Genomic DNA, 144,179 nt, shown 5'->3' with positions numbered 1-144,179 from the left:
AAGTGTGCAGAAGCTTTTTATTTTGATGAGGTCCCAGTAGTTCATTTTTCCTTTTGTTTCCCTTGCCTCTGGAGACGTGTTGAGTAAGAAGTTGCTGTGGCCAAGATCAAAGAGGTTTTTGCCTGCTTTCTCCTCAAGGATTTTAATGGCTTCCTGTCTTACATTGAGGTCTTTCATCCATTTTGAGTTTATTTTTGTGCATGGTGTAAGAAAGTGGTCCAGGTTCATTCTTCTGCATGTCGCTGTCCAGTTTTCCCAGCACCAGTTGCTGAAGAGACTGTCTTTATTCCATTGCATATTCTTTCCTGCTTTGTCAAAGATTAGTTGGCTATACATTTGTGGGTCAATTTCTGGGCTCTCTATTCTGTTCCATTGATCTGAGTGCCTGTTCTTGTGCCAGTACCATACTGTCTTGATAATTACAACTTTGTAGTATAGCTTGAGGTCTGGCATTGTGATGCCTCCTGCTTTGGTTTTCTTTTTCAAAATTGCTTCGGCTATTCGGGGTCTTTTATGGTTCCATACAAATTTTAGGATTATTTGTTCTCATTCTGTGAAGAATGCTGGTGTTATTTTGATAGGGATTGCATCGAATATGTAGATTGCTTTGGGTAGTAGTGACATTTTAACAATATTTCTCCCTCCTATCCAGGAGCATGGAATCTTTTTCCATCTTTTGTGTCTTCTTCAATTTTTTTCATAAGCCTTCTATAGTTTTTGGTGTATAGATATTTCACCTCTTTCTAGATTTATTCCTAGGTATTTTGTGGTTTTTTTGTACAACTGTAAATGGGATTGATTCCTTGATTTCTCTTTCTGTTGCTTCGCTGTTGCTGTATAGGAATGCAACCAATTTCTGTGCATTGATTTTATATCCTGCAACTTTGCTGAGTTCATGAATCAATTCCTGCAGTTTTTGGTGGAATCTTTTGGGTTTTTGATATAGAGCATCATATCATCTGCGAAGAGTGAAAGTTTGACCTCCTCCTAACCGATTTGGATGCCTTTAATTTTTTTGTGTTGTCCAATTGCAGAGGCTAAGGCTTCCAATACTATGTTGAATAACAGTGGTGAGAGTGAACATCCCTGTCTTGTTCTTGACCTTAGCAGGGAAGCTCTCAGTTTTTCCCCATTGAGGATGACATAAGCATTGGGTTGTTCATATATGGCTTTTATGATCTCGGGGTATGCTCCTTCGATCCCTACTTTCTTGTGGATTTTTATCAAGGAAGGATGCTGTATTTTGTCAAATGCTTTCTCTGCATCTATTGAGAGAATCATATGGTTCTTGTCCTTTCTTTTATTGATGTGATGAATCCCGTTAATTGTTTTGTGGATATTGAACCAGACCTGCATCCCAGATATAAATCCCACTTGGTCGTGGTGAATATTTTTTTAAATGTATTGTTGTGGGGCGCCTGGGTGGTGCAGTCGGTTAAGCATCCGACTTCAGCCAGGTCACGATCTCGCGGTCCGTGAGTTCGAGCCCCGCGTCGGGCTCTGGGCTGATGGCTCAGAGCCTGGAGCCTGCTTCCGATTCTGTGTCTCCCTCTCTCTCTGCTCCTCCCCCATTCATGCTCTGTCTCTCTCTGTCCCAAAAATAAATAAACGTTGAAAAAAAAAATTAAATGTATTGTTGCATCCGGTTGGCTAATATCTTGTTGAGGATTTTTGCATCCATGTTCATCAGGGAAATTGATCTATAGGTGTCCTTTTTAGTGGAGTCTCTGTCTGGTTTTGGAATCAAGGTAATGCTCACTTCATAGAAAGAATTTGAAAGTTTTCCTTCCATTTCTATTTTTTGGAACAGTTTCAAGAGAATAGGTGTTAACTCTTCCTTAAATGTTTGGTAGAATCCCCTGGGAAGCCATCCAGCCCTGGTCTCTTGCATTTTGGCAGATTTTTGATTACTAATTCAATTTCTTTACTGTTTATGGGTGTGTCCAAATTTTCTATTTCTTCTTGTTTCAGTTTTGGTAGTGTATATGTTTCTAGGAATTTGTCCGTTTCTTCCAGATTACCCATTTTATTGGCATATAATTGCTCATAATATTCTCTTATTATTGTTTTTATTTCTGTTGTGTTGGTTGTGATCTCTCCTCTTTCATTCTTGATTTTACTTATGTTACTTACTTTTTCTTCTTGATCAAACTGGCTAGTGGTTTATCAATTTTGTTAATTCTTTCAAAGAACCAGCTTCTAGTTTCATTGATCTGTTTTACTGTTTCTTTGGTTTCTATAGCACTAATTTCTGCTCTAATCTTTATTATTTCCTGTGTTATGCTGGTTTTGGGTTTTATTTTCTGTTCTTTTTCCATCTTCTTAAGGCGTAAGGTTAGGTTGTGTATCTGAGATCTTTCTTCCTTCTTTAGGAAGGCCTGGATTGCTATATACTTTCCTCTCATGGCCACCTTTGCTGCATCCCAGAGGTGTTGGGTTGTGGTGTTATCATTTTCATTGACTTCCATATACTTTTTAATTTCCTCTTTAACTGCTTGGTTAGCCCATTCATTCTTTAGTAGGATGTTCTTCAGTCTCCAAGTGTTTGTTACTTTTCCAAAGTTTTTTTTTTTTTTTTTTTTTTTTTTTTTGTGGTTGATTTCCAGTTTCATAGTGTTGTGGTCTAAAAATATGCATGGTATGATCTCGATCTTTTTGTACTTACTTAGGGATGATTTGTGTCCCAGTATATGGTCTATTCTGGAGAACGTTCCATGTGCACTGGAGAGGTATGTATATTCTGCTTTAGGATGAAATGTTCTGAATATATCTGTTAAGTCCATCTGGTCCAGTATTTTATTCAAAGCCATTGTCTCCTTGTTGATTTTTTGATTAGATGATCTGTCCATTTCTGTGAGTGGGGTGTTGAAGTCTCCTACTTTTAAGGTATTACTATCGATGAGTTTCTTTATGTTTCTGATTAATTGATTTATATATTTGGGTGCGGCCACATTTGGCGCATATATGTTTAAAATTGTTAGGTCCTCTCGGTGGATAGACCCCTTGATTCTGATATAATGCCCTTCTGCATCTCTTGATACAGTCTTTATTTTAAAGTCTAAATTGTCTGATATAAGTATGGCAACTCTGGCTTTCTTTTGTTGACCATTAGCGTGATAGAGGGTTCCCCATCCCCTTATTTTCAATCTGAAGGTGTCTTTAGGTCTAAAGTGGGTCTCTTGTAAACAGCATATAGATGGATCTTGTTTTCTTATCCATTCTGTTACCCTTTGTCTTTTGATTGGAGCATTGAGTCTATTGACGTTTAGAGTGAGTACTGAAAGATATGAATTTATTGCCATTATGATGCTTGTAGAGTTGGAGTTTCTGGTGGTGTTCTCTGGTCCTGTATAATCTTTTGTTGCTTTTGGTATATATACATTTTTTTTTTCATCTCTTCTCTCCTCAGAGAGTCCCCCTTAAAGTTTCTTGCAGGGCTGGTTTAGTGGTCACAAACTCCTTTAATTTTTGTTTGCCTGGGAAAAATTTATCTCTCCTTCTATTTTGAATGACAGCCTTACTTGATAAAGAATTCTTGGCTGCATGTTTTTCTGAGTCAGCACACTGAATATATCCTGGAACTCCTTTCTGGCCTGCCACGTTTCTGTAGATAGGTCTGCTGCAAATCTGATCTGTCTTCCCTAGTATGTTAGGGACTTTTTTTCCCTTGCTGCTTTCATAATTCTCTCCTTGACTGAGTATTTTGTGAATTTGACTACGATATGCCTTGCTGATGGTCGGTTTTTGTTGAATCTAATGGGGGTCCTCCGTGCTTCCTGGATTTTGATGTCTGTGTCTTTCCCCAGGTTAGGAAAGTTTTCCACTATGATTGGCTCCAATAACCCTTCTACCCCTATTTCTCTCTCTTCCTCCTCTGGGACCCTTATGATTCTGATGTTCCTTTTAATGAGTCACTGATTTCTCTAATTCTTAAATTGTGCTCTTTTTCCTGAATCTCCCTCTTTTTTTCTGCTGTGTTATTCTTTATAAATTTGTCTTTTATATTGTTGATTCTCTGTTCTGCCTTGTCTACCTTGCCACTGCTGCATCCATCCATGATTGCAGCTCAGTTACAGCATTTTTAATTTCATTCTGGATATTTTTTACTTCTTTTATCTCTACAGAAATGTATTCTAATCTATTTTCTACTCCAGCTAGTATTCTTATTCTCGTGATTCTAAATTCTGGTTCAGACATCTTGCTTGTATCTGTGTTGGTTAAATCCCTGGATGTTGTTTCTTCCTGCTTTTTCTTTTGGGGTGAATTCCTTCATTTTGTCATTTTGAAGGGAGAAAAGGAATTAATGAGGTAGAAAAATTCAAATTAAAAAATTCAAATTACAAAAATATTAAAATTAAAAATTAAACACACACACAAAAATCTAATAGATTATGCTCAATCCTAGGTTTGTTTTGGTCTGGGTGTTGAAATTGGTTTGACAGATTAGAGAAAAAAAAAAGGAGGGGGAAGAAAAAAAGGAAATCATTTGAGAATTTGAAAAAATGAATACACTGAAGTAGACCAAATGAGATGATGGGGGTAAAATAGAATTTGAGAAAATATACACAAAAGTAAAGAATATAGTAGGAAAAAAGTTAAAGAAAAATATTTTTTAATAAAAAGTAAAATATGAGTGTTTTGTTTTCTGTGTTTAAGAAAAATGAAAAGAAAAAAGATAAAAAAAGAAAAACAGGAAAAAAATCGTTTGAAAATTTGAAAAAGTGAATACACTGTAGTATAGTAAAATAAAATGATGGGAATAAGATAGAATTTGAAAAAATGTACATAAAAGCAAAAAATATAGTAATAAAAATTAAATAAAAATATATATATATATTTAAAAAAAATTTTTTTTCAACGTTTATTTATTTTTGGGACAGAGAGAGACAGAGCATGAACGGGGGAGGGGCACAGAGAGAGGGAGACACAGAATCGGAAACAGGCTCCAGGCTCTGAGCCATCAGCCCAGAGCCTGACACGGGGCTCGAACTCACGGACCGCGAGATCGTGACCTGGCTGAAGTCGGACGCTTAACCGACTGCGCCACCCAGGCGCCCCAATAAAAATATTTTTAAAATAAATTAAAGTAAAAATTATGTTTTTCTCTTTCTGCATTCAAGAAAAAGAAAAGAAATAAAAAAGAGACAAAGGAAAAAGGAAAAAAAGAGAAAAAATTGAATAGATGAACCTGCTAACAGATTGAAGTAGGACTGAAATTGCTTTGTTTTCCCCTAGAGGTCAGTCTATGTAGCTCTTTATAGTCCATAAATTAAGCTGGAGGTGAGGCTTTTGTTCTTGAAGAGCTAAGTTGGCCCAGTTGGGAGGAGTTCCGTGTAACAGCTTCACTCTCCACTAGATGGCGCTGCTAGCCTACTGGAGTGGATTGTTGCCATGCTGCAGGTTCGTATGCACTTGTGTGGTAGCGGTGTAAATGGCGCCACCCAGCTACCCAGTCTGTTCTCCCAGATCAGCCATTGTGCACCTGTTCTCTGTCTTCAGCTCTTGTCCACTCCCCGCTTTTTCACTCTCTGTGACCAGGCTCCAGACAGTACCTCTCTCCCAAGTTTTGTCTCAGATGCGGCTGTTTTCCTGGCCCTTACTTCTGAAGGGCTGTGGCTTTGATCTGCTCTGCCCCTCTGTGGGAGGGTCTCACTGAGCAATGGGTGAATGAGCAATGGCCAAATGTCAGTTGCAACCAGGAATGCCTGATTGATCCTGCTGTTGCCAGTGCCCCAAGACTTCAGCCAGGTGCCAGCCTGCCCCCACAAAAGTTCACGAGACAATGTAGCAGCAACGTTTCAGGGATTATGGAAAATCACAACACACATCTGGCATCAGGCTTTCCCCTCAATGACCTTGCCCCAGCACCAGCGAATGTGGCTGCCTTCCAGGGTCTGCTGGGACCAGAAAGCTTCAACAGTCTCTACCAAATGTCCTTCCAGCAGTGGAACCGCTTTTCCCCGTGTGGCCCGAGAACCTTCCAGACCCCACTCTGTTCCTGGGGATTGGCCCTTCCTACCAGAGCACCACCAGGTATTGAGTTGCAGCCTTTGCGCTCCCCTTGTTTACAGTCTTAATAGAATTTAAACCCTCTCTCCTTTCTCCTTTCTCCCTTTTTAGTTTAGTCCTGTGGTTGTTTCCAATTTTCTACTTTCTCTGCAGCTGCTTTTGGGGAAGGGTACTTTTCCCGTATTCTTCCCCCCTCCCCAGTCTCCGTCCTCTCTGCCTGCAAAAGCAGTTCCCTACCTTTTGCGGCCTTTCTCTCCCAAGTTCAGCTCTCCATGCCGTGTACCTCCTTAATTCTGTGGTTCAGGGTGTTCAGATTGTTGTTAATCCTCCAATCAGTTTTCTAGGTATGTAAGATGGTTTAGTGTTGGTCTGGCTGTATTTCATGGACATGAGACACACAAAAAACTTCCATGCTGTTCCACCATCTTGGCTCCTCCCCTCTCCTCTTTCAGTCTTGATTTTATTTCTGTGGGTCAGTCTGTTTTTCTTTGCGATCAATTGGCTAAGCAGCTATCAAATTTGTGAATTCTTTCAAAGAGCCAGATCCTGGTTGATCTGTTCTACTGTTTTTTTTTTAATTTCATTATTATCATTGTTTGTTTTTTCCTTATAGTCGTTATTATTTCCCTTCTTCTGCTGTTTGTGGGCTTTATTTCCTGTTCTTTTCCCAGCTCCTTTAGGTGTAAGTTTAGGTTATATATTTGAGACCTTTCTTTCACCTTTAGGAAGACCCGGATTGCTATAATTCCCTCTTATGATCACCTTGCCTGCATCTAAGAGGTTTTGAGCTATTGGGTTTTCCTTTTCATTGGTATCCATGTACCTTTTAATTTCCTCTTTAATTTCTTCTTTAACCAAATCATTCTCTAGTAGGAGGTAATATCCAAATATTCATCATCTTTATAATTTTTTTCTTGTGGTTCATTTTTATTTTCATAGCATTGTGTTCTGAAAATATGTAATGTATGATCTTGATCTTTTCGTACTTGGTGAGAGCTAATTTGGGACCTGGTATGTGGTCTATTCTGGATAATGTTCCATGTACTCTCAAGAAGAATGTGTATTCAGCTGCTTTAGGATGAAATGTTCTGAATAGATATGTTAAGTCCATCCAGTCCAGTGTGTCATTCAAAGCCATTGTTTCCTTCTTGGTTTTCTGCCTAGAGGATATGCCCATTGTAGTGAGTGGGGTGTTGAAGTCCTCTACTCTTATGGTATTGTTATGAATGAGTTTGTGTATGTTTGTGATTAATTGATTTATATATTTGTGTACTTCCATATTTGGTGCAAAAATGTTTATAATTGTTAGATCTTCTTGGTGGATAGACCCCTTAATTATGATGTAATGCTCTTCTTCATCTCTTTTTACAGTATTTATTTTAAAATCTAGTTTGTCTATGTATGGCTACTGCAGCTTTCTTTTGATCATCATTAGCATGCTAGATGGTTCTCCATCCCCCTACTTTGAATCTGAAGCTGGATTTAGATCTAAAATGAGTTTCTTGTAGGCTGCATAGAGATGGGTTTTGTTGTCTTATCCATTTTGATACCCTATGTCTTTGATTGGAGCATTTAATCCATTTACATTTAGAGTGAGTCCTGAAATATATTAATTCAGTGCATTTTGTTTCCTGTGTAGATGGTGTTTCGGGTGATGTCTCTGGTCTTCTAGTTTGTGTTGCTTTTGGCCTTTTTTGGTTTGTTCGTTTTGTTTTGTTTTGTCTTTTCGCCATTCAGAGTCTGCCTTAAAATTTCTTGCAGGCCTGATTCAGTGGTCACAAACTCCTTTAGTTTTTGTTTGGGAAAATTTTATCTCTCCTCCTATTTATTTACTAAAAATTGTTGTTATTAATCTTTATTTTTGAGAGAGAGAGAGAGAGAGAGCAAGCAGGGGAGGGGCAGAGAGAGAGGGAGACACAGAATCTGAAACAGGCTCCAGGCTATGAGCTGTCAGTGCAGAGCCTAAATCGGACTCTAACTCACAGACCAGGAGATCATGACCTGAACTAAAGTCAGATGCTTAACCAATTGAGCCACCCAGGTGCCCCACTCTCCTTCCATTTTGAATGCAGCCTTGCTGGATAAAGAATTCTTGGTTGCCTTCATACTTTCTCATTGCCAAGTAGTATTCCATTGTATATATAAACCACATCTTCTATATCCATTCATTAGTTGGTGGATATTTAGGCTTTTTCCATAATTTGGCTATTGTTGAAAGTGCTGCTATAAGCAAAATCATGCCATTTGCAGCAGTTTGGATGTAACTGGAAGGTATTATGCTGAGTGAAAAAAGTCAGTCAGAGAAAGACAGATAACAGATGTTTGTACTCAAATGTGGATCTTGAGAATCTTAACAGAAGACCATGGGGGAAGTGAAGGGGAAAAAAGTTTCAAACAGAGAACAGAGGAAAAAAAAAGTAGTTACAAAACTAGTCACAGATACAGAGAACACTCCAGGGGTTGATGGCAGGGTGGGGGACAGGAGAAAATGGGTGATGGGCATTGAGGAGGGCACTTGTTTGGATGAGCACTGGGTGTGGTATGCAAGTTATGAACCATGGAAATCTACCCCAAAAATATTACATACTGTATGTTAACCAAATTGACAATAAATTATATTTTAAAAAGTAAATAAAAATTTAATCCATCTTTAAAATTTTTTTTCAACGTTTATTTGTTTTTGGGACAGAGAGAGACAGAGCATGAACGGGGGAGGGTCAGAGAGAGAGGGAGACACAGAATCGGAAACAGGCTCCAGGCTCCGAGCCATCAGCCCAGAGCCTGACGCGGGGCTCGAACTCACGGACCGTGAGATCGTGAGATCGTGACCTGGCTGAAGTCGGATGCTTAACCGACTGCGCCACCCAGGCGCCTAATCCATCTTTAAAAAAAGAATTCTTGGTTCCATATTTTTCCAATTCAGCACAATGTATATATCTGCCACTGTTTTCTGGCTTGCCAAGTTTCTGTGGATAGGTCTGTTGTGAACCTGATCTGTCTTCCCTTGTTGATTAAGGACTTTTTTCCCTTGCTGCTTTTATAATTCTAAAAAACTAATTCTAAGAAACTAATTTGTGGAGTGCCTGGGTAGGTCAGGGGTTGTGGGTTAAGTGCCTGACTTAGGCTCAGGTCATAATCTTATGGTTCTTGAGTTTGAGACCCATGTAGGGCTCTCTGCTGGCCCTGAGTCTGAAGCTTGCTTCAAATTCTGTCTCCCTATCTCTCTTCTCCTTCCCTATGCACACTGTCCACACTTTCTCTATCTCTCAAAAATAAATAAACGTTTAAAAACTAAACTGAAATGAAATGAAATGAATAAATAAAATAAAATAAAATAAAATAAAATAAAATAAAATAAACTGATTTGGAAAAGTTTCAAAGAATTTCACACCTCACCACCATGTGGCTCCTGCTGCAATGGGTCACAGTGATGACATACTGCATGTTCTGACATAGGCAGTAGTTCTCAATAGGCCATGTGCTCCCCTTATGTCACATTACCTATTACAGACCAGTGAATTCTTAGAGATGAAAAATAACAAAAATTCCAGGACACAGTGTATTTTGATAACATACAACATCATAAATTGTTCTGAAGAAGGTCTGAAAATACTCTTTTAATGCAAGCCTGAATCTTCAAGCACATAAAATACATTTCTTATGCACAATTCAGCATCACTGGAAAAAATACCCATCACCAATCCGTGATATACATTTTTTTTCCTGATACACATTTTTAATGAGACCCAAAATCTTTGTTCAAGCTTTCCTACAAGGGCTTCTGCATTTCAGTGGCCATTCATTTTCTGTATCCTTTTTTTGTCACCTGCAGGTGTATCAGAATCTGTAGAATATTTGATAGGGAAATGATACCCATGATGCTATCTGCCTCATTCACAACCAGCATCCCATGCACCTCAGCCCACTATATGCTGTCCAGGATATTTCTCCAGATTACTGTAACTACCAATAAACATGAAGTACTGTGAGAAGTGCTAAATGGCCTGGGACACTGTTATATCTAGGTTAGTGTAAGTTGTTTTGTTTTGTTTTTTTAGCAGCAAGGTTAATTACATCAGATTTGGAGCAAATATCTACACCTTTCCCTGACTCATGCAATATAGACAAGCCTGATACTTGTTTTTCTACACAGATGTTCAAGTCTCTACTGAAGGGAGTGTCCGGGTGGATGAAGGTGATGTTGTAGTGGGTCCCAAGTGCAAGAGCATCTGGGTCCTGCTTCACAAAGGCAGGCTTTGGTATATCAGACATGCAAACCTGAGGAACTTGAGAATCCATTTGTGGGTAAGCATAGGAAGAGCATTCCCACTTAGAGGATCAACAACTTGCAATGTGTGGATTTTCATTTTTAATCAACAAATATACAGCATGAAAGAGGCTTGCATCTGGAGCTGTATTCACTGAAGGTCAATGTTTCTTGTAAATAAACTCCCTCCATGTTTCCATTTCATGTTCCTCTAATTCATAAGTGTGTACCATGAATGACAGATAGTATCTATGTAGTGGATTTATGAAATCTAATTGTTAGCATTCCTACAAGACTTTGTTCTGAATTCTCCCACATTTGCACTGCTGGAAAACCATTGGCTTCTAAGGCAAAGATGGCCTTTCTAACTTGTCATGTAGTATGAGAGACCACAAACTTTGAACTGGTTGGACTGATGTGGTGACACTTGTGTGACCTCATGAAGTGCCTGGAAACCCACTTTCTGAGTCTTGCGACTCTTTTTCCAACTAGAATTTCTCCAGCGTGCCTGATTCCTGGTCCTGGGGCTGCAGAATGAGGAGGTGGAGGTCAGGGATGATCAGTTCATCTTTGGTGGTGCTCCTCCTGCCTCAGGGGTGGGGAGACCAGGGTGCAGGGGGGATGCTCAGTGGGCACTCCTGTGCAGGTGGAGCTGGAGACATGGGAATGTGCTTGGGGAAAGAAGTGGGAATGCTGGGGCGGGGGAGTGGGGGTGCAAGGATAAGGTGAAGGGGACATGGGGGTATAAGGAGAAGTGAGGGATGCCAGAGAGGGACTGTGGGCACATGGGTGCATGGGGGAACCCAACCAGGCCATGGGTGAGGTGTGACCAATGGAACATGAGGGTGTGCAGAGAGGAGTGGAGCTATGCTGGAGAGGGAATATGCGTGTGTGGAGGTGTAGATAAGGGAATTGGGAGGGTGGGAAGGAAGGAGTGGGGGAAGAGTAGGGGTGATGGGAAGGGGAGACTTGGGATGCAATGGGGCAGTGCAAGTGGGGAATGCAGAGTTGTGAGGGTGCAGGGGGAGGAGGTGGGAGTGGGACTGTGAGGGAAATGGGGGTAATACCCAGGGAATGTGGGCTCAGCGGTGTCTGGAACAGTGTGAAGGTGGAGGCAGGATGCATGGGGTGCTGGTATTCATGCTTATTAAGGTGGAGAGGCATATGAACCAGGCGCTTGTCAGCCCCTCCACAAAGAAAGAAATCCAGCAGTTCTCCCCCCATTTGTGGGCGTTCTAGCAGTGGATCTTTGGCCTTCTGGTTTCTCTTTTCAAATGCAGCTCCTTATCTGTGTCCCAGGGTAGACAAATCTGTTACAGTCCCATAGAACTATCACTCCACACCATGGTTTGTAGGCTGGAAGTGGGGTCCCCTGTCTCTGTCTCTCTTGCCTCTGTCTGTGCTGTCTACCTTTCCTTGTACAGAATATATATGGAGGGCCCTCACCTCCTCTTCAGGAGGAACTTCTCTATAAATAGATGTAAATGTGTTGTGTCCATGGAGGAGGTGAGTTTACCTCCTCACCTTTAGTTAGGTGAGTTAGGTCCCTATCTTGGAACCCCGACTCACTTCATAAACTTGCTCAAGTTATTTCACTTGTCAGAGTCCCAGTTTCCTGTCTGTGAAACATACTTTTTTTTTGTTTTTTGAGGATCCAATAGGATTACATATCTAAGGTGACTGGCACACAGTAGGTATTTATTAAAAATAAATACTGTGTCCAACACAGTGATTTCCAAAACAAATGACCCTTGTTTTTGCAGACACAAAATGCTCCTCCCACCCTTGATGTCTGAAATTTCTGAGCAGAGTTTGAGAAGACCCACCCTCTTCCTGGCCTTCGCACCTCACAGGTCACTTTGGTAACTTTACCCGTGCCAATTGCTTGCTTTCTGTCGATCTAATCACCTGAGATGTGAAAGTGACTGACTCCAGCCTCCTCTATCAATCCTCCTCCTTTGGAGGAAGCTAACTTCAGAATCCATCAAGGTTCATGAATAATTTAGCATCCAAGAGAAATACTAAGAGTTGGACCTTCCCAAGGGTTTTAGAACCCCACTGCGAATAGTTTGATTTTTGGAGAAAATGTCAATAGAGGACCTATGTATGTTTTAGAAGTTGAGTACTAAAGGTTTAACAAAGCTATAATATGGGTTATGAGCATCACACCCTGAAGAGAATTTGCATCAAATCTGGGAGCAGGAGTCAGATGTGAAATGGACATGAACAAAAGGGCATATTTGTTAGGTGTCCACAGTGTAAGCTTCACTGGATCAAGGAATTGATATAGAACTTTTCTGTTAACCTTCTAACAATTTTACAAAGTGGCCATTTCTTGTTTGTCCCTGTTTTATAGATGAGGAAAATGACATTGTTTGGGCTTCACTTAACATATAGAGGTGATATAGCATGATGCATAGTAGGAGGCTATAGAGCCTACTGAGCCTGGGTTCACATCATAGCTCCACTGCCTTCTAGCTATGTGACACTGAATGAATTATTGAACCTCTCTGATTCTCAGTCGTGTAATCTACAACATGGAGAAAGCAATGCTTACCTCATAAATTTGCTTGAAGATTAAAATGACATAACAAACCTAAAATCCTTAGCAGTGTTTTTAGCACATGGTAAGCACTCAAGAAGTGCTGTCTATTTTTATTTTTACTATTATGGATGTTCTTGCCACAAATTGTGGGCTATATACATGCTTTCATGAAATCTAAATCCTTCTGGATTCAAAATGGGAAGAAATAGAATCATAACCATATCTAAACGAAAGCTGCTCACATTCTTTCCTTCAAGATTCTTACAACGAATGCATTATGAAGCTAGAAGGCATTATGTTAAGTGAGACACGTCAATCAGAGAAAAACAAATACCATATGATTACACTCATAGGTGGAATTTAGGAAACAAAACAGATGATCATATGGGAAGGGGGGGAAGAGGAGAGAGGGAAACAAATCACTAGAGACTCTTCATTATAGAGAACCAACTGAGGGTTGATGGATGGAGATGGGTGGGAGATAAGCTAGATGGGTGATGGGCACTAAGGACAGCACTTGTGATGAGGCCTTGGTATTGTATGTAAGTGTTGAATCACTAAATTCCATTCCTGAAACCAATATTGCAATGCATTTTGGCTAAGTAAAATTTAAATTAAAAAAAAAGAAAAATATTCTTGACTTTATTTATTAATGCCAGACATGGTTCTGGGCACTGGAAAAACAGAATAAATAAGATAATTCCCTTTAGTGGGTTATAGGCCAGAAGAGTAAGGTAAATTCTCTTATTTGCCCCCAAGTTTTCACCTTTATTTCCTGGACATGGCCCTCCCCGTGGACCACATTTACTTTTCTTTTCAAATGGGTTTGGCTATATGACTTGCTTTTGTCAATGGGATGTGAATGGCATTGTTACAAACAGAAACTTTAAGGATCCAGAGTTTGGAGCCAAGCTTTGCCACAAAGTGGTTGTGAGGTCGTAGGTCAGAAATGGTCTATTCAGAAATAGCTGTGTGTAGACACTGCTTCCATTTTTCTATCAGAATGGAACTCACCTCAGCAGCTGGCCTTGAGTTCTAGAGGAGCCAATGTATGTGAAAAATGTTGACTAAGATGGGCAGGTTGTACTTTCTCAGAGCCATGGAGACCCCTGCTCACCCTTTGGAGAATGCAGTTAGTAGTGTGGTGCAGTGGTAACTATGATCATGAGCTGTGCATCAAAAACACCAGGAAACTCTTCTTTTGCATTCCAACACAACTATTTAAAGCTGGTAGACACCTTGAATGTCATGACACTCCCACTCTAGGATCTGACACACACAACAGCCCAGCTTCCCTTCTATGTCCTCCTGGGATAGTAATGTGTGGTGACCTCTCTCCTTTGAAAATGTGGCATGGAAGGCAAAAATTCCAAGGAAGCACTGAATTTGGAAAAAGAATCTTTGAAGCTCAAAGACCTAACCTGCCCCTGACATCTCCACCTCCAATGTGGAAGACCTCTCCTTGGACTGGAGGAGCTCAGCCTATGACTTCTCTGCTCTCAGGGGCTGGGACTCCTCCTTTTGTATCAGCCCCCTCCTCCTCTTGTTGGGCCATGTCCAGGGAGCCCTCTGGCATTGTCTTTCAGTCTTGTCCTTCAGGTACGTGAATTTAAAAAGCAGATTTTTCATACTTTGATGTGCTTTCACACACACTGTGAGGGAATTCTTTAGCTGAGACTTTTTTGGAGAGTTATTTATTACTGTCCCTGTCTCCCTGCCTGTGTTAAAAGCCATTTGTATAAATTTGGGCTTTCAATCAATTCTCTCAAAGCTGTTTCTATGGCTTTCATTCCTAAGGACAGCTTCTGAGCTGCAGGCCTTTCTCTGGTCCTTAGTCATGGCAGCCTTTTTTCACTCAGGAGAGAACTCCCCAAATGATAAAGGCTCCCCAAGTGGTGTGTTACCAGGACACCAGGCTGAAGTTGGCCCCAGACCTGTAGGTCATGGATCCATCAGAACCTGGGCACAGTGACCCAGTGTTGGCACTGTACTCTGAATGGCTGCAAGCAACCAGGTCTTGGCATCCAGCCATGAATCACTGACACGTGAGAGGGAACAACCTCTACCTTCCTTACCACCCTGAAAGAGCGGATCTAGGCTGGCTGACTCCATTTTGTTCTGTGTCCTCCATCTTGAGTGACTATGTCCCCAACATGGCCCCCTTTCCGGGAAAACCGCAGAAAGAAATTCCCGCTCAAACCTCAGACCACGCCTCCTCCCCTTGAATAACTTCCCGCTCACCCATTCAAACTTCCTGTTCAAACCATGCCCGGCAACCTGCGCAATGGGACTCTGACCCTTCCCCAGCCAATGGCTAAGGCCACGACCATCACCCCACCAACTGTCCCTGGATCCCTATAAAATCTTTGTGCTTTTGAAACTCGCTCTCTCTCTGGCATCTCACTGCTGCATCAGTGCAGGTAGGGGATTGAGCTCGAGCTAGCTCGAATAAAGGCTCTTTGCTTTTGCATCGGACTCAGCTCCCTGGTGGTCTTTGGGGGTCACGAATTCTGGGCATAACACACCGCACACCTGACTCTGCTGGAGGGGGAATTTTTATCTGGGAAGTAGCCTCAAATTCCTCATGTCTGTGTACAGATGCCCCACTTTTCTGGGTTTGGGTTGTTCTTCCTTCTCTGTGTCCTGACTTTTCATGTTTCTTACAGAGTCACTGAATGTCTTAGGGTAGAAGGGGCCCTGGGACCAGTTTGTCCCTTTCTGGCAATGGTGGAACCACTTGGGGGACAAGAACCTGGTCATGGCCAGGGTTGGCAAGAGGCAGTGGGAAGTTTCTAAGGCCCCTGTCCTCACTGCTTGCAACTTCTGGGCTCACATTCTTGGAAGGCAGCATTGGGTGGGATGGTTGGGGACTCCTACAGCCAGCTCCCTGGACCAGGCAGTGACGCTGAATTGCACAAGCTGAGGAGGTCTCTGGGAATAGCAAGATAAAGCCTGGGGCTGGATTCTAACTATGCATGTTGCTGGGTCTTAGAGGGTGGCATAAGGGTAGGCAGTTGACCTTGTTGTGTGGAGGTCTGCAGGGGCACAGAGGTACAGGGGTCCTTCTGTGTGCACTGGAAGTTTCCCTTTGCTGAGCAGGGAGTCTGGTGTGGAAACTGTGGAATTAAAGAAGAAAGGTGGGCTGGTGTCCATGGCTCTCTGAGGGCAGGTTGGGGACTGCCCCTTGCTGCATTTGCGGTCAGGAGCCATTGGCAGGGGGAAGGGGAGGGGAGTGGAATCCCATGGGTGCCTGGATTTTATAAAGTCCTGACCCTCCTAACATAACCACAGCACCCTGTATGCAAACACCAGTCTCCTCTCAGTACAGTCTCATGCTTATCTCTGTCCAATCACCAGGTGACTTTCAGCGCCAGATGGCCTACAGGGTCAATCACCAGATGGCTATCCACTCACCTCAGTTTGTGGACAATCAGCAGACGACTCTCACTGTGGGCTCTCTTCTGTGCCCAATCACTAGGCAGCTTACATCATTGCCTCACACAAATGGCCAATCAGAAAGCAGCTCTCACTGCAGTCTCCCTCCTGTGTCCAATCACCAAGCTGCCCTCAGCATGGTCTCGCTCATGTGACCAATAACCAGAGGGCTCTCAGCATGGTCCCTCTTATGTGTCCAATCCCCACGTGTCTCTCAGCATGGTCCCTCTCATGTGTTCAGTCATCAGGTGGCTCTCAGCAAAGACTAGCTCATGTGTCCAATCAACAGGTGACTGTCATCACGGTCCCTCTATTCATTAACCAATCACAAGGTGGCTCCCAGCTTATTCAGGCTTGCATGTCCAATCACCAGGCAGCTCTCACCCCCACTCTCCTGCCCTCATCCTCCATGGGGCATCTTGGATCCCTCTGTGAAGGGACCAGCAGATGCACATCCTCTCTCAGGGCAGGGCCTTGCTCCTTGTGGTCGACTTCCTGTCCCAGGTGAGAAAATGGAGGGGGGAAAGTGACGTGAGGCTCACAGGGAAAGATGTCCTTGTATCTGGAAACAAAATATCAAGGAGCCAGCAATATTACCAAGAAGTCATAAGAATTCTCATCAACCTTAGTTTATTCATTCATGTAATTAAATTTTGCACTTAAAAATTTTAAATTAGATCTGGAACGTTTTACCCAGTTAAGTTTTGACCTTAAAATTAACAGAAATCGGGAGAGGAGGGAAGATGGCGGCGTAGGAGGACGCTGGGCTCACTACGAGTCCTGCTGATCACTTAGATTCCACCTACACCTGCCTAAATAACCCAGAAAACCACCAGAGGATTAGCAGAACGGAGTCTCCGGAGCCAAGCGCAGACGAGAGGCCCACGGAAGAGGGTAGGAAGGGCGGCGAGGCGGTGCGTGCTCCACGGACTGGCGGGAGGGAGCCCGGGTGGAGGGGCGGCTCGCCGGCCAAGCAGAGCCCCCGAGTCTGGCTTGCAAAAGCGGAGGGGCCGGAAGGATGGAGTGTGTTCCGACAGCAAGCGCGATTTAGCGTCTGGGAGGTCATAAGTTAACAGCTCTGCTCAGAAAGCGGGAAGGCTGGAGGTCAAAGGGAGGGAGAGCTGCTGAGCCCCCGGATGGACGACAGAGCTCAGTTTGGTGGGGAACAAAGGCGCTCACCAGCGCCATCTCCCCCGCCCATACCCCAGCCAAAATCCCAAAGGGAACCAGTTCCTGCCAGGGATCTTGCTTGCTCTGCGCAAACACCCAACTCTGTGCTTCTGCGGAGCCAAACCTCCCGCAGTGGATCTGACTCCCTCCCGCTGCCACAGGGCCCCTCCTGAAGTGGATCACCTAAGGAGAAGCAAGCTAAGCCTGCCCCTCCTGCCCCCATGCACCTTGCCTACCCACCCCAGCTAATAAGCCAGATCCCCAGCACCACAAGCCTGGCAGTGTGCAAGTAGCCCAGACGGGCCATGCCACCCCACAGTGAATCCCGCCCCTAGGAGAGGGGAAGAGAAGGCACACACCAGTCTGACTGTGGCCCCAGCGGTGGGCTGGGGGCAGACATCAGGTCGGACTATAGCCCCGCCCACCAACTCCAGTTATACACCACAGCACAGGGGAAGTGCCCTGCAGGTCCTCACCACGCCAGGGACTATCCAAAATGACGAAAGGGAAGAATTCCTCTCAGAAGAATCTCCAGGAAATAACAACAGCTAATGAACTGATCAAAAAGGATTTAAATAATATAACAGAAAGTGAATTTAGAATAATAGTCATAAAATTAATCGCTGGGCTTGAAAACAGTATAGAGGACAGCAGAGAAGCCATTGCTACAGAGATCAAGGGACTAAGGAACAGTCACGAGGAGCTGAAAAGCACTTTAAACGAAATGCAAAACAAAATGGAAATGACGACAGCTCAGATTGAAGAGGCAGAGGAGAGAATAGGTGAACTAGAAGATAAAGTTATGGAAAAAGAGGAAGCTGAGAGAAAGAGAGATAAAAAAATCCAGGAGTGTGAGGGGAAAATTAGAGAACTAACTGATACACTAAAAAGAAATAATATACGCATAATTGGTATCCCAGAGGAGGAAGAGAGAGGGAAAGGTGCTGAAGGGGTACTTGAAGAAATAATAGCTGAGAACTTCCCTGAAGTGGGGAAGGAAAAAGGCATTGAAATCCAAGAGGCACAGAGAACTCCCTTCAGACGTAACTTGAATCGATCTTCTGCACGACATATCATAGTGAAACTGGCAAAATACAAGGATAAAGAAAAAATTCTGAAAGCAGCAAGGGATAAATGTGCCCTCACATATAAAGGGAGACCTATAAGACTCGTGACTGATCTCTCTTTTGAAACTTGGCAGGCCAGAAAGAATTGGCACGATATCTTCAGTGTGCTAAGCAGAAAAAAATATGCAGCCGAGAATCCTTTATCCAACAAGTCTGTCATTTAGAATAGAAGGAGAGATAAAGGTCTTCCCAAACAAACAAAAACTGAAGGAATTTGTCACCACTAAACCAGCCCTACAAGAGATCCTAAGGGGGATCCTGTGAGACAAAGTACCAGAGACATCACTACAAGCATAAAACATACAGACATCATAATGACTCTAAACCCGTATCTTTCTATAATAACACTGAATGTAAATGGATTAAATGCGCCAACCAAAAGACATAGGGTATCAGAATGGATAAAAAAACAAGACCCATCTATTTGCTGTCTACAAGAGACTCATTTTAGACCTGAGGACACCTTTAGATTGAGAGTGAGGGGATGGAGAACTATTTATCATGCTACTGGAAACCAAAAGAAAGCTGGAGTAGCCATACTTATATCAGACAAACTAGACTTTAAATTAAAGGCTGTAACAAGAGATGAAGAAGGGCATTATATAATAATTACAGGGTCTATCCATCAGGAAGAGCTAACAGTTATAAATGTCTATGCACCGAATACCGGAGCCCTCAAATATATAAAACAATTACTCATAAACAGAAGCAACCTTATTGATAAGAATGTGGTAATTGCAGGGGACTTTAACACCCCACTTACAGAAATGGATAGATCATCTAGACACACGGTGAATAAAGAAACAAGGGCCCTGAATGAGACATTGGATCAGATGGACTTGACAGATCTATTTAGAACTCTGCATCCCAAAGCAACAGAATATACTTTCTTCTCGAGTGCACATGGAACATTCTCCAAGATAGATCATATACTGGGTCACAAAACAGCCCTTCATAAGTTTACAAGAATTGAAATCATACCATGCATACTTTCAGACCACAATGCTATGAAGCTTGAAATCAACCACAGGGAAAAGTCTGGAAAACCTCCAAAAGCATGGAGGTTAAAGAACACCCTACTAACGAATGAGTGGGTCAACCAGGCAATTAGAGAAGAAATTAAAAAATATATGGAAACAAACGAAAATGAAAATACAACAATCCAAACGCTTTGGGATGCAGAGAAGGCAGTCTTGAGAGGAAAATACATTGCAATCCAGGCCTATCTCAAGAAACAAGAAAAATCCCAAATACAAAATCTAACAGCACACCTAAAGGAAATAGAAGCAGAACAGCAAAAGCAGCCTAAACCCAGCAGAAGAAGAGAAATAATAAAGATCAGAGCAGAAATAAACAATATAGAATCTAAAAAAAACTGTAAAGCAGATCAACGAAACCAAGAGTTGGTTTTTTGAAAAAATAAACAAAATTGACGAACCTCTAGCCAGGCTTCTCAAAAAGAAAAGGGAGATGACCCACAGATAAAATCATGAATGGAAATGGAATTATTACAACCAATCCCTCAGAGATACAAACAATTATCAGGGAATACTATGAAAAATTATATGCCAACAAATTGGACAACCTGGAAGAAATGGACAAATTCCTAAACACCCACACTCTTCCAAAACTCAATCAGGAGGAAATAGAAAGCTTGAACAGACCCATAACCAGCGAAGAAATTGAATCGGTTATCAAAAATCTCCCAACAAATAAGAGTCCAGGACCAGATGGCTTCCCAGGGGAGTTCTACCAGACGTTTAAAGCAGAGATAATACCTATCCTTCTCAAGCTATTCCAAGAAATAGAAAGGGAAGGAAAACTTCCAGACTCATTCTATGAAGCCAGTATTACGTTGATTCCTAAACCAGACAGAGACCCAGTAAAAAAAGAGAACTACAGGCCAATATCCCTGATGAATATGGATGCAAAAATTCTCCATAAGATACTAGCAAATCGAATTCAACGGCATATAAAAAGAATTATTCACCATGATCAAGTGGAATTCATTCCTGGGATGCAGGGCTGGTTCAACATTCGCAAATCAATCAATATGATACATCACATTAACAACAACAAAAAAAGAGAAGAACCATATGATCCTGTCAATCGATGCAGAAAAGGCCTTTGACAAAATCCAGCACCCTTTCTTAATAAAAACCCTTGAGAAAGTCGGGATAGAAGGAACATACTTAAAGATCATAAAAGCCATTTATGAAAAGCCCACAGCTAACATCATCCTCAACGGGGAAAAACTGAGAGCTTTTTCCCTGAGATCAGGAACACGACAGGGATGCCCACTCTCACCGCTGTTGTTTAACATAGTGCTAGAAGTTCTAGCATCAGCAATCAGACAACAAAAGGAAATCAAAGGCATCAAAATTGGCAAAGATGAAGTCAAGCTTTCGTTTTTGGCAGATGACATGATATTACACATGGAAAATCCGATAGACTCCACCAAAAGTCTGCTAGAACTGATACATGAATTTAGCAAAGTTGCAGGACACAAAACCAATGTACAGAAATCAGTTGCATTCTTATACACTAACAATGAAGCAACAGAAAGACAAATAAAGAAACTGATCCCATTCACAATTGCACCAAGAAGCATAAAATACCTAGGAATAAATCTAACCAAAGATGTAAAAGATCTGTATGCTGAAAACTATAGAAAGCTTATGAAGGAAATTGAAGAAGATATAAAGAAATGGAAAGACATTCCCTGCTCATGGATTGGAAGAATAAATATTGTCAAAATGTCAATACTACCCAAAGCTATCTACACATTCAATGCAATCCCAATCAAAATTGCACCAGCATTCTTCTTGAAACTAGAACAAGCAATCCTAAAATTCATATGGAACCACAAAAGGCCCAAATAGCCAAAGTAATTTTGAAGAAGAAGACCAAAGCAGGAGGCATCACAATCCCAGACTTTAGCCTCTACTACAAAGCTGTCATCATCAAGACTGCATGGTATTGGCACAAAAACAGACACATAGACCAATGGAATAGAATAGAAACCCCAGAACTGGACCCACAAACGTATGGCCAACTCATCTTTGACAAAGCAGGAAAGGACATCCAATGGAAAAAAGACACTCTCTTTAACAAATGGTTCTGGGAGAACTGTACAGCAACATGCAGAAGGTTGAAACTAGACCACTTTCTCACACCATTCACAAAAATAAACTCAAAATGGATAAAGGACCTGAATGTGAGACAGGAAACCATCCAAACCTTAGAGGAGAAAGCAGGAAAAGACCTCTCTGACCTCAGCCGTAGCAATCTCTTCCTCGACACATCCCCAAAGGCAAGGGAATTAAAAGCAAAAGTGAATTACTGGGACCTTATGAAGATAAAAAGCTTCTGCACAGCAAAGGAAACAACCACCAAAACTAAAAGGCAACCAACGGAATGGGAAAAGATATTTGCAAATGACATATCGGACAAAGGGCTAGTATCCAAAATCTATAAAGAGCTCACCAAACTCCACACCCGAAAAGCAAATAACCCAGTGAAGAAATGGGCAGAAAACATGAATAGACACTTCTCTAAAGAAGACATCCGGATGGCCAACAGGCACATGAAAAGATGTTCAGCGTCGCTCCTTATCAGGGAAATACAAATCAAAACCACACTCAGGTATCACCTCACGCCAGTCAGAGTGGCCAAAATGAACAAATCAGGAGACTATAGATGCTGGCGAGGAGGTGGAGAAACGGGAACCCTCTTGCACTGTTGGTGGGAATGCAAATTGGTGCAGCCGCTCTGGAAAGCAGTGTGGAGGTTCCTCAGAAAATTAAAAATAGACCTACCCTATGACCCAGCAATAGCACTGCTAGGAATTTATCCAAGGGACATAGGAGTACTGATGCATAGGGGCACTTGTACCCCAATGTTCATAGCAGCACTCTCAACAATAGCCAAATTATGGAAAGAGCCTAAATGTCCATCAACTGATGAATGGATAAAGAAATTGTGGTTTATATACACAATGGAATACTACGTGGCAATGAGAAAAAATGAAATATGGCCTTTTGTAGCAACGTGGATGGAACTGGAGAGTGTGATGCTAAGTGAAATAAGCCATATAGAGAAAGACAGATAACATATGGTTTCACTCTTATGTGGATCCTGAGAAACTTAATAGAAACCCATGGGGGAGGCGAAGGAAAAAAAAAAAAAAAAGAGGTTAGAGTGGGAGAGAGCCAAAGCATAAGAGACTGTTAAAAACTGAGAACAAACTGAGTGTTGATGGGGGATGGGAGGGAGGGGAGGGTGGGTGATGGGTATTGAGGAGGGCACCTTTTGGGATGAGCACTGGGTGTTGTATGGAAACCAATTTGACAATAAATTTCATATATAAAAAAAATTAACAGAAATCTGTTCTCTAGAATCTTTTTCATGAAACTCCTTGAGAATGAAGCATTTTTGCAGGAACACTTTTATGAAAGGTTCTGGGTCAAAGAATAATTGTGAATTGTAAACGACTTGACATTGGTGTGGTTAAAGGTTTGATTAGAGTTAATTACAGGTCAATTGAAGAAATTTGGTTACTGCAAATATTTTTAAGACAGTAACTAGAATTACAGGTGTTAACAATACATGAGGATGTATTATATCTCTAAGAATTGCATACAGTTTCTGGGATGTTGTTATTAATAGCACTTATCCACATAAATAAAATCTAGGAAGGATTAGAGTCACCTGTTTTATGACACTTCCTGTATAATTTAACATGATTAAATAGCCTAATTAGTTGAACATCTCCGTTTTTATAGGAGAAAGAATAAATTCATTTTGATCTTAACCAGCTTGACCACACACTAAAATTTGTTCTGAAAGATTCCTTTTCCACAACACTTCTACAATGTTTTTAAATTCAGATTTTTCCTAAGTTTTCCCTCTTTAAATAATCAGCCTCACTTTAGGAAACAATTGCTTTTTTTCTTTTCTTCAACATACAATGATTTCCTTTGCTTTTCTTTAACTAAAGCATTCATCCTACTTTTCTGCAAGGAGAGATGCCTTCTTTATTCATTCTAGTAGCTTCAACCGGATATAGAATTTTTAACCCTTAATTCCTAACAGAACTAAGTGGTAAGCAATTATGAACTATGGGCTGCACCACCATCTGTTCGAAGGGAAATTTTTTGAATATATTTCCTGAATCCTAGAAACGTGTGCTTCTTCAGTACAATCTTTCATTAAAGCACAAGACATGTTTACTAAGAGACCCAAATTTATCTTTAGTTTCTCTGTATTGATGAAGCCAAAAGTAGGTAAACCTGTCTTCAATATTGAAAGTTTCATTATTTCATGCTATTGGAAATGATCCAGATATGCAGTAGATAATTTAACTTAAGCCTTAAATTCTCTCTAATTGAAGATTTCAGGTTACCAAAAAGATTTGAGGAAACTATATAAAAATTGTTCCTATAATTTCTGGTGTGATGTCAGAGTGAAGTGGACACAGCGGGCCTGGAGGTGAGTGAGGTTGTGGCCACTGCTGAGGGGTGAGATGGCTCTGGGTCAACGTGGAGGTCCTGGGAAACAGCTGGATGAAAATGCAGGTGCCCATGTTCCATCCTATCACAGGGAATGACCCACTCTGGAGGTGGGGAACATGCTTTCATGTGCTGCTGATGGGATACAAGGGCTGAGACATGCTGGCAAGGACCTAGTGGGTGAACAGGCCACAGCATTGAGTGAGGCTAAGTCACACCAGGCTCCTTTGCTTACCTGCAGGGGACTCTGGGGACTCACATCACCTGACACTATTCCTCAAGGTGTAGATGGACACTGATGTGGAGACTGCTGTGCAAGAGGAAGTGAGGTGTCAGGTGAACACTGGCACCTGCAGACCTGGAGGTCCCCTGGAGATAATTTCCCACCGCTCACCTGCCCCTCCTTGGTGAGGCCAGGACCACCCACAGCCTGCCATTCTCCCTGCTGTGACACCTTAGCAGAAGGTGAATCTATATGTCCTCAGGGCTGAGTCTGCTGATGCAGCATCCCAGACATGCCTGGGGAACTGGTGGTCTTGGTCTGCTGTGTGTCCAGGCAGAGACCAGTAGGGAGGTGGGCAGGGCAGTCTTTCCTCTTCACTGTTAGACTTTGAGTGTCAACAATCAACTGTGGGTCGAAGGCCACCATCTGTGCCAGCATCACAGAAGTTGTCCCTGTATCCTAAAGAACACAAATTCCATGTGATCTCAATGTTGTGTGTCCCCTAGACGAGACCCAGGGAGTTCTTGGGAACCAGAGCATCGGGTAATCAGATCTCCTGGACTCTTTCTCAGAAGGTTTTTTCCTGGTCATAAAATGACAATTCAACAAATCAGGAGGTTTCACTGCTGCTGCCAAGATCATTTACATTAATGACTTGTTCCTTTTGGAAATGTAAATGGAAGCCTGGTGCACAAAATTACTATTTTACAAATACAACAGAGTGGGGAAGGAAACCAGGAACAAGGAATCCATCTATTCTGACTCATCAGCAGGCCACCTGCTCCTCCTGCCCACTGCACCTGAATGATGACCCCAGGTGAAATTTTTGCTCTTCAAGGTGTCAGGAGAAAGGGACTGGGTTTTCATTTAGCAGTTCATTCTGAGTACGTCTGTCCAAGGAGATCGGGTGCCTCGTGTCAGCAGCACACAACTGACTGTGAGGAAGCGACAAGGCCTCAAGCTAAGGATCCCAAATTCATGGTGCTCTTGCATGCTTCTCCTCCTCATGCATGCTTGGTCGTGGTGGGTTTTGGACTCTGAAAGCCCAGATCTATTAGTGCCCAGGGGTAGCCATGGGTTCCCTGGAGCCCTGGTAGTGGCCAGACCCCTTTCATCCTGAGGGTGGGGGCTCCATGCTGGGGGACAGATTGAGACCTATCACCATACCCCATATCCAAATCCTATATCCTGAAATTTCCTGTGGCCCCTCCCTGACTGCACAGGGTGGGGAGTCCAGGTTCTGGTGCTGATGCTGACAGTGCTGGAAGTCCCACAGGGTCCAGTCTGGGTCTGTTAGCAGATATGTAGGTGGAGGAGTGCTGGGGGCTGAGGGGCCAACCTGGCTCTGGGTGGGTGAGACTCTGATATTGGCTCTCAGTACAGCTGAGATCCCTTTCTCCCAGTTGAGGATTCAACAGGGGCCAGAGGCTGCAGTCCATTACTCACTACATGAGCAGTGCTCTTCACAGGAAGATCTTCACCCACAGCTGGCACAGACACCTGGCTTCAGCTGAAAAGTCACAAGGCATCCAAGACTTTCCCTAAATGATTATGTGGTTGAAGAAACATGGGAGCAGAGATGGTGACAGACAGGGGAAATTTAACTTACAAGATAAAGGGCACTAGAGTAGTTAAAATAGCTACCTGTTCATTACCCAAGGTGAGAAGCCAGTTAACCTGCCATTCCACCCACCTTTGTCCAAGCTCTTGTTATGCCCAGTGGCTTGTGCTGAAGGAAGCGGAAAGCCCGGGAGGTGGGGAGATGCCAGTTCATGGACTGTCCTGTCCTGTATGGATACAGAGACATCTCCAGCCTCATCGTGTGTCTGCAGTGTCCTCACAGCTGTCCTGGCTGGAAAAACTGCTTCCCCATTGACCTGCAAGTCCACCTGCAAAACAAGCCAGAGGCTGTACCCTGTATGGTCACCATCCGATTCTGGAGAGTTCTGGGATGAAGTTACTCTTGCGTCCTCCAAGGCCAGCTTGCCAGAGGCTCAGGGAGCCCTCGGGGTGACCTACATGGCAGGCACTTTAGCTCCTGAACCACTAAGTGTCCTTAGTGAGCTAGCTATGCAGAGTAGTCCATGCAGCAGGCTGCAGAGGCCCAGGATGCAGGAGCTGGAGGTTGAACACTGAGCCCAAAGAGGGACACGAGGGCACCAGTGGTCACCTCATCCCACCTGCTGCGCTGAGGAGTATGGATTGAGACGTGGCCATGAGCAGTGCATATTTGATGTCTGTGTGAAACACTCGGAGTCTGAAATGTGCCCAACATGTGTGGTCCTGGGTCTCTCACAGTTGTGAATACCCCAACCCCATACCATGGTCCTGTCCTGAAGCTCTATCTGCCCAGGTCTCATGTCCATTTGGATTTAATGCATCCTTTTCCCAATAACAAATCAGGCACACTCCGGGTTCAGGGCAGTACCCTATCCTGTTCATCAGGACAATGGTTTTAGGCACAGACACTTAATAAAGATTTGGGTGTCAGTGTGGACCTGGGATGAACAGCTACTGTCCAGATTAAAACTGCATATCTCATAGAACTAGATTGAGTTAGACTGTATATTTCAACATGACTCTTTCTAAAGAGCAAGGTATTCATTAGTGAAAAATACCTACTGAACACTGACCAGATTGTGGGGTTCAGTTCCTGTTCTCCTGGAGGTAATGTTCTGGGGGAAAGAACACAGTGAAGTCAGCCACTTGCAATGACTCCTGGGGCCAGCGTGTTAGCTCAGGGGTAGGACAGAGGGTGCTGTGTGATGGGCTAGTTTGTGGAGGGATACCTTCTCTGAGGGTTCCTGAGGGAACCCCAGTGAGTGCTGGCACATGGAGATGGGGAGGAACACTTCAGCAGAGATAACTAGTGATAGGGGGTGACTGCAGTTCTGGTGGGCTCTATTATGTGGGGTAGAATGAGGAACCTGGGTCCTGGAATCCACAGGAAAGTCTGAGCAGGGACAGGTAGGATACAGGGAATTTGCTCAGCTTTCACTTAGGCTCCCTCATGGAGAAAAGCTGCCCAGGTAGACAGGAGCAAAGCCAGGGAGGTGTGTACAGGAAGATCGTCCATGAAGATGCTTTGGTTTGGGGCATGACCAGGTAGGAGAATGAGGCCATTTGATGAAGAGGAGTTGGAGTTACTATCAATATGGATTTGTATAGCAATGCCCCACAGTGTGTTCTTCATTTTCACAGCAGAAAGCAGGGGTCTATGAGTCTTCTACAAGTTGTGGTGCAACCATGCTCCTCCTTCAGGTTCACTGTCCTGGGACACCCTCACAACCCTGTTTCTGGTGTGTCTAACTGGGCATCACTTCAACTGCGTCTGGATCAGCCCCTCCATCCCTCCACCCTGCTGTGCAGTCCTTCCACTGCTGCCACACTGAGGAGGGCAGCATGAACAAGCTGAACTCATGTTCACCTTTCCCAGGTGGAATTGAACTGTCTGACTTTGAGAAGTGGTTGAAGACATCACTTCCATTTCAGGAATCCCACTCTTTGCAGGAAAGGTTCGGGGTTAATTTTGACCAAAAAAAAAAAAAAATCCCAAAGATATGTTTTACTTAGCTTAGAATGAATGGACTCCCTAATCTTTGGGTCAGACTGATGGCCTGTAGGGGGATGTGTTCTGGTAGAGACAGACTTGGATTGAAATGAATGGTACACACAGTGGGAGGTACAAGGATATTTTCATCTTAATTGGGATGATCTGAAAATTTAACTTATTCCAGCCACTCTGTGTCACGTGGGTGTTCCAGTGCACATGTAGAGGCTGGATTTGTTTAAACATAGCAAGAGTTAACCCATTAGGAAGAAAGAACTTGGGGCTTGGAGACCAGAGATGGTTGGACCTGGGCTGGGAATGGTCCTGGGTGTATGCCTTAAGGGGGAACCCTCCTGTAGGCCCCTAGTCCTGTAGTCAATGGTGATAGGTCCACATCCCCTAGCTGGTGCCAAAGTAGATGTCAGAGGACCACACACCTGCTTCAGGTTCATGCAGAGAGAGGAAGAGACTGGTCTTTAGGCATCCAGGTGAGCTGACCAACAGGCTATTCTCCTTTTGTGACTCCACGGTGGTGTTGGTGATGAAGGCAAAGGTCATTCCCAAGCAGGCATTTGGAGAGGGTGGGTAGAAAGGAGTGCGTCCCATCTCACTCAAGTCAGCACACCTGCTCAGGGCTCACCCCCACTCCTGACCTGATCTCTATCGGCAGGTCCTGGGGGATGGTACCCAGGCTGAGGACACTTGAAGGAGGGGTCACCTTGCTTTTAATTTTGACAAAGCCCAATGTCAATACCAACTGTCCCAGTAAAGTCCATCCTTTTCTTTTTTTATTTTATTTTTTATATTTATTTATTTATTTATTTTCCATCCTTTTCTATTTCTTTCAGTGTAAACTAAACTTCTCAAATGTTCTCAACACACAGAACACACTTCCAACCTCCCCACTGACTCCTGAAAGCAGCAGTCCTCTTACCATATCAGGCACCATCCGTCTTAGAAATGCCAGTCTCTTTCCTCCCAAGTCCCCCTAAAGTTTACCTTTTTCCAAAGAACCAGGTTATTCTTGGATGTTCTCAGTTTTTTCCAAGGAGCACACTGCCTTGAACTTCACCCAGGTACAATTGGCACTATGCTCTCCCCCATCTCAGCTGTAGCCACAGGCAGGCTCCAGTCCATTGGAACACATAAGGCACTTGATCTCCCACACAGTCCCTAAATGTAAAAGGGACCATCTCCAGGAAGAAGCTGTACCTCAAACCTGACTTTCCTATTTCCTTCTATCCCATTCATGACAGATTATCAGCTCTGCCTTTTAGAAGTGGCCACACTCTTCCATATCCACAGACAGCCTCCAGTTTCCCAGATGCACCTGTTCCCTCCTTCCCCTTCTCTACCTTGCTGTGCCCAGCCACCCCTCCACCTGGAGCCGCCAGTAGGAATCCATATGTCTTCCCCAATCCCTGCAGTTCTTTTGTGGTTTAGAACAGAGTCAACATTCACATGACTCCCTCAAGTTTCTCCCTGCTTCCATAACCCTACAGGATCTCACCAGAGGGAGGGTATGGTTCCATGTCTCCTATCTCCACCTGCTTCCCTGAATGTCTTGTCATATTTGATCTTAGAAGGGTTCCATCAGACAGGAACCTATAGTCAGGAAATACCTGCTGTAGTGGCCGGAGTTTGGAGACTTCACATCAGGATCCAACCTCAAGTTTAGCAACCATCTGTCTGGGAGGTCTCAGGCTAGAAATGTTTTATGCTGAAATACTTGTATATAGACATACTGCTTATCCTTTCCTTTCTGTTAATATGGTGTTAAACTAAGCAGTTGGATGTGGATTCTAGAAGTCAATGTATTGGGAAATGTTGATGGAGACAGGCAGGTTGTGCCCAGTGTCAGCTGTCTGTAGTTCACTGACACTTTTTCAGATCCATGGAGACCCCTGCACATGATCAGGACAAACACATTAGTAACTGCAAGCCAAAATGCACATCAGTATCACCCAGGGATTGTTTTTCTTAAATTAATTATTCTGAAATGATAATTTAATGTTATTTATTTAATCCTCATATAAATTTTAAAGTCATGTCACTCCTCCACTCCTGGAGATGATCACACTTTTCCCACCTCCCCTTTTATATCTTCTAGAGTGCATGGGTGAAGGAATATTAGTCTACTGTGCTCAGGGCCTGAGTCTCCTCTACAAATTTCTCCAAACCCTACCCCCTGCCCCCTGCCTGATGTCTGGATATAAGTTTTTGGGTTTTTTTTTTAAATACAACATTTAATTTTATTTAATCTATAGCTTTTAGCCAATAAAATAGAAATTATGATTTTGTTTTTTTCTATTTTTGACAGTACATTTTATTTATTTATTTATTTATTTATTTATTTATTTATTTACTTATTTATAATTTATTATGAGATTGGTTTCAATACAACACTCAGTGCTCATCCAAAAGGTGCCCTCCTCTATGCCCATCAACCACTTTCCCATATTCCCCAACTCCTATCAACCCTCAGTTTTTTTCTCAGTATTTAAGTATCTTATGGTTTGCCTCCCTCCCTCTCTGTAACTTTTTCCCCCTTCTCCTCCCCCCTGGTCTTCTATTAAGTTTCTCAGGATCTACATATGAGTGAAAACATATGGTAACTGTCTTTCTCTGCCTGACTTATTACACTTAGCATATTACCCTCCAGTTCCATCCACGTTGCTACAAATTGGTCAGATTTCATTTGTTCTCATTGCCAAGTAGTATTCAATTGTATATATAAACCACATCTTTACCATTCATCAGTTGATGGACATATAGACATATAGACTCTTTCCATAATTAGGCTGTTTCCATAATTAGGCATTGGGATACCAGTGCCCCTATGCATCAGAACTCCTATATATCTTGGATAAATTCCTAGCCGTGCTATTGCTGAGACATAGGCTAGATCTATTTTTAATTTTTTGAGGAACCTTCACACTGTTTTCCAGAGCGGCTGCACCAGTTTTCATTCCCACCAACAGTGCAAGAGGGTTCACATTTCTCCACATCCTCTCCAGCATCCATAGTCTCCTTATTTGTTAACTTTACCCACTCCGACCTGTGTGAGCTAGTATCTCAGTGTGGTTTTGAATTGTATTTCCCTGATGAGGAGTGATGTTGAGCATCTTTTCATGTGTCTGTTTGCCATCTGGATGTCTTCTTTAGAGAAGTGTCTATTCATGTCTTTTGCCCATTTCTTCATTAGATTATTTGTTTTTCGGGTGTGGAGTTTGGTGAGTTTTTAAAGATTTTGGATACTAGCTGTTTATCCGATATGTCATTTGCAAATATCTTTTCCCATTCAGTCAGTTGCCTTTTAGTTTTGTTGATTGTTTCCTTTGCAGTGCAGAAGATTTTTATCTTCATGAGGTCTCAATAGTTCATTTTGCTTTCAATTTCCTGGCCTTTGGAGATGTGTAGAGCAAGAAATTGCTGTGGCTGAGGTCAAAGAGGTTTTTTCCTGCTTTTTTTCTCTAGGGTTTTGATGGTTTCCTGTCTCACATTCAGGTCCTTCATCCATTTTGAGTTTATTTTTGTAAATGGTGTAAGAAAGTGGTCTAGTTTCATCCTTCTGCATGTTGCTGTCCACTTCTCCCAGCACCATTTCTTAAAGAGACTGTCTTTTTTTTTCCATTGGATACTCTTTACTGCTTTGTCAAAGATTAGTTGGCCATATATTTGTGGGTCCAATTCTGGGGTCTCTATTCTATTCCATTGTGCTATGTGTCTGTTTTTGTACCAATACCATACTGTCTTGATGATTACAGCTTTGTAGTACAGGCTAAAATCTGGGATAGTGATGCCTCCCACCTTGGTTTTCTTCTTCAAAATTACTTTGGCTATTCGGGGTCTTTTGTGGTTCCACACACATCTTAGGATTGTTTGTTCTAGCTTTGAGAAGAATGCTGGTGCAATTTTGATTGGTATTTCATTGAATGTGTAGATTGCTTTGGGTAGTACTGACATTTTAACAATATTTATTCTTCCAATCTGTGAGCATAGAATGTTTTTTTCATTTCTCTGTATCTTCTTCAATTTCCTTTATAAGCTTTCTATAGTTTTCAGCATACAGAACTTTTACTGCTTTGGTTAGGTTTAGTCCTAGGTATTTTATGATTCTTCGTGCAATTGTGAATGGGGCCAGATTATTTATTTCTCTTTTTGCTGCTTTATTATTGGTGTATAAAAATGCAACTGATTTCTGTACATTGAATTTGTACCCTGCAACTTTGCCAAATTCAGGTATCAGTTCTAGAAGACTTTTGGTGTAGTCTGGCGGGTTTTCCATGTAGAGTATCATGTCTTCTGAGAATAGTGAAATTTTGACTTTATCTTTGTGCCAATTTTTATGCCTTTTATTTCATTTTGTTGTCTGATTGCTGCTGCTAGGACGTCCAACACTATTGAACAACAGCAATGGGAGTGGACATCCCTGTTTTGCTCCTGATCTCAGGGGGAAAGCTCTCAGTTTTTCCACATTATCGATGATATTAGCTGTGGGATTTTCATAAATCGCCTTTATGATGTTTAAGTATGTTCTATGCAGACTTTCTTGAGGGTTTTTATTAAGAAGGGTGTTGAATTTTGTCAAATGCTTTTTCTGCATCTATTGACAGAATCATATGACTCTTATCTTTTCTTTTATTAATGTGATGTATCACATTGATTGATTTACAAATATTGAACCAGCCCTGCAGCACAGGAATGAATCCCACTTGATCATGGTGAATAATTCTTTTTATGTCCTGTTGGAATTTGATTTCCTAGTATCTTGCTGAGAATTTTACATCCATATTCATCAGGGATATTGGCCTGTAGTTATCTTTTTTTTTTTTCTGGGTCTCTGTCTGGTTTGGGAATCAAAGTAATGCTGGATTCATAGAATGAGTCTGGAAGTTTTCCTTCCGTTTCAATTTTTTGGAAAAGCTTGAGAAGGATAGGTATTCTCTCTGCTTTAAATGTCTGGTAGAATTCCCCAGGGAAGCCGTCCGGTCCAGGACTCTTATTTCTCAGGAGATTTTTGATGACTGATTCAATTTCTTCATTAGTTATGGGTTTGTTTCAATTTTTTATTTCTTCCTGTTTGAGTTTTGGAAGTGTGTGAGAGTTTAGGAATCTGTCCATTTCTTCCAGGTTGTCCAGTTTGTTGGAATATAATTTTTCATAGTATTACCTGAAAATTGCTTGTATTTCTGAAGGATTGGTTGTAATAATTCCATTTTATTCATGATTTTATCTATTTGAGTCATCTCTCTTATCTTTTTGGAAGTCTTGGCTAGAGGTTTATCAATTTTGTTTATTTTTTCAAAAAAACAACTCTTGGTTTCATTAATCTGCTGTACTCTTTTGGATTCAATGTTGTTTATTTCTGCTCTGATCTTTATTATTTCTCTTCTTCTGCTGGGTTTGGGGTGTCTTTGATATTCTGCTTCTAATTTCTTTAGGTGTGATGTTAAATTTTGTATTTGGGATTTTCTTGTTTCTTGAGATAGGCCTAGATTGCAATGTAGTTTCCTCTTAGGACTTCCTTCGCTGCATCCCAAAGCATTTGGATTATTGTATTTTCATTTTCATGTGTTTCCATATATTTTTTAACTTCTTCTCTAATTGTCTTGTTGGCCCATTAATACTTTAGTAGGGTTTACTTTAACCTCCATGCTTTTGGAGGTTTTCCAGACTTTTTCCTGTGGTTGATTTCAAGTTTCATAGCATTGTGATCTGAAAGTGTGCATGGTATGATCTCAATTCTTCTACTCTTATTAAGGGCTGTTTTGTGACCCAGTATGTGATCTATCTTGGAGAATGTTCCATATGCACTTGAGAAGAAAGTATATTCTGTTGTTTTGGGATGCAGAGTTCTAAATATATCTGTCAAGACCATCTGGTCCAATGTATCATTCAGGGCCCTTGTTTCTTTATTGATCCTGTGTCTAGATGATCTATCCATTGTTATAAGTGGGGTATTAAAGTCCCCCTGCATTTACTGCATTCTTATCAATAAGGTTGCTTATGTTTGTGATTGTTTTATATATTTGGGAGCTCCCGTATTCGGCGCATAGACATTTATAATTGTTAGCTCTTCCTGATGGATAGACCCTGTAATTATTCTATAATGTCCTTCTTCATCTCTTGTTACAGCCTTTAATTTAAAATCTAGTTTGTCTGATATAAGTGTGGCTACTCCAGCTTTCTTTTGACTTCCAGTAGCATGATAGATAGTTCTCCATCCCCTCACTTTCAATCTGAAGGTGTCCTCAGGTCTAAAATGAGTCTCTTGTAGACAGCAAATAGATGGGTCTTGTTTTTTTATCCATTCTGATACCCTATGTCTTTTGGTTGGTGAATTTAGTCCATTTACCTTCAGTGTTATTAGTGAAAGATATGGGTTTAGAGTCATTGTGATGTGTGTAGGTTTCATGCTTACAGTGATGTCTCTGGTACTGTGTGGTCCTTACATTTCATTCATATAATCCCCCTTAGAATTTCTTGTAGGGCTGGTTTAATAGTGATGCATTCTTTCAGTTTTTTGTTTGTTTGGGAAAACCTTTATCTCTCCTTCTATTCTGAATGACAGACTGACGTGATAAAGGTTTCTTGGCTGCACATTTTTCCTGTTCATCACATTGAAGATCTCCTGCCATTCTTTTCTGGCCTGCCAAGTTTCAGTAGACAGGTCTGCTACTACCCTTATGTGTTTACCTTTGTATGTTAAGGCCTGTATATCCCTAGCTGCTTTCAGAATTCTCTCTTTATCCTTGTATTTTGCCAGTTTCACTATCATATGTCATGCAGAAGATTGATTCAAGTTATGTCTAAAGGGAGTTCTCTGTGCCTCTTGGATTTCAATACCTGTTTTCTTCCCCAGATTGGAGAAATTCTCAGCTATGATTTGTTCAATTACACCTTCAACCTCTTTCTCTCACTCGTCTTCTGAATTCCCTATGATACAGATATTGTTCTCTTTGATTGCATCACTTTGCTCTCTAATTCTCCCCTCATACTCATGGATTTTCTTATCTATTTTTCCTAGCTCCTCTTTTTCCATAATTTCATCATCTAATTCACCGATTCTCCCCTCTGCCTCTTCATCCCACTTTGTGGCTACCTAAATTTTATTTTTTACCTCATTTATAGCATTTTTAAATTCATCATGACTGGTTTTTAGTCCCTTGATCTCTGTAGCAATAGATTCTCTGCTGTCCTCTATGCTTTTTTCAAGCCCAGCAGTTAATTTTATAACTATTAATCTAAATTCATGTTCAGTTATATTGCTTAAGTCAGTTTTGATCAATTTGTTAGCTATCATTACTCCCTGGAATTTCTTTTGAGAATTCTTCCATTGCATCATTTTGGCTAGTTTTCTGTCCCTTATGCATTTTAAACAGCTTGTTGTGTGCTCTACTACTGTGAGCACTGCTATGTCAAAGGGGGTCATAAACTGTCCATTGCCTGGCCCCTGTGGAGGTGTTTTTTGGAGATTGTAACTTTCTCTCTGTTTTTGTGACTTTGGTTATTTTATTACCCTAGTTGTAGTGATATATTGGATCCTCCATCAGGTGTGTTTTCATTTGTTCCTTGGAGTAGCCCTGTAAAGGATAACAAAGAGACAGACAAACAGGAGATAAAAACACCCAAACACGCAAACAAATAACACAAACAAATAAGCAAAAACAAAAAAACTAAAAAATAAAGAAAAAAACCCAAAAACACTGACTATAAGTAAAGAACAGGGTGGAAGCAGTGCTGATATAAGAGCACATACAAAGAGAGAAATGATAGGAGCGGGGACAAGAAAAAATAAACATTGCTTAGGCAGAGAGACTAAAAGGCTTAATCCAGAGAGACAGAAAGGAAAATAAAGAAGGAGGTGGGGAAAACTAAACGAAGATAAAGTTACCCAGAGAAACTATACTGCTTGATTATTTCAGAGAGAGAGAAAGGACTGTAAAGAAGGAGGTGTAGAACATGTATCAAGAGAATGGATTAAATATATCTGTTTAGACAAACCACTATCCAGAGTAACCAGCCCAGAGGAGGGAACAGATAAGGAGGAAAAATGAGTGGTGTGTGTGAGAATATACCTATATATCCAGAATTGACCTAGAGTTAATCCAGGCAATGCTGCATCGCCGGACTGGAGGAGCTGTCTGCAGGGTCTGTCCAGCTCCGGTTGATACCCAGTTACCCAGTGGGAAGGGGTGTTGTTTGGTGTAGTGTGGACCCACCTCCACTATGGGTCCTGGAACTGATCCCTGAGGCCCCGCCTTGGTGGTGCTGGGGGTGGGGGGAAATGGAAATTCCCCAATCTCTTCTCCACAGACCCAGAAACTGTGCACTCCATTTGAGTCATCCTCACTGTGCTGCGGGCACAGATGGGGTGGTCCTCGCTCCTCCAACTCCCTTGACCCTTCGCTTGGCTAGGATTCAAAGTCCCACTCCGTGCACTCTGGCACTGGGGAAGCACCTCTCAGTGTGGCCGATATGTGGTCCCAGTTGACTGTGCTGCCACACTTCAGGGAGGACCACCTTCTCCTACCGCATATTGCGCCACATACTTCACTGAAGAGCCCTGGGGGTGGAAGATGCAGGTAGATGCAGGCAGCCTTAGTCTTTTTCCACAGCATTTCAGAGAGGGGGTGGCTTTTTCCTGCTGCAGACTGCACCCTCAGCCCAGCCACTAAGCCCGGGGGTGACAGGCGTGGGTAGGCTTTGTACTATCATGCAGCGTTCCAGGGATGGGACCACTTTCTCCAACTGCGGACTGAGCCCCTGACCTGAAACCGAATCCAGGCTTGGCTCCCCTCCTCCCTAGGTGCACGAATAGGGAGCCGGCCCCAGTCCAAAGAAAGCCCAGCAGTTAGAGACAGGATCCCTCTCAGTCACAGTCTGAGGTCTTTCTCCTGTCCAGATATGGTCCTACACTTCTCTAACCACTCTTTCTCTTCCCTTTGTTTCTCTGCAGAAGGGGGTCCCTCCCCTGTGTGCCTACATGGCCCATTTTGCAATCACCCACTTATCTTTTTTCCAGTTGACCCATTTTCTTCCTGGTAGATTCAGTCTCTTTTCCCCCAGACTCTGGGGTTCAAAGTCCTTTGCCTTCAGCACTTCTTTGTTTGAGAGATACGGGACATATGGATCCCCCTACTTCTCTGCTATGTTGGCCCCCATCCCTGGCCATGAGTTTTAATACAAAGTGTTCAAACCATTGATCTGTCTCTTATTTTATTACATTGTGTTGTTTTCCTATGAGGAGGAGAACCCCCCAAAAGAGGAAGGTTGTGTAGGTGACAGGCCACAAGGATCTCTGGCTGAAGTCCATCCCAGGTCAATGGGGGACTCAAGTGCTCTATTTTCTACTATGTTGAAGGGTTCCGAGTTGGCTTGGTGTCCTGGGCACATGATTGCTCAGTCCAAAGCTGGTTTGGAGAAGTTGCAACCAGAGGGCTCCTTTTAGACCTGGTGTTCTGGAGATCTGATTGTTCTATAATCTGCTGTGTTGCACGGGTTTTAGTCTGAGGCCACTTGGTCAGTCTGGTGTCTGTGGGGACTATGTCCCAGCATTGGGACAGGGAACTTATTGTCCCAGGGCCCCAAGTGGGTCTGGTGTTCTCGTGTTTGAATTGCAAGGTCTGCTGGCTGAGGTCTCCCATCAGAGTGCATATGGTAAGTCAGACATCCGAGTTGCCCTGTGTGTCACGCAACTGAAGAGTTTTGGTTCAGAGAATGCAAACTCAGCCCAATGTCCGGGGACTCCTTTTCCCTGTGTTTAACTGGGTTAGAGGTGTCATGGCCTCAGGGCCTTCAGTGGGCCTCGTGTTCTGTGGACTTGGTTGCCCTGTTCTCTGCTTAATTAGAAGGCTTCCCCACTATGTGACTCCTTTTCCTGGTGCAGAATTGGGTTGGAAGGCTTCTGTTCTTAAGGCTCCTTATCAGTCCATTCTCCAAATAATATATTTACCCAGTGCTGAGCTTGGCTAGTAGGCTTGTCATGTAAGGGTTCATGTAGACCTAATGTCTGAGGGACTCATTTGCCTAGTGCCAAGCTTGGTTGGGGGGTTAATGGGCAGCTGGCAATCTTGGTGTTCTGAGGACCTGATTGTCTTGTGCTCTGCTCAGCTGGAGGCCTTGTGATAGGAGAGGTCCTGGTCAGCCTGGTATCCAGGGGATTCTTGTGTCCAGTGTTCAATTCCTTTGGTAGGTTTGTGGCCTGAGGGCTTCTGGTGGGCACAGTGTGATGGGAACTCAATGATGCTGTGCTCTGCTTGTTTGGAGGGCTCATGAGCGCAGGGATCCCTGTCAGCACAGTGTCCAGATGACTCCCTTGCCAAGAGCCAAGCTGGGTACAAGGATTTGTGGGCTGGAGGCTACTGGTTTGTCTTGCGTTTTGAGTACCCAATTGCACTGTTCTCTACTGGTCTAGAGAGCACCTAGTTAGAGAACTCCTACTCATCAAGTCCAGAGGTCTCCTTTGCCAGTGTCCATCTGGGTTGGAGGGCTTATGGTTTGGAGGCTCCTCCCAAGCCTTGTGTTCTGTGGACTTGACTGCCTTGTGCTTTTCTGGTTCGGAGGTTTCTTGTTCAGAGGACCTTCCCTCAGCCTGGTGTCCAGGGTCCTCATTTAATAGTGCCCAGCTGGGTTGGAAATTTCATGGTCTCAGGGCTCCAAAGAGGCCTGGTGTCCTTTACTCTGTTGCATTGGAGGGCTGCTACTTGGCCCAGTGTCTTGGGGATTCTTTTGCCTGGTGAAGACCTGGGTTACAGTGCTTATTGTACTAAGGCTCCTGGTCACTGTACTGTCCGAATGTGACATATGTCCAGTTTCAACCTTGGTTGGAGGGGTTTAGCATGTGTGCTCCTGGTAAGCCTGGTGTTTTGGGCACTCAACTGCCCTATGATTTACTGGATGTCACAGAGATAGCAATTATGCAACCAAAAGAAAGAAAAGGCATCCAAATTGGTAAGCAAAAAGTAAAACTTTCACTATTTTCAGATGACATGATACTCTATAGAGAAAACCCTAAAAAGTCTACCAGAAAGTAGAACTGATAAATGACTCCAATAGATTTCAAGATATAAAATGAATGTGCAGAAACCTGTTGCTTTTCAACACACTACTAATGAAATAGAAGAAAGAAAATCTAAGAAAACAATGCCACTTGCAATTGCACCAGAAATGATAAGATGCTTAAGAATAAACCAGGCCAAAGGGGTGACAGACTTATACTCAGAAAACTCTAAAATATTCATGAAAGAAGTTTAAGATTACATAAAGACAGGGGAAGACATTCAATATTCATGGATGTGAATAACAAATATTAAAATGTCTCTATTACCCAAAGCAATCCACAAATTTAATGAAATCCCTATCAAAATACCACTAACACTTTTCACAGAACTAAAGCAAACAATATTAAAATGTGTATAGAGCCCCAGTAGACCAAGAATACCAAATGGAATCTTGAAAAAGAAAAACTGGAGGCATCACAATTCCAGACTTCACGTTACATTAAAATTTGTGACATAAATAATACAATATGGTGCCATGATTAAAACAGACACACAGATCAGTGAAACAGAAAGAAAACCAAAAAATAAACCTACAATTATATGGTCAATTATTCTTGGAGAAATCAAGAAAAAACAAACATTGGGAAAAAGATAGTCTCTTCAACAACTAGTATTGGAAAACTGGAAAGCAACATGTACAAGAAGGAAACTGGATCACTTTGTTACATTATAGAAAAGAGTAAATTTAAAATGAATTGAGACCTGAAACCCTCAACATCCTCTAGGAGAACAGAGGCAGTAACCTCTTTGACATTTGTTATAACAACTTCTTACTAGATATGTCTCCTGAGGCAAGAGTATCAAAAGAAAAAAATGGATTATTTTGGATTAAATCACAATAAAATGTTTCTACATAGCAAAGGGATCAATATGCATGGCTGTTGTTTCAGAGTCTGTGTCCTTCAGTGCCTTGACCCTAACCTTACCAATGGTTCTTGCCCTCCAGAGGCCCACCTACTAGGTCTAAGCCGAAAACAGAATCAGGGCACATTCCAGGCATACATGATTCAGTGAGAAGCCCAGAAGTTGCTGATGCCAATTCCAAGGTAATGAGGGGACTACAGAGGGTATTCTGAACCCAATCCTATACCTCACCCACACACTTGGCCAGCCCCCTAGCTGAACCCCTAAACCTGACACTCACCCTGGCCCTTGCACTCAACAAAGCCCTCTGGGGGAAACACAGCCCTGCTGTTGGTTCTGACCTTGTCTCCTCAAGGGACATAAACCTAACCATAACCTTGGCTGTGGTCTTAGGGTTCTCCTGTCTTAGCTCTGGAGAAAGAATGGGCTTGAGACCCTTGACCGGCATGACATTCATCAGGGAAGAATGTGGCAGATCACCATGACATTTTCATGTCTGGGATGGAACTCCAGAAAGGGATCCCAGATACAGCTGAAGTCTGTCTCATATTTTCAGCCAATCCCTGAAGCCAAACCCAAGTCTGATCAACACGCTGACATGTGCTCTCAACCATTCCCATGGAGGAGATCACTGCACTGCTTGCGGTTCATCCCATGCCACCCTGGGGACCTGAACCCTGACCTTTCAATGCCTCTGGCTCTGATGTTGTCCACCAAGCAGGTGTGAGCAGAGAAGTGACTTGGGGCACTTGACTGGTGCAGAATCGCTGAGAGAGAAAGCCACATGTAAGCCAAGACATTTCCACATGAGGCTTGCGCCGACAGAAGGAGATCCTGAACTCAAACCTCCACCTGGCCCACACAGTCAGCCTGCCCTTGAAGCCAGATCCTAAGCCTCACTCATGCTCTAATAAGCACCCACCATTCAGGCCTCTGAGGGGAGCCTGCACTGCTATTGGCTCATCCCCTGCCCCCTCCTACTACCTAAACGAATGGCTAGCCATGGATCTGGATTCTAGGGGCATCACACGCCATCTGTGGGCCAGGAACAGAACCGCTGTTCATGGCCACCTGAGATTTCTTCAGGGAGGAAGCCAGATTTCGTCATCACAAGTACAAGACCATATGGGCCTGCAGACACACATCATGAGCCCAGACCTTGGCCTCTCTGAGTCACTTGGTGAAACCTTGGAGCCAAATGATAAGCCTGACTAGAACACTAACACGCACCCTCAACTCAGTCCTCTGGCCAGGTCATGGCATGACTATTGTTTCAGATGCTATGTCTTCCAGTGGCTTGATCCTAACCCTACCCATGGTTCTTGGCCTCAGGGGGCCCACCTAGTAGGTCTCAGAAAACAACAGATTCAGGTCCCATGCCAGGCATACAATGATTCAGTTAGAAGCCCAAAAGTTCCCCATGCCACTTCTAAGGCAATGATGGGTATACAGAACAAAATGGAAGTTGGAACCAAATCGTACACCTCATCCACACACTTGGCCAGCGCCCTAGCCAAAATCCTCAGTCTGACACTCACCTTGTCCCTCGTGCTCAACACAACCCTCTGTGGGGAACACAGCCCTGATGTTGGTTCTGACCTTGTCTCCTCCAGGGATCTAACCCTAACCCTAAACTTGGTTCTGGTCTTAGGGGTTCCCCATCCTAGCTCTGAAGAAAGAATGGACTTGAAACCCTTTAGTGGCATGACATCAATAAGGGAGGAATGCAGCCAAGCACCATGACATCTTCATGTCCAGGATGGAACTTCAGTAAAGGATCCAGAGTTAAAGCATAAGCCTGTCCCACATGTTCTGCCAACCCATGAAGCCAAATCCTAAGCCTAACCCGCACTCTCACACATGCCCTCAATCATTCCCAAAGGGGAGATCACTGCCCTGTTTGTGTTTCACCACCTGCCACTATGGGGAACCAAACCATAACCCTAGCCATGCCTCTGGCCCTAAGGTAGTACACCAAGCAGGTGTGAGGAGAGTAGTTATTTGGGTCTTGGGTAATTTTACTGGCACAGAATCACTTAGCAAGAAATCCTGATGTTCACCATGACATTTCCACCCTGAGGCTTGTGCCTATAGAAGGATATCTTCAGCCCCAAACTCTACCTGGCTCCCAGAGTTTGCTGCTCCTTGAAGCCAGCTCCTAATGCTCACCTGTGTACTATAAATCACCCTCCACTTATCCCTCAGGGAAAACCCTTCACTGCTACTGCTTCATCCCCTGCCCCCTCCCAGGTCCTAACCTACCCCTAGCCCCTACCCCTGTGGCCTCAAGAGTTTCCAGGCCACAGCTGTGGTCCAGAATCAGAATTGTTGCCACCTGAGATTTCTTCAGGGAGGAAGCCAGAAGTTCGTCATGACATGTACAAGGCCCATCAGTGGGAAGACTAACAACATGGTTCTATAGCAAATGCTAAACTCAACACATCCATCTGAGCTTGGAAATAAGTTAGAAAATGGTGGAAATTAGGTGTTGTACTTCTTACCATAATGAAAATATTAAACATAGAGAAGGTTAAGCTGAGTGAGAAATTATTAACTAATTGCCAAAATGGCATTCAGCACTCATAATAAGGGGATAACATAATCCAGAGGTTCAATGTTGTCACTGTCTCATGTCCAGCCTCCAATAAAAAACTACTCAATGTCTAAGTAAGCAGGGAAGTGGGACTCAAGACTAGGATAATAATCAGTTCACAGCCAAAGACTCCCAAATAAGAGGTGACAAAGTGAAAAAAGAAATTAGAAATATGATCAGGAACTAATGAAAAACGTACATGTGATGTGGGAGAAAGGGAATTCCTAAAGAAGAATAAAATCAAATTTTGAGCTGAAAATAGGATATGTGAAATGAAAAACTACACCAAATGGGCTTTAAGAATTGGATGAGGGGTGCCTGGGTGTCTCACAAGGTTGAGCGTCTGACTTCGGCCCAGGCCATGATCTCATGGTTTGTGAGTTCGCCCCGTGTTGCGCTCTGTGATGACAGCTCAGAGTCTGCAACCTGCTTCAGATTCTGTGTTTCCTTCTCTTTCTTCCCCTCCACAACTTGTGCTCTGTTTCCCTTTCAAAAATAAATAAATATTAAAACATGAATGATGGCATGGTGAAGACAAAAAAAAAAAAAAAAAACTGAGTGCTTAAATGTACAGTAATAAGAACTATGCAAGAAGCCCAGAGAAACAAGGAGATGGGAAATCAATGTAAAGACCATCAGTGACTCATAGGACAACACCAGAAAGGATGGGGCACAAGAGTAATGGCTTAAATGTCCAAAATGTATAAAAACCATAAAACCACCCATGCAAGAGTTTCTGTGAGTGCCAAGCAGAAAACAAACACAAAATCAGACAGTGACCTGTAATAATGAAATTGTGGACATAACTGCAAAAGACAAAATCTGAAAATGGTCAGAAAAAACATGATACACATGGGGAAAATGGTAAGTGGGATGACAACTCTTTATTAGAAGAAAATGCAAACCAATAACGTTGAATGGCATCTTTAAAGTCTGCCAGTGCCAACCTTGAATTCCACACCTAGAAAAATTTCCTTAAATGAAGGAAGAAAACTAAATCCATTTATGGAATATCAACACTGAGAATGTCTGTGAATAGACTTTCACTATGAGAAATGTCAATGGGACTTCTTCAGGGCAACAGAAAACGGTACCAGATGGGCACTGGTATCTAGGAGGAATGAAAAGGGAAGAAATAGTAATTGGAAAAATATCAGGCTTTCATTATCTAACTTAAAATTTTCCTTTACAAATACTAGACAGTTTAAAGAAATATAAAAGCAATATACTGTTGAGTCTGTAGGAAGCGTCAAGAAAAATATAGGACAACAATGGCACAAAGGTCAGAAAGGGAAAATGGAAGTTGATTGTTCTGAGTGTATTGTTCATACAATGAAGTAACATATGTATGTGGGGAAATAGTATTTGATGGCAACGGGTGACAGATTAATGACTCAAGTTATCAATTCTCAAACAACCACTAAGACACATTAGCCACCCCACTTAAAAAAAAAAAAAGGATAGCTAGTAAATCTTTACTAGACATTGCGGAGGAAATACCAAAATAATACCAACATAATATTCACGAATCGCAGTAAACTGAGGGGTGCTCAGGTGGCCAAGTCTGTTAAGTGTATGACTCTTGATTTTGGCTCAGGTCATGATTTCAGGGTCTGTGAGATTGAGTCCTGTGTGGGGACAGCACAGAACCTGCATGGGATTGTGTCTCTCTGTCCCTCCCCTGTTCATACACTCTCTCTCTCTCTCTCAATTGTGACCAGACAGCTTGAAGGAATGAAGCCCCAGGAAACAGCAGCCAGATACCTTGCTTGCAAGGTTCCCATCAGTCACTTCAGGTGAGTGAAGGGTCCACTCTGGGAAAGTGCCAGTACCTCGGGATATTTCGGAGACCTTGAGAAGAAAAGAGTTAACCCCAATCAGTGGGGACTGCAGGCAATGTCTGGTGGCAAGTATATGGCTTGGCCTCTGCCCTTGAGGAGCTATTAGAAACTAATCTGAGATTGCATATAAGTTCCAGCAAAGTGGGTTGAAAACAGCCTACATGATTGAGGGCTATCCTTGCTGCACTTATGTAAAGAACCAGGCCAAGAATCATGAAAGTACACTTGCTTTGCAAACAATTTAGTCTTACTTGCACCATAGTTAGAAGTAAGGGGAATAATTTAGGTTTTTGTATTTATGATTTCAGCATTTAGCACGACCCGAGTAGTTGCAAATAGAGTTTTCTGTGCACAGAGCTTCCTGCAGTTTTTGTAAAGAAAACCCTCAATTGACAGAAACAGGCAGTGGATGAGTGGAAACAGCACCATGGTCCTCAGTCCCCACATGCAGGATGGGAATCACAGAAAATTGAACTCAAGTCATGACAAAGTGATGTTGGAGACCATTAGCATATACATGGAGTGATTAATTTAAGAGAACAATGAAGATTCATCACACAGTTGTGTGGATGTTAGATTCTAAACCTGTTCACTGTAAACTGTATAAGGGCTGGATCCTTCCAGGCTCTTCTGATGTCTGGCAGCAACTCTCCAAACCCATGTTTGCAATTTTCTCCTAGTTTCTGACTTGGAATCACTGAGGACTAAAGTGCCCTTTTCCCAAAGCCATGCAGGCTGATGTGGGACAATGTGATGCTTCCAGACCAACATCTAGAAATTTCCCCTGGGGTTGCCTTCAGAACTCAGAAGTGGGGTTATAATCTGCCCTAATCTTTAACATTTTTCATTTTGTTACTATGGAAATGTCCTTTAACAACCTGTTGCAAATATGCACACCCCAACTTTGGTGCACTGCACTCCCACCTCCTAAAATGAGACACAACTGCAAGTGCGTTGACCTCTTCTGAGGACTAATAGCCTGACTTATGACACAGAACGCATACGCAGAATACCAACGCAGGGCAGGTCCAACCCTATTTACACCACATCCCCCACTGCCTATGAACCTTAGGTCAGTGACCTCACCACCAGTTTCTCACCTTGCACAGGAAGTCTGGGCCACAGGGGACAGGGAGTGAGGCTCTGTGCTGAGAGAGGAAGGTCACGATGCTGTTCTGTGCTGTCCCTCAACTGCAGGATCCAAGATGGCCCCTGCGGGATGAGGGGAGGAGAGCAGGGTGACAGCGCCCTGGTGATTGGACACCTAAGACAAATATGAGAGGCTCCTGGTGATTGGGCATGTGAGCAAGACTACACTGAGAGCTGCTTGTTGATTGGACACAGGAGTGAGACCATGATGAGAGCTTCCTGGTGATTGGACACAGGAGTGAGACCATTCTGAGGGCCTTGGTGTTTGCCAAGAGGTGCTGTGGTTACGTTAGGGGGGTAAGGACATTAACAAATCGAGGCACCCAAGGCTCCCAGTGCAGAGACCGGGTTCCATTCCCCTACCATGCCAATGGCTCCTGACTACATAGTCAGCACAGTGGAGCCCCCAACATGCCCTCAGCGAGCCATGGATCCAGCCCTACTCCTTTCTCTAATTCCATAATTTTCACACCATACACCCTGCTCAGCAAAGGGAATCTTCCTTTCCATAGGTTGAGCCACCTGCACCTCTTTGCCCCTGTAGATAGGCAGCTGGCCTCCCATACAGCAAGGCCAGCTGCCTATCCTGCCCCCACCCTCCTCGACCCACCTATATTTATAGTGGGGGTCCAGACTCAGGCTTTCCTTTGCTGTTCCCAGAGCCCTCCTCTGTCTATGCAGCTCATCACCACTGCCTGGTTCCTGGGATCTGGCTGAAAGAGTCTGCTACCAGTCCTCACGCACACTGCTCCATGCTGCCTTCCAAGAATGTGTGCCAAGAAGTTTGGGCAGTGAGGATCAAGACCTCAGAAACTCCCACTGCCTCCTGTGAGCCCTGGCTATGAATATGTTCTTGGCCCCCAAGTGGTGTACCATTACCATAAAGTGACAAACTGGCCCCAGGGACCCTTCCACCCTAACATATCTTGTGACTCTGTAAGACACATGGAAGGTCAGGACACAGAGCAGGAAGAACAACCCAAACCGAGAAATGTGGGGCATCTCTACATAGACATGAGGAATTTGAGGCTGTTACCCAAACACAAATTCCCCCTCCAGCAGAGGGTCAGGTATAGGGATGCCTGTGAAGGTAGAGGTTGCTTTGATCCCTCTGTGGGGGGTTTACTCCCACATGTCAGTGATTCATGGCTGGATTCCAAGACCCAGTTGGTGCTTTCAGCCATCAAAGTGCAGTACACATATTGGGTCACTGTTCTCAGGTGCTGGTGGATCCATGGCATACAGGTTTGGGGCCAACTTCAGTCTGATGTCCTGGTAACATAGCACTTAGGGAGCCATTATCTTTTTGGGAATTTTCTCTTGAGTGAGTAAAGGCTGCCATGACTAAGGACAAGGGAAAGACCCTCATCTGGGAACCTGTCCTTCGAACGAAAGCCATAGATAAAGCTTTGAGAAATTTGGGTGGAAAACTCATGTTTACACAAATGCTTTTAATATAGGCAGGGACAGTGATAAATAACCCTCAAGAAAGAGTTTGAGCTAAATAATTCCCTCACATGTGTGTGGGGGGGTGGGGGTGGGGGGAAACCACAGCATGAAAAATCTGATTTTAATTTGGTGTACCTGAAAGATGATATTGAAAGACCTTGCCAGAGCACCATGTCTCCTTGGACATGCCGTACGTGAGGAGGGAGCTGGGAGCAAGGAGGGAGACCCAGGCCAGGGGAACAGAGGAATCATAGGCTGAGCTCTTCCAGCCTAAGGAGAGGTCCTCCAGACAGGCAGTGGGGGGAGGTGTCAGGGGCAGTTTAGATCTTTGAGCTTCAGAGTAGTTTGTCCACATTCAGGGCTTCCTGGAAGATTTTGCCTTCTAGGCCACATTTTCAAAGGAGACAGGTCACCACACATGCTGACCCCAGGAGGACATAGAAGGAAACCTGGGCTGGTGTGTGGGTCACCTCCTGGAGTGGAGCTAGCATGAGCTTCAGTATGTCTATCAGTTTTAATTAAATGCAAAAGAAGAGCATTTTGGTGTTTGTGATGCATACTTCAGGATCGTGGTCACCAAAGTTCCACACCACTCACTGCATTCCCTGGTGGTGGGTAAGGTCTCCATGGATCTTAGACAGTGGCATGAACTACAGGGTGCTGGCATACTGCACAACATGGTGATTCTAGTCAACATTTGTCACACACATTGACTCCTCTAGAACTCAAGACCAGATGCTGAGGTGGGTGCCATTCTGGTAGAAAGGAAAATGGAAGCAGAATGTCTGCACACAGATATTTTTGCAGAGAGCATTTCTGACCTAAGACCTCACAACCAGTTTGTGTTGACACTTGGGTCTGAGTTCTGGCCATTTAACCTCTTAGTTTGCAACAAGGCCATTCAAATTCCATTGGCTAAAGCAAGTCATACAGCCAAGCCCATTTGGAAAGAAATGTGAATGTGGTCCACGGGGAGAGCCATGACTGGGAAGAGAAGGTGAATAACATGGGGACAAATAATACAACTTACCTTACTCTGCTAGCCTATAATCCCCTAAACAGAATTACCTTATTTATTCTGTTTTGCAGTGGCAAGGAACATGCCTGGTATTTAGCAAATGAAGACAAGAAGATTGAAGGAAAGAACATGGCCCACTTTATTTGAAACATGTTTGTCGTTCTATGTCTTTTCATTTGGATCCAGAAAGATTTAGGTTTGAATGCAAGTACCCTTGTTTTTAGTGCATGATTTTTGGCAGTAACATCGATCATAGTTAAAATAAGAACAGACAGCATTTCTTGAGTGTTTAACATGAATTATAAACACTGCTACGTTTGAAGCAATCCAGGGACTGTGCCAGAGGGAAACCTAGCTGGGTGGCAGCAAAGACTTGCTGGGTGCTGGTGCCTGTGCCCAAGAGAGAAGTAATAGGTGATGAATCAACAAAAGCTACCTGTGTGGTGCTTCCCAAGACTTGCTGGGTGCTGGTGCCTGTGCCCAAGGGAGAAGTAATAGGTGATGAATCAACAAAAGCTACCTGTGTGGTGCTTCCCAAGACTTGCTGGCTTGGCTTTATATTTGGAAGTCAGCAAGGGCCATATGGGTACAACAGACTGAGGACAGTGAATGTCAAGAGATGTCTGGAAGCAGATATGTCAGGGAGGAGAGGGGTCCAGTTGAGCCTGGTGTCCTTTGACACAAAGGATACAGCCAGGTTGCCCCTGAAGTGGATTCCAGGGTGGCCATTGACCCTGGCAGACTTGAATTTTCCTGCATCTCTCCTGTGTGCATTCCCACTGGGGGCTGGAGGGACAGTAGGAGCAGGAGCAGCCCTACACCAGGCAGGGGGAAACCCTGGAGTTGCTCAGCCCCACACTTCAAGATGGGCACACACTCACCCCACAGTGCTCTATTGATGGTCTGGAGTGCTGCTTCCTCCTCATAGTCTCAGTCATCAGTGATGCCTGGAAACCCACCCAGGGTGTGGTGGCCATCTTGCCGGGTCCCCTTGTCCCCAGAAATCACAGTCTTCTCTGCTCATTGCAACCCCAAACATCTTTTGTTTGTATGGCCTGAAAGTGTCAGGTGCAGGGGAGGAGTTGCTCCAGCATTGTTTCTTTTCCAATATTACTTAGGTATTATCTTCGTCTGGTTCTTCTTCTGGGCCACCACTGAAGCTGTTGCTGGGGTTCGAGGGCACTCCTGCTTCACTTTCTGTTACATCTTCTGCGTCATCTGGAGCATCGTGGACATGGTTCAGCTTTTTTCTTTTGCAGCTTCAGGAAAACATCAGGTGCAGCTGCACGAGATCATGTGGCAGGATGTTTGGGGCAGATCTGACAACAGGTCTAGGGCTTATTTTGGAACATGCCTTTTGAAGTCTTGGGGTGGAAGTTTCCCTGTAGAACTCATGGCTGGCATGAAGGAAGAGACCCTTCCATGGTTGTCCCAGGGCTGAATGAAGGCTACAATCCAGTGTCATCAGGGCCCCATCCCTGATTGCCCTACATTTTTGACTGCTGAGTTCTTCTACTGATTTCCTGTCCTATTCACACTCTGAGAGCTCTCAACATGCTCTGCTCTGTTGTGGACCCTGTCACATTTGAGTGTCTAGGTATACATGGTGGTGATATGTGCTCCTGCTTCACATGGATGTGACTTTACACACTGACTGCAGGACATGAGTGTGTGGGTAACAGACAGTGTGGACTTCCCTGATCGACTTGACTACATATGAGGCAGCATCTACAGAACCTGAAACTCATACTGGGAAGTGGTACCTGAGGTGACCCCGCATCACTCATGGCATCATTGGAGATTCAGGGGACCCATGGACATTGGAATCTCCCAATCAGGTAGGAATCCTACAAGCCCCCTCCCCATTGAAACTGCATCTACTAAGTGCTCCCAGAAACGCACAGCTAGGCGAGTTGAGCTGTCCTGCTTGCATGAACCTCGGGAACTCTGTCATGTTCCCTAAGCTCCTGGATGTTTGAAGGGGGTGATCAAAAACTGCCCAATGTCTCATGCCCACTAGTGATGTTCTGGGGAAGCTCTTGGTTGACTTGAGCAGGTTGGGAGGACAGGGCTGCATCCTGCAGGGTGAGATGATGATCAACTCCTGGGGCTCTCTTCTCATAGAATACAGTGCATATGCCTCCTGGATTCCTCCCTCCAGGGTCCCTTACTGGCATCCACAGCACTCCTTCCAGGTTCAGCAGCTGCTGGTGGAATGACAGCCCAGCACTTCAGGGCCTTGTATAGACTGGATTAAGGTTCCTTGGGGAATGTGCTCAGGATATCCTTCAGTGCCTACAGGGATTATGGCATTATTCTTATCTCCTCTCTGTGGTCACAAGCCTGGGCAGCATCCCAGGTTTTGGATGGTTTTCCTGAATTGACATGTAAGCTATGCAGAGATGGAGAACACGTGCCCAGGTTTCCTTACCACATATGCATTTGCTCCTCTGGTGACTGCAAACCTGCTTCCCTTGCTTTTAATCCTAAATCTGGTGAAGGGGTGCTTCTTGGGAACTGAAAGGAAGAGCAGAATCCGGTATGACCAGGTCCATCTAGGGAGGAAGCACACAGAGACATCACCCAGGTAGATCCCCACTTCCTGAGGCAGCTCCAAAAATTTGGGCTCAGCCCTGCTGAGTCCCAGACCCACTCCCTCCTCGGCCATTTTCTCCAGACTTCATGCTTCAGCACCAGGGTGACACTAAGTGTCCAGAGGGACACTAAGAAAGGGACTGAGAGATTCTGCAGAGAGGTTGCATACAAGCTGCATATGCAAGGCATCAGTGCCTGTATGAGACCAGGTATATTAGCATGGGAATTATAAAAGAATTGAATGGGGAGGGCTCCAAAGAGCTGCTTATGGATGGCAGAAGAGAGTTTGTGCAAGACATGGAGGAGGAGATGAATTACAGGCACCACGTTGCTCCTTTCTTCTGAATCCTTGCCATCCTTGGAGTTGCCTTCCTTTGGACAGGGCATCAATGATGTTTGGGTGGCTGTTGAAAAGGGCAGTGGAGAGTTAGTGGAGGTGAGAACCTGTGATCCTCTGCTCTTGGAATGATGGATCCTGGCTAAAGGGTGATGGGTCTTCAGTTCTGAGTCCTCCGGACCTCAGGCCCTTGACCACTTCAGGGGAGGAGTGGGTCTCGTATCTAACACTCAATTGTACCATCTCAGGTTCTCTCCATGGCCAGGAATGAAGCCTGTGTCATCCCGCCCATCCTCCAGGTGGTCACTGTTCCTGTGCAGGACTTTGCTTTGTTCCCTCCTTGCCTCATATTCCATGTCCCCCTTCCTCCTCCCTTTCCAGATATATTCCATTTCCATTCTTCTGCAAACCTCTACAGTCATACTGTTCTCAAATACGAGGAAAGATAGATGATTTCCTGGTACTACTCAATCAATCCTTGATCTCTCCTGTTTGGGGAAGCACCTGTCATGTGTCTGTGTTGCCAGATACCAAAAGGGAGAGCACTGACAGTATGAACATATCCAGTGTCTGTTTTGTCACTGAGATGACCTTCCTTGGGACACACTTTAGCCAAAAACAACCTCAACATTTTCCTTAACCATTTCAGAGAATGAGTGGAAATGAGAGGACAGTAGTGAGTCAAATTCTCCAGAATCTCTATGTGAGACACTGGAAGTGTCCCACAGCAGAGCCACACAAACACACAGTAACTCCTAGGGATCTCACTAGTCCTCAAGGGAAACAATGGAGGGCTTGTTCCCTGGGCTGGACTAAGGAATGGTCACATAGAGGCCATGACCACGGTATATGGAGATAGGACTGGTGCTGTGAGGCAGAAAAATTGGGTTCAGAGAGGGATATTGACCCCATGGTCTTGCTTCCCAGAAGCTCTGTCCTATGCCTAGCTAGTGCCATGTGACAGGGCAACAGGGCTGTGACAGCAAGTATGGGAAGCAGGCCCAGCATGCCCTTCACACAGGCCTCTAGAACACATGCTGGAAATGGAGGGTCTCCAGGGAAGCTGCTCAGGGCTCTTTCTCAGGGAAGCACATTCATACATCAAATTCCACAGTTGTGGGAAGGCTGGAATGAGCTAAGGGACATGGAAGGATATGTAATGACCACAGAGGAAATCTTCTGGGATTTATCCAGCTCAGGGGGAGGTAATTTTGGTAGAGCAAACAGGACAGAAACGTAACGATTTGCTATAACTCCTGTAGGTTACCTCGGAGAGGGTTTACCTCTCATCTACCTCCTGGCTCAAGCTGGAACTGGTTCTCATATCTGGGAGAGGGGTATTTGGTTCTCAGTTCATGTGTATTGTAGGTCAATGACAAGAAAGACCCTAATCCCTCATGCACACTTCCTGAAAGGTGCTAACCAAACAGTCCAAGCTTTGACATTTTGCTGTGGCAAAGGGAGGGGAGTGATGATTTGATGGGAAAGATGATTTAAAATAGCAAAGTAAGAAACGTTTATTACAAACACAGCTCCCTCAATGCCCATGGACACAATTTCATTTATAGTATGTCCATCAACTAGGAGAAGAACACATCAGACTTCTACACCTATTTAGCTTTCCCTCTGGTTTCCTGGGCAGCTTCCTTGGTCTCTGGAGCAGCAGGTGCACCCCCACTGTTCCTGAAGACCTCTCCCACTGCTCCTAACTGAGTGCTGTTCCCTACCTGCAGAGTCTTCCTCTTCACTGCTGGAGTTCGCTATGCTCTCCAGACACAAACCTGTAAGAAGACAAATATGAGAAATCTTGTTCTTAGCAAGAGGGGTTTGCCCAGCAGTCCTACTCAAGTTGAGGTTTCCGAGGGTCATATAGCAACTGCCTGAACTTTCTGTTCCATTCTCAAATGTTCACTGGGCTCAGTGGAGGCAGAGCCCTTCAAGAAGACAGACATGGATCACACTTTCAAACTTTCCCATGAGACAAAGAAACTAACAAAATCACTTTCATACTATCATTTCTACATCTGCATTACACCTTGCCTCTCTAAATGTCACATCCAGAAATTCCAACTGTTATGGGACACTTGAAATGTTGCTAGTATGAGGGAGCAATCAGAGGTTTTATGTTATTTTATTATGATAGTGTAGGCCACTGAGTTAAAGATTGTGAAAAATTGGTTTTACACCTATTCCACACTAAATCATACAGCATGAAATCCAAAGATGAAGAAGACATAACATGTGTTCCCCTGCTTACTCCTCTGACATCAATTTCTGGCCAGATCTGATATTTGATGTGTAAGTAAGTAGTTCCTGGGCTCCTGCCAGGCACCAGTTGAGGCCTTGGGACACCAGAAGAGGAAAGTCAACAGCCACTTCCTAGAATAGTTATCACAGGTTCAATGAAACACCTATCAAAATCACAATGTCACTTTCCAGAAATCGAAAATCCTAAAAACATATGGAAGCACAAATTTGCCCACATAGTCAACAAATTCTTGTGAATGAAGAACAAGCTGGTGGCTCCATACTTGCGGAGAGGAAAACACATCAGAAAGATACAGAAAGCAAACACCATGGTACTGGGATCATTAAACAAGGGGATAGATGATAGACAAATATAGAGAGCCCCCACGTAATCTCTCACACTTAAGGCATACTCATCAATACTACACATGGGGCAAGGGTAGTCTCTTGAACAATCCACAGATTGAGAAGGAAACCTACAAAATACAAGAACATATTGCGAAGCCTTCTATCAGAAAAAGTGTTTATTTGCATAATGGGAAGAAAGGGCAACTAACCAATTTGAGAATGGGCAAAAGACTTGAATATTCATGGCTCCAAGGGAAAACAAAATCAATTGCCAACAGATTTAAGAAAAGATACTGACATAACTAATTATGAGGGAAATGCAACTGCAAGGAAAATGAGATATCACTTCATCTGTTAGCATGGCTAGGATCCAAACCAAAAACCAAAAAAACAAACACCAAATGCAGGTGTTGATAAGGATGGGGAAAATTTGAAACATTGTGGTTAATCATAAGGCAAAATGGAAGATATCACGGAAGACTGTCTTGAGTTTATTCAAATAATGGCAAATAGAACTCCCATCAAATCCAGTAATCATGCGTCTGAGTATACATCCAAAGGAAAGGAACTCATTATGTCGAACCTATACCTGTGATCCCATGTGCATCACAATATGTACACCATAGCCAGGATATGGATATTTTACTCCAGTGCCCATCAACACAGGAATTTCAAAGAAAAAGAGATATATTCATGGGATATGGCATTATTTAGCTTTTAGATGATGAGGACATCCTGTGATTTATGGGAAACAGGAATGTCATGGAAGACATTCATCTAAGTGAAACAAATCAGTCTCTGCAAAACAAATACTGACTGACTGCATTTACATGTGGAGTGGAAAATACTCAAGGTTTCCTGGTAGCAGAGTACAGATGGGCGATTTCCAAGAAATTGGGGAGGAGACAATGAGGTGTGGCTATTCGATGCGTGTGGAGAATTTGTCCTATTAGATGGAAGAGTCTGGAACATGGGGCACAACCCTTTGCATCAATTTAACAATAATGTGCTGTCTACTTGGAAATGTGTCACATTCCCTGTGTTTTTACCACCAAAATATAAGTAAAACAAAGTATAAATTTTAAAAAAGAGAATTCAGAAGAATTAATCATCTAGGAAGATGGAAGAACAGCATGGAAGTTTATTCTGTGTCTCGTGTCCATGAAATATAGCCAGACCAACACTAAACCATCCAACACACCTAGTAAACTGACTGGAGGATTAACACAACAGTCTGCACAACCTGAACCACAGAATTCAGCAGGTACACAGCACGGAGAAGTGAATTTGGGAAGCAAGAAGGTGCAGGAAGGGAGGTGCTTTTGTTAGCAGAGAGAGGACGGAGACTGAGGGGGGAGGGCAGAGAATATGGGAAAAGCACCCTTCCCCAAATGCAGCTGGAGAGAAAGTGGAAAATTGGAAACAGCCGCAGGGACTAAACTAAAAAGGGAGAAAGGAGAGGGTTTAAATTCCATTAAGACTGTAAACAAGGGGAGCACAGTCTGCAACTCCACAGCTCGATACCTGGCAGGGCTCTGGTGGGAAGGGCGAATCACCAGAAACAGAGTGGGGTCCAGGAGGTTCTTGGAAAAAAGCGGTTCCACTGCTGGAAGGACATTTGGTAGAGACTGTTGAAGTACCTGGTCCCAGCAGACCCCGGAGGGCAGCCACATTCACTGGTGCTGGGGCAAAGTCATTGGGGGTGAAGCCTGGTGCCAGATGTGTGTTGTGATTTTCCATAATCCCTGAAACGCCCCTGCCACACTATCTCGCAAACTTTTTCTGGGGCAGGCTGGCACCTGGCAGTAGTCTCAGGGCACTGGCAGCAGCAAGGTCCAGCAAGTGTTCCTGGGCGCAGCTGACATTTGGCCATTGCTCATTCGGCCACTGCTTGGTGAAACCCTCTGGCAGAGGGGCTGAACAGGTCAAAGCTGAAGTCCTTCAGAAGTAAGGGGCCAGCGGGGCGCCTGGGTGGCGCAGTCGGTTAAGCGTCCGACTTCAGCCAGGTCACGATCTCGCAGTCCGTGAGTTCGAGCCCTGCGTCGGGCTCTGGGCTGATGGCTCAGAGCCTGGAGCCTGTTTCAGATTCTGTGTCTCCCTCTCTCTCTGACCCTCCCCCGTTCATGCTCTGTCTCTCTCTGTCCCAAAAATAAATAAACGTTGGAAAAAAAAAATTAAAAAAAAAAAAAAGTAAGGGGCCAGGGAAAACAGCCACATCTGAGACAAAACTTGGGAGAGAGGTACTGCCTGGGGTTTGGTCATGGAGAGTGAAGAAGCGGGGAGTGAACAAAAGCTGAAGACAGAGGACATGTGCACGATTGATCAGAGAGATCATCATTTTCCCACACTAGAGACTGGGTAGATGGGTGACACCATTTTCACCGCATGCGCATACACACCTATGAGCACTGCAACAATCCACCCGAGTAGGATAGCAGCGCCATCTAGTGAATGGAGCTGTTACACTGAGCCCCGCACAACTGGGCCAACCTCACTCTTCAAGAACTCAAGTCTCACTGTGTACTTAGTTTATGCACTATAAAGCACTACATAGTCTGACTTCTAGGGGAAACCAAGTAATTTCATTCCTATTTCAATCTGTTAGCAGCTCCATCTATTCAATTTTCTTTCTTTTTTTTCCTTGTTTTTCTCTTTTACACTCTTCCTTTTCTTGAATACAGAAAGAGAAAAAAATCATTTTTATTTTCAATTTGTATTAAAAATATTTTTCTTTAATTTTTATCACTATATTTTTTACTTTTGTGTAAATTTGTCTACCTCTGTGTATCACCCTTTTAAATTTTCAATTTGCTTTTTTTCTCTTTTTCTTTTTTCTCTTTTTCTTTCTTTTCTTTTTCTTGAATGCAGAAAGAGAAACACTTCATTTTTTTTAAACTTTTTTTAATTTTAATTTTAATTTTAATTTTTTTTAATATATGAAATTTATTGTCAAATTGGTTTCCATACAATACCCAGTGCTCATCCCAAAAGGTGTCCTCCTCAATACCCATCACCCACCCTCCCCTCCCTCCCACCCCCCATCAACCCTCAGTTTGTTCTCAGTTTTTAAGAGTCTCTTATGCTTTGGCTCTCTCCTACTGTAACCTCTTTTTTTTTTTTCCTTCCCCTCCCCCATGGGTTCCTGTTAAGTTTCTCAGGATCCACATAAGAGTGAAACCATATGGTATCTGTCTTTCTCTGTATGGCTTATTTCACTTAGCATCACACTCTCCAGTTCCATCCACGTTGCTACAAAAGGCCATATTTCATTTTTTCTCATTGCCACATAGTATTCCATTGTGTATATAAACCACAATTTCTTTATCCATTCATCAGTTGATGGACATTTAGGCTCTTTCCATAATTTGGCTATTGTTGAGAGTGCTGCTATGAACATTGGGGTACAAGTGCCCCTATGCATCAGTACTCCTGTATCCCTTGGATAAATTCCTAGCAGTGCTATTGCTGGGTCATAGGGTAGGTCTATTTTTAATTTTCTGAGGAACCTCCACACTGTTGTCCAGAGTGGCTGCACCAATTTGCATTCCCACCAACAGTGCAAGAGGGTTCCCATTTCTCCACATCCTCTCCAGCATCTATAGTCTCCTGATTTGTTCATTTTGGCCACTCTGACTGGCGGAAACACTTCATTTTTACTTTCAATTTCTATTAAAATTTTTTTCTTTAATTTTTTCCTATATTTTTTGCTTTTACATAAATTTTTGAAATTCTCTTTACTTCCATCATTTTGCTTTAGTCTACTACAGTGTATCCACTTTTTCAAATTTTCAAACGATTTCCTTTTTCTTCTTCTTTCTTTTTTAAATCTTTTTTAAAATCTTTTTTCTTTTTTGTTTATTTTTCTTGACTACAGAAAAAGAAAATATTCAAATTTATTTTTAATTTTTATTAATTTTCTTTATTTTTTCTACTTTATTCTTTATATTTGTGTATATTTTTTCAAACTCTATTTTGCTCCCATCATCTCTTTTTAGTCTTCTTCAGTGTTCATTTTTTCAAATTCTTGAATGATTTCCCTTTTTCTCTCCCCACTTTTATTTTTCCTCTAATCTGTCAAACCACTTTCAACACCCAGACCGAAACACACCTAGAATCTAGCATCATTTATTCAATTTTTGTGTGTTTTAAATTTTTTACTTTTAATATTTTTTAATTTATTTTTTTATTTTAATTTTTTCTACCTCATTAATTCCTTTTCTCCCTTCAAAATGACAAAATGAAGGAATTCACCCCAAAAGAAAGAGCACAAAGAAACAACAGCCACGGATTTAACCAACATAGATAAAAGCAAGAAGTCTGAGCCAGAATTTAGAATCACGGTAATAAGAATACTAGCTGGAGTCAGAAAATAGATTAGAATCCCTTTCTTCAGGGATAAAAGAAGTAAAAAATAGCCAGAATGAAATAAAAAATGCTATAACTGAGCTGCAATCACAGATGGATGCAGCAGCGGCAAGGATGGATGAGGCAGAACAGAGAATTAGTGACACAGAGGACAAACTTATAGAGAATAACGAAGCAGAAAAAAAGAGAGAGATTAAGGGAAAAGAGCACAATTTAAGAATTAGAGAAATCAGTGACTCATTAAAAAGGAAGAACGTCAGAATCATAGGGGTGACAGAAGAAGAGAGAGAAATAGGGGTAGAAGGTTTATGTGAGTAAATCATAGCATAAAACTTTCCTAACTTGGAGAAAGACACAGATGTCAAAATCCAGGAAGCACAGAGGACCACGGTTACATTCAACAAAAACCGACCATCGACAAGGCATATCATAGTCAAATTCACAAAATAGTCAAGGAGAGAATCATGAAAGCAACAAAGGAAAAAAAAGTTCCTAACCTACAAGGGAAGACAAATCAGGTTTGCAGCAGACCTAACTACAGAAACGTGGCAGGCCAGAAAAGAGTGCCAGGATATATTCAGTGTTTTGAATCAGGAAAACATGCAGCCAAGAATGTTTTATCCAGCAAGACTGTCATTCAAAATAGAAGGAGAGATAAAAAAGTTTCCCAGGCAAACAAAAATTAAAGGAATTTGTGACCACTAAACCAGCCCTGCAAGAAACTTCAAGGGGCTTATTGAAAATAAGGGGATGGGGAACCATCTATCATGCTAATGGTCAACAAAAGAAAGCCAGAGTTGCCATACTTATATCAGACAATCTAGACTTCAAAATAAAGACTGTATCAAGAGATGCAGAAGGCCATTATATCAGAATCAAGGGGTCTATCCACCGAGAGGACCTAACAATTTTAAACATTTATGCGCCAAATGTGGCCGCACCCAAATATATAAATCAATTAATCAGAAACATAAAGAAACTCATCGATAGTAATACCTTAAAAGTAGGAGACTTCAACACCCCACTCACAGCAATGGACAGATCATCTAATCAAAAAATCAACAAGGAAACAATGACTTTGAATGACACACTGGACCAGATGGACTTAACAGATATTTTCAGAACATTTCATCCTAAAGCAGCAGAATATACATTCTTCTCCAGTGCACATGGAACGTTCTCCAGAATAGACCATATACTGGGACACAAATCATCCCTAAGTAAGCACAAAAAGATCAAGATCATACCATGCATATTTTCAGACCACAACACTATGAAACTCGAAATCAACCACAAGAAAAACTTTGGAAAGGTAACAAACACTTGGAGACTGAAGAACATCCTACTAAAGAATGAATGGGCTAACCAAGCAGTTAAAGAGGAAATTATTTTTTTGTTTGTTTGTTTGTTTTTTTTAAACTATTTTTATTTTTTTTATTTTTTTAAATTTATATATGAAATTTATTGTCAAATTGGTTTCCATACAACACCCAGTGCTCATCCCAAAAGGTGCCCTCCTCAATACCCATCACCCACCCTCTCCTCCCTCCCACCCCCCATCAACCCTTAGTTTGTTCTCAGTTCTCAACAGTCTCTTATGCTTTGGCTCTCTCCCACTCTAACCTCTTTTTTTTTTTTTCCTTCCCCTCCCCCATGGGTTCCTGTTAAGTTTCTCAGGATCCACATAAGAGTGAAACCATATGGTATCTGTCTTTCTCTGTATGGCTTATTTCACTTAGCATCACACTCTCCAGTTCCATCCACGTTGCTACAAAAGGCCATATTTCATTTTTTCTCATTGCCACATAGTATTCCATTGTGTATATAAACCACAATTTCTTTATCCTAAAAAGTATATGGAAGTCAATGAAAATGATAACACCACAACCCAATACCTCTGGGACACAGCAAAGGCAGTCATAAGAAGAAAGTATATAACAATTCAGGCCTTCCTAAAGAAGGAAGAAAGATCTCAGATACACAACCTAACCTTACCCCTTAAGGAGCTGGAAAAAGAACAGCAAATAAGACCCAAAACCAGCAGAAGACAGGAAATAATAAAGATTAGAGGAGAAATTAATGCTATTGAAACAAACAAACAAAAAAACCAGTAGAACAGATCAATGAAACCAGAAGCTGGTTCTTTGAAAGAATTAACAAAATTTATAAACCACTAGCCAGTTTGATCAATTAGAAAAAGGAAAGGACCCAAATAAATAAAATCAAGAATGAAAGAGGAAATATCACAACCAACACAACAGAAATAAAAACAATAATAAGAGAATATTATGAGAAATTATATGCCAATAAGATGGGCAATCTGGAAGAAATGGACAAATTCCTAGAAACATATACACTACCAAAACTGAAACAGGAAGAAATAGAAAATTTGAACAGAACCATAACCAGTTAGGAAATTGAATTAGTAATGAAAAATCTGCCAAAATGCAAGAGACCAGGGCCAGATGGCTTCCCAGGGGAATTCTACCAAATATTTAAGGAAGAGTTAACACCTCTTCTCTTGAAACTGTTCCAAAAAATAGAAATGGAAGGAAAACTTTCAAATTCTTTCTATGAAGCCAGCATACCTTGATTCCAAAACCAGAGACCCCACTAAAAAGGACACCTATAGACCAATTTCCCTGATGACATGGATGCAAAAATCCTCAACAAGATATTAGCCAACTGGATGCAACAATACATTTAAAAAAGTATTCACCATGACCAAGTGGGATTTATATCTGGGATGCAGGTCTGGTTCAATATCCACAAAACAATTAACGGGATTCATCACATCAATAAAAGAAAGGACAAGAACCATATGATCCTCTCAATAGATGCAGAGAAAGCATTTGATAAAATACAGCATCCTTTCTTGATAAAACCCTCAAGAAAGTAGGGATCGAAGGAGCATACCCCGAGATCATAAAAGCCATATATGAACAACCCAACGCTCATGTCATCCTCAATGGGGAAAATCTCAGAGCTTCCCGCCTAAGGTCAGAAACAAGACAGGGGTTTCCACTCTTGCCACTGTTATTCAACATAGTATTGGAAGTCTTAGCCTCTGCAATCAGACAACACACACAAAAAAATAAAAGGCATCCAAATTGGTCAGGAGGAGGTCAAACTTTCACTCTTCATAGATGACATGACACTCTATATGGAAAACCCGAAAGATTTCACCAAAAAACTGCTAGAACTGATTCATGAATTCAACAAAGTTGCAGGATATAAAATCAATGCACAGAAATAGGTTGTGTTCCTATACACCAACAATGAAGCAACAGAAAGAGAAATCAAGGAATCGACCCCATCTACAGTTGCACAAAAAAACATAAAATACCTAGGAATAAATCTCACCAAAGAGGTGGAAAATCTATACACTGAAAACTATAGAAAGTTTATGAAAGAAATTGACGAAGACACAAAAAAATGGAAAAATATTCTATGCTCCTGGATAGGAAGAACAAATATTGTTAAAAGGTCGATACTACCCAAAGCAATCTACATGTTCAATGCAATCCCTACAAAATAACACCAGCATTCTTCATGGAGTTAGAACCAATAATCCTACTATTTACATGGAAACAGAAAAGACCCCAAATAGCCAAAGCGATCTTGAAAAAGAAAACCAAAGCAGGAGGCATCACAATCCCGGACTTCAAGCTATACTACAAAGCTGTAATCATCAAGACAGTATGGTACTGGCACTGGAACAGACACTCAGATCAATGGAACAGAATAGAGAACCCAGAAATGGACCCACAAACATAACGCCAACTAATCTTGGACAAAGCAGGAAAGAATATCCAGTGGAATAAAGACAGTCTCTTCAGCAAGTGGTGCTGGGAAAACTGGACAGCGACATGCAGAAGAATGAACCCGGACCACTTTCTTATACCATACACAAAAATAAACTCAAAATGGATGAAAGACCTCAATGTAAGACAGGAAGCCATCAAAATCCTCGAGGAGAAAGCAGGCAAAAACCTCTTTGATCTTGCCCACAGCAACTTCTTACTCAACACATCTCCATAGGCAAGGGAAACAAAAGCAAAAATGAACTACTGTGAACTCATCAAAATAAAAAGCTTCTGCACAGCGACGGAAACAATCAGCAAAACTAAAAGGTAACCGACGGAATGGGAGAAAATATTTGCAACTGACATATCAGATAAGGGATTCGTTTCCAAAATCTACAAAGAAATTATCAAAATCAACACCCAAAAAAACCAAATAATCCAGTGAAGAAATGGGCAAAAGACATGAATAGACACTTCTCCAAGGAAGACATCCAGATGGCCAACTGACCCATGAAAAAACGCTCAACATCACTCATCATCAGGGAAATACAAATCAAAACCACCATGAGATACCACCTGACACCTGTCAGAATGGCTAACATTAACAACTCAGGCAACAGTAGATGTTGGCGAGGATGCAGAGAAAGAGGATCTCTTTTGCATTGTTGGTGGGAATGCAAGCTGGCGCAGCCACTCTGGAAAACAGTATGAGGTTCCTCACAAAACTAAAAATAGAAGTACCCTACAACCCAGCAATTTCACTCTAGGCATTTATCCACAGGATACAGGTGTGCTGTTTCGAAGGGACACATGCACCCCCATGTTTATACCAGCACTAATGAGCCCAAATGTCCACTGATGGATGAATGGATTAAGAAGATGTGGTATATATATATATATATATATATATATATATATATATATATATATATGGAGTATTACTCAGCAATCAAAAAGAATGAAATCTTGCCATTTGCAACTACATGGATGGAACTGGAGGGTATCATGCTAAGTGAAATCAGTCAGAGAAAGAGAAACATCATATGACTTCACTAATATGAGGACTTTAAGAGACAAAACAGACAAACATAAGGGAAACAAAAATAATATAAAAACAGGGAGGGGGACAAAACAGAAGAGCTCATAAATATGGAGAACAAACTGAGGGTTACTGGAGGGGTTGTGGGAGGGGGATGGGCTAAATGCGTAAGGGGCACTAAGGAATCTACTCCTGAAATCATTGTTGCACTATATGCTAACTAATTTGGATGTAAATTTTAAAAATTTAAAAATAAAATTAAAAAAATAAATAAAGTGAGTTACGGGGAGAAGGGTCATAGAGGTTGTTGGAGAGAAATGACAGGAATTCCATTTGACCAGGTGCTGAAGAAGATGTGTACACATGTCTCACACCAGCAAGGTGGCCCTATCCTTTCTCATCCTCATTCACCAAGGAGCCCAATAACGTGGTAATTGTGGGCAAGGTGGGCTCAGGTGATCTGGGTTCTCCTGATTTGACTCTTTGTAATGAACCCCATCAATCAAAATTATGCTCTGTAGATAAAATTTCTTGGACAACCTTGCTTCAACCACTCAGTTTCTGGAGTACACAATGACATTCATATATCCAGCAGTCTCCTTTTTATTTTTGTTTCTTTCTTGGAAACATACATATGGTAATAAAAAATTCTATCAAAATAGATACTTTTCACAAGATTTACCCTCTAAAGGAAACTCAAATTATAATTTGGCTCTGTTTATATTCATACTGTCTTAGAATAACTATCTTAAGTTCTTTACTTGTAAATCCCTTCTTCAGACTATATCGAGACCCTCTTGCCAATGGCAGATGGACACAAATGTGAGTGGCGATTGTCCAGTCACACTATTGAGATTCTCTTTCCCCACTTTGCAGTACACAATGTACCCTTCTGTGCTCTTTGGAAGACAGCCAAGTGCTTACACTGATGCTCAATCTCTGAAGAAGATTTCGTTTGTCTCTGAGTTCCACTTTTTGCCCAGTACACACAACTACAGCTAGGTTCTGGGGTGGGGGGTGATGATTTTCCATCTGAGAAAGACAGGCTCATTATCAACAACAGTACCTAAAGATAAATGTCAGATCCCATTCTAAACAGGTGGCAAAAGAAGGAATGACTTCTCCCCAGCTAGTCCTGTCATTTCCTGCTTTCTTCAATTCCTTATGGATCTCTGTGTGGCAGGTGACTGCACTGAAAGCCACCTGCAGAAGGAAGAGACCCTGCCCCAGCACACTGTGACTCGAGTGACGTTGGGAAGACTCATTGTGGAGCCTCAGGTGAAGAGTGTTGTCTGAGAAGAAACTGGCAAGAGTGATGTATCATGACCAATCATGCCACGAGACCTACCAGGAGGTGAGGTCCTATTGTCACTGCCTCTGTGACAGATATTGTATGAGGTGAGATTTCTTCTCCTGGTACATTTACATGTGTTGGGCATAGAATGAACACTTTTAAATTTTATTATTTGATGCACTTTTATATGCATAAACACTCTTGATGTAATAGTGACGGGATTTTTTATTGAGATAGTCAACGCCATTACTTTGGGAAGTATACTTCCATCTAGAAAAACACACCATACAGAAAATTCACTCATACAAGTGCACATGCACACACACAAGCACTGAGAGTTACAGCACATGGATACAGCACATGTAGACACACCTACCTCCCCGCACACAAACCTACACCACCTAATGGCACTATGGCTGCTTCCAGGGACACTATAGTGTGACCATAGGTCTTTTCCAGGAAAACCCCTGTGGACTGCCATGTGTCTTTTTCTTATTCCAGCAGAAGCTGGAATCAGGGTGGCTCTGCACAAGAAGCCTGCAAGAAAGCCCCACCTTTCTCATCTTCCAGATTTCTCCTTACCAAGTGAAGGTCTCCAGAATACATACCGCTTTCACATTCCAGAAGGGTGCACCCTTTTAAAAATCTTTCAGTGTTTATTTATTTATTCTTTTTTAATATGAAATTTGTTGTCAAATTGGTTTCCATACAACACCCAGTGCTCATCCCAAAAGGTGCCCTTCTTAATAACCATCACCCACCCTCTCCTCCCTCCCATGTTTATTTATGTTTGAGAGAGAGACACACAGAGTACAGTTGGGGAAGGGGAAGAGAGAGAGTGAGACACGGAATCCGAAGCAGGCTCCAAGCTCTAAGCTATCAGCACACACCCCTATGTGGGGCTCAACCTCACACACCATGAAATCATCACCTGAGCCCAGACTGGACACTTAAATGACTCAGCCACCCATGCACTCCCCAAGTCAGATTGGAAAAATGATATCCAAGAATGAAAATTGGCTGCTGGAGAAAAACTCACTATCCTGCAGACGGTACCTGATACTGCTATTTTGAAACACCCTTGTCATCATGTATCTGTTGGCAATAGACTCTCACTGGACATTCTCCCTATAAAGTAAGTTGTATTTACCAACAGGTGTGCACATTCTGAGTATTTTATACCTTAATTTAATTCAAGGAGAAATAAAGCAACGTTTACTCTTATACAAAGAAAGGCAAGCTTACTATGGGAAGTCCATGTGGTGTCTCTGTCTCCCATGTCACTGGAAACTTCATCCGTCAGGACATTGATGGAACCTAAGAAGATATGCACATAGTTTCAGGATGCCAGTGGGACTGCTCAGGAATTGTTCCAGGGGCTTTGCTTGTTGGGGTCAAAGGATACAAGTATATGGAGATGGGTAGTTCCTGAGTATCAACTGACCTGCTGCTGGGCCATCCTTGGTAGATAAATGAAGGTAGAGGAAAGGAGCAGGAAAAAAAAAATAGAAACAGGGCCTCTGAATTTTAGCTGCAGGGAATATCATTAATGTGAAATATTGCCAACACTGAGATGCATGCTATGTTTTGCTGATGAGTCCTATGACCCTAATGCCTGTTTGAAGTTCAGGAAATGATCCTGCATTGTGCACATTTTCAAGACAATGTGTTTGCCCTGACTGTGCAGGAGATATGCAACCAGGGAGGTGTGAACAATCCTCACTGCCAAAGTTTACTCTGGGTTCCTGTTTGCCACAGTCCTTTCAGTATACACTACAAGGTTTGAGTACGTCTTAAGGCTTATGATACTGTTATGAAATTGACTCGAAACCTTCCTGATTCTTCGCTGCCTAGACCCCACATCACAGATGCTGTTAAGTGTGAAAGATGTTTGGCCATTTATTTCTCCTTTATCTCCATCTCCAGAAAGGGAATATCAAACAAACTTTCAGGTGCAGCTGTTCTGAGGGAAGAATGTGCTGTTGTAGGCTGTTTATGCAGTGAGCCTGACTTATAGTCCTGGAAATTGGATACCTGCATTGTTGTGTGTAAGCACATATCTTCTGAATAAACACACACTCCACACACCCACATCACATCACATCACATCACATCACATCACATCACATTGAAACAACCCACGACCCTCATACACAAAAACCACACTACCTAAATGGCCTCTGTGCTGTCCATACCTGTAGAACATGGTTATATTGTTTTACCATACAATCAGTTTTTCTCACAAAACCCCATCCTCCACTCCCAGCAGGAACCCAGAAATCAGGATTCTCTCCAGACCAAAACAGATGAGAAAGCCTCACCCTCATAGTCAGCAAGAGTTGTTCTCAACAAGATTCCAATTCTAGAATATATACTGTGAACAGTTACTGTGGCCTCACCCTGGAATTACAGAAAAGGCAACACTATAAGGTTCACATCATCCTTTGCACAGGGTTTACATGTGGATTTTGTGCCCTTGGTGATGTTAGGAGCTAGTCAGGATGCAGATTTTGAGTCAGTGACTTCAAACAATCATATAAAGTCACCTATGAAAAGTCTCCCAATTTCTGGGTCACTTCTCACAAGTCACTTTAATTAGTGAATACAAAATGTGTTTCCACAGAGGAAGATTATCTCCCAACAAATGCTTATTACCATACAGTTTCCAACTGGTTTTGTCATTATTATTTTTTTTTCTCTTGGGAAATCATATCATTTGGTGAAAGAATCTCAGGAAAAACCCTCAGCAACAGGAAATTATATATATCCTCTCAGATGGACATGCACAGATGCTCATATCTTAATTCCCTTGAAATTGTAGTAAAGTAATGGTGCTCCTTCAGGTACAGAAAATATATTTACCTCAGGAAGTGTTATGGGTACTTCCTCTGCATTTGTTCTGGGAAACTCTTGCATCAGGCCCTTGGGATGAGCTAGGAGGAACCAGAGCAACCATCAAGACACTGGTGGGGGCAGCTCAGGAACTAGTCAGAGGTTTTATTGATTGAATATGAGGTGAGTGTGTGCATATAAGTGAATAGTAATTATGGACTGTGCTGCAGCTGGGCATTCTCTAGGGGGACCAAGGGTGGCACAGAAGAGGAACAAGATAGAAAAGGGCAAAAGGGCTCTTGTCTTTCTAGCAGAGATGATCCTGGTGCAGGTGAGATAGTTTTTGAAAATCGTGGGAACCCTGAAGGGCCTTGTATGTCAAGATTGAGTCTCATAGCCTCTCTTGATTGTTTGAAGTTCAGCCAGGTTATCACTGTCTGAATCTTTGAAAATCTGTTCTTCCACCAGAATCCCCATCGTGTATTTGCTAGGATTTTGTATTCATCATATCTACTTTGGAATTTGTACTTGGTGAAAAGCAACCCTGAATGTGAAGCTGTATTTCATCCTAGGAAAAGAATCCTCTGAGATTTCCTCATTAATCATTTGTCTTAAAGATTATTACATCTACAAGCCTTGAATATACTGACATCCCACCATGTGAAAGGAAACACTATCGATCCCCTAATACACTCCTCCCACTTTTCTTTGGTCTATACAAATTATGTGTGTCCAGTGAGTCAGTGGCTGTCCATCATGGCCCACGCCATCCAACAAATAAGAAGTTCCTTACTTAGGGGAGGCCTGGAATGAGCATTGAAAAATCTCTACTATTGCCATGAAGGTGGTTTGAAATAAGAGTGCTAGACACATAGCTTACCACCCAGTTTTACTTTGAGTTCCTGTTTCAGAATGGCCTATGCGTATATGATTACAGTATAGTAATTCTTTCCTTCCGTGTTAAGGTTTATTTCTTTTATTTTAGAAAGTGCATAAGAGGGGTAAGAGCAGAGACAATGAGAGAGAACATGCAAACAGGCTCTGTGCTGTCAGCATAGAGGTTGACATGGGGCTCAATCTCCAGAACCATGACAACATAACCTTGGCCGAAATAAAGAGTCAGATGCTGAACTGACTGTGCCACACAAAAGGACCCAGAATTGGAGCATTTATAATGCTTACAGAAATGTTACCAAATACACTAAGTTATCTCTCTGTTCCTTTCCTGCTATTGGCCATGTATAAGCAATGCCCCCAGCTATGAGAGATGCGGGCCTGCACTGTCCTCCATGCAGTGTCACACCTTCCAGAATCTCTGGGCTACCAGAAGAATGTGGCCTTTCTACGTGCATGTGAGACCAACGACATGTCCAAATCATCTGCACCTTCTTCTGTGCCCTGCTTATGTGACCATTTAGGCCACTGTGTAGGTTTGGTAAGTGGTTGAGCTTTGTAGAGTCTAGCACTTCCAGGTAGCTATACATTGCTAAAATTCCTTTCCTGTGTGACTAATGGTGTGATGGCTGAATGCCAGGTACAGATCAGTAGTCCAGAGAAACTGGGGACTGACTCCTGTGTTCATACCTCGGCTTTCCACGTAATAGGACAAGGGCTTGGGTCATACAGCATACATGGTCACAGTACCTCACTGGACAATCTCTCTCCATACACCTTAACCATCATTTCCAGGAGGAACCCAGAATCAGGACGCAACCTTCTTTATCCCTTAGTTTTCCCCAAAGACTGATTTTCCTGAATATGTACACTTTTCCTTTGCCCCAGTGTTGACCTATAGTTGAGAAAATAAAACATGATGAAGATCACACCATCTTATACACTTTGGCACAGGTCTTTTGTTTGGTGAAGATCCGGAAATAAAAGACTGGGTACAGTGGTTGAGTCACTGCCCACCCCCAAGTTAAGGAGGACACATGTAAGGATTTTGAGCTTTTATGGCAGATGTGTTAAGTTCATTCTTATATCATCAAATGCAAAATTCTTTTTAGGAGGAATATGTCCTGCTGAGGAAAGTGTTCGCTTGCATAGAGTTTGAAATGGGGGCTGTCATGTTTTATTGCCCTTTTGTAGCTACTGTCACTTTGTAATACACTTTCGTTCAGCATTCCCTCAAGCAAGGAAACTGCATATCTCATGGTTAAGGTTGTCAGATTTACCTCTCTGCATTGGATTGAAGAGGTAAGAAAAGAGTAACATTTCTATCTCAGAGAAAGCGAGGTGAGATTACCTTGGAACAAAATGGGACCCCTTCCTCTGCTCTGTCTCCGAGAAGGTCTTCATTTGGCCCCTATCTGGCATCTGGGAGGACACAGAGTACCTGCCAGGACATTGCTTGTGCTGCTCATGAATGACTCAGGGAGTTTTGCTTGAGTGGACACGGAGCCATAGTGCATGAATGTGATTCTTGAATGAGAAAGGCCTGAGATGCTGGTCCAATGTACTTTGTGGATAAAGAAAGAGGAGAAGTGAGAAGGAAAGAAACGAGAAAGAGAGCTTTGCTTTCAAGCCAAAGAGATCTACTCGGTGTGAAATCACTAGTCTCAAATAGGGAAACACTCAATGCACAATGTGTTTCAGTGACAGAGTCCCCTGACTTGTCCTGCCCACTTGAAAGGAGAGCCACTTTCCCATTAATTCACCTGCTGCAGGACCATTTCAACTTCCAGGCCTGCATATATACTGCTACCGAATTTGTCTTCTATTCTGTTGCATTATTAGATTTGTATTGGATGAAATACACACAGTTTGATCCTTCTATGACTGTGCAAGTACACACTGAATGGCATTCTTTACATGAATAACATCATGGACTCAGGACTAATATCTCATATAGGTGTATGTTTTTCCAGAAGTGTCTTCTTTCAAAAAGCGTATTATTTATTCAAGGTCCATCCATTTTGTAGCATATGGTAAAATTTCTTTTTTTTTATGTCTGAATAATTTTCCATTATCCGCATGGATCATAGTTTATTTATCCTCTCATCACTTGATGGACTTTTCGGTGGTGTCTCTAAGGCTACTGGGAATAGTGCTGTCGTGAACATTTGGTTCACAATTTCTGTCTGTTACTGTAATGGGTATACTTGCCATTCTGCATTTGTCAATCGCATAGAATCCTAAAGCACATAGAAGGTCTTTCAACATAAACTTCAGACTTGATGTCATAAGAAGTGTTGATGTTCTTTCATGAATTGTGACATATGTAATACCCTCATGTAAGATGTTGTCAATGGGGGAAAGTGGAGGGGTGGTATATTGGAACTTGCTGAATCATTTGTTCAAACTTTATGTTAGGTGAACCTGTTGTCAATCATGACTACTATTTTCAAAAAATCTGGAAACACTGTTTCAGAGGAGATCTATATTGATCTCTGTTCATAAGGTAGCTAATGCGCACACAGTCAGGTACTAGACACTTGTGTACCATTCAACATAGATCCTGCATTGAAATAGAAATTCTTCTTAATTTCTATAGTTATTATACTATCATTGACTTAAGAAATTTAAATTTGTACCCATGGAATCACTGAAAAACCTGCCTCAACATTTTATACTGTTCTGGTAGTATAGGACAATGAATGAAAAAATTATTCTTAATCAACTTAATGAGTAAATTTCCACGGTACCTTCCTCTGGTACAGGAAGAGCGTGCACCCTGATGTGCGAGCAGAAGCAGTCTCTTTTCTTTATGGATATTGTCATCTTGTGAGGTACATCTTCTGCTTCATTGCTACAGAAATTTCCTGGGAAATGCAGAGAAATAGAGAGTAAGGTTGGCATCTTGCTTGCGGAAGACCATAGAACAATTCGTCATACTTTATTCATATTCAAACTCCCATTCTCTCTACTCGCCAGCTGCCCAACAAATTTTATGCATCAAAAATGGACTTAGAAAGATGTTGAGCTTTGGTTTGCACTGAAAATGGCCCACAGTCAGGATTGGTGGCCCAATCCTGTTATTTAGCAGAGGCATTAATAGAAATACAGTAAAGCACAGTCACCACACGTGATGTCCAGGGTAGACATCACAATGAGTATCTACACATACCTGAGAGAGGTAGGAGAGGGCTCCATTCCTCCATTTCCTGTTCTCACATGTGAACGTGTTAATATGTTGTGCTTATTCGTGTGCTGTGATGGGGTTAAAAGTGATGTACTACAAGTGAAACCTTGAGAACAATAAATGTTGGGTGCTTCACAATTGCTCTGTAAGTGTTATGTTACTGCATGTCTGCAGAAGGAGCTAGACACATGATAACGCTTGACTTGAGAGAGACTTGGAGGGCAGCACCATGTCGCAGGGTGGAAGCTCACTCTCTTGCCTTCCCATGGGAATTATTCTCTACAACTCAGAGAGTACATGTATTATCTACTCCTGTCAACCCCATGTCAGCACTGTTGGGAGGGCAAGCACAGGCTATCACTCATATCTTACAGTGGTGGACATAGTAACTTAGGAACAGGAAGTGACCTGAGTGGAGTGTCCGCCATGATGTGTGATGAATCCTTGACAGCAAGGTACGTAGATTTCTGGGTCACAGATCCCTGGCCACCTGAGACCTTCCCAGGGTCTGTGAGGAAGTGCTCTGGAACTCTGAATCAAGAACTGTCCTCACTTACAGACATCCTCCTGTCCCAAGGTTTCTTTGGGAGACAGTGGGTTCTGGGCAGGAGGGGTCTGTGCTAGGAGAATAATCTGAATCTTAACCCAGCCTTCTGTCTCTCTGATTCAGTTCCTGACAGAAAATACGGTGCAGTTTTCCCAAATCAAGCCCCAATGGAAGACGAGGGAAGTGCAACTTTGGCCATCCTCCCCTATCTTTTCAGAAAGTCAGCTTACTCACCTAGGGCATTCCCAGCAGCCATTTGACCACTCACATGGACCAGTGGTCTGCTTGGCTCCAAAGCTGATTCAAAATTTGGACATTCCAGACCAAATGCCACACTGGGACTCAGACAAGAATTTACTTCCCTTCAACTGGCCAACCCTGGATGAGAAGTTCATGGGAATGAACAGGAAAGTTACCATCTGTTCTGGGGCTTGAGTATTGAATTAATTAAGCCTACAATGCTTAGAGTGTTACTATTGATCTGAGGAAAATCCTCAGGGGCCTGGAATAAGGTCTGGCCTAGAGCAAGCTTGGATGCAGTGGCTGCAGTGAACACCTCCTCGCTCCTTCCTTCCTCTCGACATCTAGTCTTTATTCTTAGGTCTCTTTATCCTATTTGCACACTGTAGGTACATAAGGTACACTCTTGTCTTTTCTTAGAGGATCTCCTTTTTGTGCACAGCCTGGAGACCCCACCCCAGGTCTCCCTTTGATTGTTATCAGACAGTTCACTACTTGGTTGCCAAATATTCATTCCACAGACCTGATGGCATGTTCCCTTCTCTGTTGCACTCAGGCATCACCCAGACAGCTCATGGTCCCTTCCATATCAACCCATGACAATACCCAAGAAATCCCAGTTTCTTTCCTTCTAAAAATGTCGCGATTTAGACTACTCATATTTACATTCATATTTTGACATCTGTGTTGAGAAGAGTTGAGCTCCGCTTCCCTTCCCTGTCATGTCTGTTGCTGGGGTGGAATCAAGATTCTCCTGACCCGGTGAGAGCAGTGTCAGTGCGTTCGCTCTGTGTTTACTAAGACTGTGTACATACTGGGCATTAAGAAACAGCACAGTTTTCAGTATTGAGGAAGATCTTTATGAAATCCAGCTCCGTGGAAAAATCACAAGTAGAACTTAAGTATTATAGCAAAACAAGATACTACCTTCATAGAAATCAGTTGACAAATTGGGGGTGGAGATGAACACCAATAGAAAAGTTGAGTGAAAAATAGCCTACTTGAAAGAACAGAATTCAGTAAATGAATACGAACATACCTAAAGAACGGCAATTCACATTTCCCATCATGGGGAACTTCTCACCAGTGACCAAACTGCAGCAGCTCAGCTCACACAGTGACAGTTGGGAAGGAAATACAGGTGCATCATCACATCTCCATGGCGATGGGTCATCAAAGAACTTCCAGAGTAAAGGCACCTCTACATTCTGTGGGTCCAGCTTGCTCCTGTCTGGCCTAGTGTGTGTCCTCACGGGCAAGTGGGCCATTTAAGATGGTGTGTTTTCTTTCAAAACCTGATTCCTATCCCACACCATATTTTTCTCTGTTTGTGAAAACAGGGATAACAGAAAAAAAAATGTCTTGCCTTCTTAGGGAGTTAACAGTGAAAGTTTCAGTTTGGAGAGGAATTAATGGAACACGTTTAGAATAAAAAGATTCCTTTCTTGAGTAGAAATCCCAGCTCATCCCATTTCTGCTATTTCTCATTAATGTGACACATTTAGATAAAACAATTTGCATTTGTTCTAGGGAGAAAGTGAGCATCAATAGGAATTCAATTTTAAAAAGTCATATTACTCTCTTGGAACATAAGTATCAAGTTATATCTTATCATCATCCTATATTACATACATTTACAGTGTATGCAACAATATCTGTACACTTAGTTAATTCTTCTGAACTCCTTGAATATTGTCACTAGTGTGATACATATTCACTGAGAAATTAATAAAGTAAGAATCAAAATATTCTCATGCAAGTATTCAGTAAAAAATATAATCAAGCCTATTTTTTTCTTAATCTTTTTCTTAAGGTGGTTATTTATTTCTTTGTTTATTTCAGTGTGTATTTACTTATTAACTTATCTGAAGATCTTGATATGGGGAGAGGGTATGAGGTAGAGAGGGACAGAGGGAGAAACCAAAGCATGCTCCATGCTAGCACAGAGGTCAGCATGGGGCATAGTCCCAGGGCCCTAGCATTATGACCTGAGTGAAATCAAGATTCAGACCTTCAACATGTGGAGCCACCCAGCTGCCATTTGCTAAATGAATAATGGCAGGTAACAAAACTATAGAATTAAATATGTGTTCTGACTCTTCATTCATCCTATAATTACCATGATCCTCACCATATGGTCATGAAAGTCAACCATAGGAATGGAGGTGAGCAGCTACACAAAACATGGAACAAGTGAATTTTATCACATAAATGGAGAGTGTTGCCATATTTAAAATGCAGTAGGTACCCTTCAAGGAATAAAATGCTATGCGACAAAACTCTCCCAGTGTGGATTCATCCAAGTACCTAGAAGGAACCAACCTAATGGGTCATGAATGAGGTAGAAAACTAGCATAATACCAGTGGTGCTTTATTTTCGCCAAGGATTATCCCACTGAGGGTCAACTGGTTGGGAAAGAACTGCAAATATTACACTGCTTTGAATAAAGGATGTTTTCAATTGGGAGAGAGCTTCTCTGTATCTAATAACTGGAGTAATAATGAAGTAATAAATGAAGAGTAAGTCAGTATATCTAGGTAAAACCCTCTGAAAATGCTTCTTGTGGTGTCACTGGTACATGGTTGCTGAATTAATACATCTCAAAGGACATCCAGAAATGTTAACGCTTGTGACTTCCAGAGGCAGAACCGAGAAGGCAGGAGAATGGGTCAGGATGAAGACTCTGATGTTAATGTAGGTTCTATGATAGCATTTGATTTCGTACGAGTGTGTTTTCAAAAGACCATCCCCTTGCAAATGCTGGCAGGGGACACTCACTTGACTTTGCTCATGGTCATAGATTGAGGAATTTGGCAGGGGGTGTGCCAAATTCAAGAGCATCTTTTCTGCTCTATGATGTTGGGGCTTCAGTAAAGAAAGCCTGCTGGCACTGAGCTGGAGTCCTCTGGATGTGACTCCTTCTCATGTTTGTTCCTGGAAATGCATTTGGCTGGAGGACCTCAATGAGACCTCCCATTGGCCTAGGCTTTTCCAGCTCATGTAGGCTTCTTAAAGGCTGAGGGCTCCACAGGGTGGTGAAACCAGTGACCCAGCAGGGGCTCATGGAATTTTTCCAGCATAAACGTGGAAGTTACACAGCATTATTTTTAGGGTGCCTGTCCATTTCATGTAAGCACTAGTGTCCCCTCTGATCCCAGGGAAGGGAATAACCCCACCTTTCACTAGAAAGCATGCCAAAACAATTGCAAGCTGGTTTGTTACCTTGCCACATGGATAGACAAGGCTTACAGCTTACTAGCTGTAATACCATGCCAAAGTCTGCAGTGCAGGACATGTTGCCCTTTGGCACAGGGCCCAAGTGGAAGAACAGGTTGGGTTGAACTCCTGCCTCCACCCTCATGAGCTGTTTTGGAAGGAAACACATTTAGAAACACTTCTGGAATGGTTATAAGACAATAAAACATAATGTGTATAAAGAATTGTTCTATCAGGGACTCATGTCCTCCACTGGCACATCAGGACCTGATCTCTCAGAGCCCCTCCTCATGGTTATATGCAATGTGCAGTGTCCACATATCAATTATGATGCAATGAAGCTAAAAATGAAATCACTACGATAAAAGCCAACATCAATCCTCTAGCTCTCTACTTATCACCCTCATGGCAAATTTCTGCCTTGAACTATAAGTTCTGAGACAATAGTCTTCAAAGTGTCTTTCCATTCTTTCCAGGAAATCCTTTATTTGAACACCATATTTTATTTTATTTATTTTAATTTATTATTTAAGTTTTGAGAGGGGGAGGGGCAGAGGATCCAAAGCAGCCTCTGTTCTGACTGCAGAGAGACTGAGGTGGAGCTCGAACCCATGTACTGTGAGATCATGTCCTGAGCCAAGTGAGAAACTTAACCAACTGAGACCCCCTGGCACCTCTGCAAATCTTATTTTATACTTTAGGAAAAGTGTAATTCTCTCTGAATAAAATATTTTCACATTTCATTTGGTTTCTTTATACATTAGAATATGACTTGCAATATTAGTGAATCAGTGAACCTCAAATAGCAGACAAAATATTTAGTTTTTCATTCCCATGCTAAAGTCTTTTGAGCCACACTAGGCCTCAGTTCTCTACCTTGGGCCTTCATGATGGAAGTATTTTCCACATGAATATAGGTGTTATATAACTTTAAGCATTCTATGATATGAAATAACAAATCCACAGTATATCATGGAATATAAACATTTGAAACAAAGTTTTTGTCCTTCCAATCCTTTCCAATATAAGAACCATTTTTTTGGGTATGTATTCAGGCTTTCTCTGCCATTCATAAATGAATGCATATTTGTCCATAATTATGTGAATTTTCTACCAATGAGATTAACTCATATTATCCTGTTGTGCAAGTTGTCATTTACAGGAAACCATTAAGAGCATGTTTGTAAATTCATGACACAGTGACCTCACTCATGTGAAAATATGCTCAGTATTGCAATGCACACCTTAGAAGCAACTCATTGTGAACCAGGTTTTTTTTTTTTATTTGCAATTTTGCTATGTGAGAATCCTCTATACATTTGTTGACATATAATGAAGAAATTTCTTTGGATGAGGCTTCTAGAAGTGGGAATATGTAGTGTCAATTTGGAACGAACCTAGATGTAGAAGTATCCTGCATGAAGACATAATAGGTGATGATGGTCAAGGACACAAGAGGACATACCAGGTGGATGGCGAATGTAAGTCCGTGAAATCCCATGCTGAGGACAGGAGGCACAGAGTTGTCTGGAGAACAGGGCAGGCTTGAAAGCAAACAGGGATCATGAGAGAGTTTGGAAGAAATGCTACACAGGGAAATCAGGAGGAGGGAATGAATTAAAACATGACAAGGAGAGAGAGTATTCAGGAACGGTAAACAGGTCAGTCCCTGGTGGGTGGAAGGGAGGACAAATAATTATGATGCATGGAGTCTATTTGGGGAAGCAAGGTGGGTGCTGTCACATGGTTTGAAACTGATTATGTAATTAATTCCCTGCCTTATTTTCAAAAATTGTGGAGCATATAAAGCACTATGTGGAGATATCATAGTTTGGGTCACTTCTTGGCAATAGAAGGGGAGGGCCGGCCATGAACATGGGTAGCAAACAACACATAGGGTGTAGGGAGCATCAAATGGAAAGGGTGGTCATTGGTAGAGAAAGCATGGAGTTGGAAAAAGTGGGACTTCAGGTCAGGGAAGTAGGATGTGGAAGAGAAGCAACGCTGAGAGGGTGAGGGAGCCCACTGTCTTCTATTATTTTAAGAGTTTAACTGTCACCAAGCCAGTTTATTTCTGAGTTGATTGAAAGTCAAAAGGAAGGAAGTAGGGTGTAGAGGTACTATCACCTTCTGTCCAAAGTGAGGGTGTGATGAGTATTCATGAACAGAAGAGAAACTACATTTACTCTCTCTCTTACCCTGCAGGTTCCCACACTACCTGACACTCCCAGTTCCTCCTCACTTATTTAACATGACTGGTCGCCATTGTTATCATACTCCATCCCTTATACAGCCCCCAGTGTTAGTGCAGCTCCCCTCAGTAACTGCCCTGCCTCAGCAAATCCCCCATGCTGTTTCCTGTGCATGTGAATCCCCACCTGCCTGTGGCTTTAGGTGCCCATGGACCTGGAGACTAGTCATGTTGTGAATTTAGGAGACTCTCTTTAGGGTGTCCCTACTTCAGACCCTCCCTGATCCTTCATTTCTTGGACCCTGTCTGTAATCCATAGTTATGTCTTATCCTGTTTATAGTACATACTCACTCTTTACTCAGCGTCCTTCAAGTTAAAAAATATCTTTTATACTTACACAAAGTAAAATACAAGTTATAAGGTAGGCTACATCAGATTTCCTACTGCCTTTTACATGTTTTCACTATTTTTTTATACAAGAAAAAAAGCACTTTTTAAAAATTTGCATTCATATTCTTCAGTGAGTTTGCATTTTTTTTAACAGAGACTGCACATGTCTGAAGAGGTTTACTCAGCAGTTTTACTTTTGTGCTGATATTAAAATCATTTACATTATTTGGGCACCTGGGTGTCTCAGGCATTTGAACATCTCACTTCACTCAGGTGATGATCTCAGAGTTCCTGAGTTTGGGATCATGATCAGTATCCGTACTGACAGTGGGGAGTCTTGAGGCTGCTTCATTCTGTGCCTCCTTCTCTCTCTGCCCTTCCCCAACTCTCTGTTGCTCTCTCTCTCTCTCACAAATAAACATTTAAACAATTACAAAAAGAATAACTTCCGGGGCGCCTGGGTGGCGCAGTCGGTTAAGCGTCCGACTTCAGCCAGGTCACGATCTCGCGGTCCGTGAGTTCGAGCCCCGCGTCGGGCTCTGGGCTGATGGCTCAGAGCCTGGAGCCTGTTTCCGATTCTGTGTCTCCCTCTCTCTCTGCCCCTCCCCCGTTCATGCTCTGTCTCTCTCTGTCCCAAAAATAAATAAACGTTGAAAAAAAAAATTTTTTAAAAGAATAACTTCCATAATTTTGAAATATGAACATGTATTCTTATTTAATTCATATTAAGACAATGAAGAGAAGTGTTATTTTATAAACTTTTGATTGTTTTTCTGAATTATCCTATCAGTATGGTATATTAAGGTAAATACCCTGAGCCCATCATAATAGATTTCATCTCTCACCTGAAAAACCTCACTCCTTCTCACAGCACATTCTTCTAGTGATACTTACATTCATGGTATAGCGGTAAGAAAGTGAAGAGAAATATTAAATCGTGCTTGTCATTGCAATTACCTTTGATGTTTTACCCTGTACCAATTTTAGATAACAGAAAGACATAAAACTATTTACTTTTTAAAACTTCGCCTGATTTTTGAGGAGGTAACCGTTCCTCATGAATTTTGGTATTTAAAAGAATATCACGGAAAAGAGTATGTGATAGGATAATATCCAGCAAGGAAAATGTAATTACGAAGTATCACTCTTAAAAGCACATGCACAATGATAAGACAAAGAAGCTACACAAAATGCACACCCTCAGTAAGGCATGACATAGACAATGTGCCAAATTCCCACATGCTGTATGTGACACTATCCGAATAACAAAATACAAATGACATAATTCTGCTTCACTACCTCCCAGGGTTACACCACATATCTAGAGCTTTCCTGGAGGGAAAATCCAGGTCCATAAATGTATGTAGGAGACAGAATGGGAAAGCCAGCAACAGGCCTGAACCAACCTCAGAGGAGAAAGTCCCCCAAGTGTGAAGACACATGTCAGAATATGCGAAGACCTTAGCCCTGACCACAGGACGGGCAGGTGTCACATGCAGTGTTGTGGGCACATGGGGTTCATGAGTTGACAGGAGAGCTCTAGAGACACCACGGTGAAGGGAAGAGAGGAGGGAAGGGGACATTTCACATCTGCCTGCTACAAGGGATCAGGAAAAACTGAATGAAGATACAACCAAACTCTCACTCACAATCAAAGCAAAAATCTATGAGATAAAAACTAGAAACATTGTCTACTTAGCACATAATATCATTTTTTGTAAAATAATATAACAACCACTGGCTAAACTCTTGAATAAACTTGGGAGGATGCAACGATATAGAAGATAGAGTGACAAGGAGATAATAGCCATGAGAAAACAAAGATGAAGACATGTGAAATGTACAGTTATTTTATAGACCACTAGTGGAAAAATAAATCATGTGCATTTTGACAGGCATTGCATGAAAATTGGAGCCATAGCAATAGATGGGAATGGCTTTGCATTAGAGTGATATAAGTGACATAAACCTCACTTTCTGTATATATAAAGACAGTGTTAGTGTTGTGGCCACAGAAATGCACACGTTCCTGACGCCAGGGAATGGAGTGCTTACAGTGATACATATCCTGTGATACAGTACCCATGAAAAGTACACAATAACGAGATCACTGCAGAAAAGAAGGAATTGGAAGGTATCAAGTGCTGAGTGTCCCCCCTGAGTGTAGGGGGCAACAATGGCCTGACTGCTGGTGCCTCAAGGTTTCTCTGCAGGTGGTGGAAATATAAATTTTGTCATGGTGGTGGTGACCAAAACCCATAAATGTACTTAACTTCATTTAATTTCTGTTACTTTAAATGTTCTCCGGGCCCTGGTACATGTGTAGTTGGGCTCACATGCATGTGCTCCTGGAACGTCTGTGCTGTCTTAGGCCAACAGTGTAATCTGGGTATCACTCCCTCTTCCTCAAGGACAGGTCTCACCACAGAGAAGACTCCTGTATTGGAGCCTCCACAGAAGCTTCCCAATTAAAGAGCCTCAGAGATAAGGTCTATGGTCCCAGGGGGATTTGTCTCATTTCCTTGCTATCGGAGAAACGGTGACTAGCAGTCGATGTTCCCACTGCCATGAGAGAGAACACAGTGATAGTCAGTCTTGTCCTCAGGCTGCAGCCCAGAGATGAGCAGAAGCCCTGCATTGGCTGAAATATATCTGGATTCAGAGGAGCAGTTGGGGAACCAATATCCCAACTGTGTACTTGAGTGGGAGTAGTCATACAGGAGGGAGCACATGTGCACACAGGGCAAGCACTGCTCAGCACTGCACTGAGGGGATGGAGCCCTGTGGCCCAGCCTTGATTTGGGGCCAGAAGGACCTACCTCTTTTATCCACCATGGCATGGGCCATCCTCACCCTCCTCCATGATGTCACAGGTCATGTGAGGGGAGTTCTCACTGTCTCCACACTGATCAGCACCCACAGGCCCTACCTGAATCTTGTCCCTTTCAACAGGTGGTCATCAGCCTCCCAACTGCAGCCCTATGAAGAAATTCTTAATAAGGATTGAAAATGAGAAAATGGTAGGCAAGAACAGGAGGAGCGCTGCATGCCCATGTCTGAAGAATGTCATAAAGAATTTACAATCAAAGAATGCCCCAGGGGCTGGAACCAGGCCCTCCCAATATGGTTCAGAGACAACAGCAGGTGAGAAGGGCTGGGTTCCCACACTCAGGCACCGGAAATGTGTGAAGACCAAGGACAGGCTGTTGAAAGAACATGGAGGAGTTCAGAGTTGATGTCCTGTGGGATGTGAGAGGCTCCCAGCAGCCAGCAGTGTGCTCCAGATTCCCTGGGTGAACACAGGATGGGTGGCAACAGCCACATGGAGACATTTCTCTGTGACTATCTTCACTGTGTGTCCTACACTTGACTTTTTTTGAGTGTGGGTGTGGATGTGTGTGTGTGTGTTCCTATACCTACAAACCTCAAAACACAGCCTGACAGCAATGCCATCAAATCAATATCTGAGAATGTACTCCCTCTCTGTACTTTATTTTTTCCATCTCATGACATGCCCTGAGTAGAAACATACATGAAGCTTTTGTCATGATACCAATTCCCCAAACCATTAAGTCTGTAACAAAATGAAGGATTGAAATTCAATGCAAGTTATGCGACAGTAGGGAAACACTCAGACATTAATGAATCACACATGGAAAAGTAATAATGAATGTGTCACCTAAATTACTTACCAATGAAGTAATACAAGGTTTGCACTATCTTGACAGGACTTAAAACACCTTACATTGCCATGGATGTATATTCTTGCCCTTCCCAAAGATGGGGATTCCTCCTGGGAGTGAGATTCTAAGAGAATCAGGCATAGTGTATTGGAATGACCATATGTAGAAATTAGACAGGGACCTGTGAGCTGCAAAACCCAGGTGGAGCTTTCAAGCGCCTGCCCTGTGACCAGTAGAGGGTGCTGTGCTACCGCCCTGAGGCCCCTACTCAACTGTTTAATGAGGCCATTCAGTCATAGGAACCAGGGCCTGTGTGTTGTGCTCTGTGATCCCAGCTGGAGACTCAGCAGCTGTGTCCCCTCTGTCCTGGCAGAGTCTCTTGAGCAGGTACGTGTGTGTTGTGTCAGCAGGTGCGTCATCCCAGGACTCTCCCCATGGGTGAAGACAACCCCAATCCACCTCAGGGTGTGGTGTCAGCTGATCTCCAGAACCAGGGCTTAGGAAGGTATTGGCAGCTATTGAATGAAACCCATTTGCATGGACAGCCCCTCATGTGGCAGGGGATGGAGGAGAAAAGGAGGCCCAGGGCAACCCAGCCCAATGTGGGGATCAGAGGCAGGGTCACCATGGCCTGGACTCCAGTCTTCCTCTTGTTACTTTCTCACTGCACAGGTACAGCAAAGCCTTCAGGACACAAAGACATCCTTGAGCTTGTGAGAACAGTACTGCCACTATTTTTGAGAATATTTACCGTTTCTTCTCCATCACCCATGAGTGTTTGTGTTTTCTGGCTCTGTGTCCCAATGAGGTGACTCAGCCACCCTCCAGGTCTGCAACCCTGGGATCCAAACCCACCCTCAACTACATGCTGAGCAGGGGCTTCAGTGTTGGCAGTTATTCTATCAGTTGATTCCAGAAAAAGCCAGGTTGGCCTCCCCTGTATCTCCTGTGGTTCTATTCAGACTCAGTGAGCACCACGGCTCTGAAGTCACTAGCCACCTCTCTGAACCCACAGATGGCTCAGCCAATGCAGAGCTTCATGTCTGGGCTGCATCCTGATGATCAGGCTGACTGTTACTGTGCTATAGCTCATGGCTGGGGAGCAGCTACCATTACTCAAAGTGTCTCAGATAATGAGGAAGGGAGATAAAATACTTGCTCCTTCTGACCTTGACTCTGAGCTTCTTTTCAGTGAGAAACTGATGTGGAGACACATGCACGGGACGCTGTTCTACTGAAAGACCTGTCAGTAAACTAGGGTAAGAGTGGCACCTGGGTGGTTCAGTCTGTGAACAGTAAGACTCAGGACTTCAGCTCAGGTCACTGTCTCACTATCATCAGATTGAGCCCTACATTAGGCTCTGTGCAAGGAGTGAAGCCTCTGTGGGATTCTCTCTCTCCTTCTTTCTCTGCCACCCCTTCTCAAAATTGAATAAACACTAAAAAACTGGGGTAAGAGACTCATGTTTGAATGTAAAGTGAGACAGCATAGGACATCCCAGGAATACAGGGACAGATAAGGTGTCAGAGCCAACTGTACATCCCCATGGGGTCTGGAGATGAAAAGGAATAAACAATGTCTTTGAACCTGAATGTGATACCAGTGAAAATTCATCCACACATCACTTTCGTCATGTTGTTGTATACAGTGTGATTTTGTGTCACTATTGATGTATCCACAGCTGACACAGTGACCATAACCCTGGTCCAAGACAGTGTCTTCTCTCTGAGCCAGCTATGCATGATCCTGGACCGAATCCTATAGACTCCCCCTCACAATACCCCTGACACCCTCCCTCCACTTCTTCCCTGTGACAATCTGTCCCTCAGGCTTCAGTTTCTGCTTCTGGTGCTTCAGGTATGAACTCCATGTCCACATAAGACTTCAGAGAAAACAGAAATGTTATTGTTGCAGTTTCTAGTCTCATGGGCCCATCTCTAGAGAGGATAATGAGCAGAAAAAAAGAACTGCATGTTTCCCCCAACATTTTCCTTCCTGGTTCTGTCATTTGACAAGACCTGGACTACTTATTTTTAAGTTTATTTAATTATTTTCAGAGAAAGAGACAGAGAGTGCATGAGCAGGGGAGGGGCAGAGACAGAGAGAGAGAGAGAGAGAGAGAGAGAGACTGAGAAAGAGAGAGAGACACTATCCCAAGTCAGGTGTGGTGTTGCCAGCACAGTGTCCAATGTGGGGCTCTATCTCACTAACCAGGAGATCATGAACTGAGCCAAAAGCAAGACTTGGATGCTTAACCAACTGAGCCACTCAGGTGCCCCAACACCTGGACTTCTGATTCTGCACATTGTTACCATGTTACCACCTGCTCTCATTTAGTCCTCAAGGAAACCTGTCCCAAGGGTAAAGTTTTTGAGATAATTGCCTTTAAATGCAAGATGCAAGACAACTATCTCGCAAGATGTGCAGAACCAATAAGAGAAACATAAAGACATCTTGTCTGGTTTTTGATAACACACACACACACAGTATTCTCCTCTTTCTGAGGGTAAGTATCCTGGACTCGACAGTTTCTCCGGATTCTCAGTCCTACCAGAAGTCAGGGTCAACCTGGGCTCACCCAGACTTCCTCAGTGTCAGATTGTCCATCATCAGAAAACAATACAACATCGAGTGTGACTGCGGTCCTGACACCAAGGCAGCCAGGACATGCCCTGAGAACCTGCTTTCCTGAGACGAGGCTAATGCTCAGGAATCCCAGGACGAGTCCCTAACCCATCGTCAGTTAAGCCTCTGACCATCTTTAGGCTCCACTCAGCACCTAAGGCCGATCAGTACATTGATTCTGGGACAGCAGCCTCCGAGTTGCTCCCAGAGACATCAAGTCTCATGGGGACATGAGATACACATGCCCTGTGCACTCAGGGTGGGGCTGTCACTCCATCACCCAACACAGTGATACTTCCAGTCAGGCTGGATCTCTATTAATGTCTCTTCAGTCTTAACCCAGGGCCACAGGGCCTGGGACCTCAGGGACACATTATCTACACCTCTCAAACCCTGTAATGTGACCTTTGACAATAAACTTCTGGAACCCATGGGCTTTAGATAATAGAAAATCTGTTCCTTCTTTCAAGGGTGACTGAATGAGCAATTGCTCTATCCTGAAGATACTGGACACAAGTCACAAGGACTGTAGCACTCCAACCCTAGAGATCTGTTAATCCTATCACTGAGATGGCTCTGAAAGTCATAGGAACAGTCCTCTCAAGGAGTCCAAGAGACATCAAACAGGGCTTTCCTCCCTACAGGACCAAAGCCATGATACACAATTTATGAGTATACACCTATATGTATGTCTGTATCTATATCTATATAATTATCTATATCTATATCATCTATCTATCTATCTATATGTATATCTAAATCCATATCTGTATCTACATCATCTACATCTTCAGCTATATCTCTATCTAACTATCTATCTATCTAACAAGAACTTGAATAAAGAATCAAAGTATTCTTCAAAAACATTGAGATTCCTTTCAAAATAAAAATGTAAGTCAATCCTTTTCCATTCTGGTTCAATTGGTAATTTAACTAAAAATTCCATCCATATATCCCCTGCAATGAAAACAGATCTGGGAAAAGAATATTCATGATTACACCTCCATCTTCATGTCTACTCGGGCTCCTTGCTCTGGAGGAAGTAGCACAAAGACCTCAGTGGACTTTGCCTTTCCTTTTGATTCCCATAGCTGAGGAGCAAGTTTAGAGCCATGACCATTACAAACCGCCCCACCATGTCAACCCTGTCTGTGTCCCACCTCCCAAGGGTTGTGACTGTGGTGGAGGAAAGTACCCTCCTGTTGAGGAGGCTACCCACACCAGGATGCACAGAACAGTCCCCTCTCATAAGGATCATGAGACCAAACCTCAGCCTCACTGAGACTATTGGCCAGACCCTGAAGCAAATGCTACTACTGACCAGAAGACTACAACGTGCACTGAAATCAGCCCTCTGGGAAGATCACTGCCTGGCTCTTGTTTCAGAGGCTGTGTCCTTCTGTGGTTTGTCCTAACCCTAGCCATGGTTCATGCCTTCAGGGGGCCCAACACTAGGGCTCAGAAAAGAACAGAATGCAGGCCTGTTCCCAGCACAGGATGATTCAGTGAGTAGCACTGAAGTTCCCCATGCCACTTCCAAGGCTGCCCACACACTCGGCTGGACCCCAAGCCCAAACCCTCTGACTGACAAGCACCCTGACACACACCCTCAACTAAACCTTCCTGGAGAACCACTAACCTGCTATTGCTTCCAGATCTTTCTCAGAATAGGACCTAACCCTAACCCTAGCCTTTGCTCTGGCCTTAAGGCTCTCCTTTCTTAGCTCTGAAGAATGAATGGACCTGAGGCCTCTGGCTGGTGCCACATTAGTCAGGGAGGAAGGCAGATGATCCCCATGACATTTTCATGTCTGGGATGGAGTTCCATGAAGGAATGAGGAGCTGAAACATAAGCCTGTCCCACAAGAATGGCCAACCCCTGAACCCAACCTTACGCCTGACCCGCATTCTCACATGCACACTCAACTCATGGTGTGGGGGAGATCACTGCACTGCTCATGATTCACACCCTGTAACTGCATGGAACCGAATCCTAACCCTAGCTGTGCCTCTGGCTCTAAGGGGGTCCACCAAGCACATGTGAAAAAGAAGTGGCTTGGGGCACTTGACTGGTGCAGAATTGCTGAGCAAGAAAGCCTTATGTAAACCATGACATTTCCACATGAGTCTTGTGCCAACAGGAGATCCTGAGTTCAAACCTCTGTGTGGTCTACAGAGTCAGCCTGCCCTTGAAGACAGCTCTTAAGTCTCACTCATGCTCTAATAAATTCCCACCACTCAGGAGTCTGTTGGGAGCCTGCACTGCTGTTGGTTCATTCCCTTCCCCCTCCTACTACCTAAACATACCCCTAGCCATGGATCTGGATTCTAGGGGCTCCACGCCCCACCTGTGGGCCAGGAACAGAAATGTTGCTCATGGTCACCTAAGATTTATTCAGGGAGGAAGCCAGAAATTCATCATGACATGTACAAGGCCAGATACACCTTCAGAAGAAGATAAAGGGCCCAAACCTGGGCCTTGCTGAGATGCTTGGACAGACTCTGGAGCCAAATGCTAAGTCTGAAAAAACACTATCACACACCCTCAACTCAGCCCTCTGGGAAGATCATTGCACAGCTGTTGTTTCAGAGGCTGTGTCCTCCAGTGACTTGATCCTAACTCTAGCCATGGTTCTTTCAGGGGGCCCACATACTAGGTCTCAGCAAAGAAAACGTTTGGAGCCCATGTATTCACAGAATGATCCAGTGAGAAGCCCAGAAGTTCTCCATGTCACTTCCAGGGCAATGATAGGGCTACAGAAAGGGATTCTGAACCTAATCTGAACCTAATCCTACACTTTGCCCACCTGACCAGCTCCTATTCCAACCCAGCGCCTTGCTCACACTCCCCAGATCCCAAGAACAACACTCAGTCTAACATGCACCCTGACCCTCACTGTCATCTCAGTGCTACAGGGGGAACACAGTCCTGATATTCATTCTCACCTTGTCTCCTCCTGAGACCTAACTATAACCCAAACCTTGGCTGTAGTCTTAGGGGTCCCCTGTCCTACCACTGAAGAAAGAATGGACTTGAGACCCTTGACCAGCATGACATTCATCAGGGAAGAATGCGGCAGATCACCATGACTTTTTCATGTCCTGATGGAGCTCCAGAAAAGGATCCCCAGCTACAGCTGAAGTCTGTCCCACACTTTGGGCCAATACCTGAAGCCAAACCCAAGTCTGATCCACACCCTGACATGTGCTCTCAACCATTCCACAGAGGAGATCACTGCACGGTTCGCAGTTCACCCCATGCCACCCTCAGGAACCAAACCCTGTCCCCATCCATACCTCTGTCTCTGAGGTTTTCCACCAAGCAGGTGTGAGGAGAGAAGTGACTTGGGGCACTTTACTGGTGTGGAAACATTCAGCAGCAAAACCTGATATTCACAATGACATTTCCACACTTTTGAGGATTGTGACTAGGGAATGAGATCCAGAGCCCGAGCTCTCACCTGGAACAGAGAGTTAACCAGCCCTTGAAGCCAGCCCCAAATGCTTACTCACACCCTTCAGGCTCCCTCCACTCAGACCTCAGGGGAGAGCTTAGCATTGCTGTTGGTTCATCCTCAGTCCCTTCCCAGGGACTAAACTTAACCCTAGTCATTGATCTGGCCTCTAGAGTGCCATGCTCTCCCTGTGGGCCAGGAACAGAACTGGTGCTCATGGCCACCTGAGACTTCTTCAGGGAGGAAGTCAGAGGTTCGTCATGACAAGTACAAGGATGAATGGACCTGCAATCTATCATCTTCCTATGTATATATCATCTATCTATCATGTCTCTATCTTATCTAGCTTCCTATCACTTATAGATCACATATCTTTCAATATAGCTAGCTAGCTCTCATCTACCTGTCACCTATCTATCTTATCCTTCATTCTATGCTTCTATCTATGTATCTATATGAATCTATCTATCTATGTATCTATATCTATATACCTATCTATGTATCTATTATCTATCATCTAACATCTTATCCATATATCTAGTATCTATCTATATATCTATCAACTATATATCACGTCTCTATCTTATCTAGCTTCCTATCACCTATCTATCACCTATCTATGAATGTAGCTAGCTAGCTCTCATCCACCTATCTGTCACCTATCTATCTTATCCTTCATTCTATGCTTCTATCTATGTATCTATATGAATCTATCTATGTGTATATCTATTATCTATCATCTTATCCATATATCTAGTATCTATCCATATATATGTCTGTCTGTCTATCTATCTATCTATCTATCTATCATCTATCAGAGAGATGTCTTCAAAGGAATGGGCCCTTGTGGTTGTGGAAGTTTGGTGAGTCCAAAGTTTGAAGGAAAGTCTTGCTGGCTGAGGACTCAAGAGAAAGTTGCAGTTTGAATCCAAAGCCTGTCTACCATGGAACTAGGAAGATACAGTGTTGCAGATGAAACCCAAGGTTAGTGTGCTGGAGACAGCCTCATGGCCTGTGAGAGGTCGGCCTTTTCTTTTAGCAGGCCTTCAAATGATTAGACGGGGTCCATCCATGTTGGGAAGAACAGTGTGCTTGACTCTATGTCCACTGGTTTAAATGGTAATCTCATCAAAAACATTCTCCTTGAAACATTCACAGTGATGTTTGAACAAATATCTGGCCCCTTGGCCCTGACAAATTGGCAACAATCAACCACACGTTTTCCTAGAGCATGGCTGTTCCAATTGGAGCAACCTATCCTTTGCTCCCTCTTGGCTTGGCATCCCTCTGGATTCATTTAATATGAGGACCTTGTGACCACGCTGCATTATTGTCATATCCTTCTGATTTTCCTCTCCTTGATTTAGCTCCCATGAAATTAGTTGGCACAGCAGGGAGGAGGCTTGCAAAAATGCAATCTTGTAGAATGAAGGTTGTTCCTCTGGCATGCAGTACTCTCTCTTTATGGCCTGTCTCTGAGGCCATTGGATCTCTGGCCACATTTGGGATTTTCATGCCTCTCTCTCCCGCCTCTTTGTCTGATTCACACAGTGACTTTCATGCCTGGGTGACTAGGTAACCCAACTTTTTCTTGGCAGATTGACAACATTTTACTCATCTTGGCTCACCTCTGAATGTTTGTGTTCCCCGAAATTCATCCTTTGAGATGCTAACTCCCAAGGAGATGATGTTAGGAAGAGGAGGTGGCTTTGAGAAATTAATAGGTCATGCAAGTGATGCCCTCATAAATGAGATTAATACCCACTTAAGAGAGGTTCCTGAGAGATCCCTTGTACCTTCCACCATGTGAAGACACAGCACATGGACAGCCATGTGCACCTTGAAAGAGGGCTCTCAGCAGAAGTTGTCCATACCATACCCTGACATCAGACTTCCAGCCTCCAGAACACTAAGAAATAAGATGATTTTGTTTCTAAGCTCTGCAGTCTGTATGCACCTGTGGGCCAGGAATCTAACTGGTCCTCATGGCCACCTGAGATTTCTTCAGTGAGGAAGCCAGAAGTTCATCATGACAAGTACAAGGCCGTATGGGCCTGCAGAAGTGCATCATGTGCCCAGACCTCAGCCGCTCTGAGGCGCTTGCCCACACCCTGGAGCCACATGATAAGCCTGACCACAACACTAACACACACCCTCAACTCAGCCCTCTGGGCAGGTCACTGCATGGTTTTCGTTTCAGAGGCTGTGTCTCCCAGGTGCTTGATCCTAACCCTACCCGTGGTTCTGGCCCTCAGGGGGCCCACCCACTAGGTCTAAGCAAACAACAGAATCGGGGCCCATGCCAGGCATACAATGATTCAGTGAGAATCCCAGAAGTTCCCCATGCCACTTCCAAGGCAATTACAGGGCTACAGAAGGGGATTCTGAACCCAATCCTACCCCTTACCCACATAATCAGCTGGTCCCCTAGCCAAAACCTTCAGCCTGACGTTCATCCTGTCCCTTGCCCTCAACAGATCCCTCTGGGGGAAACACAGCCTTGAGATTTGTTCTGACCTTGTCTCCTCCAGAGACCTAAATCTAACCTTAACCCAAACCCTGGCTGTGGTCTTAGGGACCCCCTGTCCTACCACTGAAGAAAGAATGGACTTGTGACCCCTGACTGGTACGACATTCGTCAGGAAGAATGTGGAATATCACCATGACATTTTCATGTCCAGGATGGAACTCCAGAAAGGGATCCTCAGCTACAGCTGAAGTCTGTCCCACAAGATTGGCCAATCCTTGAAGACAAACCCTAAATCTGACCCACACCCTGACATGTTCTTTCAACCATTCTCATGGGGGATATCACTGCACTGCTTAGGTTTGCCCCATGCCACCCTGGGGAACAGAACCATGTCCCTATTCATGCCTGTAGATCTTAGGCTGTCCACCAAGCATGTGTGAGGAGAGAAGTGATGTGGGGCACTTTATTGGTGCTGAATCGCTCAGCAAGAAAGCTTGATATTCACAATAACATTTCCAGGCTTTTCTGGCTTGTGTCTGGAGAATGAGATCCAGAGGCCAAACCTCCACTTGGCACACAGAGTTAGCCAGCCCTTGAAGCCAGCCCCGAATGCTCACCCATACCCTATCAGGCACCCTCCACTCAGACTTCAGGGGAGAGCTTGGCACTGCTGTTGGTTCATCCCTGGTTCCCTCCCAGGAACTAAACCTAACCCTACCCATTGATATAGTATCTAGGGGTGTCATGCTCCACCTGTGGTCCAGGAACATAACTCGTGCTCATGGCCACCTGATATTTCTTCAGGGAGGAAGTCAGAAGTTTTTCATGCCAAGTACAAGGCCATAAAGGCCTGCAACCTATCATCTCTCTATCTATCTAACTATATATCACCTATCTATCTAGCTTCCTATCACCTATCTATCACATATCTGTCAATCTACCTAGCTAGCTAGCTCTTATCACCTGTCAACTATCCATATTATACTTCTATCTACCTATCTATCTATCTATCTATCTATCTATCATCATCATCTATTATCTATCATCCATCACTATCGTCTTATCTATATATGTAGTATCTATCTATATATTGAAGAAATTTCTTTAAAAGAATGGGCCCTTGTGGTTATGGGAGTTTGCTGAGTCCAAGGTTTGAAGGGGAAGCCTTTCTGGCTGAGGACTCAAGAGAAGGTTGCAGATTGATTCCAAAGGCTGTCTACCATGGAACTAGGAAGAGCCAGTGTTTCAGGTCGAACCCAAGGGTTGTCTTCTGGAGAGAGCTTCATGGCTTGTGAGAGTTTGTCCTTTTATTTTATACATACCTTTAACTGTTAGACAGGACCCAAGAGGAAGCATTGGTAACCAGGGACATGGCCAGGTTTTCAGGCCAGAGAGATGGCCAAGATGTCCCAGCAGAGCCAGATGTCACCCTGACTCCCTTCTCTCTCACACACCTGGTTAAGGATGGATGCATCCAGAGTCAGGCCCAGACTTCCCCCCAGCTCGGTGGTTGGCTGGAAGCTGACTTCACCTCCCCTCTAGCTCGCTGGCAGTGGGAACAACTGAATCTTTGCTTTGATGGACCAACAAATCCCATGCTTGGAGCCCCGGATCTCACTTCCTGTAGGTTTGTAGAACCTACACCGCAGACCTGGAGAAAACACCTTGCTTGCAGTGGAGTCCAGGATAGCCCAGGCCTCATCTGTCTCCCACCTGGAACTCCTCTTAGGTCTCTATCACAGGGTCTGCAGTAAGTTCTTAGCTGTGACTTTGGTTCACTAGCACATTAATGACTCACCAACCAAATGCCTTGACTTTCTTGACTCGAACCAGGATACTTGGTGGCCGAAACGCAAGACGTATCATGGCCTTGATCCCAAAGTGCATTAATTGGCTCATCCTTAATTTTTATCTTTGGCTCATAAAATTTTTGCCATGTGCTCATCCAACCACACTTGGGTTTACCTGAGTCTTTCACCCTCCCAACCATGTCCCTCACACATACACTAGAGATCACAGACACAGTGACAAATTCCTCACTTGCTCCTTGCAGGTGGTTGGATTTATGCATCACCTTCAAGAGAAGTCTCTTTGTGGGGCTCCTGGGGGGCTCAGTCTGTTAAGCACCCAACTCCAGATCTGGCTCAGGTCCTGACCTCAAAGTCGGCGAGTTCAAGCCCCACCTTGGACTCTGCAACCACATAACAGATCCTGCATGGTATTCTGTGTCTCTGCCCCTCTCCTTTAGACACCTTCTCTCAAAATATGTAAACTTGAAAAAATCTCTTTGCTCCTACATACAGAACACAAACTTAGCAACTTAGAGTGCTCAAAATTCTGACTTTGAAATGTAAGATGGCGAGGGAAGAAAACAGCCTTTGAGTTTTACTTGCTTTTCAGACTCAATTTTGCTTTTCTGGCCATCACAAAGGGTCTCTGACGGTGGTTCCAACCATGGGGCCCCACAGATGACAGTCATCTCTCCACCTGCAGGCCGCACAGCCCACCAGGCCCGGATCCTCCTGGTCTGGGCCTCCCTGCTTCAGGGTCCATGCATTAAGGCTCCCTCCTTTGGTGGATAAACCCAGATTGAAACCGTTGTTTCCACTGGTAAATCTTTAGGGTCCTAAAACCCTGCAATCACCCACTGATGATACCCAGACCGGTTCCCCCAGGATGACCCGGCCCTGACCTGCACACTGGCTCCCCAGGGTAGCCTGCTTCACAAGTGTCCTGAGCACAATCCCAAGAGCAGGGGAGGGGTTGGGGGGGGGGGTGAGAAGGCAGCTCTGGCTTTTCCTAATCATAATAAACCTCACGATTTCACCCAGAAATGGAAGGGCCCCCCTGCCCCACCTGGTAAATGTAAGAACTCTCCAACCTGGATCCAGAGCTAGGCTTCCAAGGCCAAGTATGCTGGCTCCTGGCACTCACCATCCTGTAAACACATCCTTGAAATCACAGCCTTCACACGAGAAGCTCATTGTCTCTGTGCCTTGCCGGGCAGTCCTGGAAGACGCCCCAGGGGGGCAGGGGTGGGGGGACTCGGGGTTCCAGCGAGCCGAGGAGCCCACCCAGGAAAGCAAGCCTGGAGCAGGACAGTGCTCACCCAGCGCCCGCCGAAAAGGCCCCAGGGCAGTGCCGAACGACTTGACAGCTCTGAGAAACTCCGTGAAAGACCCCAGGATGATTCTGCAGGACTTAAGGGCACGAGAACTCTCTAGGTGGCCCACCCTGCGGTCCGCGGGCCATGATGACTCGGAGAACCCCTCGAGGGCCCCTAAGACGGTGCTACAGGCGCAACGGCTCTTAATGGTCCCTCACCCCGGCAGTGCCGGGAAGTGACCATTTGGACACCCCTGCAATGGCCCCCAGGGCTGAGACATGAGACATGAGGGCTCGGACAGCCCTGGAGCCACCCCCCACCCCCGGGCGGTGCCAGGAAGTGACTGTTGGAACACCTCCCCGATGGCCCCCAGGGTTGAGCCACGAGACCTGATGTCTCCCACAGCCCCACGAGGACACCCCCACCCGGGTGGTGCCGGAAAGTGACAGTTGGGACACCCCTGCGATGGCCCCCAGGGCTGAGCCACTAGACCTGATGGCTCCCACAGCCTTGCGATGGCACCCCCACCCGGGCGGTGACAGGAAGTGACAGTTGGGACACGTTTAGATGGCCCCCAGGGCGGAGCCACGGGACATGAGGGCTCAGACAGCCCCTTGAGTGCACCCACCCCCCTGGGTGGTGCCGGCTAGTGAGCGGTGGGACACTCCAGTGACGGACCCCAGGGCGGAACTGAGAAACCTGATGTCTCAGACACCTGCGTGAGGGCACCCAGGGCAGAGCCCCGAGATCTGATGGCTCCGGAAACCCCCAAGAAGACCCCCACCCCATGGCTGTACCTGGAGATTTGAGGGCTCCGAAGCCCAGGCTCCTGCATAGACAGTGCCTCTGAGACGCTCTGGGCAGCTGCACTCACGAATGGCTGAAGAAGTGCGTGCTCCTCCTCCTTTATACCCCGCTGTCGGACCAGAGTGAAAACCACACCCCAAGGTCCACCTTTTGGCCAAGGCCCTGCAGTGGACTTATCGCCCCCTCTGGACGAGGCGGGAAATGCAGCCTGGTGTTGCTGCGTGGATCTGCAATCTATTCCCAGATTTATTTTATTTTTTTTGGAATAAAAATTTTCTTTCTTTATTTAACATTTTATTATTATTTTTAATATAATGGTATTAAAATTAATATGAAAATAATGTTAAGTAATTAACATATTTAATTAATTAAATAATTATTATTAATAAATTAATTAAAATTGAAACTATTAACTTAATATTACAAATTATTTTTTAATATAATTTATTGTCAGATTGGTTTCCATACACTAGTGCTCAACACTAGTGCCCCAACAAGTGCCCTCCTCCCTGCCCATCACCCACTTTCCCCTCTCCCCTACCCCCCATCTACCCTTAGTCTGTTCTCAGTCCTTAAGAGTGTCTTAGGGCGTGCCTCCCTCCCTCTCTTTTTTTTTCCATTTCCCCTGCCCATGGTCTTCTGTTAAATTTATCAAGATCCACATATGAGTGAAAATATATGGTATCTGTCTTTCTCTGCCTGGCTTATTTCACTTAGCACAATACCCTCCAGTTCCATCAACGATGCTGCAAATGGCCAGATTTCATTCTTTCTCATTGCCAAGTAGTACTCCATTGTATATATAAACCACATCTTCATTATCCATTCATCAGTTGATGGACATTTAGGCTCTTTCCATAATTTGGCTATTGCTGAAAGTGCTGCTATAAACATTGGGATACATGTGCCCTATGCATCAGCACTCCTGTATCCTTTGGGCAGATTCCTAGCAGTGCTATTTCTGGGTCACAGGGTAGTTATATTTTTAATTTTTTGAGGAACCTCCACACTGTTTTCCAGAGCAGCTGCACCAGTTTGCATTCCCATCAGCAGTGCAAGAAGGTTCCTATTTCTCCACATCCTCACCAGCATCTATACTCTCCTGATTTGTTCATTTTAGCCACTCTGACTGTCATGAGGTGATATCTCAGTGTGGTTTTGATTTGTATTTCCCTGATGATGAGTGACGTTGAGCATCTTTTCATGTGTCTGGTTGCCATATGGATGTCTTCTTTGGAAAAGTGTCTATTCATGTCTTCTTATTTTTTCACTAGTTTGTTTTTCGGTGTGGAGTTTGGTGAGTTCTTTATAGATGTTAGATACTAGCCCTTTATCTGATAAGTCATTTGCAAGTATCTTTTACCATTCCATCGGTTGCCTTTTAGTTTTGCTGTTTCCTTTGCAGTGCAGAAGCTTTTTTCTTCATGAGGTCCCAATCGTTCATTTTCGCTTTTAATTCCTTGCCTTTGGAGATGTGTTGAGTAAGAAACTGCTGCAGCTGAGGTCAAAGAGGTTTTCTCCTGCTTTCTCCCCTAGAGTTTTGATGGTTTCCTGTCTCACATTCAGGTCCTTCATCTTTTTGGAGTTTATTTTTGTGTATGGTGTAAGAAAGTGGTCTAGTGTTATTCTTCTGCATGTTGCTGTCCAGTTCTCCCAGCACCATTTGTTAAAAAGACTGTCTTTTTTCCATTGGATATTCTTTCCTGCTTTGTCAAAGATTAGTTGGCCATACATTTGTGGGTCCAATTCTGGGGTGTCTCTTCTATTCCATTGGTCTATGTGTCTGTTTTTGTGCCAATATCATACTATCTTGATGATTACAGCTTTGGAGTGAGGCTAAAGTCTGAGATTGTGATGTCTTCCATTATCGTTTTCTTCTCCAATATACTTTGGCTATTCTGGGTCTTTTATGGTTCCATACAGAGTTTAGGATGGTTTGTTCTAGTTTTGAGAAGAATGCTGGTGTGGCGAGGTCAGTGGCTCAGTCCTCAGCAGGAAAAGGTGGTCCTTTATATTCCCAGATTTAGAGAGAATGCATGGCCTGGCAACTTGAGGGACAGTAAGAAATGAAAATGAAACAAGTCAGCTTATGTTCACGGCTTAGCATTTCATTTTAATTAAAACACAAATCATAGTCTTTTTTTTTCCTTGTTGTCCAGCATCTTAACTGGTGGATTACTCCAGATCAGCCAGGGGGTGGATTTGGGGGATGAAATAAGCACTTGACACATGATGCCTCCTTTACAGATTCACCAAGAGCCAGTGAAGTCCTTCCAATGTAGTCATTCCTTGCCTCACAAGGGAGGGACAGCCCAGTGCCATTTCCTCCATCAAAATCTGGCTGCAATGACTAATCCCACAAAACCACAGGCATCCTTCCAGGGGCACAAAATCAGGGAATTCTCCAGAATGCATGGATGCTGTGAGTTTGGGTCCAGAACACTGCCCATTCATAAAATGAATGCCACCATAAGGCGGGTCAAATGAATCTTTTAATTTCTTAGTGGGAATGATAGTTATCACAACACTGGAGTGTGTAGTGCATAGTAGCATTATGTTGAAAAAATAACACTTATACTGTAATTTAAAAGCACTTTTTGGTTTTTAACATTTCTAATATATTAATTTTGCTTTTGGAATAGAGAGACGGAGCACTGGGGGAGGGATAGAGAGAGAGGGAGACACAGAATCTGAAGCAGGCTCCAGGCTCTGAGTTGTCAGCACCAAGGCGAACACTGGGCACAAACCCAGGAGCTGTGAGATCATGACCTGAGTCCATGCTTAACCATCTGAGCCACCCAGGTGTCCCTTAAAAACAATTTCTTGTTAAAAAATGCTAACCATCACCTGAGCTTTCAGCGATAGGTAATCACTGATTGTAGATCACCCTAACAGATATAATAATGAAAAGAATATAATAATGGGCAAGAATTAGCAAAGCAGAGACTTGGAGGCAGCAAATGCTCTTGGAAAAGTGACCCTAATAGACTTGTTCTTCCCACGGTTGCTACAAACCCTCAATATGCACAAAATGCAGTGTTTGCAAAGCTCAATAAAGCAAAGCACAATAAAATGAAGTATGCCTGTGTTGGGTAAATTGGAGAGGGAGGAATTGTCTGCTGCCTTGATTGGTCACTTCAGACCCAATAGAGTGGAGGCACATTTTCGCTGACCTCTCCTGAAACTGCTCTCAGGGTAGGTGGTCACCATGGGAAAGAGAGAAAGTGGGAGGAGATGTTTAAATGTCTTCTGGAGCTGGGGTGCAGGGAGAGGAAGAATTCCCAGTAGATAACTGTGTACTTGCCCACTGGCTGTCCTTCTGGACCATTTTTGTTTGCATCATGTGCTCCTCATTTATATGGGTCCTATGGAGACACTTCTGTCAGGTCATGAGTTGCCAGTACAGACTCATGGTCACTCTGAAGGACAAAGGATTTTGGAAGTGTTTGTTTTGTAAGCTCCAGTCTAAGCTCAGATTGGCTGAGACAAGTGAAACATCAGATGCCTTCTAAAGGTGAGATCCTTAGTTGCCAGCAGGGCCCACTGAGATCCCCTCTGGTGTGAACTGAGTTGTGTTGCACATAAGTGCCTGTGTTGGATCCCTAGCCCCCAGTGGGAAGGTATTAGGAGCAGGGCCTTGGAGAGGTGATTAGGGTGGAGTCCATGGGATAAGCAGCCTTATAAAGTCAGTAGAAAGCTTGCTCTTTGTTTTCTCCTCAGCTGTGCAAGGTGTGTGAGCTTTCTACAGACCCAAGCATGCCAGCATGCTGGCATCCTTATCTCAGACTCCCAGTCTCCAGACATTATGGCACCTTTTCCCCCAAACCAGAAGACCCTACCTCTGTCAGGTCCTAGAGAAATAATTTAGCTAAGGGATCAGTGAGGTGGGACCACAGACCACACAGAAGCTGCATGGATGGACAGGAAATTCCTTCTGCCTGGCCTCACCCCTCAGCATTTGTGGGATGAGGATTGTCTGAGATATTGTGTGGGCCACCATGGGGAGTTCTTCTGCTGCCTGCTGAGTCAGCAAGAAATCTCATAGCATGGCAAGGAGTGCACTGATTCACAGACCAGCCCCTTCACTCTCTGGTGATCCCATAAATTAGAAAGGTCTTCCTTGTTTCAAGTATTAGGGTCCAGGTTCTCACCTGATGCCCCAAGAGCAAAATTACAGTTTGGCAATTCCAAGTGTCAGGTGCTATCTTGAACCCCCAAAACTCTATGGATCACATGATTACCCCTTACAGTTCTTGGTACAGATGATGTATCCAAAGCATGCAACAGGTTAAAATTGATCCCAAGCCATGTGGCTTTTAAGTGATTGCCAGGCAATCAGGCTTTTGGTGGCAATCCCATTCTGCACTGGGGTGAGTACCAGATGACCAAGGATGACCACCAGATGACCTAGCGTCTTCCTCCCAGCTTGTCCATCTGGGTTTACTTCCCTCCTCTGCATCAGAAGCAAAAGGGGCAACACTAAGCAGTGACCATTAAACAAGAGAAGATGTGTCAATTCAAGGTATGAAAACATATCCAGGGGAACATGGGTGGCTCAGTCAGTTAAGCTTCCAACTTCAGCTCAAGTCATGATGTCATGGTTAATGGGTTTGAGCCCCATGTCAGGCTCTGTGCTGACAGCACTGAGCCTACTTTGAATCCTCTGTCTTCCCTTCTCTCTGCCCCTCCCTCTCCCTCTCTCTCCCCCTCCCCCTCTTCCTCTCTCTCTCTCTCTCTCTCTCTCTCTCTCTCTTGGAAAACTAAACACTTACACCAAAAATAAAAACACACCTAGCATTAGGAATCATGCATGTGCCGGCAAAGGAAAGTCACATGTATTGGGATCTTTGTGCTGTATGGAGACAGGACTCAAAGAGAACTCCAGATGTGTCACAGACCTGTATAGGAGAAATCACACCAGGCCAGCTGAACAGGCAAGTGAGACTTTATTCAAGTCTCCTGCAAAGGAGACCTGGGAAGATGGTGGAATAGGAGGACACTGGGCTCACCTTGTCTTACTGATCACTTAGATCCACCCACATCTGCTTAAATAACTCAGAAAACCTCCAGAAACCAGCAGAAGAGACTCTTGGAGGGAAGCGTACAAAAGAGGCCCACAGAAGAGGATAGGAAGGGCAGAGAGATGGTGCGTGCTACAAAGACTGGCAGGAGGGAGCCAGGGCAATGCAGGAGCAGCCTACTGGGCAAGACAGAGCCCTGGAAGTCTGCCTTGCAAAGCAGAGGAGCCAGACTCCGTGAGTTCTGACAGCCAGCAGGACTTAACATCTGGAATGTTAAAAGTCAACAGGTCTACTCTAGGGGAGAGTGGGGAGGGCGAGAAGACGCCAGGAGGGAGAGTTGTTGAGTCCCAGAAGACAGAGCTCAGCTCAGAGGGGAGCAAAGGTGCTGGCCAGTGCCATCTCCCTCATCCACCCCCCCAGCAGAAAGCCCAAAGGGAACCAGTTCCCCTCACCGAACTTGCTTGCACTGCGCAAACACCCAACACAGTGCTTCTGTGGCTCCATCCCTCTGACGTGTCTGCTTCCCTCCCAGTGCTGCAAAGCCCCTCCCACAGGGGACCACTGATGGCAAAGCGAGCTAAGTCTGCCCCCACCCCCCCACACACACCATGAACCTTGAGGATCCACCCTCGCTAATATGCCAGATCCCATTGAAGAAGCACCACAAGCCTGGCAGTGTGCAAGTAGCCCAGACAGGGGCCACACCACTCCACAGTGAGTCCTGCCCCTGGGAGAGGGGAAGATAAGGTACACACCACTCCGACTGTTGCCCCAGCAGAGAGCTTGGGGCAGACATCGGGTCTTAATGTGTCCCCGCCCACCAACACAAGTTACTCTTGACAGCATAGGGGAAGTGCCTGCAGTTTGGAGCCACTGAAGGGACTACCCAAGAAGACAAAATGTAAGAATTCTCCTCAAAAAAAAAAAAAAACCCTTCAGGAAGTAGCGACAGCTAACAAATTGATCAAAAACGACTTAAACAATATAACAGAACAAGAATTTAGAATAATAGTCTTAAAATTCATTGCTGGGCTTGAAAAAGGCATAGAGGACAGCAGAGAATCTATTGATACAGAGATCAAGGGACTAAGAAATAGTCATGAGGAGTTAAAAAATGCTATAAATGAGGTGCAAAATAAAATGGAGGCGGTCATAGCACAGATTGAACAGGCAGAGGACAGAATAGGTGAATTAGAAGATAAAATTATGGAAAAAGAGGAAGCTGAGGAACAAAAGATAAAAAAATCCAGGATTAAGAGGGGAGAATTAGAGCACTAAGTGATGCAATCAAACAGAACAATATCCGTATCATAAGAATTCCAGCAGAGGAAGAGAGAGAAAGGGGTTGAAGGTGTACTTGAACAAATCATAGCTGGGAACTTCCCTGATCAGGGGAAGGAAACCGGCATTGAAATCCAAGAGGCACAGAGAACTCCTTTCAGACGTAACTTGAATGGATCTTCTGCATGACATATCATAGTGAAACTGGCAAAATACAAGGATAAAGAGAAAATTCTGAATGCAGCTAGGAATAAACAAGCTCTAACTTACAAAGGTAGAAATATAAGAGTAGTGGCAGACCTATCTACTGAAACTTGGCAGGCCAGAAAGGAATGGCAGGAAATCTTCAATGTGATGAACAGAAAAAAATATGCAGCCAAGAATCCTTCATCCATCAAGTCTGTCATTCAGAATAGAAGGAGAGATAGAGGTCTTCCCAAACAAACAAAAACTGAAGGAATTCATCACCACTAAACCAGCCCTACAAGTGATCCTAAGGGGAATTCTGTGAGTGAAATGTTGCAAGGACCACAAAGTACCACAGACATCACTACAAGCATGAAACCTACAGACATCACAATGACTCCAAACCCATATCTTTCACTAATAACACTGAATGTAAATGGACTAAATGCTCCAACCTAAAGACATAGGGTATCAGAATGGAAAAAAAAAAAAAAAACAAGATCCATCAATTTGCTGTCTACAAGAGACTCATATTAAACCTGAGGACACCTTCAGATTGAAAGTGAGGGGATGGAGAACTATCTATCATGCTACTGGAAGTCAAAAGGAAGCTGGAGTAGCCATACTTATATCAGACAAATTAGACTTTAAATTAAAGGCTGTAACAAGAAATGAAGAAAGGCATTATATAATAATTACAGGGTCTATCCATCAGGAAGAGCTAACAATTATAAAAATCTATGTGCCAAATATGGGAGCCCCCAAATATATAAAAGAATCGCAAACATAAGCAACCTTATTGATAAGAATGTGGTAATTGCATGGGTCTTTAATACTCCAGTTACAACAATGGATAGATCATCTAGACACAGGATCAATAAAGAAACAAGGGCCCTGAATGATACATTGGATCATATGGACTTGACAGATATATTTAGAACTCTGCATCCCAAGGCAACACAATATACTGTCTTCTTCAGTGCACATGGAACATTCTCCAAGATAGATCACATACTGGGTAACAAAACAGCCCTTCATAAGTATAAAAGAATTGAGATCATACCATGCACACTTTCAGATCACAATGCTATGAAACTTGAAATCAACCACAGGAAAAAGTCTGGAAAAACCCCAAAAACATGGAGGTTAAAGAACACACCCTACTAAAGAATGAATGGGTCAACCAGGTAATTAGAGAAGAAATTTAAAAATATATGGAAACAAATGAAAATGAAAAAACTACAATCCAAATGCTTTGGGATGCAGCGAAGGCAGTTCTGAGAGGAAAATACATTGCAATCCAGGCCTACCTCAAGAAACAAGAAAAATCCCAAATACAAAATCTAACAGCACATCTAAAGGAAATAGAAGCAGAACAGCAAGACACCCCAAATCCAGTGGAAGAAGAGAAATAATAAAGATCAGAGCAGAAATAAACAACATAGAATCTAAAAAAACTGTTCAGCAGATCGATGAAACCAAGAGTTTGTTTTTTGAAAATATAAACAAATTTGATAAACCTCTAGTTCCTCAAAAAACTAAAAATAGAACTACCCTACGACCCAGCAATTGCCCTACTAGGCATTTATCCACACATTACAGGTGTGCTGTTTAGAAGGGACACATGCACCCACATGTTTATAGCAGCACTATCAACAATAGCCAAAGTATGGAAAGAGCCCAAATGTCCATTGATGGATGTATGGATAAAGAAAATGTGGTATATAAATATATATATATAGGGGCGCCTGGGTGGCGCAGTCAGTTAAGCGTCCGACTTCAGCCAGGTCACGATCTCGCGGTCCGTGAGTTCGAGCCCCGCATCAGGCTCTGGGCTGATGGCTCAGAGCCTGGAGCCTGTTTCCGATTCTGTGTCTTCCTCTCTCTCTGCCCCTCCCCCGTTCATGCTCTGTCTCTCTCTGTCCCAAAAATAAATAAACGTTGAAAAAAAAAAATTAAAAAAAAAAAATATATATATATATGTATATATATACACACACACACACACACACACACAATGGAGTATTACTCAGCAATTAAAAAAAAATGAAATCTTACCATTTGGAGCTATGTGGATGGAACTGGAGGGTATTATGCTAAGTGAAATTAGTCAGAGAAAGACAAAAATCATATGACTTCACTCATATGAGGACTTTAAGAGACAAAACAGATGAACATAAGGGAAGGGAAACAAAAATAATATAAAAACAGGGAGGGGGACAAAACGGAAGAGACTCATAAATATGGAGAACAAACTGAGGTTGCCTGGAGGGGTTGTGGGAGGGGGGATGGGCTAAAAGGGTAAGGGGCATTAAGGAATCTACCCCAGAAATCATTGTTTCACTATATGATAACTAATTTGGTTGTAAATTTTAAAACATAAAAAATATAATTAAAAAAATGATAAACCTCTAGCCAGCCTTCTCAAAAAGAAAAGGGAGATGACCCAAATAGCTAAAATCACGAATGAAAATGGAATTATTACAACCAATCCCTCAGAAATAAAGCAATCATCAGGGAATACTATAAAAAATTATATTCCAACAAACTGGACAACCTAGAAGAAATGGAGAAATTCCTAAGGACCCACACACTTCCAAAATTCAAACAGGAAGAAATAGAAAACTTGAACAAACCCACGGCCAGTGAAGAAATGGAATCAGTTATCAAAATTATCCCAACAAATAAGAGTCCAGGACCAGATGGTTTCCCTGGTTAATTCTACCAGACATTTAAACAGAGATAATACCTATCCTTCTCAAGCTGTTCCAAAAAATAGAAAGGGAAGGAAAACTTCCAGACTCATTGTATGAAGCCAGCATTACTTTGATTCCTAAACCAGACAGAGACCCAGCAAAAAAGATAACTACAGGTCAATATCCCTGATGAATACGGATGCAAAAATTCTCAATAAGAAACTAGCAAATCGAGTTCAACACCATATAAAAATAATTATTCACCATGGTCAAATGGGATTCATTCCTGGGCTGCAGGGCTGGTTCAACATTCTCAAATCAATCAATGTGATGCATCACATTAATAAAAGAAAATAAAAGAACCATATTATCCTGTCAATTTATGCAGAAAAAGCATTTGACAAAATTCAGCATTCTTTCTAATAAAAACCCTCGAGAAAGTCGGGATAGAAAGAACATATTTAAACATCATAAAAGCCATTTATGAAAAGCCCACAGATAATATCATCCTCAATGGGGAAAACTGAGAGCTTTTTCCCTGAGATCAGGAACACGACAGGGATGTCCACTCTCACTGCTGTTGTTTAACATACTGTTGGAATTTCTAGTATCAGCAATCAGACAACAAAATGAAATCAAAGGCATCAAAATTGGCAAAGATGAAGTCAAGTTTTCACTTTTTGCAGATGACATAATATTATACATGGAAAACCCAATAGACTCCACCAAAAGTCTGCCAGAACACATCAAAGTTTCAGGATACAAAATGAATGTACAGAAATCAGTTGCATTCTTATACACTAATAATGAAGCAACAGAAAGACAAATAAAGAAACTAACCCATTCACAATTGCACCAAGAATCATAAAATAATTAGGAATAAACCTATCCAAAGCTGTATAAGATCTGTGTGCTGAAAACTATAGACAGCTTATGAAGGATATGAAGAAGATATAAAGAAATGGAAAAACATTCCATGCTCATGGATTGGAATAATAAATATTGTTAAAATGTCAATACTACCCAAAGCATTCTACACACTCAATGCAATCCCAATAAAATTTGCTCCAGCATTCTCCTTGAAGCTAGAAGAAGCAATCCTAAAATTTGTATGGAACCACAAAAAGACCCCGAATAGCCAAAGTAATATTGAAGAAGACCAAAGCGGGAGGCATCACTATCCCAGACTTTAGCCTCGACTACAAAGCTGTAATCATCAAGACAGCATGGTATTGGCACAAAAACAGACACATAGACCAATGGAATAGAATAGAGACTCCAGAATTGGACCCACAAAAGTATGGCCAACTAATCTTTGACAAAGCAGGAAAGAATATCCAGGTGAAAAAGACAGTCTCTTTAGCAAATGGTCCTGGGAGAACTGGACAGCCACATGCAGAAGAATGGAACTAGACCACTTTCTTACACCATTCACAAAAATAAACTCCACATGGATGAAGGACTGGAATGTGAGACAGGAAACCATCAAAACCCTAGAGGAGAAAGCAGGAAAAAACCTCTCTGACCTCAGCCACAGAAATTTCTTACTTGACACATCTCCAAAAGCAAGGGAATTAAAAGCAAAAACAAACTATTGGGACCTCATGAAGATAAAAAGCTTCTGCACTGCAAAGGAAACAATCAACAAAACTAAAAGTCAACTGACGGAATGGAAAAATATATTTGCAAATGACATATCAGACAAAAGGCTGGTATCCAAAATCTATGAAGAACTCACCAAACTCCACACCCAAAAAACAAATAATCCAGTGAAGAAATGGGCAGAAAATATGAATAGACACTACTCTAAAGAGTACATCCAGATGGCCAACAGGCACATGAAAAATGCTCAACGTCACTCTTCATCAGGGAAATACAAATCAAAACCACACTGAGATACCACCCCACACCGGTGGGTGACTAAAATGAATAAACCAGGAGACTATAGATGCTGGAGAGGATGTGGAGAAACGGGAACCCTCTTGCACTGTTGGTGGGAATGAAAACTGGTGCAGCCACTCTGGAAAAGAGTGGAGGTTCCTCAAAAAATTAAAAATAGATCTACCCCATGACCCAGCAACAGCATTACTAGGAATTTACCCAAGGGATACAGGAGTGCTGATGAATAGGGGCACTTGTACCCCAATGTTTATAGCAGCACTTTCAACAATAGCCAAATTATGGAAAGAGCCTAAATGTCCATCAACTGACAAATGGATAAAGAAATTTTCATTTATATACACAATGGAATACTACTTGACAATGAGAAAGAATGAAATATGGCCTTTAATTTATATACACATTTATATACACAATGGAATACTACTTGACAATGAGAAAGAATGAAATATGGCCTTTAATTTCATTAAAAAAAAAAAAAGACTTCTGCAACAGGGAAGAGAGAGAGAGAACTCTACACTGAGTACAAGATGGGTTTTACAGCCACAAGAGGGTTGAGGGAGTGGATGAAAAATTACCCAAGTCTGAAGTGCCTGGGTGGCTCAGTTGTTTATGTTTCTGACTTTAGGTCAGGTCATGATTTAACAGTTCATGGATTCAAGCCCTGCATGGGCTCTGTGCTGACAGCTCAGAGCCTGGAGGCTGCTTCAGATTCTGATTCTCTCTCTCCACCCCTCCCCTGTCGTGCTCTGTCTCTCAATCTCAGAAATAAGTAAACAATAAAAATATTAAAAGGAAAAACAGCAAAATTATCCAGGACAACCTGAGGGGCTCTTCCGTCACTGCCCCATGTGTCAACCCAACCAATATATGCCATCTTCATGTACAAGGACCCTGCCCCTGGGGAGGGGTCTTATTTTAATATTCCAATTTCACCATCCTGGAGCTATCTATCTAATCTGTCACTGGCCTATCTTATCTAGCTGCCTATAACCTATCACATATCTTTCAATCTAGCTAGCTAGCTAGCTAGCTCTCATCCACCTATCTGTCATCTATCTTATCCTTCTATCTATCGATCACTGATCTATCTTATCTAGCTTCCTATCACCTATCTATCACAATGTAGCTAGTTAGCTCGTTTTCAACCACCTATCTGTCACCTATCTATCTTATTATATCTATCTATCTATCTATCTATCTATCTATCTATCATCTATCTATCATCCACCTCTCTTATCTATCTATCTACCTACCTACCTATTTATCTATCCATCTTCAAGATTTTTTCTTTAAAGGAATGGGCCCTTGTGGTTGTGGAAGTTTGGTGAGTCCAAAGTTTGAAGGGGATGTCTTGCTGGCTAAGGACTCAGGAGAAAGTTGCAATTTGAATCCATGTTGTCTACCATGAAACTAGGAAAAGCCAGTGTTGCAGATGGAAGCCAAGGGTAGTGTGCTGGAGAGAGCCTCATGGCCTGTGAGAGGTTGGCCTTTTCTTTTATGCAGGCCTTCAGTTGATTAGACAGATTCCACCCACTTTGGGAAGAACAGTGTGCTTGACTCCATGTCCACTGATTTCAATGGTAATCTCATCTACAAATTTTCTCATTGAAATATTCACAACGAAGTTTGAACAAATATCTGGCCCCTTGGCCCTGACAAATTGGCGGCAATCAACCACACTATTTCCCAGAGCATGGCTGTTCCAATTGGAGTGCCTTCTCCTTTGCTCCTTCTTGGCTTGGCATCCCTCTGGCTCCATTTAATTTGGGGAACTTGTGACCATGCTGCATTATTGTCATATCCTTCTGATTTTCCTCTCCTTGATTTAGCTCCCATGCAATGAGTCCACATGGCAGTGAAGGGATTTTGCAAAAACGAAATCTTGTAGAATGAATTTTGTTCCTCAGGCATGCAATACTCACTCTTTATGGCCTTTCTCTGAGGCCATTGGATCTCTGGCCACATTTGGGATTTCCATGCCTCCTTCTCCTGCTTCCTTGTCCGATGCACACAGTGACTTTCGTTCCTGGGTGACCCAACTTTTTCTTGGCAGATTGACAACATTTTACTCATCTTGGCTCACCTCTGAATGTTTGTGTTCCCCGAAATTCATCCTTTGAGATGCTAACTCCCAAGGAGATGATGTTAGGAAGAGGAGGTGGCTTTGAGAAATTAATAGGTCATGCAAGTGATGCCCTCATAAATGAGATTAATACCCACTTAAGAGAGGTTCCTGAGAGATCCCTTGTACCTTCCACCATGTGAAGACACAGCACATGGACAGCCATGTGCACCTTGAAAGAGGGCTCTCAGCAGAAGTTGTCCATACCATACCCTGACATCAGACTTCCAGCCTCCAGAACACTAAGAAATAAGATGATTTTGTTTCTAAGCTCTGCAGTCTGTATGCACCTGTGGGCCAGGAATCTAACTGGTCCTCATGGCCACCTGAGATTTCTTCAGTGAGGAAGCCAGAAGTTCATCATGACAAGTACAAGGCCGTATGGGCCTGCAGAAGTGCATCATGTGCCCAGACCTCAGCCGCTCTGAGGCGCTTGCCCACACCCTGGAGCCACATGATAAGCCTGACCACAACACTAACACACACCCTCAACTCAGCCCTCTGGGCAGGTCACTGCATGGTTTTCGTTTCAGAGGCTGTGTCTCCCAGGTGCTTGATCCTAACCCTACCCGTGGTTCTGGCCCTCAGGGGGCCCACCCACTAGGTCTAAGCAAACAACAGAATCGGGGCCCATGCCAGGCATACAATGATTCAGTGAGAATCCCAGAAGTTCCCCATGCCACTTCCAAGGCAACAACGGGGCTACAGAACAAAATGGGATTCTGAACCCAATCCTACTCCTCACCCACACAATCAGCTGGCCCCCTAGCTGAAACCCTAAGCCTGATGCTCACCCTGTCCCTTTCCCTCAACACAGTCCTCTGGGGGGGAACACAGCCCTGATGTTGGATCTGACCTTGTCTCCTCCAGGGACCTAAACCTAACCCTAACCTTGGCTGTGGTCTTAGGGGTCCCTCATCCTAGCTCCATAGAAAGAAGGACTTGAGACACCTGACTTGCATGGCATTTGCCAGGAAATAATGTGTCAGATTACCATGATTTTTTCTTGTCCGAGTTGGAACTCCAGAAAGGGATCCTCAGCTAAAGCTAAAGCCTGTCCCACACGATCGGCCAATCCCTGAAGCCAATCCCTTTTGTGATCCACACTCTGACATATGCTCTCAACCATTCCCACGGAGGAGATCACTGCATTCCTTGAGTTCACCCCATCTCAGCCTCGGGAACAGAACCCTGTCCCTATCTTTGCCTCTGGCTGTGAGGTTGTCCACCAAGCAGATGTGAAGACAGAAGTGATGTGGGGCACTTTACTGGTTCAGAATGACTCAGAAAGAAATCCTGATGTTCACAGTGACATTTCCATACTTTTGAGGCTTGGGCCTAGAGAACGAGATCTAGATGCCAAACCTCCACCTGGCATACATAGTTAGCCGTCCCTTGAAGCCAGCCCTGCATGCTCACCCGTGCCCTATCAGGTGCCCTCCACTGAGACCTCTGGGGACAGCTTGGCACTGCTGCTGGTTCATCCCTGGTCCCTTCCCAGGAACTAAACCTAATCATAGCTACTTATCTGCCCTCTAGGGGCACCTCACCCCACCTGTGGGCGAGGAACAGAACTGGTGCTCATGGCCACCTGAGATATCCACAGGGAGGAAGCCAAAAGTGCTTCATGACAAGTAGAAAGCCATATGGGTTGCTACCTGTCTATCTATCTATCATCTATCTATCTATCTATCTATCTATCTATCTATCTATCTATCATCTATCATCAACAATCTATCTTATCTAGCTTCCAATCACCTATCTTTCACATATCTACCAATCTATCTAGCTCCCTAGCTCTCATTAACCTCTGTCACCTTTCTATCTTATCTCTATATCTAGCTAGCTATCAGAGAGATTTATTTAAAGGAATGGGCCCTTGTGGATGTGGAAGTTTGGTGAGTCCAAAGTTTGAAGGGGATGTCTTGCTGGCTGAGGACTCAAGAGAAAGTTGCAGTTTGAATCAAAAGCCTGTCTACCATGGAACTAGGAAGAGTCAGTGTTGCAGATCGAACCCAAAGGTAGTTTGCTGGAGACAGCCTCATGGCCTGTGAGAAGTCGGCCTTTTCTTTTATGCAAGGCCTTCAACTGATTAGTTGGGAAGAACAGTGTACTTGACCCCATGTCCACTGATTTCAATGATAATTTCATCTAAAAATGTTATAATTTAAACATTCACAGTGATGTTTGAACAAATATCTGGCCCCTAGCTCTGACAAATTGGCTGCAATCAACCACACTGTTTCCCAGAGTGTGGCTGTTCCAATTGGAGTGACTTCTCCTTTGCTCCTTCTTGGCTTGGTATCCTTCTGGCTCCATTTAATTTGGGGTCCTTGTGACCACTCTGCACTATTGTCATATCCTTCTAATTCTCCTGTCCTTGATTTACCTCCCATCCGATTAGTCACCATAGCAGGGTAGGGATTTTGCAAAAATATAATCTTGTAGAATGAAGGTTGTTTTTCTGTTATCTGCTGGGACATCAAGGTAAGCCTTTGTCCCTAGGCTTCGCACCTGCTGTGCCTCTCCCTGAAGCCCTTCCCCTAGCTGTGCTGGTCTCTATCCTCCACTCCTTCAGGTCTCTGGATGAGTGTCATCCTATTAGGTAATCCACCTTAATATGCAGCTTTCCCCCTACTCTCCATGTCCTTCCCTGTATAATTTTTCTGTTGTAAAATGTTGTAACTTTTACTGACTCATTTGTTCAATTCTCCCTTCACCTGAATGACAACCACAGAAGATGGATGTTTTTGATGTTGATTAAACAGCATGATCCCTAGTAGGAAAATATCTGGTAACATAAATCCTCAAGAAATCCATATGTTGCGTAAGAATGACCTCACACTCGTTGTCCCCAAACATCATTATGTCTAGTTAAAACTGACTCTACAGCCCTCACTGGTACTCTCACACCCCCCACATCCTATCTTTCCACATGGACCCCCTTTCCAGGCTGATATCTGTTTCACCGTCTCCCCTCAAGTTGTGGCTCAGATGTCACCTGCTCCACAACGTCTTTCTTTATCCTCACTTCTTTCTGTTCTCAAGTCTTCTTTACCAGGAGTCTCTAATGTGCCCTTGAGTTATTGTTGTACATGCCTCATTCTTCCTACCAAATCCTCATTTCCTGGAGACCAAACCAGCCTTCTTTTTTGTGGTTGTTTAAATCCTTTAAAACATACCCTCATAAGAGTATAAACTGTTAATGATAAGAAATTGTTTAATCTGTGGAAAAGATTCCCCCTCGTGAAGATGGGTGGATGTAGGGTTATTAGTCTCAAAATTGGCTATTGGAGTAGGCTCTATGGTCTCTGAAGCATAGAAGATTCCCTTGCTGTCTGGTGCTTGTCCCTGGGTGATTAGTCCAGGAGACTCATGGCCCTGAGTGTGAGAGCCATAGAGGGGGGTGGTTGGGAGTGTGGGTTCTGGATTAGTTAAATGTGTTAGAGAAACATGTGTGGGAGGAGAGTGATGGGGAAACAGGAGGCCAAGGGTGTCTCACATATGTCATCAGATCATCGGGAACAAGGTGTGTTTCAAGGTTAAGTGTGAACTCTGGTCTTCCTGGGCTGGAAAGTTGACAGCTTGACCCGGCCCTCATGGACTGGGAGGAATTGACCAGAGGTCTCCAGAGAATGAGGGTTCATAGGGAGATGTGAGGAGATACTAGAAGGATGAGAAATATCATTGCCATCCTTAGACCTGCACACCCACACATCTGACCTGACTTCTAGGAAGCAGCAGCTCTTACATATAGGACTGAGCCCGGGCATAGCAGCTGCTTTCCCTACTATGGCTTCTCTGAGACAGCAGATGGAACAGAATTCAAAGGATTCACAGCCTGAGGTGCATCCAGTTTATACAATACAAGGATGAGTTGAAAGCAAAGAACTCTTTATTACTTGTTACAATTAAGGACACAGGGAGAAATCTCTCAAGAGACTGTGTCCCTGAGAGGTTAGTACAGGAAGTTTTTATGCAATGCATTAGGGGACAAGGCACAGGGAGCTTACAGGTTCAGCTGTGATGCCCGGCCTGTCAGCATGCTACTGCATGCATCCTGTATCCCAGGATGGTGGATATCTCTGCCCACAGGAGGAGATCTTAGTTTTATAATGAGTGAAAGGTAACTTCAGGACAACTCAGGCTGGTGTTCTGTGCAGGTCCTCAACCTCCTGACTGCTCATTCTGGCTCCTATTTAGGGCTGTCAGGTAGACACCTAGCTGGGCTTCCCCTTGGCTGGAAGTGCTGGTCTGGCAAAACAAAACATATTCCTTCCTTAGTTTTGTTTCTTCTCCATCCTCCTACTGATTGCTTTCAGCCTTCCTATTGGAGTCAGTTCTCATTGTCTCCTAGCTAACACAAAGAGAACTCTCTACAACAAAAGCATCACCAGGTTGTCCTTCTGAAGCCCTTCCTCTCAATCTGGGGGAATGTTCCATGACACCTATGTGACCCCACTTAAAGCTCCATGCTCCCTCACCTGGTGCACATTCATCTAAGCCTACTGTGTGCCAGGCTTTTCCAGACACCAGGGCACTACAGGGGTGAAACAGGGGGAGGGGAGGGGTTTATCCATTCTCATACAGTGATTTAAGCTGAAACACAGGTCATTTTGGATCTAGTCAGCACATGGTTATTGAGGGGCCTCCCTTGTCCCAGCACTCTGCTGATGATGAGGAGGCTGTGACATGAACACAGTGGGCTCTCCACCTTGATGACTACAGTTGGTGAACTGCCTTCATGTCGTCAGGCCCCTTCCACGGTGACTACTCTCCATGTCTAGTGGGTCATGACCTCTGACCCTATCTGTCACACTTTGTTGTCTGTGTGCATCTTGACTCAGCATACTCCACCAATGACTCCCCCTGCACCTCACAGTGTGTATCCCAAACAGACATTCTCTCTGGCATCACCATTGTCTTCTCTTGCTGAAGTCCCTCTCTTCAAGGGAACCCCCAAAGGCCCATTCTTATGCCCCAAGGCCACCTCTGCTGAATGCTCCAGTGTGTCCCTGGGTGGTAGGCAGTGTTCTCCTCCCCCAAAGTGTGAGTTTGTGTTACCAATGAACTGTGACTTCCTGGTCCAGTGCTGGGGTCATGCGTTTTGCCATCTTCATATGCTAGGCTGGAACCCCTCCCTCACAGAGTAAGGAGGGGGTGATCACAGCAGTTGGCATCACAAAAAGGACTGTCCAACCCTGATAGAAGACACCAGGTCAGCATTCACTGTAACTGTTCTTTGTTGCCTGATTGGCTCTTGGAGTGGTCAGCGCAGCCTGGGACGGAGCCACTAACTGCTGGCCAGCTTGTGTATTATTAGTCTGCTCTATGTCCCACTGTCTCTCCCAGGTAATACCATCTCCTCCCATCACCAAGGCAAGAATTATTGCCAAGTTGCCATAGTCCAGCAGGAGGCACCTCAGGACAGTCTGTATCTGGCAAGCACTCTGTGGCTCTCCTGCACCTAGTCTGACTTATAAATTAAACTGTCAAGATGGGATCCCATGGAACACCCCCCTCTGCCCAGCTAAAAACAAATTAGTTAACACAGCCTAATGTAAGTTAACACAGGGTCTTCAAGGTTTTAAATTTATCATACCAGACTTACTTGGTGAAGGGTGATTATCCCCACTGCTTCTCCTACTTGGCCTGCTCTTAAGTCTTAAAAGAACCTGCCACAGAGTGAATGACTGCATCCTTAATGCTCTGGTTCCATCCACTGCACCCCCCATGCCCAACATCCAATGTAACTGAGGTTACCGACTCCCCCTGATCAGCACCAGTAAGGATTTTGCTACTAGTGATCAGGCTAATATGCTCTGTTCAATGCCTATTTCCACAGCCTCTTAGGCTCAGGTGACCTTCAACTCTGAACAGACACAGAAGACTTTTCCAGGCTACTCGTGGGGTACCTCACCAACTCTGCCATGCACGGTCTTTGAAGGAAACATCTTAACTGCATGCACCTTTCTTGAGGAGCACAGTTCAGACATCACATTATGATGTCCTCCTCCAGGGAGACTCATGGGACATAGTCACTAAGGGAAAAATACTCAGAAAGGAGCTTGCAAAGAGAGGATGAGCCATTACTCCACATGTGGAGCAAAGCCAGACACCTTGGCAAATTCCTAAAAATTATTTTGGTAAACTGAGGTCAACTCCATCCTTGACATTATCAGAAAACAGCCATGGACTCTCAGCAGCCACACTGTTAATAAACTGTTCACATAATTCAAAAAGGACTACCTTGTAGTCCTTTTTGAATTCTGGAGGAAACACAGTCCTCCTCTGCACATTTGACTTATGCCCATTTATGCTGTCACTTGCAAAGGAGGCTGCCTTAAATGAGGCATCTCAAACAAAAGGCTCTAGAATCTGTCAAAATTAAAGTCAACAGGCATTGCCATCAGTGCCCTGAAAAATTCTTTCACTGACAAAGCATTAGCTACATCTTCTTATGCTTCTTTGAGTCCTGGACCACATACCTGTAATGGATATATGTTGCCAAAGAAGCCCTTGGATGCAAGTAAATACCTTCTCTGCCTAACTTTACACCCATTGAGCAGCAACTGCTAGTTACATACTGGGCTTCCTGTAAAGAGAGGCTCTCACAGACCCTGGCCTGTGACCCTCCATACCCAGCAGCCAACTGAGCCTTGGGAGGCATAGTTACTGATGACTCAATACAGGATAGAGTCAAACTTGGACACTCTGGCATATGCCACCACAGGAAGATGCCTCCTCTGTCCTTCCTTAGTCCCTTGCCAGATGCTACCATACCAGAGGAGGTAACCCCTCCCCTGGTCCTCCCCAAATCCCCTTGGCTATGTCGAGAGCCCCCTTGACATCAACCTAGTGAATAGCAATGGACTTTGTATACTTTATGGGTGATATGACCACCATACTACATCACGGAGCTCAGTGGAATGTTTATGTCCCTGATAAAGGACACAACTCACTCAATAGCCAGCAAAAATGGCCAAACTTTAGCCTGCCATTTTATCACTGGATGCTCTGGCCAGCAAATGGCTCCATCTGCACCTTTTTACAAACTCCTGGGCCACTGCCTAGGAGCTGTTCCAAAACTTTTACGCTAAGGAACTAGGGCACTCTTGCCTCAGAGACGCCCAAAATATAGGTCAAAGTCACAGAAGTCTCCACAGGCACTAAGGCCACAATACATGGCCTCACCAGGACACTGCTTGTCTCCCTTATTTTCCAACATTACAGGTCGTGGCCAGCCCTCAGTTTTCTCCTCAGGACACACAGTGCTGGCTCTACAGGAAGGACTCAATAAACTCCCACCTCCTCTGCAGATGCTAAGCAGCCAGAAGAATGGATAGGCACACTGGTCGCCTCAAACAACTCCTATTTAAGCTATAAGGTGGCATATAAGCCCCCAGTGGGATTTGGAGGTTGATTAATGTGGTATTGGTTTGATTTATTTTTTTGTTGAGAGAGACAGAGAGAGAGAGAGAGAGAGAGAGAGAAAGAAGGAAGGGCTGAGGGAGACAGAGAATCCCAAGCAGGCTCAGTGCAGAGCTGTAAGGTCTCTGTACCATTGATGTGAGCAAAGCTGATCCCCTGACAGCCTTAATCTTGGAGACACAAAGCTACAGTGGCTGATCAGCAAAATTCCTGACTATCATAGGGCTGACACCCTGTAAGCCACCAGGCCCTTCTGTCCAGCTGAGGCTGGCATCACTCTACCCAATCAATAGCCCCTTAATTGTTGGGATAAGCAGTGGGTGTTGTATTGAAACCCATGTGACAATAAATTATATTTTAAAAAATATTACCTTGCTCAGGGACTGCTTCACACCATCTCCTGCAACCCTAATTTAAACAGTTTTTATTTAATATGCACATGTTTGAGAAAAATAACATATCACAGAAGAGAGTCCTAAATATTTATGAATTAGAGTCAGCCAAACTGGTGGTATAGGGAACTCTAAAAATTCTTTCCTCCATAGAAGAACAAAATAGTAAAAAATGTCAAAATCCAGTTTTTCAGAACTCTGGAAATTCACCAGACTTAGAGCAATGCAGGAGTATTTATTTCAAAAAAAAAAAAATGCTGTATCCTCAGCAAGAACAGCCACATTGTAGTGTCCATGGTGTTTCTGATGTTTTTACTGTGACTTAGTCCCATGCCCTGCTCTCTGGCTCTGCAGAACCCTTAAAAACCAACAGCTTGGAGAGAGCAGAATGAGCTGGTGCTCCTTCAAAGCCGCATTCTCAAAGAACTTTCATTATTTGACCTATCAGGTGGTTCACCAGAAAATGTCACACACAGACTATGTGTATTTCACCTGAAATATTTTTTTAACGTTTACTTATTTTTGAGAGAGAGAGAGAGAGAGAGAGAGAGAGAGAGAATGGGGGAAGGAACAGAGAGAGGGAGACAGAATCTGAAGCAGGTTCCAGGCTCTGAGCTGTCAGCACAGCACCTGACATGGGACTTGAACCCATGAATGAGATCATGACCTGAGCCCAGGTCAGCAGCTTAAGCAACTGAGCCACCCAGGTGCCCCTCGCCTAACTTATAAAATTCACTTAGTGTAAAAAGCCTTTTCCCTGGGGGACATTTGTTGAAAACAATTACGGGCACTTCACAGCTGCCTAAGGCAATGGGTAACAGCTGGGGTAAATAATACAGAAACCAAAAGCCTAAAAGGAAAAGCTGGGGAATGAGATGCCTACATTTTGAAAACTTCCTAAAAGTTTCTGGGAATCCAGAAGGCCACTCATAGTGAGCTGGGCATAGCCTCAGGAAATAGCTGAGAAGGCTCGAAGCTCTAGCCCCCAGCTGATCTGGAGGCTCTACATAAGCAGACCCTGAAGGCTAAGGCAGGGCTGTGAATGACAGCACTATGTGCTGAAGGTGTGTCCCAACATGCACACAGAGCCTCCAGGCAAAGACTGGGGGACTCATCAGTTCTACACATGGCATTCAAGGAAATCTCTAACCAAGCATTACCTCACCAGAGAGCAGAGCCCTGGGGGGTGAAATACAACACAGAATACAAACCAAAGAAGTCACTTGGAAAAGTCGCTAAACCAACAACAGCTATAGAAAGCTGCAATAACCAGAAGCCCTGAGAAGGGGGGAGAACCTTATTTCCAGAGTCATCACGTTATAGAATTTTAAGCGTGCAGTTTTCAAAAACAAAATAGGAGGCATACAAGAAAACATGATACTATGAACTATGCATGGGAAAAAAGCAATTAAGAAAAAATATCCTGGCGAAGCCCAGATATTGGACTAACTAGACAAAAAACTGAAATCAGCCATTTTAAATAAGTCCTCAGGGCCTATGGGACAGCATTAAGCACGCCAGCATGTATAACAGGAGTCTCAGAAAGGGACGAAAGACTAAAGGGGTCCAAAAGAATATTGGAAGACATAATATACAAAAGCTTTCCAAATACGATCAAACTTCCATATTCAAGAAGCTCAACAAATTAGAAGTAAAACACAAGAACACAAGTTACAAGAGATCCACCACAAGACACACCATTATCAATTTGCCAGAATTCAAAGACAGACAGAGAATCTTGAAAGCAGGAAGTGACTCTTCTTGCACAAGGGCTCCTCAGGAAGAATAACAGTTACCTTCTTATCAGAATCCATGGAGGCCAGAGGCAGTGGGATGACATGTTTCAAGTGCTGAAGGAGTAAGACCTTTGACCAAGAGTTCTGAAAAGCAGAAAAAGGATCCTTCAAATATGAAGAACAAGAGATTCCCAGATGAACAAAGACCAAGAGAATGTGCCACTAGCACACCTGCCCTACAGGAAACACCAAAGAAAGACTGTCAGGCTGAAATGAAATGACCTAGATAGTAGTTTGAATCCATGCAAAGAAATAAAAAGCACTAATAAAGGTAACTGCATAGGCAAATTTTTTAAAAATGCATACATGCATAGTTGTTAGTTACTCTTTTTTTTCTTATCCAATATAAGGCAACTGGATAATTCAGTAAGTATAATCACAATATATGGGTACACACTATATACACATGTAATTTGTATGACAGGAGCACAAAGTAGGAGAGCACAGAGCTATATAGGAACAAAGTTTCATGTAGTAGTGAAATTAAGTTGCTATTAATTTAAATTATAATGTTATCTAAGGTGGAAATTGTAATCCTCAGGGCAACCACTAAGAAAATAGCTAAGGTTATTTTTTTTTAACAACAATGAAATAAAAATAATACACTAGAAAATATCCACCTATTACAAAAGAAGATAGTAATGAATGATAGATGAACAGAAAGAAACTGTAAGATAAAGAAAACAAGTGGCAAAATGGCAGATATAAATGCTATCTTATCAGTAATTACGTTACATATAAATGGATAGGTTGAAAGTAAAAAGGTTTTATAAGACATATCATGCCAACAGTAGCCAAAAATGGGGAGGGGGGAGGGACTTTCCTAGCATCAGGAAAAATAGACATTTATACAAAATTGTTACTACAGATAAAGAAAGGCATTTGATAATGTTAAATGTGTCTGTATTATTAAAAAACATAACAATTATATACACATAACAATATAGCCACAAAATACATGAAACAAAACCTGACAGAATTGAAGGGAGAAATACAACTCAATAAAAATAGAAGATATCAACACTCTACTTTCAATAATCTGAACAATTAGTAGAATATCAACAAAAAGGGAAGGCTTGAACACTATAAAAAATTAGATCATACATTTATAGAACATTCCATCGAACAACAGAATAGGTATTCTTATCAATGTAAACAGAACATTAGCTAGTATAAACCACACATCATACAAAAAAACATACAAAATGTAATAAAATTACAAATAAATAATGGAAGAAAATTTGGGAAATTCACAAATTTGTGTAAACAACATGCCCAAATAACTAATGGGTCAAAGAAGAAATTATGACAGAATCATAAAATTATTTGAGATGAATTAAAATGAAAATATAGCATGCCAAAACATATGAGATACTAAGAATACAGTGCTTAAAATTTATATATCAAAAAGCCAAAAATAAAAAAAAAGCTTATATTAATAAATTGATCTTTCACCTTAAGACAAATGAGAAAGAAGACTAAACTAAAAACAAAACAGTAGACAAAAAAATAGTAAACAAAAAAAGTAGAGGATAGGAAGCAGTAAAGATTAGAGTAGTAATAACTGGTATAGAGAATAGAAAAAACATAGAGAAAATCAACACAACCAACAGTTGGATCTCTGGAACGATTGAGAAAATACACAAACCTGTAGCTAAACTGACCAAGAAAGAGAGAGCATGTAAATATTTAAGAGGGAGTACTACTTCTGAACTTGCAAATATAAAAATAATTGTTTTTGTAGTGTAGTGGTTATCACACTCACCTAACAAATATAAAAATAATTATGAGGGAGTACTATGAACAATTGTATGCCAACACAGAAAAATCTAGATGAAATGGACAATTTCCTAGAAACATACTAACAAACTAATCCAAGAAGAAATAAAAAATGTAAGAGACCTGTAAAAATTAAAAGATTAAATTAGCAATACAAAAACTTCCCCACAAAGTCGAAGACCAGATGGCTTCACTGGTGAAGGGTGAAGTCTACCAAACATTTAAAAAAGAATTAACACCATCCTTCACACACTCCCAAAGAAACTAATGAGGTGGGAACACTTTCTAAGTTGTTCTCAGAAATGTTTTGCCTGATACCAAACTCAGACAAAGATGATCTAAGAAAACTATAGACCAATAGAAGAGCTTTATGAATACACACACAAAAATCCTCAGCAAAATACTAACAAACTGATTTATGTGGCATATAAAAAGGCTTATACAACATGACAAGTGGGATTTATCCCAGAAATGCAAAGTTGGTTCAATACACGAAAATCAATGTATTACACCATATTAATATAATGGAGGGAAGGAGAAAAAAAAAAAACATGATTCACTCAATAGATCAGAAAAAGCATTCAGCAATATCCAACACTCTTTCATGATAAAAACACTAAAAAAATCACTAGGAATTTAAGGCAATTATTTCAATCTGATAAAGATTATCTATGAGAAACCCACAGTTAACATGCTTAGTGGTGAAAGATAGAAAACATCCCCCTTAACACTATGAACAAGACAAGGACACCTGCTTTTGCCACTCCTGTCCTATTGCATTAAGTCCTAACCAGCACGATTAGGCAAGAAATGAAATAAATGCATCCAAATTGGAATCGAAGAAGTAAAACCAACTCTTACAGATGACTTATTTTGCACATAGAACATTCTAATGAATGCACACCAACACACACACACACATACACACACACACACACACAGCTAATAAGTACAGTAAGGTTGTAGGATACAGGATCATTTTTTAAATTTTTTTTCAACGTTTTTGATTTATTTTTGGGACAGAGAGAGACAGGGCATGAACGGGGGAGGGGCAGAGAGAGAGGGAGACACAGAATCGGAAACAGGCTCCAGGCTCCGAGCCACCAGCCCAGAGCCCGACGCGGGGCTCGAACTCACGGACTGCGAGATCGTGACCTGGCTGAAGTCGGACGCTTAACCGACTGCGCCACCCAGGCGCCCCTGGGATCATTTTTTAAACATCAGTTTTATTTCTATACACTAGCAATGAACAATCTAGTAAACTAAGAAAACAACTGTATCTACAATAGCAACAAAAAGAATTAAATACTTAAGGATAAATGTAAAAAAAAAAAAAGGTAAAAACTTTTACCCTGAAAACTATAAAGCAATGTTGAAAGGAATTTTTTAAAAACCTAATAAAATGAAAAGATATTCTGGGATCATGGACTGAAAAACTAATATTGTTGGATCTACAAATCCAATGCAGTTCCTATCAAAATTACATTGACCTTTTTCACAGAAAATGACAAGCTAATCCTGAAATCCATGTGGAAATGCAAGAGCCAGAATTTTAAACAATCTTGAAAAAGAGAATATACTTCCGGATTTCAAAACTTACTATAAAGCCACAATAATCAAGATAGTATAGTACTGGTATCAGAATCAAAATATAGATCAATGAAATAGAGTTGAGAGTCCAGAAATAAACCCATGCACCTATGTTCAATTGATTTTCAGCCAGGATGCCAAGAATATTTAATGGGAAGAGAATAGTCCCTTCAAAAATGGTGCCAAAATAACTGGATATCCATATGCCAAATAATGTGTTTAGACGCTTAGCTCAAACCATATACAAAAACTAACACAAAATGGCCCAAAGCCCTAAACCTAACAGCTAAAGCTGTAGAACACTTAGAAGAAAATATAGGTATAAGTTTTAGTGACTTTGGATTAGGTAATGGTTTATTAGACATAGTATCTAAAGTAAAAGCAACCAAAGAAAAATTAAATCAATTGGACGTTATCAAAATCTAAGTTTTGTGGGACACTATCAATAAAGTGAAAAGACAACCCACAGAAAGAGAAAGAATATTTGCCATGTAATCTGATAAGGGTCTAGTATCCTGATATGTCAAGAACACTTATAACTCAACAATAAATCCAATTAAAAAACTGGCAAAGGAGTTGAATGGCCAATAAGCACATTAAAAGATGCTCAACATCAGTTGTTAGGGAAATGCAAGTCAAAAACTCATAAGATGTCACCAAAACAGACACTCATATCAATGGAACAGAATAGACAACACAGAGATGGACCCAAAAATGTATGGCCAACTAGTCTTTGACAGAGCAGGAAAGAATATCCAATGGAATACAGTCTCTTCAGCAAGTGGTGCTGGGAAAACTGGACAGTGACATGCAGGAAAATGAACCTGGACCACTTTCTTACACCATATACAAAAATAAACTCAAAATGGATGACAGACCTCACTGTAAGACAGGAAGCCATCAAGATCCTCCTGGAGAAAGCAGGCAAAAACCTCTTTGATCTTGCCCCCAGCAACTTCTTACTCAACACCTCTCCAGAGGCAAGAGAAACAAAACAAAAATGAACTATTGGGACCTCATCAAAATAAAAAGCTTCTGCACAGCGAAGGAAACAATCAGCAAAACTGAAAGGCAACCGACGGAATGGGAGAAGATACTTGCAAGTGACATCAGATAAAGGGTTAGTATCCAAAATCTATATATAAAAAAAAAAACTTATTAAACTCGGGGCACTTGGATGGCTCAGTCAGTTAAGCATCAGGTCATGATCTTATGGTTTATGAGTTCAAGCCCTGCGTCAGGCTCTGTGCTGACAGCTCAGAATCTGGAGCATGCTTTGGATTCTGTGTCTCCTTCTTTCTCTGCCCATCCCCCACTTGTGCTCTATCTCTGTCTATCAAAAATAAACATAAAAAAATAAAAAAAGAACTTATCAAACTCAACACCCAAAAAACAAATAATCCAGTGAAGAAATGGGAAAAAGACAGGAATAGACACTTCTCCAAAGAAGACATCCAGATGGCCAACTGGCTTGTGAAAAAATGCTCAACATCACTCATCATCAGGGAAATACAAATCAAAACCACAAGATACCACCTCTGTCAGAATGGCTAACATTAACAACTCAGGCAACAACAGATGTTGGCGAGGATGCAAAAAAAAAAGTGGATCCCTTTTGCACTGTGGGTGGGATTGCAAACTTGTGAAGCCACTCAGGAAAACAGTATGGAGGTTCCTCAAAAACAGAACTACCCTATGACCCAGCAATTTCACTACTAGGTATTTATCCAAGGAGTACAGGTATGCTGTTTTGAAGGGTTACAGGCACACCAATGTTTACAGCAGCATTATCAACAATAGCCAAAGTATGGAAAGAGCCTAAATGTCCATCATTGAATGAGTGGAATAAAGAGATGTGGTATATAGTATACAATGGAGCATTACTCAAAATCAAAAATAATGAAATTTTGCCATTTGCAACTTTGTGGATGGAACTAGAAGGTATTAGGCTAAGTGAAATTAGTCAGAGAAAGACAAATATCATATTACTTCACTCCAATGAGGACTTTAAGAGACAAAACAGATGAACATAAGGGAAGGGAAGCAAAAGTAATATAAAAACAGGGAGGGGGACAAAACATAAGAGACTCTTAAATATGGAGAACAGAGGGTTACTGGAGGTGTTGTGGGAGGGGGGATGGGCTAAATGGGCAAGAGGCATTAAGGAATCTAGTCCTGAAATCATTGTTGCACTATATGCTAACTGGGATGTAAATTTTAAAAAATTAAATTAAAAAATAAATTAAAAAAAAAACCACATATGACACCACTTAACATAATGTTTTCAAGGTCCACTAATGTTGTTATATGAATGAGTACTTCATTCCTTTTTATGACCAAATAATATTCCACTGTATGGATAGAACACATTTGGTTTATCCATTCATCAGGTGATGGACACTTGAACTTTTTTTTTTTTTTTTTTTTTTTTTTTACTTTTTGGCTATTACATGAACATATGTATGCAGGTCTTTGTATGAACATGTATCTTCTGTTCTCCTGAATTATATACTTTGAAGGGGTGAATTTTATGGTATGTGATTTGTTTCTCTATAAAAAAATTCATGAGGGGCGCCTGGGTGGCGCAGTCGGTTAAGCGTCCGACTTCAGCCAGGTCACGATCTCGTGGTCCGTGAGTTCGAGCCCCGCGTCGGGCTCTGGGCTGATGGCTCAGAACCTGGAGCCTGTTTCCGATTCTGTGTCTCCCTCTCTCTCTGCCCCTCCCCCGTTCATGCTCTGTCTCTCTCTGTCCCAAAAATAAATAAACGTTGAAAAAAAATTTTTAAAAATTCATGAATTATTTATGGAATAAGGTCAAGAAGCAGAATACTAGCAGCATCCCAACCTCTCTGAGCCCCTAACAATAACCTTTATTCCCTATCACAGGGGACGACTGTCCAAACTCTGGAGAGAATCACTCCTCACTTTCTGTTTCATCCTTAATTAGTGGTACCAACTAAGAGTACAGCCCTAAACAACAGTGTTTTGCTTACTTTGCAATTTAGATCAATAAAGTCACATTCCACGTATTCTTTCCAGGTCTGGTGTCTTTCACCTGACATGAAGATTCTTGCATTCAGCCTTGTGTGGAACTATAATCCATCTATTCTATTCCTGAAGCACCATCCCAAAGTACTCTCCTTTCCAAAATAAACATAACCTGATTGCTTTTTAACAAAAAAGTAATATTTTCATAAGAAATATAGACAACACAAAAAGATATAAATAAGAAAGGTTAAATCACTGACTGTGTTACTCCCCCCAAATAAATAATGCTAAATCTAGTGTATATCCTTCCAATGTACACACACACACACACACACACACACACACACACACACGCTATTTTTTAAATAAATATCCTAGATCCTGGGTAGATTTAAAAAAAATTAACGTTTATTCATTTTTGAGAGACAGAGAGAGACAAAGAATGAGCGGGGAAAGGGCAGAGAGAGGGAGACACAGGATCCGAAGCAGGCTTCAGGCTCTGAGCTGTCAGCACAGACCCAACGCGGGGCTTGAACTCACGAACTGCAAGATCATGATCTGAGCCAAAGTCGGAAGCTCAAGCAACTGAGCCACCCAGGCACCCCGATCCTGAGTAGTTTTATTTAATAAAATGTATATATCCATCCACCCTTATTTTTAGCACAGGTATAATTTTTATGTAATTTCCCATGTCATCCTTGATAGCTCACCCAGTTTTTGGTAAACCTTTTTTCCCAGAGGATTTACAGACTGAGAAGAGCAGAGAAAAGAACACAGCAGGGACAAGTCACTAGACGATTTAACTCCTAGCCATCCGACGCCCACCAGCCCCACCTCCCTGTTTCCAGAGGTCCAGGGGCCCTGCACTGTGCAGCAGTTTTATTAAGTCAGCAGAGATGCTTGGTCTGTGGGGACAGCCTGAGCTGTGAGCAATGAGTAAGAAGGACACAGGGGAAGCTTCACATCTTCGGGGACACCCCTGAAGGTAGGAACAGTCTGCATAAACAAGGCTACAGAACTGGGATGAAGGCAGGCTTTGCTCAGCTCAAAAAGGCAATAAACTATGAAAAAACAATATGGGAATTACATATTCCACCATGACTCCCCCTCCTAAAGGCTTTGCAGCAGCCCAGCAGCAGAACAGGAAATATGTGGCTACAGAGGTACCACCCTGGCTCCTGCCCTGGTCCTGTCCCTACACAAGTCACCCTTTTTGGTTGGTCCAGGCCCGGGTCATTCATTCCGACTGAGACCCACACTCCACCTTCCCAGTGGCTTTCTTTGCCTAGAAGCTCTAAGCCTGAACCCTTGAGGCAAACAAACCATTGTTTTTAAAGTCACCACATGCTGTGCAGCCGCACTGTTAAACTGAGTCAGACCCACATAGGAGGCCTGGCCACAGTGGGGAGGCAGGTAATGGGGCTGAGTGGAGGGGAAGAGTCCCAGTCCTACCACCACTGGGAGTTGATGTGGGAAACAAAGGCAGAAGAAAATGGCAGATAGAACTAAATTTCCTTATGACCTGCAGCCCATTGACAATTACTTGAGGATGGCAGAGTAAAACCTTTCTCCAGGAACTCTTTACTGTCTTAATACTAATGCTTTGCTACAGGGAAACACAACTTTAGCTTATAATGGCTAGGCCTCTGCTATCTTGAGAGTCTTCAGCATATGAAAATCTCACTGGAAACTTCTCCTGGACTTTATCTCCCCCAGTCTCTCCTCATGGTCCCAGGGCAGCTCTTCCTGCCCATGGGTCTTGTCCCTGCACTTCAATAAAATCACTTTTTTGCACCAAAGACGTCTTCAAGAATTCTTTCTTGGCCACTGGCTCTAGACCCTACAAACCCCACTATCACCTAAAAGCCTCATCAGGAGCTACATACAGAACAGTCAATAGGGTCTCAGGTCCCCATTCTGCTATTTTCTGTGGCTCCCTTGGAGAAAAAAAACTAAGTGGAACAGGGTTGGGTGAGGGGCCGGTCCCTGGGTCCCTGTAGTCCCACATCCTTAATCTCTTAAAAAAAAAAAAATAGACACAGCTACCCAGGACCCATGCAACAGTCCTTCATATCCTTTACCCTCACAAACCCCGAGGTCTATCATTACCCCCATTACACAGCAGAGGAAACACAGGTTAAAGGGGATGAGGAGAGCCAGCCTCTCCCCCTGGGTCCTGGAGCCCTACTTGGCCTTCTCAAGAACTAGCAATGGCAAGGGATTTCTCTCCTGCCATTTCGGTTTCTCCCCGCTCCCCTGAAAGGGCGGGCCTATGCCTGCCGACTCCAGCTTGTTCTGTGTCCTTCACCTTGACCACACCTCCTCCCCTTGAGTAATCCCCCCCTCACCTGCCTAACAGGACTTGGACCCTTCCCCAGCCAATCGGCTGAGGCCACAGCCATTACCTCACCAACTGCCCCTAGGCCCCAATAAAACCTTTGTCCTTTTCAAACTTGCTCTCTCTCCCCGGTATCTCCCCGCTGCGTCAGTGCAGGTAGGGGATTGAGCTCGAGCTAGCTCGAATAAAGGCTCTTTTGCTTTTACATTGGACTCAGCTCCCTGGCGGTCTTTGGGGATCATGAATTCTGGGCATAACATCCCCCTGTTGGATCCTCTGACAATATGACCTTCCTTTAGAATTTGTCTCTCAAACAAGCTCCCTTGACCCCAAGCCATGCTCTAGCTTGTACCCCATTTCTCTCCTCCCCTTCAGGACACAAGGAAAGAGACACATCCCCACTGTCTCTATGTCCTTGCCTCTGTGTTCAACACCCATCCGGCTGCTCCCTGCACATGTGGCCCTTGCCAAGGCTACCAGTTATCTGCAGGATGCAAACAATCCTGCAGACCTCAGTGTGCCCAACGTCTCCTCAAGATTCAGTATGGCATGAGATTCAAGGACTTGAGAACTGCACGCCGTGGCCCCCATGTTGGAGAAATTAGTAAAGTACCACACCAAAGATGGCCGATGGGACTAAAACAAACTCTGGTCTCTGGATTAGAGATCCCTCTTCCAAGTTCTTCTTGCCCTGTTTGCCACACGTGAAACGCCTCCTCCCCCCACCCCCCACAAATATGGAGACTGACAACTATAAATTACCCTTCCCACTTGCATTTGGCGCTCAGATCTTTGGAGAAATGATCTCCTCTGAGACCACTGGTGTTAAATAAATCTTTGATCCACCAAAATCTCCAAGTTCAGCTTGGTTTTTCCACCAGCGTTCCAGCCTGGTTCCGTAACATCCCCACATCCTTGTCCCTGCGGTATGCCCCTCACTCTTCCTGCATGTGACTTTAGCCCCTACTCCTTTTCATCCCTTCTCCTCCCTCCTGATAAAATCCAGTCCAGCCTTCACAGAAGGGCTGCCAACCATCAGGAAGGACGCCCTGCTCTCATTTCCGAAACAGGCCTTGCTGGTTCTGTCCCCTTCCTGCTACATCTACAGGAACTCTGACAAATACATTCCTGCTGAAGCACTTAAAACATTCCACCCAACTCCCCCTTGTTAGAAGGCTCTTTTGGAGCTTTCTTGTGCTCAGCACTCTAGAATAAAGGCTATGTTAATGATTCTGGAACTGATTTGTTTCTCGTGGGGCTCCTAGTGTGTGCATGACAAGAAGCCCTTGATTGCTGAGGCATCCATATCAAAGTCAGCTCCTAGCAAACCAGCCCCAGAGCCAGGCCACTCACACCCATGACGCTTCCCTTTTAGCAAGTCCTGGGTAACCTAGATCACTGACTGCTTGAGTGATTCTGCTTCTCCCTTCCCTTATCCTACTTCTTGCTCTCATGTTTTAAACCATCCGATAAACAGTGAACCCATGAAACCCTAATTACCCCATTCCAATAAATGCAGAACCCCAGGCCCACGCACCCTCCCTCTCTCTCTACCTGAGACTGCACTGTGTGACTGTTGCCCTCAAGTGTGCCATGGACCCTCCAGGACCTGTGAGTAATAAATCTTGTTCTCCAAAGCTCCCTCATGATTTTCCTAAGGCAATTCATACAATATAATGAGAACCACAAGGGCTGATCCAGCTTCAACAATGGCTCAGGTGGGGAACCCACTGGGGGATCATCACAAGTAGTATAGGCCCAGCAGGCATACCTGTCCTATTGCATCACTGTGGAAAGGCTGAAATGACATCACACCCTTCTTCTTCCAGCTTAGAGTTGCCATATTTCACAGACAAAATGGGACATACTTATGCTGAAAAGTGAGTCATTGTGTCTCTGAAATTCTGTGTTTTATCTGGCAGCCCTTCCCAGGTTTCCATGCAAACCTCGCTTTGTCCTACTCCACGGGTGTCCTGTCTCTTTTCCTGTGTGGCTTTGTAAGGGTTAAATTGTAGTGTAAGGCTAATGCTTAGCTTGAAAAATAACATCTTTGTGTTGACACTGAAGGTTAAGAGATAACAGTCTTGCTTTACTCTAGTAAATTACGCTTCATACTCTTGTAAATTAGGCTTCACCAATTAAGGAAACAAAAGTTCAAAGAAAAGAGCATCAGAGGCAGGGTCAAGGAGATCCACTGGTTGCAACTTAGAGGCAGAAAGTCTAAAATAAACACCTCACTAGGCAACTGTTTCTAACTCATCTGGCAACTGTTTCTAACTCATCTGGGAACTGTTTCTTTGTTCTGTTCCCAGGTGATGATAAAACGATGTGATCGGCTATAAAAACTCTGTACCCTGGCTGTTCAGGGCCGCACTCTTATCAAGAGTGTTGGTCCCGATCCGTTGGCCTTGCCTCTCATTGTAATAAACTTTGTTGTGACTATCACTGGTGCTCGTAGCATTCTGTTTCAGGAGTCATGTGGATGCAACATTTGGTGCATTGGCCAGGAAAGTTAAAGGTCTGAAACAGGGCCTTTTCCTCAGATTGCTCTGCCAACCCCTGGGAGAAGGCTTGGGATTGGGAGAGGTAAGGAATTCTTGGGGCGCGCCATTTGAATGACTCAGGAGGGTCTGCCAGACGTGGCTATAGACCCAGAGTCAGGGATCCTACTGGGACACCGGTGGACCCCATTCGGTTTGGTTTTTGTCAAGAAGGATCCTATTTTCAGGTGGCTGCCACGGCCTACTGGCCTTGAGATCTCAAACTTGTGTTTTCTTCGTGTCTTAATTGTCTTCTTCCTGTTGACTGTCTGTGCGTCCTTGTCAGTTCTGCCTATCTTTGTCATGGGTCAAAATCAGAGTACCCCCACCCCTCTGAGTCTCATACTAACCCATTTCCAGGATTATAGGAGAGCTGCCTCAGTTTTCGGCCTCCACATTAAGAAGCCGGTCCTTCGAACTCTCTGCAAGGTGGAATGGACCAGCTTTCCAGTCGAATGGCCTCCACAGGGGACCTTTGACCTTACTTTGGTATATAAGGTTCATGATATTGTCTTTTCTAGGCACAAAGATCAAATCTCATACATTGGGGTATGGAGAACCCTCATCGAAAACCCTCCAGATTGGTTAAAACTTCTCCTTCCCCTTCCCCCTTGCCTCCCTAAAATACAGGCTTTTACTACTCAAAGGCAGCCCATCTGGAGCTCAAAATAAGAATCTTGATGGGACTAAGTGGCTGCTCCCTCTATCACCTGCACCAGAGGAAGAAGAAGAAACTTACCGCCCGCCGCCCTATATTTCTCGCTCAAAGAATACAAGTCAAGATGCTTCAGATCAGGAGGCAAGCCCGAGTCAGGACACTACCCTGAGCCCATCTCATACCCAGTCAGGGACTCCCTTCCATCCCCCTCCCACTGCCCTACCCCTTTGTCCAGGGCCACCCCTGCAGGGTGAAGTCCGACCCTTTATGACTTATGTACCCTTCTCCACTAGCGACCTTTATAATTGGAAGCTTCAAAACCCCTCACTCTCAGAGAAACCCCAAACCTTAATTTACCTTCTTGAAACTATATTTGTGACCCACCAGCCAACCTGGGATGACTGCCAGCAGCTCTTGCAGGTTCTCTTCACCACTGAGGAGTGAGATAAGATCCATCGCGAGGCCCTGAAATTAGTCATGGGGCCAAACGGGCAACCCACGGAGGATCCCGCTGTACTCAAGGAAGTTTTTCTTTCCTTGCATCCTGAAAATTGGGACCCAAACACTCCTCACGGTAGGCAATCATTGACCCTATTTTGCCAGACTCTACTGGGAGGTCTCCGAGCGACCGTCTGCTGGCCCACAAACATATCTAAGATAACAAAAGTAATTCAGGGGACCAAGGAAAGCCCCTCAACCTTCTTAGAAAGGCTCATGGAGGCATACTGCACCTTTACCCTTATTGACCCTGAGGCATCTAAAAATAGAAGGGCATTAAATCTGGCCTTTGTCTCACAGGCAGCCCCAGACATTTGGAAAAAGTTACAAAAATTAGATGGGTTTGAAGGAAAAAAAAATTATCTGAGTTAGTTGAAATAGCCCAAAAAGTTTTCAACAATAGGGGTTCTCAGGAAGAACGACAGAAAAAGAAAATTTTGACTAGGGTGGTAGCAGCCATCCTGGATGCCCATGAGGGAAGAGGACCCAGTGCGAGGCTAAGAGAAAAATTACCAGGTGTACTCACAACTGCAAAGAAAAGATCTTTCCCCTCCCCCCGCTGTTCCAAATCCAGCCAGGGCACGCCGGGTTGTAGTCTGACATAAAGGCGGGAACCAATCAAGTTCTGCTGAATGGTTTGAAATAAAGGCGGGAACCAATCGAGTTCTGCTGAGTGTTCAAATTTAAATGTCAACCAATAACAGCTCTGTAACCTCAAAAAATCCCTAACTTGTTTGTGCCTGTCTATAAAAGAAGCTGTAAGATCCTTGCTCGGGGCCTCTTAGCGTCACCGGCAACGAGTGCGCGGAGGACCGGGTTCGAACCTGCAATAAACGACCCTTGCCGCTTGGCTTTGACTCTGGACTCTGGTGGTTTGTTGTCGGGGGGTCTCTCGAATCAGGGCATATCACCAGAACGCCCAAAGAATTCTGGTCTGGGGAAAAGAAAAAAGATAAACAAAGGGTTAAAGTGTCACTAGGAAAAAACCAGTGTGCATACTGCAAACAAGAGGGACACTGGATAAAGGATTGCCCCAACTTAGCCCAACGCAAAATTTGGCCACCTCAGGTATCTGTGATGGGAGTCGATTTCGACTGATGGGGCCACAGCTTCGTGGCCCCTTCTGAGCTGTTGGTTACTGTTAATATAGGGGGCCAACCTAAGACCTTCTTGGTGGACACTGGGGCAACATTTTCAGTTCTAAAACAAGATCCTGGCCCCACCAGGCAAGGGGCAACCCTGGTACAAGGAGCAACTGGGTCCCAGACTTGTTAATGGACCACTGAACAAGTAGATTTAGGCCGTAAAACTAGTACACATTCTTTCCTAATCATGCCTGAATGCCCCTACCCTGGATTACTAGGTAGAGACCTACTGCATAAACTAACGGCTTCTTTGAAATTCACTAAAGGTGGAATAACCAAGGGAGTTCTGACTCAGCGCCTGGGACCTTGGCGCTTATTTATCCAAAAGGCTGGACCCAGTTGCTTCCGGGTGGCCCCCATGCATTCGACAAATTGCCACCACCACACTTCTAGTTAAAGATGCAGACAAACTAACCTTGGGGCAAGCATTGTCTGTCACGGGGCCCCATGAAGTGGAAACTTTACTGCGGGCTCCCCCAGAGCGATGGCTGTCAAATGCTCAGATTACCCAATATCAAGCATTGCTACTCAACCAACCCCAAATACATTTTTGTGCCCCCACCACCTTAAACCCAGCCACTTTGCTACCCGAAGGACAGAATCCCCCTCTGCACTTTTGCCCAGAAACCTTGGCAATGATCTCGTCCCTCCGCTCTGATCTTACGGACATTCCCTTACAGGACCCTGATATCAGCATGTTTTCAGACGGCAGTAGTTTTATGTTTCAAGGGCAAAGGCATGCTGGTGCTGCAGTGATGACAGATCATGAAATTTTATGGCAACAGACCCTTCCCCCAGGAACTTCAGCCTAACACGCAGAGCTCATCGCACTAACAAAAGCTCTAAAACTCAGAAGAAACAAGTCAGTTAACATTTATACAGACAGCCGCTATGCTTTTGCAATTGCTCATGTACATGGATCCATTTATCAAGAGCACAGTCTCCTCACAGCAGAAGGCAAGGCTGGCAAACATTCACTGCCCAGGACATCAAAAAGGCAACTCTCTAGAGGCAATCGGAAACCGCCTGCCTGGCTGATGCAGCAGCCCGAGAAACTGCCCTAACTAAAAGTGAAAGTGCCTTGGAGCTACCGTTCTTGACAGAGCCCTTGCTTCCACCAGAGCCCAATTACACTCCTAAAGATTTGGAGTGGATTTCCAGAAAAGGGGGAAGTAAGATGTTGGGACAAAAGTGGTTTCAGGATCCTGAAGGTAAGATACTCTTACCTACGGCACTCGGGCAGCACATGGTGTGTCAGCTCCACCAAGGGACTCATCTGGGAAAAACGAAGATGGTGGAATTAGTGCGTAAAAAGTTCAGGGCGCAAGGGCTGGGAAAAGAGAGTCAAGAGATGGTTGAAAGGTGTGTAAGTTGCGCCCAAGTAAATCAGGGTCCAAACAGGAAGGTTTCAGAAGCTAAAAGAGATAGAGGAATTGAGCCAGGCCACTTTTGGGAAGTAGATTTTACTGAGATTAAACCAGGGAAATACGGATATAAATACCTGCTTGTTTTTGTAGACACCTTCTCCGGGTGGGTCGAGGCGTTCCCCACTAAATCAGAAACGGCTCAGGCGACAGTTAAGAAATTATTAAATGAAATAATTCCTAGATTCGGGCTGCCTCTGAGCATAGGATCAGACAATGGCCTGGACTTCACGGCGCAGGTGTCCCAGGGTCTAGCCCAGGCATTGGGAATATATTAGAGATTACATTGTACATATAGACCCCAGAGCTCAGGTCAAGTAGAAAGGATGAATCAGACCCTAAAAGAGACCTTAATCAAATTGTCCCTTGAGACAAGCGAAAATTGGGTTGATGTCATGCCTTTTGCCCTTTTGTGAGCGCGTTGTACTCCATTTGTCAAGGGATTTTCCCCTTTTGAAATTTTATTTGGCAGACCTCCACCTATCCTGCCGAGGCTAGGAGACGACGTAATGGAACAGTTGGAACAGGACCACTTGCTGGCTTCACTCATGGCCCTGCAACATGTAAGAAAGGAAATAACCAGGGCCTTGAAAGAAGCCTTCACTCATCCTCCTGTTCTTCCCCAGCCTTTCAACCAGGAGACTTAGTCTAGGTCAAGAGGTACGAGCCTAAAACCCTGGAGCCGTGCTAGAAAGGACCACACACTGTGATTCTGACTATGCCCATGGCTGTGAAGGTAGATGGTGTCCAAACCTGGATTCATCACTCTCAGGTTAAGAAAAACTGCCTGAAGGTGGCAACACCCCAGACTGATAGAGATCCAGATAACAAATGGCAATGGAAGGTCCAAAGGCACCCAGAGGATCTTTAAAGATAAGACTGATGTGGGCATAATAATAATTGTCTGGGTTTGTATGATGATAAGTGTGGGGGACTGTACGGAATTGCATCCCCTATCTTTTTGGCCATACCAATGGGAATTCAGGGACACTGTCACAGGGAAGGTGATAGCATCTAATACCTCTTCCACTCTGCCTTGTTTTTTGTTTGATTTATGCGACTTGGTGGGGGACTCATGGGGGACCAAAATTTCAAAACTATAAGCGAGCAAGTAGACAAGACCTAGGCTACTTGGAAACTTCAATTTCTCGGCTGGAACACCAAGTAGACTCTTTAGCCGAGGTTGTATTACAAAACAGAAGAGGACTTAATTTACTCTTCATGAAGGAAAGGGGCCTCTGCGTGTCCCTCAGGGAAACATGCTATTTTTATGCCAACAATTCCGGAGTAATCCAAGACACTCTCAGTTTGGTCAGGGATAATCTTAGTACCAGGGAATGTGCCAGGGAGGCCAGCAATAATTGATATCAGAGTTTATTCTCTTCTTGGTCCCCCTGGCTCACATCACTGCTCACCGCCATAGCTGGGCCACTGCTATTGTTACTTCTCGGGTTAACTATTAGCCCATGAGGCTAATAGTTGGTAAAATAAAAGAGGCGAGTTGGTAAAATAAAAATTATGATGATTAGGTCCAATTATGTCCCCTTAGTTCCTAATGGTGAATCAAGGGATTGATTCACTGACAAGAAAAGGGGGAAATGTAAGGGTTAAATTGTAATGTAGGGCTAACGCTTAGCTTGAAAAATAACAGCTTTGTGTTGACACTGAAGGTTAAAAGATAACAGCCTTGCTTTACTCTTGTAAATTATGCTTCATACTCTTGTAAATTAGGCTTCACCAATTAAGGAAACAAAAGTTCAAAGAAAAGAGCATCAGAGGCAGGGTCAAGGAGATCCACTGGTTGCAACTTAGAGGCAGAAAGTCTAAAATAAACACCTCATTAGGCAACTGTTTCTAACTCATCTGGCAACTGTTTCTAACTCATCTGGGAACTGTTTCTTTGTTCTGTTCCCAGGTGATGATAAAACGATGTGATCGGCTATAAAAACTCTGTACCTTGGCTGTTCTGGGCCGCACTCTTATCAAGAGTGTTGGTCCCGATCCATTGGCCTTGCCTCTCATTGTAATAAACTTTGTTGTGACTGTCACTGGTGCCCATAGCATTCTGTTTCAGGAGTCGTGTGGATGCAACAGCTTCTCCCTTTGATCTCTAACGCTGACACTCTAGACTCTCCGCACTTGTATTCTGTCTACAGGCTGTGTATGGACCTCCCCCAGTCCCATAGCCTGAAGTAACAACAATGAGTTACCTCCCAATCTTGTCACCCAGCTTGGCCCTTACCCCAGAATCCAGACACGGACAGCCAACTTCCCACTCATTGGTCTGAGAGGCAACTCAGGCACCCTAGGTCGAACGCAGAGCTCCCAGTTTCCCCATTCTGCCTCTCAATCTCATATTTCCCAAGAAAGGCACCACAGCCACCCATCCAGTCAACACAGGAGGGGCAAATATAAACAAAAAGGGCTTGGGGTACAGGAGGTGTGGATATAATCCTCTGGATTTTATATGTACGTCTATATTGTTCAGATTTATTCCCAATGGATGTGCACTATTAAAAAAAAAAGAAAAAACACCTTTATTTTTTAGAGCAGTCTTAGGTTCACAGAGATTTTGAGAGGAATGTACAGAGAGTGCCCATATACCCCTGCCCCCAACATCCCACACGAGACAGGAGCATGTTACAATGTTGAACCCACACTGGCACATCATGATCATCCCAAGTCCAGTTTACAGTAGGGGCCATGCCTCTGTTGTACAGTCAATGGGTTTGGACAAATGTGGAGTGACATGTATCCATCATTATATCATGCAGAGTAGTCTCATTGCCCTACAAATCGTCTATGCTCCACCTATTCATCCCTCCCCTCCTTTGGTGAACAAATGATTCATCATCCATTCAACAAATAATGTTTTGCTTCTTCCTTTTATGCGAGATATTTTCTAGGCACCAGTACAGTGAAAAGCAAGACAGATAAAGGTCCTGCTCTCAGGAAATTTGTATTCTAGATGCAGAGCAGAAATAAACAAGAGAACAAATAAGTGAACAAGATAAATTCAATACTGTGAATTGACAGGGACTATCCTGGGAAAGTGTAGGGTAGGGTATGGATGGAGACCAAAGAAGGCCCTAGAAGAGAGGGTGACATTTTAATGAACCCTAAGTGATAAAAAAAAATTCCAACTGTTCAGGGGTGCCTGGCTGGCTCAGTCAGAAAAGCATCCAGCTCTTGATCTCAGGGTTGCAAGTTTGAGCCCCATTCTAGGTATAGTGATTACTAAAAAATACATAAATAAAACTTGAAAAAAAAGCCAACTGTGCAAAGATCTAGGGGAGGAGCCCTGCAAGCAGAGATAGCAGTGAGTACAGAGGCACTGAGTTAGAGCAAACTTGGTGCTTCCAAGGAAGGAAAGGCAAAGAGGCCAACAAGTCTGGGGTACGTAGATACAAGAGGATGACAAGAAGGGAGGACAAGGTGGCTGGTCATGTAGGGTCTTACAAGTAGAGCAAGGAGTACATGCTTCTTCCTCAGAGTGACTGTTTGTATTTTGAAAAGACAACTCTGTTTCCTCCCCCACTAAAAGGAATCAGGGTCCCTGAGTGACCCCAGATGACCCTCGTGAAGCCAAAGATACACCCCAGTAATGCACAGAACATTGAGAAATGATAAATCACTGTCTTTTTAAGTCCCTAGGTTTGGCGGTGCTTTGTTATGCGTCAAAAGATAACTGATGATGTTCCAGCACTGTGATTTCAGTTACACTACAGCTGCCCTCCTCTGGGGGTGAGAGACAGTGCTGAGCTGAGGACTGCCAATGTGGGAGAAACACCTTAGTTGCCCATGACACTATGTACTTCAAGGATAGTTGGGTACATAACATCAAAACACTGGAAGTCCTTGTGAACTCTAACCTTAAAACAAGATGTATTTTCTGGGCCTGACACTTCTAAAAGTAGTCCAAAGCAACAAGACTTCCTCCTAACCTGGGGGGGGGGGGGGCGGTGGTGGTGTCCCCATGTATCTCTGGTGCTCAGATTTTCATCTCTAATATTCAGAACAGGACTCTTGGAGGACAATAAATCCCATAACTCAGGGCAGGAGAAAAATCAAGATGGCTCTGGAACATTCTGGTGTTGCTAGAAAATAAGATGCTTTCAAAGGTGTCAGAGGACAGACTAAAATAGCAAAGGATCAAAATTGTAAACAGACCACCACTGTGGATCTGTGACAACTTCAGCATCTAATAATAATACAGTATAGTTACCACTTCACAAGTTGAATCTGCAAAGGACCATGAGTTCATTATAATATCAAAACATAAAAGTTAAATTAACACAAAATATATAGAGCCAATAATGAATAAAATAAAACAGCAGACAAAATCAGTCACTAATTAAAGTCAACAAAGGAAGAGATACAGCCTACCTGAGAATCCTTCCTTTGTTGACTTTAGTCAGCCGGGCCCTTTGACAACTTGATCACAACTGCATCACTTCAGGAAGACCCACACATGCAAGCAGGAAGGAGTGGAAAAGTCAGACAGCGCTGGGAAAATCAGGAACCAGAGGAAGCGTAGGAGAGATAATCCATCACCACAGTCACCGGATAACCAGGAACAAGGTAACCAATTTAAAAGAGGCCCAAAGGGGCGCCTGGGTAGCTCAGTAGGTTAAGCGTCCGACTTCAGCTCAGGTCATGATCTGATCTCACAGGTGTGAGTTTGAGCCCCAGGTTGGGCTCTGTGCTGAAGGCTTGGTGCCTGGAGCCTGCTTCACATTCTGTATCTCCCTCCCTCTCTGGCCCTGACCCCCTCATGAGCGCTCTCTCTCTCTCTCTCTCTCTCTCTCTCTCTCTCTCTCAAAATAAACAAACATTTTAAAAAAAATTTTAAAAAGAGGTCCAAAAGTGTTTACAAAAACTCGTGTCCTGGGTGCACCTCTCCCTTGCTGTATTTGAGAACTGAGACGATCCTGACAGTTATCCTGGGATTCTGACACCTGCACTCACCCTGTGGGGGTTTCACGACTTCCTTGCAGACTACAGAAGGGTTGTGCTCCCCATAACCACATCTGCTCAGTGAGCTTCCCCCTCCATCATGACTCCCCATCCGTACCCCAGATTCCACTATTCCTGTGCTGGGCTTGTCACAGCAAAAGAATTGCTTAGCCAGGCTGCCCAGCTCCCAAACTACAGTGGGTTATACAAGTGAACACCACTGTATGCACTTCCCATTGGGGTGAAGCTGGTTTCCTACCCCCTGAAACTGGGCTGGCCTGTGACTTGCTTTGGCAGGGCTTTCAACTCCTGCTCTCACTCTTGGGAATCCTGCCGTCGGCCCCGCATGTGCCTGAGCACACACTGAAAGGAAGCAACACAAGGACAAAGATGAGCCTTCCCAGTGCAGCCACCAGTGCCCCTGCCGGCCACAGATGCACAAGCCAACCTCAGGTGAACCTGGGCTGGTGCCCACGGTGCCAACCCGCAGGACTGTGACTGCACGAACAGCTTTTTCCACAAGCCACTACATTTGGAGACTAGCTTGTGACATGGAAAAAGCTGTTACACTCCCTTCTAGAAGGTCTGCTCCTTTCCTCTCTGCCTTTCATATTTTTACCCATTAGGCAAGACCGTCTCCAGGGACACCTGGGTGGCTCAGTGGGTCAAGCGTCTGACTTTTAATTTTGAACCATGTAGTGATCTCGCTGTTTGTGGGATCGAGCCCCATGCTGGGCTTTGCACTGAAAGCATGGAGCCTGCTTGAGATTCTCTCTCTTTCCCTCTGTCTGTGCCTCCCCCTTTCAACCGCACAGGCTCTCTCTCTCTCTCTCTCTCTCTCTAAAAAAAAAAAAAGACTCTCTCCAGAACTCCTTCCTAACACCTGCCTTGCCTTGTCTCAGTCCTGCTCTCTCATTTTTTCCTGGCTTCATAAATACAGTTCCTTTAAACCTGCACACAGTGGTTGTGTTCCAGCATCCCTTCTTTTACCCACTGTGATCAGGATGTAGGGAAGGACTCTTTGGTGAAGGTGAGCCAACCAGAGCCCTGTGGGTCCCACAATCACTGAATGGACCAGGGATGGACCTGGGACCCAATCATGCCAACCAGAATCTTCCCCCACACCCTTTTCTAACATAGTCAGTGGACACAGGGTGACTTCCCCTCTGGTTCTATGCTATCAGCACCATGCCCCATCCTCTTTACCTGTGGGCACCCATCCCACAGCAGCTGTGAGAAGTGGCTCCTGATGGTCCCAGGTCCCAGGGAGAACTCTTCTAGTCCATGGCCACTCATAGCCAACAACTGTTGACAGAGGATGAAAGCCTGGCCCATTGACCCCAGGGGTACACCTAAGAGCTGTCCTTCTTGCTCCAGAGATCCTATGTGTGGGTCAGGCTAGGGCTGGATGTCACTTGAGACCATGTCCTGTCTCTGTCTTCTCCTGGGCTCTCCAACCACCCAGGCTTCACCTGAGAATTCGCACTTAGTAAGCCACATGCACCCGAAATCCTGGTTCAGGCTTCACTGCTGGGGACCTGCCCTAGCACAGGCCCTTTTTGATTATGTCAGTGTAAGCTGTAGGGTTGCTATTTCTTGATGAAATAATAAAAACCAGTAAAAACGATATGGCTTTGCCTGAGGGTTTCCTTGCTTAGATGAACAGTGCCCGACTTCTGCTGGCCCAGCCCTGCCTCCCTGCCCCCAACCCCCTGCAGACCAAGTCTTCCCAGTGAGGGCTCTGTAGCACAATTTACCACTTTGTGTACAAAGTGGTCATGGATCAAATCCTCTATGAAGGGCCAACCCATGGCAATGCAGTTTTCACCTTTGCTGAAGAAGATGGAGCTCATCCCATTCAGAGAATGGACAAGAATGCTGGCTTACAACCTCTCCCAAGTCACCAGCCCCCCCCACATCCCATCGGCCCCCGGTACCCCCTTCCTATAGGGAAGGGGAGGAATGCGTATGTCCTGACCTTTGATAGGATGGTGGGCCTGGCCCAACAGCTCTGGACATACAGGCTCCACTCATTCCTCAGTCACCTCAAGAGGAGAGATGAGTCCCATCCCTTGGGGACACCTGAGTCCACACTGCAGAGAGTGGAGGACAAGAGGGAGTCAGGGAGTGAGCCTGGAGGCCCTTTATGCAGGTGTGCTCTCTGGGGTGATACAGGAGGGGTCAGAGCTCATCCTCTTGGGGCTGAATCTGGAGGGTCTGTTAGCTTGGAGCAGGCAGCAGTCCCATGTCTTGGGAGGGACAGGGCGCCAGCTCAGGCCTCAGAGAACTCCTGGCAGGGGTCCAGAATAAGTCTTTATTGATATTCTCACTTTTTCTTACATCATTTTCCTCATTCCCTTTAGTTCTTTGTCCAGGGTTTCCTTTAAATTCATTATACATCTTTTAGACGGTTGATTTAACATCTTTGACAAATAATTCTAATATTTGGTCTTCCTAGAGGATGATTACTTCCAAATTCTTTTATTTTTTCTGTAAATCAACTGTATTTGCCTGTTTCTTTGTATGTTTTACTATTTTTTGGTTCAAAACTCAACATCTTGAATGTTGTGTAATTCCGAAAATGTAATCCTCTCAGCCCTCAGTGATTGCTAGTTCTTGCTTGTGAAGGGTTGGGTTTATCCATTGTGACTTTTCCAAACTTCTTTTTCTTTTTTTTTTTGTGAAGTGTCTACTCCTCATTGTATGTAGTAATTGAAGTTTATGTTCTTTTATTTCTGTGATCAGCCAGTGGCCTAAATATGATTTTCTTAAGTGTCTGAATCCCAAAAGAAGGGGGGAAAGTACTGCCTTTTTAAATCTCCTGGGAGCTTCTTCAGCCTTTGAGGGTTAAAACTGTGGCTTCCAGCCTTTGTGCTGGCCCCTCAGTGATCAAAAGGAGCATTGGCACTAAGAACACACAATCTAGATGTAGGGAGGGGAAGGTCCTAACTGCCCACCCTGGCTCCAGAAAGCTGTACCAGGAACAAGTTCAGCTTCCCCCACTGCCTCCTACCAGGAGTATAAGGAGTAACACCCCACAAAATGCTGAAATTTGCTAATATTTACCAGCCTCTTCATCATATTCTTCCCTGGGTGTTGCAAATGTTTGACTGACTCTAGAGTTCCAGAACATTTGATTCAGACAATTCTTCCAGTTCAATAGCTGTTTACATGGAGGAATGGATCTTTAGAGCTTCCTACTCTACCATTTTCTTTCTGTATGTAGGTTTTTATTTCTCTTGAGTAAATATTTGAGAGTGACATGGGAAGTACATGTTTAATTTTTAAGAAACTGCCAAACTTCTCTCCAGCATGGTTTCCAAAGTACCATTTTAAACAATCCCACCAACAGTGTATGAGAGCTCAGTTGCTCTGTATCTTTACCACTGATACGTATGGTCAGACTTTAATTTTAGATATTCTGGTAAGTGTGTAGACATATCCCATTGTCATTTTAATTTGAATTTCCCTAATAACTTGTGGTGTTGAACGTATTTTCATCTGCTACTTTTTCATCTGCATTTCTTCTTTGGTGAAGGATCTTTTCAATCTTTTGCCCATTTTTACTTCGATTGTTTTTTTTTTTTCCTTAGTATTGAAAGTTGAGACATCTTTATATATTCTGAATGAAAGTCCTTTATCAGATATTTTATTTGGAAATATTTCCCCCCAATCTGTGCTTTGCCTTTTCATTCTTTTTATTATTATTATTTTTAGAGAGTGAGAGAATGAGAGATTGGGGGAGAGAGGTGGAGGCGGAGAAACAGATAGAGAATCTTAAGCAGGCTCCATGCTCAGTGCAGAACTCAGTGTGGGGCTCATTGCCACGACCCTGGGATCATGACCTGAGCCTAAATCAATAGTTGGACTCTTAACCGCCAGAGCCGCTGAGGAGTCCTAACCTTTTCATTCTTTTAACATACTTTTCAGTGACTATTCTTAATATCCTATTGATTATTAGCAACATGTAGATTATCTCATTTACTTATCAGAAAATAGTAGAGGAGCTATTATTGCAGTTTTGCAGGTGAAGAAACTAAGGCTCAGAGTTTTCCACTTTGCACAAGGTCATGTATTAGTAAGTGGTGGAACCATAGCTTGAAACTAGGGCCTTGTGAATCCATGGACTGGGCTCTTAACCTCAGTTCTAGATTAACACCCACAGTTTGGTTGTTGAGATGAAGTTTACTTCTGGTAAATGTTTGGCACCATAACCTCTGCCACTAGAATGATGCAAGTCTTCCAAGCCTCTTTCCATGCTCCTGCTTTTCCATCTTCTTTTCTCCAGACTGGTTGAGGAAATGAAGGAGATGTGTGATGGACTGGAATTAGAAAATGAGGATGTTTACATGGCCACCACCTTTGAGGACTTCATCCAACTATGAGTGAGGAAGCTACAAGGGAACAACAAAGAGAGTGAATGCATCATTGACTACGTGAGTCCTGGGACCCTCCACATGGGCTTGGGCCTGCAGACCTCTCAAACACATTGAGATCTGTGGATATCAATGACACTTGGGGAAAACCTGGGCATCCCAGAAGCCAGGGCACTCAAGAGCCCACCTTCAATGTCCCAAACGCTCCCTGGTAACCCTGATAGCCTGAGGCTGCCAGCACAGTTAGGCAAATACAATAGAAGAAATTGTTGTGATTGGGACAAATTCTGACCCCCCAAAGGTATGAGAGTAGGATATTAAGAAGTGGAATTTACAGAGTACTTCCCTCCCTCTATATCCTATAGTGTTTTTTTCCCATTAGTTGCCTCCTCGCTGCTGTGGCTCTGGCCCCTGCCAGATCAGCCTTCCAGGATTCTAGTTTTGCTAGTGATCCGAAACCCTAGTTCTGGGACCACCACTGCCTCATTTGTCCTTCTAGTCTAGTGATGGCAGGGGCTTCCTGCTGTTATCCATCTCTGGTTTGACTCATAACCTCTCAGTTCTTTCATCACCTGTGCAAACAACTGCATGCATTAAATTCCTTTTGTTGAAATGTCAAAAGAAAGAGAGAAAGGAAGGGAGGTAGAGAGCTAGATGGGAAGAGATGGAGAGTCAGAGAGAATGAGGAATTGGGAACATTTTCCTAATAAGGGAAACAAGTGATCTTATACATTCAACTTGTATATATGGAAGTGTGATGGTGTAATTGCAAACTTATTTTTAATTTTTTTAATGTTATATTCAATTTTGAGAGAGAGAGAGAGAGTATGTGTGGAGGGACAAAGAGGCAGGGGCAGAGTATCTGAAGTGGGCTCTGTGTTGACCATGGAGAGCCCAATGCAGGGCTTGAACTCATGAATCTTGAGATAACCGAAGCACCCCTGCAAGCTTGTTTTTAAAAGAAACTCTTGAAAAATCATCTTGAGGTGTCTTGGTAGGCTACGAGCTGCCATGGGAATTAACTTTGGGATAGTCTGTTTGGATCAAAAGCTGATGAAGAAAGTGTAGGTGGCCAGGATGGATACCAGGTTGGTCTTAGGATTGTGGTCAGATGACTGATGAACAGATTTCAGGAGAAGAATGGTGTTTCAAGAATGCCATTCAATCTGGGATTTCAGGTCTACAGGGAAGTGAGCAATGGGGTCGGTGTCATGTCTGGTGACTCACAAGTGTCTGTCTGCCAACTGGCACTTCCTACTTGCAGAGGCCTAGCAACCAGTCTGAGATCACACAGCGGGTAAGTGGCAGGACAGGGGTTGCAACCCAAGCAGCCTGATCTCAGATTCCATGCTCATCATCTCTTCTTATTGCTCAGCTGCCACCACTGCCCACATAACAGCTCCTTGGGCTAAGGAGGGCAGCAGGACTGGATTTGGCTTAAGAGACCTGAGAAGGCCAAGGGGCCTTGAGCCCTGGCCCCTTGGCTCTGCTTGTGTGCGTGCATGTGTGTGTGTGCGTGCGCACGCATGTGCATGAGTGGTTATCTATCTGTCTGTGTTTCCTGTGTCTCTCTGTGGGTTCATTATCTGTCACTAATGCACCTTGTGAAGACTCCACACTGCAGTGAATTTGTGCAAAAACTCCCTTCTCAGGTGGAAAGGGCGGTGAACAAGCTGACCATCCAAATGCCCACAGCTCTTCATTGGGGGTGTGTTTGTGGATGCTGGGGGTGCCAAGACCTATGAGACTGTCAACTCAACAGCTGGAAGTGTGAGTGCACTTCCTGCACTCCCTCCTGCTCTCCCTCCACCTTCCCCCTCCAAGGCCTCCTCTCTCATCTACTCCTCCACCTGGTGTCTGGGGATCCTGGCTTAGGGGGCCTCTACTTGCACACAGAATGGTTGCAGTAAGTCTCCAGTCCTCCCTACAGGAATGGCCCAGAGGGGAGCTGGATCTGGGAGGCAGGAGGATTCCTAAGGTCTGGAGCCTGCTTCAGAGACTAGGACCAGAGCTAACATCCCCCATGGAAGAAATGAAGCCATTCCCTCCCGCTCCACATGTCAACAATAACCTCAGCATGGGTCTTACCTTCTTGAATATGTGACACTCCACTGTTGGGAATTCTTCCTTGATTCCTATGTTTGTCAGACTTTCTTGACCTTGACCCTTTTATGTCATGACCTAGTATGCCCATATTGTATTCTCACGCACATACACACACACACACACACACACACACACACACACACACACACACCTGGAACAACACTTACTCCTACAGGTGCATACTTAGTCTCCATTCTGCCCTACCTATAGCATCCCTGAGGGACTCTGGAAAGCATATAGCACACTCAACTGGGTCAACTGAAGGGAGTATAAAGAAAATAATTGACAAAGGGGTAGACCAGGTGTGGGGACACAGACAAGGGATGCAGTGCCCTCAGGCAGAAACATGAGCTATTACTACCTTGAGGGGCCTGTTTGGGGAATCCCAGAAGGAAAGCCGTCTGGACAGGTTTACCTGGGTGCTGTGCCTTTGAGCAAGGTTGCCTGGGTGCTGGGCCCTTGGGCAGGGAGGGTGTACCATGCTTGTGGTATCCAGCAGGGTCCTGGCCTTGCACCTCCTACTTCTCTCTCCTCCTGACTTTCCTTTGGCCAAGCCCAGGTGTCGGTAGGTATGGGAGCCTGCATTGTAGTGCACGTGGGTACTCTTAGACACAGAGCAAGGATGGGGGACAGGAATGGCCCTGTCACCTTCAACATGTAGACTATTTCACTTAAGAAATAGACTTTCTTCCTAGGACTTACCAAATGAACCATCTTCTGCTCTTGGTTTGACAATTTAAGCTAATCCTCAGCCTCAAAGCAGCAGCCTGAGTCTGTTTCCCTTTTTTGGGCTCAGCGGGCAAGTGAAAAGAAGGGTCCTGGAATGGAGAAACGCGAACAAGCCTCTTTGAAGGTCCCTGCCTTTCCTCATTGTGCACACTCTTCCAGGGCCCTCCCGTTCACCTGTTGTCCCCACTGAGCCCACCAAGTTGGCCAGGGAGCAGCAACTTGAGGCATCTGTGTACACAGAGTCCAGGGAGGGCTTCGTGGCGCTGTTCTACCACGGGTCATCTGCTAGGTGTCCCTGGCCCAGGTCAGCGATGTTGACAAGGCAGTGGCTGCCACTAAGGATGCTTTTGAGATTGGATTGTGGGGAAAGATCAGTTCACAGGATTGAGACCGGCTCCTGTACATGTGAGAGTCCCACAACCTCCTGTCAGCTACCCCACCTTTTGTTTAGGTTGGAACTGCATGCTTGGGTTCTGCCAGGAGTAAGTTGGGGTCTGAGACAGGTTGTGTAACCAAGGTCTGAGACTCAGAAAAGGCTTCTCAGAGGAAGGGACGTGAGACGCAGAAGGGATTTCACAAGACACAAGTAGCCTTAAGGGAAATAGTCCTCAGTGGAGGGAACAGTGTGATTAATGATGAAGAGGCACAAAAGTGGAGATGCTAATTACATGGGAGCAGTAAACTGGCAAAGGTAACAGATAGTCCTGGGCAGTCTCAGACATGTTCACCACT

At 43.6% G+C, this 144,179-nt stretch overlaps 1 protein-coding gene, 1 long non-coding RNA gene and 1 pseudogene across 2 annotated transcripts; 1 reads left to right on the top strand and 2 right to left on the bottom strand.

Moving 5' to 3' along the window:
* Positions 1-9,808: 9,808 nt before the first annotated feature.
* LOC147584564 (5'-AMP-activated protein kinase subunit gamma-2 pseudogene) lies at positions 9,809-11,775 on the bottom strand (annotated as a pseudogene).
* Positions 11,776-45,511: 33,736 nt separating this feature from the next.
* On the bottom strand, positions 45,512-66,243 carry LOC112856890 (uncharacterized). Its single transcript, XM_086716728.1, has 5 exons — positions 66,169-66,243; positions 65,093-65,164; positions 52,476-52,529; positions 50,466-50,815; positions 45,512-45,568 (listed from the first exon to the last, which is right to left on the bottom strand). The coding sequence occupies exons 2-5, from the start codon at positions 65,124-65,126 to the stop codon at positions 45,512-45,514; spliced, it is 495 nt and encodes a 164-aa protein (XP_086572854.1). The 5' UTR covers positions 65,127-65,164; positions 66,169-66,243.
* A 62,964-nt stretch (positions 66,244-129,207) lies between these two features.
* On the top strand, positions 129,208-133,328 carry LOC112856891 (uncharacterized). The gene is made up of 2 exons (XR_015251244.1): positions 129,208-131,067; positions 131,753-133,328. It is a non-coding gene; the product is annotated as an uncharacterized LOC112856891 (long non-coding RNA).
* Positions 133,329-144,179: the final 10,851 nt, after the last annotated feature.

This window comes from Puma concolor, chromosome A1 (genome assembly GCF_028749965.1).
Source record: "Puma concolor isolate L17-30 chromosome A1, mPumCon1.1.hap2, whole genome shotgun sequence".
In the NCBI taxonomy this organism is placed as follows: Eukaryota; Metazoa; Chordata; class Mammalia; order Carnivora; family Felidae; genus Puma; species Puma concolor.
Note: the sequence above shows the minus strand (reverse complement) of the source record. Positions and strands in the feature narration are given on the sequence as shown.

Coding starts and splice junctions, on each gene's coding strand:
- LOC112856890 (XM_086716728.1), bottom strand. CDS start 65,126: ATGGGAGACAGAGACACCACATGGACTTCCCATA. Junction 52,530..65,092: donor CACCACATGGACTTCCCATA/GTAAGCTTGCCT, acceptor GTCTTCTTACAG/GTTTGTGTCTGGAGAGCATA. Junction 50,816..52,475: donor TGAAGAGGAAGACTCTGCAG/GTAGGGAACAGC, acceptor CCTTTTCAACAG/CCACCCAAACATCATTGATG.